This window comes from Falco rusticolus, chromosome 6 (assembly GCF_015220075.1).
Source record: "Falco rusticolus isolate bFalRus1 chromosome 6, bFalRus1.pri, whole genome shotgun sequence".
Taxonomy (NCBI): domain Eukaryota; kingdom Metazoa; phylum Chordata; class Aves; order Falconiformes; family Falconidae; genus Falco; species Falco rusticolus.
The window spans coordinates 23,126,805-23,250,510 of record NC_051192.1 but is presented as its reverse complement, the minus strand read 5'-3'; the positions used below and the strand labels follow the sequence as shown (position 1 = coordinate 23,250,510).

At 42.0% G+C, this 123,706-nt stretch overlaps 1 protein-coding gene across 4 annotated transcripts; it reads right to left on the bottom strand.

The window, feature by feature from the left end:
- Positions 1 to 3,424: 3,424 nt before the first annotated feature.
- LIN28B (lin-28 homolog B) lies at positions 3,425 to 108,814 on the bottom strand. Of its 4 annotated transcripts, none has more exons than XM_037392644.1 (5): positions 108,524 to 108,814; positions 98,085 to 98,133; positions 90,755 to 90,939; positions 48,652 to 48,836; positions 3,425 to 8,557 (listed from the first exon to the last, which is right to left on the bottom strand). In XM_037392644.1, exons 2-5 carry the CDS (start codon positions 98,116 to 98,118, stop codon positions 8,188 to 8,190), a joined length of 774 nt encoding a protein of 257 aa, XP_037248541.1. In that variant the 5' UTR covers positions 98,119 to 98,133; positions 108,524 to 108,814; the 3' UTR covers positions 3,425 to 8,187. The 4 variants fall into 4 exon arrangements, with proteins under 4 accessions (XP_037248541.1, XP_037248542.1, XP_037248544.1 ...); XM_037392645.1 differs by having other exon boundaries at positions 90,755 to 90,936; XM_037392647.1 differs by lacking the exons at positions 98,085 to 98,133; positions 108,524 to 108,814 and adding an exon at positions 91,878 to 92,235.
- Between the last annotated feature and the right edge of the window lie 14,892 nt (positions 108,815 to 123,706).

Sequence of the window (123,706 nt, the reverse complement as noted above, 5' to 3'; positions counted from 1 at the left end):
TGTGGCAGTGCAACCACCTGCCATGTAAATCTGTGTTAATAACCCAGAATGACTGAGAAACTTGACTTGTGTGTAGTACTGTCAGTTACAGATTGACTCAGCAATGGCCAAGATGGATCCATCAATTCTTTTTCAGCTACAAACCATCTCTAGATGTTTACTCTTGAGGAAGTCAAAGGAAAGAAACTGCAGTCCAACTGGATCTGCCCCATGCCTTAGTGTGGGTGTGTGTGTGTGGTGTTCTGCCAGTTAATTATCATCTCCACTGCTGGAAATGAACACGTACTTCTGGTCCAGGCCCAGTGTTCAACTTCCACCAGTGGCCCTGTAAATGCCATATCACCATGACTAGTAGGACTGTGTTGTTTGGCTAGTGTCTGTTTTGGGTAATGCAGCCCTTGAGCCATAGTCTGCCTGACTAAAGGCAAGAGGCTGGTTTAAGAGCCAGAGCTGGATACACTATTCCAGCATCAAAGTTGAAGGACTCTGGAGGAGGAGAGTAGCAGGTTTCTCAAAAGGATGATAAAGGAGGAGGCAACTTGTCTATAATTAATAACAACAACAAAAAAGGCTTTTGCATTTTCTTACTGGTGCACAAAGGGACTTTTTACTCTAGTGGACAAAGAGCTGGAAGCCGGGGCCAGAGGAAGTGGAAATGAGGCACTACTTGTTAGCAGCAGGTGATTAAAGCAAGCTGTCACAGAGCGGAGCATCTCTTTTTTCTCAAGAGCATTCAGGCCTGATCTGAAGCCCAAGTGGAAAATATGCTTTAAAGTAGCCAAGCAAACCAGGCTCCAGTTAAAGCTGAGTGCTAAAATTCAATACAACAGTAACTGCCCTCAATGCAACAGCCTGTGTCATGCAGCAGGTCAAACTAGATAAACGACTGATACTTTCTGGCCTTGAATTTTGGATTATTTGTAAAATTATTTGGTTGTGAGCATCTAAAGCTAGATGGATACCTAAGCTCAGTACTCATTACTCTCTCTGCCTAGTCCACCTCCTGGCTGGTAACGTGGGAGTAATGATGGCAGTTCATCTGCACTGGTTTAGGAACTGTTTGGCTGATCCAACCCTGAATATCTAGGCTGTGCTGTACTGCAAGTAGCACCCAGGGCCAAATATTGAATGGCCAGGAAACAAAGATCGACCAGCTGCATGTTAACTGAGCATCAGCAGCCTGAAAAACGTGCCTGGGGCCCGATGGTAACTCCTCTGCAATCATGCAGTGGACAGCACTTGCAAAAAAAATAGATGGGTGCAGAATCACCCGCTCTTGAGAGGACTGGTTGTCCCGGAGGTCAACAGCATTGCAGGCACCAGATGCCGCTGGGCACAGCAGAGTGCTTTGCTGAAAAAGGTCTTTAAATTAATTAATCAGGCCATCACCTAAATGATACTAATAAACAGGAAGAGGACATCCACAGAACGAACTCCGTCCTCTCCACCACAGTTTCTTCCTGTGCAGTTAGCACAGGAAAGGAGATTAAGTATGAACTTTCAAGTTCATGAAATCATTTGCATCTGGGATATTTTTATTCACAGGGAAAAGATGACTGGTGTGGAGGGAAGGAGACAGGTATGGAGCCTTTTATGAATTAAGAATAATTTTGCAATTACAGGCTTGTGTAAACAGCTCCTGGTCCCAACAGACTACAGGAAAAATACGATTCTTTCAAAAAAGGCTAAATTTGTTTTGGCAATTAGGGTTACAGAAAGGCTGTAAATAGCTTGGAAGAATGCGTCCCAAGCACTACAGAACAGGGGAGCAAATGAACATGCTGCTTTTATTATAATTTCAAAGGGCTGCTGTGATTTTGATGTCACTCTGTTGACTAATTCGGAAGCTTCAACCCAGTAATTTCTTCTCCTTGGCATGAACGTCACATGGCAGTTACCTCACGCCTGCGAGGTTAGGCAGGGGGGACTCGGCTTGCTGCAGTGGATTTAGCTGCTCCTGCTCCTTGTGATCGGCCCACCCGGTGCGCAGCTTCCTGCCTTTAACACGGAGGTAATTCATAACTGCCTGGGGGAGCTGCTGAAAGGATAAGGACCACTGACTTCCAGAAGCGATGGAAGGGAGGCATGCATGTCTCAGACTAGTTGGGAAGAATTAGGTGTTGCTGCTCTTCCAGGCACTTTCAACCACTATTAAGCACTGCTGGAGGGGAGGTTTCTCCATTTTACTTGTTTCAAGTGGTTCTTAGGTCTATGCATGTCCAGAGCTGCTCACAGCTCCCTGAGGCGGCTTGTGCCTGCCTGTGTCATCTTGTGGGGTGGTGCAGAATGCAGACGGTGGCATGCCCAAGGTGTCCCCTGCCATTCTCCAAAACACCGGGGTCAAGCAGACCAGGAACACGTGTAACAACCTGGTACGAACTGTGTTCTTCAAAGAATATACTCGTAAGAGGTTTTAAAAGAAAGCCTTGCTCCTTGCCACTGACCCAAGTGGGACATGTGGGAGATCTTAGCCAAGGGGATTTGGTCACCTCCTCCCCTCTCCAGGAAAGTGATGACACCATTTGGCTGTGCGTTGCGAGTGGGGTGGGGACAGGACTGGATGTGATGGGATGTGTCTGGGACACATGTTCATAGCTCACTTTTTTTTTTTTTTTTTAAGGCCATGAATTGGGGCAGGGGGAAGTAAATTAAGTTTTCTGTGACTAGAAGAGTAGATGATAAGAGGAGCAGATGATGGAGTAAGTAGATGGTAATCCTTCACACAGCTGTTTGTACAAATAGAAAAAAACTTTTCTGCCTTGTATTCAGTAGATATTGTCAAATATTGCTATTAATCACCTATATGTAGAGCCCTGTATTGAAACAGAGGCACTGGAGCTAGCATATACGGCCCTCAAATATTTTAATACAGAATGATGAGCTAATGCTACCCAATTCACTAATACACTTAATGTAATTTAGGAATGGAATTTCCAGGTAATGGTAGCTGACAGCACTTTCATTTCTAAAAAAACCCCAACTCTTCAAACGATTTTAAATAAGCCTGTAATTGATACATACAAGATTACAGATTATGGAAGAAGTAATAAAGATGGGATGAGACTTCAATACTCAAAGCTTTTTATCCCAGAGAATAACCCAAATGCTCGGTAACTTTAATAACCAGTGTATTCTCAGAGAGAGCAAGTACCAAAAGCTATAATCTTGTAGTTTAATTTCGATAGCCGAGTAGGGCCTGGGTTGCAATTTCTGCATCATTGCTAGTACGATCCAAGTATGCATTAATAATTTATTTCTCCCTCCCCCCAACAACAGTTTATATACCTAAAATTATCTTTTCTGAATAAAATATCCTAAACCTAAGTGAATATATGTACATATATTCATACATACAGAGAAGTCTGCCCAGTGACTGCATAGTGCTTTTTTATCATGCAATAAAGAAAATCTCAAAGGCTCGCTGTAAATGCCAACGTTATATGTTTTATTTTTAATCAAGTAATTCTTTTAAACCTCACAATATCCATGACTGACAGGAAAAAAAAGACATTAGGCATGAAATGAGAATATAAAATACATGATATGTAGAAAGGCAATCAGTGCTTTAGTCCCTCAAGACAGTAAACAGGTGAAATGACCTTCAAAACTTCAATTCACTGTCTTTTTCTTAAAACATAAAATTCAAGTGATTTTTCTTTTATTTCACCTTGTAAACAACATACAAGTCAAAATGGACAATGAGGTAATCTAGACTACAGAAGATAATTTAAAAACACTAGATAAGACACAGTATTAAAGACATATAGAAATCAGTGTTCACTTTGGTCTCTAGTATGGTTATTGTTATTATTACCACAAGCAACGCATACTAGTTTAAGCCAGTCTGGTCAGCCAGTTGTTGCTTAACTTAGTAGTAATCCAAGAGGTAGTCAAAACCATTATCCTTTGTAAAGATGGTTGCTCTTACACTTGATTCAATGACAATGGTAGCAAATACCTTGGTAGTTTTCAACATTCTCACAAAAACACTGCCAAAGCTGCTAATATACAGCTCCGGTTCGTATAAAGAAAGAAACGTGTTCATAGATCAACCTCTTGTTATCAGTCAACAGTTGTAACAGGGGTAACACAACCAACGGATCTTAAAGAAGAGGCTGTTGATATACTAAGCAAAGTAAGGTTGATGCATTTAACAAGGCTCTGCTTGTTTCTAAAACAATACTCAAATCTCGTTAAGACTTCTAGAAAATTAAAATCAGTGCATCTGCACATGTACATATCTTCCCAATTATTTTTATATCTAGCACAGGGGAATACATATATATTTTTTTATGATAAACATTTCTTACAGATAAATTAATTAAATTAAATTTAAGACTCGATGAGATTTCCCATGTTCTTTTATAATTCTTCTTACAAAGAATGTTACAAGATCTATAAACACTTTTTATGGGGCTCTATTCACACAACTAAGTATGACGAAGCAGGAACTCCAGGATAGCACTGGCGTAAAGTAAAACTGGGCTGAAGAAGGTGGCCTGCAAAGGGGAAAGGCAGGATCCGAATGTGGTGTTTAGCACTCCCTGAAAGGTGGCTACAAGCAAAATATTGCAAACGGTATTACAACACCAAATTTACCATCAACTGCAGCAAAAAGTTATTTGGCTCTTCCTCCAAAGAGGAGGAAGACAAGTCTTCCTCATAGCCTAGTTTTTGTAGCATGTACATAAATATCATGACCTCTCCTTGGGGGAGAGTGAAAAATACCTCACCATATCCCTTATGATTAAACGAAATTGAGTATCTGGGGGTGGGGGAATGGGAGAGAGAGATTCTTGCTCTAGGTTCGACATTACCTCTGCTATTGTTAGGAGAAAAATACATCTCTCTCAGCAGATAACTGAACTACCTGTACTCAAACAAGTTTTATTGTGAAGCATTCTGGCAAGGACAGGCTAGTAAATAGGGGAAATCTAGGCTGAGCCAATGCTGCAGAATATTAATTTTGCCCTTAGGCATGAAGGAAGAGACTCAAACTCAGTCTGTGCCTCCTCCTTTAAAGGGTTCTTTTGCTTATCTGGAGCAGCCTGTTGAAGGAGTAGAACTAATTTATTTCTACTGCAGCCCAGTGCAAAGTAGTTACCTGCCGCAGCTTGCACTGCTATGTATTTAGCTTTGGCATGTACGTTTTTGTCTCTTCTGGAGATGTATTTATTTTTGTGAACAGTGCCCGTAATCCTTCAGACAGAAAAAGAAAAACTTTCAAAGAAATGTTTGGAAAAGTCTTCTAATTTCAAATGGATGCTTCATCTTAAACAAGTATTTGCCATAATGTATGCAGTGGTGAACTATCAGTTACATATCTAGTACAGATAAAAAGTATGTACCATAGATCAACAGCCACCTTTAAGGCTAGAGCAGCACAAAGGTGTGTTTATGCAGTAAATATGAGGTAGCCTTTTGCTGTAAACAGAATAATAATTTTATTGTCACCTATGTAAACAAAGTGGGCTTGATGCTTTTGTGTTTTTATTCTTCCCCTCCACCCCCCGTCCCCCATCCCTCCCCTCCTAGAAAAGCTAAGCACCAGTAACTCCGACTGCAAGGCAGTGGGAGCTGTGGTTGCCCAGCATCTCTGAAAACTCAGACCCTGTGAATGTAAAGACACAAATGCTCACATAAGCAACCAGTATAGAATACCACTTTATCATTTCACAGGAACTTATAATACAAAATGCTGCGATCTGATTATCAGAAATTTAGGTCTATGTCAACTCAGAGGTAGTTACTAATATCAGTACATAATACTTATATAGAGATAAAAAGGTCTAAGACTATTTGGTTTGTTCTGAGTAAGCAGGTCTGTAGACTATTCTGTAAAGAAAAAACAACATTACATGGTATATTCCCTGAGCAAAGTTCTTTGTCCTGAGTATGTTATGTAATAGTGATAACATTCTAATATATAAAAATAAAACCTTAAGCTTTCAACAATAAGATAGGGTTTGGTATGTGCTCTTAGCAGTTCAGTCTGATTTTGGTGCGCACAGTGATTTCAAACAGCACCAATAAAAATCTGCATGTTGAAAATATTTCCTGATCTCAGCTCTGAACTTCTTACATATAAACAGGGAATGACCAGTTTTCAAATCCACAATGGCCTATTTCTATAAGGAACTTTGGTTTAAATTTTCAAAGTGACCTAAGTTTTGCATCTTTGCTGTTTAACCTGGTTTTTACACCGGCTAGAAGGTTAAGCAATGCCACTTTGATTTGTCTACATAATTTAAATAAGTTTATTATCCTTACGTAAGGCAAGGAAGTTCTTCTCTATAGATATATCACATTCAATATCGTCAAAGGTAAGCTTTGCATTAGCATACTGAGAACTTCAGTATAAACCATCGAGAATCTCGCAAACACTGGCAAGGAATTCACACAAAATAATTTTCTTGAAATTGTGCCCTTCACAGAGGCGTTTGATTAGTAACTGTTTACTGAAGCAGCAGCAGCAACAGTAAAAGTCTCATCTGGCAGGACAAGTGGGAAGGGGAAGGCCACGTAATGAGCCAGCTGCATACCTGTTGTAACTACCAGCTGCAAAAGAGTTACCACGGGTAGGACTTTGGCTCGCTGTAGCCTTTCATGCAGGCTGTTTCTTTAGTTTGATTATCCGAGCTTAAACCTACCCGACACTTTCAGGCTTTAATAGCCTGTGTTTATTGCCAATGTTAAGGATTATACAGGTTTCTCTAATTAACTTACATCCACAATGGGATTTGTCAAAGTACGTTATCTTACGTATGACTTGGTGATTCAGAAGTTACAAATGGAAAGCGACTTGAAGTTTTGATAGGCTCCAACTCCATTAACCCCGAGCAAGGGCTGCAGCCCAGGGAGTCTCACTCTGAGGCCACCAATCTTTCTGCTCTTTAATGCAGAAGTGTGTGGTCCCAGCGCATTCTGGACCAAGGCTGGTCAGCAACAGTCTCCAGTTCACAAGGAGCAGATGATGCCCAGGGCTTCTGGCAGATTTGCAGGTACCCTCACTTGGGTTTGCCTGCAGCAGACACCTGTCCTTCTTGACTGTACACATGCTGTATCATCAGCAAGGGAGGCTGGCTGAGCACCCCAAGTACCCATCTACCTTTATTCTTAAGAAATTATTTATCCCAGGATCTCATTAGCTTTGCATTTAATTTTCTTTAAAACCACAACAGACAACAACAGCAAAAATCCCTAGGGAGTTCTCTCCATGGTATTTCAACTGAAAACAAGGGGGAAGTCCCTTCAAATTGAGCGGCACTACTTGGGACTGAGAGAAGTTGCTGCTGCTGCTGCTACTACTGCCACCATGGTCCCCTAAATGTTCCCAGAATACAAAGGGTTAAACAGGATGGTATCCTGATACACTCAAAAAGGTCTGTTTGGTAACAACTTATACATTCTCCCCTACACAACAGTCATCTAAATTACAGTTACAACCATATTAATTTAACAAAATGTTTTGAGAAACCAACACAGAAACTACACATTCATTGTCTTTTCTGGAGCTTTAACACTCCTCACCAACAAAGGATGGTGGCAATGAGAGCCATGTTGAGTCATGACACTGCCCTGCACGGGCACGGGGAGGGGAAGGGTTTTGATGCTTTGCGGAGATGAGAATGAAAGAAATTCAAATTGATGGTATTGGGGATGTCTTAGTAAATTTAGTACCATATGGCAGCTTTAAAATATGACAGTATCCTTTGGTTCACAAGAGAAGTAACAGTCTTGATCTCAGTTCTGTGTGTGGTTTATCAGGTTTGGTTTGTTTCTGAGTGAGATTTCTTGGATTTTCTTGTTTGTTTTTTGAACACGTTTAGAAACAGGTTCTAGGAACGAGTCAGGAATGTTTGTGGATACTGTGCCTATTGCTTCACAGTAATGTCTTGTGGGAGCTGGAGAGTGGTCTGATGGAAAAAATATTTTTTTTATAGATATGTACACATACACACACGCACGTGCACACTCATACACACACATACAGAAGTTAAAACGTAATGCACCCTGCTCAAATGTATTTTGCTTGGAGTGATTTGTCTATTAAAGAAAAAAATTCACAGTTCCTCAACAGTAGTTAAAATTCCAGGTCAGCTACTGATAATGAAATTATTTCCCCTGTACTTGCATGAGGTAGACATCCCAAGAGGATAAAGAAAATGGAAAGTTATGACAAATGCTTTAAGTTTTTTTCCTTTTCTGAACAGAAGGCCCCTTTCTGCTTGGTTCTTCGGGTGACACAGACAACTTACTCGATGAAGCTTCCTGCGGCGACCTGCCTGAGCGGTCCGAGATCTCTGACCGGCCCTCCTGAGAGTACGATGGAGATGGGTAGCCGTGCATTCCTCCCCCTTCTCTCTGGAAGGCAGAAGTGGAAGGCTGCGGTTCAGCTTCATGTCTTCCCTGAGAACTAGTGGGCTGCTGCGAGACAGTTTTATGGGGGCAGTTAGCCACCATGTGCATGATGCTCTGACAGTAATGGCACTTCTTTGGCTGCGGAGGTAGACTACATTCTTTAGCATGGTGGTCAAGGCCGCCACAGTTGTAGCATCTAAAAACAAAGAGAGACTGCGAGTTATAAAACACAAACGGTTATAAAACAGTCAGACGGTAAGACTTGCTACATCAGGTAAAGCTCAGCGTCCGTGTGCACGGGGTCTGGGGGTGAAACAAGTCAGTGCTTCCGCACCGACATCCCTCTGCCGCGGGCCGAGGGACAGTTCGGGTTTGCTTTTGAAGCCACTCGGAAGATGCTGCTTTGTCGCACCGGTGCCAAAAAACGCCCCGTACTTGGGACCGGGCACCTCCTCCCGGCGTCCCTGCCCGGCTCCCTCACAGGGCCGCCGGCGGGCGCGGCCAGGCCTCCGGCGCAGAGCCCGTGCGGGCGGCCCCGCTAGGGGGCACCATGGTGCCGGGCATCCGCCGCCGCCCGGTACCGCCGCACCGCGCGGGGCCAGCACTCGTGTCTCTGCGCCTGACGGGGCGACCGCGGGGCGAGGAGAGGGGGCGCGGCGGGCAGCGGCGCCGGCCCTCGCCCTGAGGCGGCTTCGCTCCGCCTGCACCCGTCGCCGGGCCGGGGCGGGGGGAATAAAGAAACGTGCCGAGAGCAGACACCCGGCCTCGGACAGAGCCGTGTCCGAACGGCCGCGCGGCTGCCCGCCCGGGGGACCCTGCGGGGGAGGGGGCGCAGGGGGCACGGGTCTGCGCCCAGCTTCCGCGGTGCTTGTGGTGCAGAGGGTTTGTAATGGCATTCACGGTTTCGATTCAAAATAAACAAAGCCCCGGCAGGCGCCATAAAGCGGGGTTCGTTTGTTTTCTCTTGGAATCGCCGCGCCGCGAGCCGGGGTGCCATCTCCCCTGGGCCACGCTGGCACAGAGTGCCGCCTCCCCCGCGCCACGTCTGCTCCCCAGTCCTCAAAAACGGCTAAAATCCACAAATACCCTTCCATTAAGCTTGTTAGCCAGGGCAGTCCCGAAGAAATGTCCAGCAAATCCTTACTGAATCCTCTCACCTGGTAACACGTGCCGGGAATGCCAGTCCTTGCATTACGTTATTCTAACATGATACGAAGAACTAATTCTCCACCTTTGGCATGGTGATCCTATGCCCATCGTGTTCACCACTGACCTTTCTATTTTGGCTATTTTTCAACGGGTTCTGTTTGTTTCTTTTATAAAAACTTGCACTGAATGCATAGACATTTAATTTATTATAATCTAATGCTCCACTGGAAAGAACTAAACTAATAATTTGTTTTCTTTCCCTTAACCATCAACTAATTCAAAAAACAATTGCACAAATACTTAGGCTTGGTGGAGTCAACTCAAGGATTAAAAAAGACTAACTATAACTAACTAGATGTACAAAACAGCGCAACATGTTCTGGTTTGAGCCCACATCAAAATATTTTAATTTTTCACATTTGTGGAAAGTAACAAGGCACTGTTCCAACTAGTATTTAGTGGTCATTATAAGTCTATACAAAACCAGTAAGTTTAGTTCATGCAAAACTGTATGTATAGCTGGAGTCTCACCTACAGAATTTACCTTCCAAAGAAATATTGTTGATCAAACTCGCATGGTTTTTAAAAAGACTGCAAAATGGCCGTTAACATTTGCAAATCCATTCCAAGAAACAATCCCTCAGCACCTCCTCCTTCATATCTCTTCTTCACTATTAGCAAGATATTAACCATATCTTTATTGTAAGAGACAACTGAAAGAAAAGCTTAAGTTGCTGATGGCATGCTGTCATGCCCTACGAGACTGACCTATAATTTAGAGAAGTGATGAACAGAACTTCATTATCCTTTCAGAAAACATTGTAATTAAATTGTCGCATCTTCCCTAAAGATTAACAAGAAACAAAACCCCAAACCCATTATACTGAACTCTGCACTTCTATGACAACTGCAATAACATATTTTAGGTGAACTGGTTCTATTTTTATGTCACCACTGCACTGAAGTTTTATGCGATTTTTCAATGGAATCTGAAGACTATGCTTACCCTAGTCTGTCTGCATATACTACGGAGTAACCCATAAGAGGCACAGAATATAATGCTTCCCTTGAATCAAGAAGAAAACAACACATACAAGCCCCACTGTCATTTAGTACTGATTTCCCTAGCTTAGGTAGGGAAAGGACATACTAAATATGTTGTAAAATAGAAATATCCTGATATAAGACCAAAACACCAAGCTTTTTTTCCATCATCATAAAAAAAATATTTGCAAGTTATTAAACGACATCCATCTGACTATTTTTTTCCAAATTACTGCAGATATTTTCAAAATAATGACCCCCACTTAACAGCAGCATCCAGTTTTCTTAACTGAAATTCAGCTGTGTTTCCCTGACAAGTTTTCTAAACACCTTCTGGATAAAACAGTAAGTAAAATATGCAGTTAGGGGAAAAAAAAAAAAAAGATCAGCAAGAACAAAAATGCTTCAGTGTTTTACTTTCTACCCCTCCAATAAATACATCCAAGAATTCACAAATGTGGTATTTAGGTTGTATTAAAGTATGATGTTGATTATTATCCTCTCATCGGTTTCTAGCAGTGTACTTGTTCCTGGGCTAAGTATAGTATAATAGAATATAACATGGGAGTGTGCAGACATTCTGGAAATCGTGCATTTTATCGTAATATAGAGTGCAGAATTTTATAGCTGTGAATGCATTTGCACTTGCTTCTTTCCCTTAATATCACATGTATTTAGAATGGTTAGAAAAGAAAAAGTTTGAAAATAGGTTTAAGGGCCTCGGTAGCAGGGTAGGCGGTAGCCATGGACAAATCAATTTAATCAGTCACTATGGTATGCACTGTGTTAGCCAATTCAGTGAAACATTTCACTTCACCAATTGACCAAGAACCTGCTGCCAGGGCCCCTGCTTCCAGTCGAGAGGCGTCCCTCACCTTTTGCATATATATTTATCAATACATCCTATTTGCAAAATATTGTAATTCCCTGCATTTATTCAAATCACTGCTAAAATGTCACCACGAAAGAAAACTCCATCAATGCATTTCTGATTAAACTATGATTTGGCTTTTCAGGAATGCTTTCTGTTACCAACTCAAGCATCTGGCTAAAGTGTCGCATTAGAATACATATGTGCCAGGCAGGGTGTGCCTGGACTTAAACAGGAGGGTGGTATTTATTCAGTTCTTTTAACTATTTATTCATTCCTTGTCAATCACTCTTAGCAGGAGAACAGATCACACCCCGCTCTGAAATGCCTTCCCTCTCAAGGGATTTACACCAAAAAGGAAATGGACAGCCACCTCAGAGCTCACAAATGATACCACATGGCATCATCCACATGCATTAAGATATGGTATTAACCCTTTTGTCCCAAACGCTTCAACTCTTTTCTCCTCTCTTCTGTACATACTTATGTTACAACATAACGATATGATATGCACACACAAACTTCTACATCCACATCCCTATGTACATATATAGAACAAGATGCAAGCCAGCTCATGCTAAGAAACTTAGCAAATTCTCATTCAAGTATGTTCTCAGGAACTCTAGATTAGTACAACCATAACAAGTATTTCTTCACTTCAGAAACACCATGGAAATAACCTATGTTAGCTTAAACAGAACATAAAAGTTTGAATATAAATTACATCATGAGACGAATAAACCACAAAAAGCCCTTAAAGTGCAATTATAGTGTAAGTAACCCTTACAAAAAAGCACCAGCAAGAAGGATTTGTTAAAACAGGACTGTCTTTCTTACAGTAGGCTCCCATGATTCACTAGGTAGCTTTAGGCTCAAAAAATAATGCAACACAGTAAATAAAGAGGTGGCAATTATCCTAACAGGGAATCCTTTCTTCACTACAGCACTGACAGGATGGTGAATCACTGTGATTTTCTGATATAAAAAGGATGAACACTGTAATAAAGGAACAACCTTGAGGAACTTGTCTAGCATTGTATTTCAATATTCTCAAGAATTGTGATTACACCGAACTATACATATTAAAGGAAACACACGAACAAGGAGAAAGTGTATAGGTTCCAACACAAACTATATTGTATGAGTTGTAATAAGCTGATGACTGAAATTCATAAGTGCTCAATTTCACAACCAAATGCGAATGCAAAATAAAATGCTCTCTAGTTTTCAGCTTTTTTCCTTGTCCCAGCAGTCAACTCCTACTTAGGAAGCATGCCCTAGCCCTATCCCTTTTAAAACAACAATGCCCCAGCTCAGCAGAGAGAAGCTGTAAGGAGGGCAAGCACAACTGCTTGCTTCTTCATGCTGCTTCATAATATGATTTAGATGATAATCCAATATATAGGACAAGTACAGAATCGTTTGTGTAGCTCCACACTAATCTGTTGAGAGAAAAAGCATTAAAATTACCCCAATGACTGACTTTTCCTTGGTGGTGGTGGTGTTTTTAATATCTAATAGTGATAGCAGAAGGAAGAAAGAGAGTATAGTCAGAGGAAGACTAAAATAAATCGCTGGGATATTCCCTACACCAACTCATCTTTTGTTTTTCCTTTTTGAATGCTGTAAGACAACAAAAACCTGCATCTTGGCTAACAGTGTTCCATCTAGCAACCTTAATGCTTTGAAAAATGGCAAAACTCTAACAGTATGAGCATGTTAAGACGTTTTTAGGACACAGTGAATGCCAACCAATCAGTTAAAGCCCAAAGGAAACATTTAAAATTGCACCTAAATGTGCTGTCTGTTTTAGTAATTACTTTCACAACACATCTAAAGAAAGGCCAGTTCTTTCAGACAGAACATGCAGCAGATCCCTTGAACTATCCTATTTTCCTGTAAAGGAAGGTTAAACTATCTATGATCTAACAGAAATATGGATCTTAGACAAAACTGAGATGTTTTACTCTTCAAGGGTTTCAGTGAACTGTCTTGAAAATCAGGCCATGGGGCAATGCAAGAGGACACTTCTTGCTGGTGGATGTAAACGCTCAAAATCTCGGGGAAGCATGTGCTTGCTCAGGCACCACCTGGGATGAGTGAGAAACACTTCCAACACCTCTGCAGGACTAAGACGTGGACTGTCAGGCATCTGGTAATTTCAAACTGTCTTTGAGATAAATATATTTTTAATGGATTACTTAAATAATCCAGTAGCAAAATCCTGGATATCAAATCTGTCACAGCTGCTCTCCAAAGACTGACTGGATGAGAGGTGATTGCTGCTGAATGGGCACCTCTTGCATGTTACTGTATTATATACTCTACATCTGTGTGTATGTATATATAAAAATACATATATGTACTATATATTTACTTAATACAGGTATAATACAAAATAATACAAAAATCGTTCTTGCTCAGAAGCCTAGACTTAAAAGTGAAAAACCACTTTGAGTATTTTTTGAAACAGGGCATTAGCCTTATGCCTTAAAACAGCACTTCATCCTTTCAGAGCAAGAAATGTTGGAACTAAGTATGGGGGGGCTGTCACTCCAACTTAAAACCAGGCAAAATGGAATCCCTGGAAAATCCTTGGAAAATAAAAAAGTTTGGCTGGCTGCCAGGGCAACAAGCTGCAAGAGCAGGAGGAGCAGGGGAGGAGCAGGAGGTGGTGGGGACCCCGGGGAGCCCCACGCACAATGAGCAGCAGCCAGCACCTACTAGCAGCCCCATGCTGGTCACCAGCTCCTCTGGCATTTCACTCCTTCCTCCACTGCTTTTACTGGGGGATTCCCTTACAGGCACTGTTTTGGGACATTTCTCCCTCCCCCCAGAACCTTTTAAGCAGCATTAAATCCCAGGAGAAATAAAGCCAGCCTGTGTTTTTTAAAAAAACACAGCCTTGTCACAGTGCATGGCTGCACTGCCAAGCCGTGCCCTGCAGCTGCCCTGCTCCCCGCACCCAGTGAGGAATTAAGACAGAGAAATGTGGCTCAGCTTTTTGTTTTTAAAGGATGAAAACTGCGAGCGAGTCAAGGAGACATACACAAGGGGCACTGAACGTACACACTCTGCCATTGCCCTCTGAAATAGCTGGAATGTTTCTGCTCGCATGCACATTGCTGGGTTTCATGCCATTTTGTTTATCAACCTTTAATTCTTAAGCTGTAGCTGAATGCAGGAGAGAATACAGGTAAACTTTGAAAACACTCTAATAAGATATTAGTATTCAAAATACCAAATACTGAAATAATACTGAGAAAGATACTTTAAGATTAAGAGAAATTATCTTGTTAATCTTGTTAAACTAAAGCATTCCGTTGCTGAATGGAGCATTTAGCATCTTCATCAGAACATTTATGGTGCGTCCAGCAAGCTGGGTCACACTAAGGCAGAGAACTTTATTAGCACCCTCATTTAGCAATCCATGAAAAAAAAAAATCAGTTTAATTTTAAAAGTGTAATTATTTTTAGCAAAGTATGTTGGAAAATAGTGTGTTATCAATTTGGAAAGTGGCACATCAGGGCCACATTTAGATTTGTACTTATCCTGTGAGTATTTGCTACCCTGAACCCCTCATTTACACAAAATGCTGTGCAGAAGTGACATGCTGGGAAAGTTAATTGCAGGCTGTTGTTCTTCAGTAAAATTCAGTTTGAAAATTTCCTGTGCTTTACTAGCTTTTTAAGATTAACAGAAATATCATTTTCTAAAATAAAAATAACCTTCTAAAGAAATAAAGATGAAATAAAATAAAAATGCTTATCTATCTGTTTTTCCTACAAATCCAACAACACATAATAACATACCAGAGATCGGAGACTTTCAATTTCGTGAGAAAAACAAGGTTCCTCCATTTTTTTAAGCTTGCCTTCTTTCATCTTAGAGATAGCCCCAGCACACTGACACAAACCCACTGTCTGCAAGGCTTCCAATAACACAGGGTCGAATATTGATGATGTTTACTTTTGTTACAAATAAATAAATAAAAATGCTCCACCATAAACTCATCAGATCAACTAGTTTTCTGTGGTTAGTTCTAAATCAATCTGTTTTCCCCGGTGTATCACAGAAGTAATATCAATAGGTTACGGTCTTTTGTTGCTTGGGTTTCCCCTCCCCCTCCCCCCCCAAAACAAAGAAGCTGACAAACAACGTGGGCATTTGCCTGATAAATCTTGCCTGTCGAGATACAATTTAGCTCAAGTGTGTGAGGAAATACATTTGTTTAAAACCTACTAATACGATTTTACTGGAAGGTGGATTTTTTTTTTGTAGAACCAAGAACAACAATGAAACAGAAAGGTGGTTTAAAATGCACAAAACAGCTTTTTCTCCACAAAATTGGAAAGGCCTACATGGGCAGCAGCTCTTAAAAAATAACCTCAACAATGTCGTTTCCATTTTTTCTTCCTTTGCATGAAATCTTATCTCTGCTACCCACTCAGCCCTCTTTACAGACACGTAGGAAAATTATTTTTCACATAATCACATAAAAATCCTTATGAAATGCATCCTCACGGAGGAATGCTTTGGATATACTTTCATTTGTTACAACAAAAGGGTTTTTCTTTATATTGAGAGTTAAGAACTCCTGAAATAACAATTTACAAAGCGAGGTCTTTTTTCTAAATAACATGAAAGATGGTTTTGCTCCAGTAGTATCAATATACCATGCAAAGAATGTATATATTTTAATAGCTTTAACCTTCCAGATAAAGCAGATACAAGATCAGTGATGGTTTAAGTAAGTTATGCTTTAAACAATCGTATATCACGCATTTCAAACATGAAATGTTATACCATGATTTCAAATAAGTCTACCGCTGTTAATCTTTCTGCATTATGAAACCACACACACAAATACTCTCAATCACAAATTTCCCTTGTAAGCCTTAACTTCTGTGGGAACAATAAAAGAAAATGGATTTTAAATTAAAATAGTTCTGTATGCAGCTGTTTTAAAAACAAAAGTATTTTCCATAGTTCATGTTGGCGGACAGGCTGCCATACAGGTTTGTTCAGGGTATCACTGCAGCGTGTACCCACATTTGCAGCCTGCTGCTGAAGTTAGCTGGCGTGCAGCACTGGGCAGGCAGGGGGGTGGCCATAACTAAGCAGACCTTGGGTGCCTGTGTTTGAAAGCAGTCCTTGGTGCCCCTGTTTACAGCAGCATAGTTCAGTAACACCAGAAGTCTTCACAGAGGCGGCTTGAGCCTCCTGGCCATGTGGATAGGGATGCACGCTGCATAAAACCAGCTCAACTCTTTCTGGGTCAGTGAGGTGCCGTTCATGAGCTAAGAGGCATGCCTGACCTTATCGGCTTCACAGCAGAGCCGGTACCAGGGTTTCTACATGCACTGATCAGCTAATCCATAGATGAGATAAAAGGGTAGCAGGTAACTGGGAATCAGTTGTTAAAAACTGCCATTTCTGGTTTGTTCCTTATTTTATCACTAACCTTAGCAATAAATATAAGTAGCATCAACTCCTCCTAACAGCAGGAAACTGCAAACAGCTTCCTGGCAGTAGGCTGGAGCACTGAAGCAAAAAGTGGTAGAGGAAGAAGAGGAGGAAGAAGGCTGCTCTGGAAGTTCATAACCTATTCTTCTTCCCCAAATACCAATTTAGAGTTATATGACTTTCGGTATCCCTTACTTCTGAAACTTTGTGCATTTATGCCTAGCAAGAGGAGCACGGGCTTAGATCCTAGTCTTGACGTGGATTCTCCTGTTACATTCACTGAATTGGATGACTTACATAGGCTTCACAAGTGGTTTAAGGATTTCAGGATTTGAGCAGCAACTCACATCTTCATTGCATTCTTCAGAAGTAAAGACAGTTGCTGTCTGACACACTCACTATGAGAAGGCCATGCCAGCTCTATCTCTATATAGGGGTTCCTTCCAGAGCTCTTGGAATTGATAAAGTCCTGTCACATGAAATACAGGCAAGGCTTCCTTTCCCAACTGTGTAACAAAAGGACACTGAACATGGTGGTTGGTTTTCCTTGAAAGAGCACCTATAAGTTCACATGCTCAATACCCACAAGAACAATTAAGCCATCAAGATGCTCTTTAGACACATTTTACGGGTAAGGGAAATCTGTATCACACTGATGCACTGACTGAGAAAGCAAGCAGTCAGTTCCTAATTCACATTTCCAAACTCAAGATGTCTAAAATAAACTAGCTCCATATATTGACATTACTAAATGGCTGTGTTCAGCATTTTCTATGATACATTTTTAAAAGGCTTTCAACATCCTAAAGGAAAAAAGAATATTTTGAAACTTTTCACATAAAAATGCAGAAGCAATAGGAAAGCATGAAAAGAGGATTCAGGTTCAACAGGATAAAGCCTCATGTTCAAGCTTTTAATTCACACTTGAGGCAGGTATTTCTGTTGCCCCACACTGCCCGATCCATGAGAATCAAAAGAGAAATAATGCCATTTTTTACTATTCTGTCCTTTCTCACCACCAGGTTTATCTTTGTTGTGAATTCTCTCTATAACTATATACATAAAAAGAAAAAACACATCTGCACACATAAACCCAACAGTGTTAATTCAACATTTTGTGTTTCCTTTTTCTTAGTTTGCCCTCAGGATGGCAAATTTCACACACAGGTTTGAGTTTAATACTTCTTTCTCTGAATTCTGCTAATTCTGTGTACAATTCAAAATAATGAAACACAACTGAAATAATTTTACTACATGTGGTAAACTAGATCACTTTATCTCCCTTGGCTGTGATTACTTCGATTAATTGATACCACTCCAGTAAAATGATAACAATGAGGTGAAGAAAACTTTTTTAAAACATTGCATCTGCCTAGAAAAAGAGCATCTTAATGGTCTTAACTCTGCTGTCAGTGACATGGGTGTAAATCCAGAGCAATTCTGATGACTTCACTGAGCTTATTCTCTATTAACTTTAGTAGTGTGAAAGAGACAAGAATTTCCCACTGTGTATGAATACTGAAAAGTCACACCGCAGCAGCCAAGGCTGGTTGCAGAGGTCAGGCTGATACAAGCTGGGAGGCAGCGCAGCAATGCAGGCCGAAGCCCCTCAGTTCCACCTGTAAATCTGTGTTTGCTGGTTGATGTAACACTTGAAAGCATAATGCAGCATAAATCACAAAGTTGAAAAAAGAAAACCAAAGAACTATGGCCAAGGTAGAGGAGTGATATGTTTGATTCTTCTGCCCGTTTATGCTCAACCTTTCAAGTTAAGAAAGAATGAATGAACAGTTTCAAAAGTAAGGATGTTTATAGGCCAAGAATCAATTTTCCTGGCAAGACGGATGAACTTTCCATCAGGAGATTTAGATAAAACAGGAACCCTAGACTTAAAATGTTTGAAAGCAAAGAACAATTCAGATAAGGGCACCCCAGTCATGATCAGTGCAAGGGGACGCAGATTACACGTTGGACACTGAACGCACAGGCCAAAGAAAAATGCAATGGATACGCTCACTGGGCACAGCACAACCAGCTATCTGTAGTTTTGATCAGAAGTTCATACCCAGCCACAACTTGGGTTCAATTATGGAAGCCCTGAATTTACAATGCTGAAAGCAGTCACAAACCAGAAGAGTGATTAATGTCCTCACCCTGTCTGTGTCTGAACAATTCATCTATATATACTCTAAACCAAACAACCTTCCGGTTATACAGTAGCATTCACTGTGCTAGGGCAGGAAAACTACATTAAGACTGGAAGTGCACGAAGGCAGAAAAGGCAATGCATTTTTAATGCAAGCCCTGAGGTTGCTAGTGATGAATCAAACCTCTGGTTGGGGAGGAAGAAGACATGTCTCTGCAGCCACTTATGCAAAGTCTGCACAGACCAGCAAGGTACTGAATTTCTGCATGGGGGATGGTTACGAGTTCTCCTGTTTTGGAGGGCAAATCCCAACTTCTGGGAAAATAAAGGATTACTCAGTTATGCTGGTAGCCTGTCTGTTTTCCCCCAGTCCCAGGCTCTGGGAACAGGTTAGAAGACATGGGAAGGTGACTGGGACATACTGCAGTGGCTATGAATGGAACATGTAACGTGTCAAATCCACAGGAATCCATAGGATTTCATTAGCTCTGACCAAAACCCCGTTTCTTCCTGTTTTAGTAATTAATTGGCCGTACTGATACGAGGTTAGAGAGACAACTCTTAATATTCATTGAACAGTTAAGTTATTCCAGTGATAGATCTTCTGCAGGAAACACTGAGAGTATCCTTCTCCTACAAGACTTTACAATATTGCAGCTGAACCAGCTGGGGCAGTGGATTTGAACTCCCAGCTAGATACAGAATTGGATCTATTTATTTTTTCTGTTCTGGATAAATGCCCATTGCTGGGGAGAGGGAGCAGGCAGAGCAAGGGAGCCTGGCTGCTCGGTACCAGGCTGGAGCAGGGCCCCTACCACCCAGTCAGTGTCCTCCATCTGTGTGAACCCTTCCTCACTGCTACTCCTGACGGGTGGCACACATGTCACAACCCTCAGCTGGTGCAGTAACAAATTGTATTGGGCCTCGGCGTTAGGTATCTGTACTACTGCACCACTGTGAAAACCACACAATCATTCTTAAGAGCTGCCCTGTGCTTTGTAGCTGAACTCTCCTCTCTTCGCTGCCCAGAGCCTCCACCACTGCCCGCTCCCTCCAGGCACAGTCTCCACCCCACACCTTGTGGTGTTGCTTCCACCATGTCCTGGTTTTGGCTGGGATAGAGTTAGGTTTTTTCTTCTCAGTAGCTGGTACAATGCTGTGTTTTGGATTTAGTATGAGAATAATGTTGATAACACACTGATGTTTTCAGTTTGTTGCTAAGTGATGTTTATACCAAGCCAAGGACTTTTCAGTTTCTCAGGCCCTGCCAGCAAGAGGGCTGGAGGGGCACGGGAAGCTGGGAGGGGACACAGCCAGGACAGCTGACCTGAACTAACCAAAGGGATATTCCACACCATAGAATGTCATGCTTAGTATGTGAAGTGGGGCGAGCTGGCTGGGGCCTGCCGATCACTACTTGGGGACTGGCTGGGCATCAGTCAGCAGGTGGTGAGAAATCGTATTGTGCATCACTTCTTTCTTTCCTTTGGATTTTATTCCTCTCCCCTTCTCTCTCTCCTTTTTCTTCTTCTTACTATTATAATATTCCAGTTATTAAATTGTTCTTATCTCAGCCCTCGAGTTTTACCTTTTCCCCCAATTCTCCTCCCCATCCCGTGGTGTGTGTGTGGGGGGGGGGGGGGGGGGGGCAGGCAGGAGGAGTGAGTGCGTGATGCTTAGTTGCTGGCTGGGGTTAAACCATGACACAGCACTAGGTCACTTCCTGCAGCTGGTGGTGTCAGCTCCACAGACAGTGAGACGAGAAACCCTTGTCTCTTACCTACAATCTATGAATCCTTCTTCAAAAAGGTGAACAACCACCATCTGGAGGTCACAGCAACCTCCTGACCGAGGGAAGACTTGCATCCAAACATGTCTTTCACAGAGTGAGGTATGTGGTGAACCCTTGGGGACCTTTTATGTAGGTTAACATGTGCTCACTTGTTTGGGCCATGCAGGTGAAGAGGAGGTCTCAGAAGCCAACGTGGTAATTTTGGGGGGCTTAGCTGTAAGCCACAGCACTGAGTTGCTGGCTGTCCAGTAGAAACCTCAAGTCATACAAGATACAGCAAGTAAATCCAGGTTTCAAGGCTTTTGGCAGCACCCAAATATTAAATCTAGGAACCTGATGCCTTTTGTGTGGTTGAGAATAGTAATACTCGAACAATTTTAGCCACAGAAGACAAGGGACCAGACCTTTATAAGATGATACTTCCTAGACTATTCCAAGATAACAAACCAATTGTTTATTAAACCAGCCTCACTTTTGAAAACCTGTAAGGCCAGAAAGCCTTCTTCCGCAGTCAAGATCCCTTTGGCTCTCCTCCTTACAAACCTTCTAATTCTAAACATCCAAAATACCTGGAAATAATCAATTCCAAATAACCACATAATGGATGGAGACTGTGGCCCTCACTCAGGACTCTGAAACTCAAGCACAGCCCAGAAATGTCCATCAGAAAAGTCTCATTATTCCTAGGCTCAGAAGCTGGTGATAGAGAGTGTGGCATTACCTTCTTTTCCTGACACAGGCAGCCTGTGTGACCCTGTTGTGTATAATGAAACGTTTACAGGGACTTAAATGCCTAAGTCCCACTGACTTCAGAGGCCAGAAAGATCCTCATAGCTTTGAGAATCTAAGTCTGTGCCCCTTGGGACTGTACCTGGTAAAGCAAGCAAAAAAACCAACTTATGGTACAACAGAGTACAACTGTATGGTGATCAGGCCACAAATTAATTGGCATTCACTGAACTACAGCAGGGATCAAGAACATCCTGGATGATGCATAAAATACCCGATTTTGAAACTGCCATCTTTGTTATGCCTATTTCACTACTGTCCAACTATTGGGATGAAAAGTCATAGACAAGTTGTGAAAAGTCATTTCATTTATGTCTACATTCCAAACATCGCAGAGAAAATGAGGCCTATCAAGAGCTTAACTGGACTTATCACAAATACAGAAAAACCCTCCACAGGTCTTTTTCATCCCCTGTTGGCAGGAAGCACAAAAATGAGAATCAGGTGCAGAAAACACACACTTTCTACATGGTGCAAAAGTCTGAACCAGAATGTCTTCAACAAACTGCTGTGCTTAGCTTTCATCCCAGTTTCCTGCAAAGCTTTGCTCAGCAAGTGCCACCGCTGCCTGCTGTCTTGGCAGCATCAGTGACAGCTCCTGGGGTGCGTGCCCTTCTGCTTTCACACTCCGCACTGTGAAACTAGCTAGCAACAGTATGCTGTGCCAGACAGAATGCAGGGAATTGCCAGGGATTGTGCCTGAATGCTGCAATCCATCCAGAGCCATAAGCAGTGACCAGGGCTCCAGCTCCACTACTTCGCGTTTCATTCATAGCTTTTCTTTGGTAATGTGAAAATAAGTGGAAGATAATCACTCAGTAAACAGCCCCCTTTTCAAGAAGAATAATTCCAAAGACATATGATCTGCTTTCAAAAACTCCTGAGGATGATCCATGCAGTAACTAAACCTGCTAGCCAATTCTCAACAGCAAAAGTTTTCAGTTAATGCATCAACTTTTTTCAGTTTGTAGTGTTTGTTTAGCTTGGTTCACATCACACCTCCAGTTTCAAGGCAGAATCATAAAACATTGCATTGACGTAACCGTGGGTGTGATAAAACACTGGCAGGAGGTAGGAGGGAATAGATTAAGCAGTGAGATTCCCATCATCCTCAAATGCTCTTACCAGAGGAACCGCAATGTGGAACTGCACCCTGTGTCTGGGACTTACTCCTGGTCACAGCACACACACAGCCTTCATACAAATCTATACTGGATTTCTACCTGGGTTCACAAATATGTCAGAGTGTTTAATTTATCTGATCTACACCTGCAGGAGTGTGTATGTGAAGGATGGATGAAAGAATCACAGGAAAAAAAATGCAGATGTTGAACTTGGTTTGGCTAAATTCCCTTTCAGCTAGAGACAATGAGCTGGAAAAGAACTTAATTGACAAAAAAGTAGCTGAGTTGGCTGCAAAATGTGCTTTGAGTTAAATACACACTAAATACAGCACACAGAGACGCATATTTTCCCTCCTCTAAGTATGTTTTTATACCATTCTTTTACATATTCCCCATAAATCAACCATACCTATTTCAGGTTAACTAATCCCTTTTTTGTGTGAACTCTCTCACTACTCACGCACAGCATAGCTGGGGCATTTCCCGTATTATGCTCATGCAAGTGCTACTTGCAGCTGGACAGTTTCCCTTCTACCTCCTTCACAGGTTCTGCCTAGCTGTGTTATTCTTCATTCTCCTTCCACTGCAATGCTTGGTGCGGAAGCATTGCACCTGCCAGGACTCAGCAAGAATAGCTCTCCAACTATTTTCTTTCTGAGGCTATTGTGAAGACAGGGCTTGACTCAAAAGCTGCTGCTCACAGACAGAGAGCAGTCTGGTAGCTGAAGAGGAAGAAGAGAAGGAACATCAATGGTTTGTGACCAATTAATCATAAGATGACATCTCAGCTCCATTTGCTTTGCCTATGGTATAGTTACCTCAAATGCAGCAGGCAGGGAGCCTTTCAGACAAGCTTCGCAACTTTGACATGCCTGTCGAATGGCACCTTACAATAATCACGGCTATGATTACAGGACTGCTGCATACAGTCAGAAACTAAAGCGTCTTTGTAAAGAGATATGAAAGGGCAGCATAGAGGGGCTGTGAGGGTAGGTCTGAGAGTTGGACAAGAGAGGAAGGAGAGGGATAAACAAGCATAGAGCCATTCATGCCAGGCCTTCTATTAATGGCACATAATGGAGGCCATCGTCAGTGACATTGGCTCACCTGCTGGCAAAGCCTGGAAGGTGCAACAGAACTCTGGGGCTGTTCAACACCGGTGAGGCCAGAGCCAATCTTTCAGCAGTACGCTTGAGAGGAAGCATGCCCCATCACAGTGGTACTGCACAGCTCACCAAGGAGGAAGCTCAGTGTGGAAGGATGCTTGCTCAGGGCCTTCCTATGAGAAACCTCTAACGTCACTGATAACTGTTAGTTAATAACATCTGCTGGTTTTATGGTATGCAATTTTATTTGTTGAACTTCAGGAGGAGTATGAAGTTCTGCACCGTTACTGAACTCATGATTTATAGTCCAAGGCAGCCAAGGTGGCTAGGTTTCCTGTAGTATTTGCCATCCAGTGCAACACTTGTCCTGCTCTGCGGAAAGCCCTGAACACCTCTGCAGCAGCAATAGATGTATTCTCTTTCTGGAAATTAGGTTAGGTGTTTACCACAGAGACAGCTGCTCAAATGTTTGTCTTAAAGATCATAAACCAGCTTCACAATTGAATTATCAACTTTGATACTCATTCAATAACAACTGAATTTTTATTCAAGAACAGGACAACGTATAGGACAGTTGGGTTCCCTTGAAGCATCTCAAAGCCGAGACAAAGAGCACTGTTTCTGCAAAATGTTGTGATAATTCCAATACTTTATTACACTCAATGGCATAGAAATTAACAAGCCAACATACCTTTGATGTACCACTGGTTCTCTACAGCTAAAATTTTTTAAAGGTCATTATCTGCCATGGTTAACTATGCTATTAGCTAAGTATTTTGGTGGCTCTGAAAGCAGAAGGCTTTACAACAGAATACATTTCAGTGTATCAGTATCCCTTTTAGCTTAAAAGTGGATTGGAGTTTTCAGGTTACCATACCAGAAGTGCTGGTGGTAACATTTCTTAGCCTCTAATAATTTCTGCTGTTATCTGAATCCAGCCGCTAATTAAAATGTCCCTAGAATATTTTGAGTAAACAGTATTTGACTGTAATTCCAATTTGAAGACAGGAAATATTTTTTTAAAATTATTTAGCCAAAAAATCTGCACTTTCCAAATAGTACTTAGGAATTATCTAAATGCTAATACTCTGTTATCTTTCAAAGAGCATCAATACCAAATACGGTTACCACACATATTAAGAGACCCTCGCCACGTGCGTTTAGAATGGTGCTCCCTCTGGTCCAGCTCCAAAGTTAAAGCATCTGAAGTGTAAATTGTGTGTGACACAGCCAAGGAAACCCACTTTACTTTAACCTTGTTAATGGTGAGCCAGATGGAACCGCTGAGGCCACCCATTGTTCGGGTTTGCATTTTTGTGTAATGCCATGGTGTAGGTCCATAGGGCCTCATGAATTCACCTCCTCTGAATATATACTGTGCTGTTAAAGGCACTGAAAGGATCAAGCTCTGCTCTGAGAGCAGCTGGCTTTGTATTTTTTTAATGGTTGTTAGCAGTAGCAGCAGGTCCATTCTACTCCCCCATTCTCCCCCTGCCCTTCTTAAAATCCTGATCTGTTGGTTCTTGAGTGAAACCAAACCCTGACTCTGTCCTATATAGCACATCATATGTTACCTCAAGTTCATTACCCCAAATATTCATGAAAAAGTCTCTGATTCTCCCTCTCTTGCAGCCTCAGACTTTGCCCCAGCGGTTCATAATCACATGAATTATCATCACCGACTTACCAACAGTCAGGTTGTAATTTCTCTCCTACCAAACCCAGGTAACCCGTGCCTGCATAATTTTTGTTACTGATCATCATCTTCTGAAAGTTTGGTCAAATTTCCCTGTCTTGACCTCTTTTGTGCCTTTAAGATAAAAATGGAAGCAAGAGAGTTTTGAGTAAAGATGGCCCACAGCAGACTCCTCAGTCTGAGAAATAAGGAGAAGCTTGTGAACTGTTACATGCCAAGACCCATCCGTACAGTGCTTGTGATGTACAAGATAACATCTCACACTGCCTACACCATGATGCAGCAACGTCAGAAATTTGCTGATGAAAAGCTGCAACACATGACATAACAGAGGTAGCGAAAACCCCACAAGACTACAGCTGGCTGCCTAGCAGGTTTCCGGCTGTGGTGCGAGATATCGTAAGGTTGGGAGAGAGGGGTACAGTTCTCCCTGTTTACTCCAGCTGTGGTGCATGTTGTTCTTAACAGGACGAGGGAAGTGCAAAGTCATCCCTCCAGCCCTTCCCCCCCAGTGGGTCTGCCATCAGAAAACCAGACTGCACCTCATGAAAAGGAGACAACTGAACTGCACCACTGAGCACCAAACAATGTGTCTGCCTGTTTGTGAGAGGACTTTTGACACACTGGCTCCTGAAGATCATACAGTTAGCATAACCTGTGAATGATATTACAGGGATGCTGCAAACAATTACCTGTTGTACAAAAACTACACAGAGGCTTCTGCAACACTGGGGATGACCAGGCTATTAAAAGGGATCAGAAACGACAATCAATACTTTAAAGCAAATTCCCTAACCTGTTCAAAGTGACTTGCTTTTGCACTACAGTGGCAGAGTAAGAAAGAAAATCCCACCACAGATCCCCAGACCAGTACCTAATTTGGTGTAGACACTACTCATTGAAACATATTATATCCCTGCTGTTCCCAGCTGGCCTATGTGCCTTTGGGAAAAGGAACCAGGAAGCACCTGAACCTCAGCAGCACTGAGCCTGCTCTAGTGTGGAGTAGGGAATCAAGGACTTGAGAAGTTTCTCTTGTCTTTCCCCGTTCTGCTGTAAGATGTTATTGGGAAGAACAGCTTCCCCCCTCTTACGTGCTCCTCAAAACCAGAAAAACGCCAGCCAGCCTCCTTCCTGGGGTTCCTATAAACTGACATAAAAGTTCTGGGTCAACCATGGCTGGCTGCCAAAGGGTAAGGTCAATGAACTGGGGAACCACAGGAAAGATACACTGGCAGGAAAGGCAGGACATGATAACCTCCACTTTATCCCCACAGCAAGAAGGTCAGTTTAAATTCTGTTCCTTGGCCCTTAAACAGTTACATAAATAGTAGGGTGCAACTTAGGAAAGTTATTTTTAATTTTAGTATTTCTTTAATATGGTTGTCCTTAAAAAACCCCAAACTTATCCTTCATTATGGTTGCCTAGATGCTACGAGGTGGCTCAGCGCAAGGCACAGCAGTTTTATACTATGTTGTCAAAAACATTTCTAATTCCAAGTCATAAATCACAGGGGAGCGTGGGAGGTTCAAAAGCAATTGAAGCTCTTGGGCTCAGTAAACTATTCTTTACCCATTTCAGAGTTCATGTGGTTTTGCCTTGCACACTGTAACAGATCCTTTTTGAAGGCCTGATTACCTTTAGTACATTTCCATGGTCTAAGAAAATAATATAGTTAACAAAACACAAATAACTAGGTAAGGTACAATAATAAAGGTAAGGCACGATTTGCAACTGGTAAGCTAACATTCACTTCACCCACTTTTTCTAATTTTTCCAAGTCTTCTCTAGTAGTAGGATGCAAGGCTGTCATACATATTTTGAGATTGAGCTGGTTTGATTGCCATTGCCTGCAGTTTTTAATGTCCCTCTTTCATGAGCACTCTTTAGCCTTAAGTCCATATCCCAAAGCAAAAGCTGTTAATAACCCTGAACTGATGTGACACTCTGTATTTTAGCACCCTAGGACAGAGATTATATGCCCTCCTTGACTCCAGCATGTTAAGCTTCCTTGAAGCTTTGTTTCTTTTAGAGGCAGCTGCCTGCCTTTCCATGCCTTATCCTGCCTCTTTCCACCAGAGTTAAAATCACGTATGTTTCAGTTAGAAAAAATAGCTGCAAAATTATTTTTCCTATGAACTCTTGTAGAATGCATTAGTTCAGCTGGTAACTTTCCTCTGATGATGATGATGATAAAACCTTAAGCTGTCTTATAGAAAGGGGAGTCATCGATAAATCAGGACTTGTTGCCAATATCACACCCTATGTACAGAAGGAACTCCGAATAACATTAATATCGCTGTAGAGCTTTATCATAAATTAAAAAAACTGGTTGTGTTTTGGGTTTTTTGTTGTTGTTGTATGGTTTTGGGTTTGTATGTTTATTTGGGGGTTTTGCTTGTTTGGTTTTTTTTTAAACTCTTTTAACTTTCCTGGTAACTGAGGGTAATTGAAAGATTTGCAATAAAACTAGTTTGCTATTTCAACATCGCAAAATAGCATTTCATAACATACTTTATCATTATCAATGAATGTTTTGAAAACTCATTGATTCCTAGCAAAAACTAGTAAAATATGCCTGTCTCAAAGTATCAGGGAATATATGTTTTCCTTTTTTGGAAGCCTGGAAAACACAACATTGAATGGATTATATACTGAATTTCACAAGGTTACTGACACTTATGTGTACTTTTCAGCATTACAGTACCACTAGCTTTAAGTGCTGATTTTATATAATCCTTTCTTTCCATTCAGTGAGAAAACTTCCTTTGAAGAACTGTCGTTAAGAAACCTGAAACATTAACTTCTTGTGTATTATACACAAACACTGTAATTGATGCATGTAGTAAAATCAGATGGAAAGAGTACGATTTCTGCTACTGCGTGTGAAATTTATTTTTTCCTTGTCACTAAGGAAGCAGGTTATAATTTTAGTACATTTAAGTTCCAAAGTAAAACTCCAAAACTGTAACACGCTTAATATAACAGATACAAAATAGCAGAACACTGCCATAAGAAATGCTAGTTTTAGTACCTATCTCTTGCCTTCACATCATTCACAGCAGTTCAAACTAATGGAACAGAAGCAGAAAAAAATTAAACAGATTGCTTAGAGGAAGCTGGTGGGGAAGGAAGAGCTGTGATTACACCACATGCTGCACTCTTCCACGCCTACTGCTTGCATTTTGCAAGTTTTGAGGAGCAGCTGCTGAAAGGCAGGGAGGGAACTGAAAAATGACCACTGCATACATGCTGCCATGCCATACTAAAACATCAAACCAGAAGTTAACAGTGAATTAAGCCTGACCGCTGCAGCTTTTGAAGGTTGCTCTTCAGCCCTACAGGGAAATTGGGCACAGAACTGAAGAATGCTGCCTACCTTCCCCATCACCAACTTCCTGGTACTGTAGAGTTTAACAGACAAGTTAAAGGTGTGGTGGCACCAAAGCATCTAAAAATAGGTAGCATTTGCTTTTCTCATCCTGTTTTCTTTCCCTGGCCAGGAAAAACACAAGCTGCAGCCCTGCTAAAAACACATACCATCATTCTTGTGGGGAACTGGTTTACAGTGGGATGTGCAGTGGGATCTGGTACTTCAGATCTGTGTGGCAGTCTCACAGGCAGAACCTGGAGAGAAAAGGTCTTGCCTGGGACACTCCCCAAGCCCTCCATATGGCCTTCCCAGTGCCTCTTTACACCTCTGGCCTTTTGGAGGCCAAACCCTACTCCCTCCTGGGTTTTGTGCTCCTGAAGCTTTCCTCCAGAGAACCCAGCTAGTCTTAAATCATCACCTGCCACCGATGAGGGCAGACCTCACATCACTCCCGCTACAGGGGCCAAAAGCCACCACCACGTTGTGGGGGGAACATCTCTGCCACACCAAGCAGAAAGCACAACAAATTTCATGCCAAGCTGCCCTGCAGGGTTTTGTACTCCAGATAAACCCACTGAACGTGGAGCTGTTACCAAGAGGCATGCCCTGTTCCACCACCCCACTATCAGTTTGCTCCTCAGTACTTTTTTTTCCCCGGGATTAGTTTCTCTCAGTTACGCTCCCTGAACTGACTCTCTGTGGAATTAGATCAGCACCACCAACCCTGCAGGGAGAGGACCACAACGCTGGCTGGGGGTGCAGGGGGGGCACAGCAGCCAGCTGGCCCCAGCAATGTGAAACTGCATCCTGGCAGAGAGCTGGCTTACAGAGCCAGAGGTGCATCCATGTCTTTTAAAGTTGCAGTTCCCCCACACGAAAAATAAAGGAATGGGGATTCAATCTGTTAATGCTGTCCTGCCTGGGAGATTTCAGTTTCTTCAGCTTATACGGCACAGTGCAGAAAAATCAACAACTAAAAAACCTCATATGCTTTATACTTAAAACTAGAATTGCTTTCTGGAATGTACAGTATTTTCAACTTAATCGTGCCTAACAGGGAAAAACACCCTAAAAGGCATCATAAAAAAAAAAATAAAATCAGTTGGATTGTGAAGCACAGCTGTCCAAGTCTTTGGCTGAAGAGTTTTGTGGTATTTGTTGAGGAGAATTTTGGCAAGCCTGGACCAGATAAAATTGAACACTAGCTATGTGTCCCCAGAGGAATTGTCCCAAGACCCAGTTATGTATTAATGGACATGATGTATTAATGGACATTAATGGCATGAGATACAGAACCAGCCACTGTAAGTTTATGCTCTTGGTATTCTGTATTATGATTTATAAGCACATACAAAATAAAAAAAAACCCCATACCTCAGGATGTTCAATGCCTATATCAACAATAACCTAAATGTACACGTTTACTGCACCATTACTGATGCAAGAAATTTTAAGTTAACCCCAAATCTGAAGGAATCTGGCCTGGGGTTGGGACAAGGCCACCTCTGTACCTTCATCTTTCTTCCAGAGAGGCTCTTTTCCTCTGTAGAAAGAAACTGCAGCACATGCAGAATTCAGTTATTGGCATGCTCTGCCAAACAGGTCTCTAGGGCTGCATCTATTACAGCATCCTCTGGAGAACTCTCCTGGCCACGTTGCTTGACTGACTCAGCAGTCTCAGCCGGTGTGTGCGTTTGGCAGTGTCACAAGTGCCGTCTGTCAGAAATACCAGGAGGGGAATTTTACAAGTGCCTGTCTCTTCGCAGTGAGCACTGTGCAGCCCATCCTGTCCCTGGAGGGGCCACTCTCGAACACCAGAGCAGTAGAACCCCTACCTTCAGGCCACACACTTGGCCTCCTACCTCTAATAGTTCACGCTCAGCCAGGAACACCAGTCCTCCCACGCCCCAGGGCTACACAGCATACCCTCACGCAGCCGGGCACTTGGCACCAAGCCATTCCCCCACCAGACTTCAGCACAACCACAGCTGCAGCACACACATCTTCATTCGCGCCGGCTTCCACAGATAACACGCACCCTGTGCACACACATGCAAGAGTGCCTGGGGCCCCTGGGCATCTACAACAGGATGAGCATCCAGGCAGTCCCTGCAGAGAGCTGTATCCCAGCCAGGCATAGCCCTGGCCAGCCACGTACCCTGGACCACAAGTGCAAAGCACAGCTACAACCTGTGCTGTTCTGTCTTCTGGTCAGGCTTGCAGCTGACATGTTTGGCACTCCACTTCCTCTGAATCATGTGAAATATGCATGTTAAAGAAGCTTCTCTAAATATTTCTCACCTTTTCCAGGGGGATAATAGGGGCAAAAGGAATGTGAGTACTACAGCCTGCCTGATTCGGGGCAGACAGAAGTATGCTGAAGACCTGTCTACAGGCACTGGATCTCATCAGTCCAGCCCTGTCTCCGTCTGCTGTGGAGAGGTGAGCACTGCCCACCCACCACTTCTCTTAAATCCAGTGTTCCAGTGTGCCCCAGTTCCACAAACTACTTACCTAGTTCACATCCAGCAATCCCTTTTACCACACATCCTCCCCATCTCCAGTTCTTCACACACCCACCTTCAGTTCTGTCCCCATTCTACTCCTAATCATCACATTTAGCTTTTACATGCATGCTGCTGATATGCGTGAACCACCTGAGGTCACAGCTGGCTACTTCAAGGAAATACGGATTTTTAAACTGACAAACTTGAACTACTGTTTAATAAAGCAGTGCCTTTTTTTTAAAAATAGATTTGTTTCAAGTCTTTACATATAAAATTGTTCCTGTGGAATCTTTTATTTTTTCTTTAACTAAATGAGAATTTGCTTTAAGAAAACAATTCCAAGTTAAATGAAAATGGATTTCTATGCCACACACACACTGTAGTCCTCTGCAGTGTAACAAACTATGAAAGCTTAAGCAAATTTACCACCTGCTACTATAGAAAGGGAATATGGTGGTATCCCATTCCCAATGCAGCATCTCATTATAACGGCCAGATGTTTCCGTTACAGTGATTAGCGTGCATACAGTGTCATGATTAATTTCCAGTGCTAATACCACCTTACAATTCATATACTTTTTCCACTTCCTTTTTCTCAACCATAACCTGCAATTCAAGAATTCTGCAGGTTTTTGAACACTCAAATGAGCTTCTTATGTGGGCAAGACCACAGATGCAAAAAGGGCATGTTGCGATATTGTTACTTCTGTTGTTACCTGGCCTAATGAGAGCAAGCTAACACAGCTAAATTGGTACAGCTTCATTTTGGCTAATACCTCACACTGCAAAAGGGGAATAATGTAGAACAATGCACTCCAGGATACAGGAGCAGAGACAACTGGGAGAAAGGAGCACGTGCTTGTGGCCACGCTGTCTACACAGGTATAGACTGGGGACTGTTGGCTGGTTAGAGGAGGATGTCCTACTAATGCAATACATGCAGCATCTTTTAGAAGCAGCCAGTCACACAGTGTCTTAGCTACCAGCAACTGTATTAAACTAAACTGGGTTACAAAGCCAAAATTTACCACGTTCCACAGCATCACTGTGTTACATGACCACCTGTATCAACCTCACCTGGTGGAAGTTTGAAATAGAAAGGGAGTATCACTGTCAGCATAAGAAGCACTAATTAATTCCCCTCAGTTCTACCATGCAATTACAAAAACAGCGGGGCTTGTTTTTTGTTTTTTTTTTTTTAAATGACAAAGTCATCAACATGTACCATCTTGCTCTGAACTGATCTCTTATTAAGTCATCTTCCTTTTGATACTCACCTTCTTCAATGCAGCTAAGGCAACCTTTCATAAATCTATTGTGTATACATTTATGCATATACAACACATGTATACAACAGATTTAATAAATTCTTTTGGCTCTTCACAATTAAAGTCAACCTTCTATAAAATGCATCTTAACACTAGTGTAAAGACTATTATTATTCTGCCAAATTCAAAAGCTTTCAAATTTGACTCATTTATATTTTCTGCAATAATTAAGTGAGACATGAGGATCATTAAGAAAGATGAGCTATAACAGCTTAAATATATGAAGATATACTTCTAAAGATTTTATGGATAGCCATCACCTGAAGCTTCTCTCAGACACTCATTTCACCTGGTGGTTGGGAACAAATATAGCCAACTACTTACAAAGAAAACCAACATGCTTCTTTGCTGGCTTCTCATTCAAATTAGCAGCTAGAAACAGATGAACACAAAACCCAATAGCCCTTTCAACAAGAAAGGCCACCAATAATCCAGATTTCTGAAACCCTCTGAACTCGACTGCATTACTACAAAAGGAGTTTTCTGATGAGTTCTTACTTTGAAAAGGAGGGGGGCAGTGCAGGCTAAACCCTAGAAAGCAAAGCAAAAGAAATCATCTCTTTATGGCAGTTCGTGGCAAGGAAGTGACTCAGCTGAGGCACATTACAGAGCCTATCTGGAGACGCTGATGCCAAGAGCACAGAGGGCTGCAGTCAGAAATCTGGCACAGCTGCACTGCCAGAAATGTCAACCTTCGCAAGCACGTAAGCCTGAAAATACTACTTGCAGTAATTCTAATCAGTCTTGTCTAGCTCTGCAGAAATTTTCTGTAGTGGAAAGAATATGCTAGGGAACTGAGGATATATCTTCTACCTATTTCTCACATAGATCAAGCAAAAACAAAGGCTTTCATCATAAAAAGTCAAATATAATTTCTAAGTAATTCAGGAATTGTATTATAACTCTGAGTTTTTGATTACCTCTTCTTGCAAACTCAGCAAGCAGTCTACTCTGACCTACAAGCTACTGCACACCAAACTTGGAGGCAATTCTTTGTACATTTAGAACTGATGTAACAGTAACTAAGAGATGAAAAACTGCCAGCACCCTACTCTCCACAACAGCAGGTTTTGATCTGTAGATACACTACTTCTAAAGGGTGGGCAAGAGACAGTTAAAAGCAGGCTTGTGGACAGGATGTTTGAATCATCAAACATCATGAAACAAGAAAATACACATATCCAACAAAAAACCTGGGGAGCAGGTCTTCCAGATTAAAAAAAAAATGGGATTGGGTATCACTGCTCTCTAATAAATCAGATAGCCAAGAATCACAATTACTATTGTAATTAAAAACAGCACTGACTTTAAGTATTTTATGGACTAAGAAGGAAACCAGTTCTGTACTGGAGAGTCTACCATCTAAACAGACAGAACAGAGAAAAGGTATAGAATGGGCTTAGACAAACAAGAAAGTTATCTTAAGTCACGTCAGGCACATTATCTTTGTAGTTGCTTAACTTCTTTCCTTTGTTAATTAACAAGTCCCCTTCCTTTACAATGATTCATGTGTTCTCACAAGTGGGTCACCAAAGCCATTCTGTAAAACAGAATTACCTCTCCATCCATCAATCCTACTAATTTCTTTAACCACAGAGAGGGCTGACAAACACAAATCACAAAATGGCTGATCACAAGTTACCCCATTTTATTCCAAGAATTCCAATGGGGAATAGATCTCCAAGGTACAACAGCCTTCAGGGTTGGTCCTGCCCCTTCAAGACTGCGCCTGTTTCCTCTACGCCTGTGGTACTCCCAGGGATGCAGGGCACACCTGATCATGGCAGTACCACTGGGGATGCAGGGCACAGCCGGCCACAGCAGCACTTGCCACTTCTCCAGCTACTCCAGTGAAATGCCAGGAAGGAAACAAAACAGTGGCTGGTTCCATGGGAATGGTCCATGGGCTGCTGCCGTCCACAACAGCTCCTCCTGCTTTCCCTTCTTTTCCTTCCATGAAGGAGGAAGAAATGACGGCGATAATTTTGCTCAGTTTCCCCTCAGGTGCAAGTCAGGGCTAAGAGCTGCAAAAAGGTTTTAGCCTTAAGAGGAATAGTTTGGAAAACTGTAAGCTTGCAAAGGGGTTTAAATCTCATATCCTTCAGTACCAAAGGAACAGTAATAATTTGTGGAGGTTAGACTGGGGCACTCGAATTTAGCTGTATTTTATAGTACTTTAATTAGCAGCCATTCCTATAGGGTAAGTACCATAATCCATACAGTTAGTCTGAGTCTGAGCTGTGAGATATCCATAACTTCTTCTTTCCTGCTAGGTGGGTTTGCACCATGAAACACTACTCTGGCTTTTGCATGTGATACTGAAACCACTTTTATTTGCACTTTCAAGAAGCAAGACAAAAATGTGATTCCTTACACAAATCCTTGAACTTGCAAACTTTCACATGTGGAAAGGTGTCTTTTTCTAGATAATATCATCTTTGAAATCGATTGTGCAGATGAAAGATGAAGTCCTTATTCTTCTAAAAACATACACTAATGAATTTCTAACTATGACAGACAAGAACAAACAGATAGTGCTGTGTTTTCTTGTAAACCAATTTATAATCTATGAAAGAATGTTCCTTGGTGACAAGTTTGCATTGGAAAGGAGTTCACATTTGAAAAGCTGTAACAAAAAAAAAAAAAAAAAAGAGATATGCTTAAAAATGTTTTTAAGCATCACAGTCAGGAAATTTTACTATGGGAATAATTTTTCCCATTTACTGCAAGCACCTGTATTCTCCAGTGACAGCAAGGGGTCTTCAGCTGACCACAAGCAAGATTTGGGTTCCACAACACTTACTATTGCTGTTTGCAAGAAATAAAGCTAATTAAATGCATACAGACTGTATGATCAGATCCTGAATTATCCTAAAAAGTGTTGCATGAAAGCATTCAGTATACAAAATACATAGTGTGTTTATACTGAACAGGCACTACGTTTCTGCAATAAAAAAATTCTTCAGTGTTAATGTCCTCAAATAATATAAATTGCTTGCATCAACAAACACAGTACAATTAGCTTGTTACCCTTAAACTGAGTTTAAAATAAGCAAATTGTTTGATGACTTTGATGTTTTCCACCCAAAATGTGCTGGCTAATTTTTCCATTCCAGTTCCCATTCCAATCTTTTAACTGCCTTAATCTCCTGCCCTCAGATGTTGACCTCCTAAGAACAAAGGTCATAGGTTAGCACAGACAGACCTCAAAAGATCTGGACTATCAATTCATGCCTGAAAGATTTCTCTTCCACAAAAGAACCACTAAAAAAGCAAATTCCAAAATCCAGCTCCACAGGCTGCATAAAATATAAACTTGTTGATATGTTGCATTTATTCTAAAAATTCTAAAAAGATGGGATCCAAACAGTATGAACTCTTTTCTGTAGGATACAAAAATAAATAAAACCAATGGCATTGACATGGAATAGTGACTGAGGTTCAGAGATAAAAAAGGAAAGCTCTAGAAAGGAGAGAATTAAGAATCAGCATATCTTTAACCACAGATATGTATGTTTTAAATGTTTCGAATCTCTACATTTGAAAGTAGCATTTTTCCACACCAAGTATTTTTAAATACCATTTGTTTTCTTGTAAGGGTGAAAATATGAGATTAGCTAACTCAGAAAATGAAACAGCATCAGTTTATACAATAACTTTGCTGATTATTAGTAAGACTACTAGCTCATTTTCTTGCCATAATCACCCATACAACAGATTCTTTGCTGCTTGGTCAATGAGCATACAGTTCTCATTAAAAAAAAAAAAAAAAAAAAAAAAGCCAGATGTTTCTTTTCTACACATAAACGAAATTTATAGATTGTAAAGGAGAAAGATAACTTCATGAGGGTCCAGTGAATTAGAAATACAGAGATAACAAGATCAAGCCATTTGATAAAACTATTTCTGAGCTCCAAGTAAAATTTGTACTTTACACAATGGACGTAAAGACAAAAATGCTAAAAGTGAAGTGAGTACTGATACTCCCACATGTAATAACATAAAACCCCACTGAACTATTTAACAAAAAGTAAATTAAAACACTCTGTGGATTCTTTTTTGAATTAGGAAACTTAAGTGCTTAGCACATTTTAAGTAATCATTAAAAGGAGATGTAGGCACATACTCCTACCAATTATTATGTCAGCAGCTAGCCATGATTCTCCAAAAATATATCAAAGCACAAAAAATATGGAAAAATGAGTCTGATTAACAGGAAATTAAAGCTTTTTCATTTACTTACTAGAAAGAAGTGATTTACAACAATTAACTCAGGAAAAAGAATGTAAATAAAATTAAACCTTTAAAAAGTTAAATAAATAGGCTTACATCTGAGCTATAAACAATTTCTAAGCCTATGGCCAGCCACTGATGTTTCCCTCTCATTGATGGAAGAAGTAACTCTGTGTGATTTTATAGAACAACTCGTCTCATTATGCAGACTCACACACACACACACTCTATTGTTTTGTTTTACATTATTAGTTCAGCACAACAAAAAGGCAGAGCTACTAATCTTAAACGCTAGCAAATCTGAAGCTGACTTTGAAACACTGAACTATTTCAGTTTTTTATATTGGTCCAAAGATAACCATTTTGGTTATGAGGAAATTAAAGCATTCTGGTTAATTTTGATGCAAAGGCTGTTGCAACATTAATTGCAGACAATGAAATAAAAGCAGTCTGTAGTTTGCTATTGTTTTCAGAGCTGTCTGAAGTAAATTAAATGCTTAGCATTTAAACTGTCCAACAACTAAAAGAGTAAAACTCCAAGTGACTTCTAGACTAAAGAAAGCCATTCAGCACAAGACCAGAGTAATTTAAATCAATTTTCATACTTTCAGCCATTTGTTGTAAAAGGTCCAGTACCAGGAGACTCAACACCAATAAGATTATAAATGAATGGAGATCAAAGAAAAGAAATTGTTTAGCTCACTCCCATATGTCATAGTGACCCTTCACAACTCTTTCCTCCTTAACCATTCCACGGGTCTGTTACTGAGCAAACCCAGCTCCCTCTGCTTCATCAATAACGCTGGCTTCGGCTCACTATTCCTTCAGCTCGGCCAATGGCCACCTTTGTTCTCTCTTGCACATGTACATGCAGTTTCTTCCATGAAACAGTCTCTTCATCCTCAGCCTACAGTGTCACAGTACAGTTTCAGAGAAAAACCAGTACAAATCCTCAAGCCCAGCTGCTAGTCAGAAGAGCATTCAGGCTAATTTCTACCCATTACATACAAATTCACCATTCAAAAAAGAAGGAAACTATTAACAGCCCGTGGACCAACATGCAAGTTCTCCTACACAGCCTTTTCTCATTTGCTGCACAAAATATAAGACAGGTAGTGTACTACTTCTTTAGCCTGCTCAATTCAATGCTTGGACTCATCATTAAATCCAGCTAAAACTTGAACACAATACAGAAGTACTGACTTCAGGGCTCTCACTAAGATCTCTTCATGCATTACAAATATTACTTTGCAATGGCTCTATGAAATTGTGTGGTTTGATCAGTCTCAACAAAACGCACAGGATTCTGGAACACAAGAAAAAAAGCCAAAATATTTTTCCAGAGGAGCCTTATTCTAGGCGCCCAATTGAAATATCACAGCCCAGAGAGCACTTACTATTTTATAGCACCCAATACATTTAGGGCAAAGCTCAAACCAAACAACTGTTAACAGCTAGGAGTATTTGGTGGTTCTGCAAAACAAAATCCAGATGTGTCATGTTTGTCACCCAGTAAATGAGAAACATGCAATAAGGAGACATTTGCAAAAAGTCCCATTTCAGATCAATCCTCCCAGATCTGATGGAATCACTTCAGCCTTCGCTGGGCTGCAAAGCAGGAGCTTGCATCACACCTACACTTCAACTCCCTTGTTCATTAGCTCTTTACTTGCAACAATTTTTCAAAATAGGGGAGACTTTGATTCAATCTCTGTGCCTGGCTGCCTGCGCTCCCTAAAGAGTACCTGAACTACCAGCTTTGAGATGATAATTTGGAAACTGGGAAAATTCTGTGTTTCTCATATTGACACCATTTTCAGTTGTCTGCCCTCTGCTCCCCAAGCCCTTCTCTTCCCTCTCCTTCCTCATCTCCCGTGTTTGTGTTTTCATACTCCTGCTCCATCCTAATCTCTCCCCCTGTCCTTGAAATATCTTCCTGTCACCCTGCCTGAGGGATCATAGACACCACAGGAACATTTCTGTTTGAGCTCCACTGTCTTGTCTCTGAACAGCTTCACATTACCAGAAGAATCAACTGCAAAGTCCCACTCAGTTCTGCTACTTCTGGATGGAGGGTGCTGCACCGCTGTGAAAGAGTGACTTAAAACAGGGGGGGGGGGCAGGGGTGTTTGGTTTTGGGGTGTGTGTATAGGGGTGTGTGTGTTTTGTTTCTTTTCCAAAAGTAAACCTACTTCTCCTGGTGTAAATATAGCCTTAAACCCATGATTTCTTTCAGGACGTAGCCTATGTCCTGAAAGGAGGGTGTAGTGAGGTGGGTATCAGTCTCTTCTCCCAAGTAACAAGTGATGGGAGAAGAGGAAATGGCTTCAAGTTGTTCATAAGGTGGTTTAGATTGGATATTAAGAAAAATTTCTTCCCCAAAAGGGTGGTCAAGCATTGGAACAGGCTGTCTGGGGTGATTGAGTCACCATCCCTGGAAGTATTTAAAAGACATGCAGATGTGGTGCTTAGGGACAGGGTTTAGTGGTGGACTTGGCAATGCAAGGTCAACAGTTGGACTTGATGAACTTAAAGGTCTTTTCCAATCCAAACAATCCTATGATTCAACCTCTTATTACCTGCTTGAGAAGTGCTCTAGCACATTGTAGGTGCACTTGGGGGGTGGGGGAGGTGCACAGTGGAAGTAGCAGTAGTGTGCCTGTAGCATCACTACAGAGATGACTACCTCCATGACACATTCCTCTTACATAATGAGCTGCTGAGCTTCTTGACAAAATAAGTTATTGAAGTAAATTCACATTTTTAAGTGATTCATGTTTAAGTAGGTTTGATATTTAAGTGTCAAGGACAGAAACATGAGGCCACAGCTAATAAAAGAAACAGCTGTAATGATCTGGAATTATATTACTGCACAGACTTCATTAAACTGAAGTTAAAGCGCATCAGAACTTTTATTACTTCTCAAGAGCTTCAGATTCATCAACAGCAGTAAATCAAAGGCAACATTTTGGGAATATCTGATTCAGCGGCCATGCTATAATTCAGTTTTCTCTAACTTTCAAGTTCTTGGTATCTTTTTCAACAGGCCAAGATCTATGGCAAATTTTTCCATCATCTGGAATCACCATTATAATCTGTCCTTAGTGTTATGTATTTACTGTGTGCTTTGACTGAGTTTGCTAGGTGATGCTGGAGTGCAACACATCAAGGAACACAAGGAAATACAACCGTTTTCCTAAAATAAGAGGGACTGAGGTTTAATTATTTACACTGAGTATTTCCATAAAATACAGCACAGACTGTGCATCTTTCAGAAAGACAGTTCATCCTGTGAACAGTTCTGTGAGCAGTTCATTGATAGCTATAGCACGTAACATGAGCAGAAAGCAGCACAGTCTATAGTCAGGGTCAACATCAACTCAAAAATTAATTTCCACCATTGGGGAAGTTTTTCAAATAGTGACCCTTTCCCTCGTACTTTAAAAGCAGAGGCTTAATTATTTACTGAGTTGGGCCCTGAAAATGTATGCATTTTTATGTTTATTCTTGTCTACTTGAAAGTAGTATATTAGTATAGTAGTAAGAAATTAAACAAGTGAGAAATTTGAATTAAGAAAGATGCCAGTTACATTGATTTTTAGAAACAGAAATGACGTTTTGAATTATTACTGAAGTACTTGTAGCATACACTACTGAAGTTATGCATAATCTCTGTTAACTTGAGTGAAGTTCTCAGTTCTTTCTTACTTCTCAATTCCTTCAGATATGAGGAATCATTACTACAGGTAAGACTCCAGTGTGATCATAAGGCATATCAGTACACCGTAGCAAAGGCATCAATGGTACTTTACTGTAAATGAGAGCTCATCCCTTGATGAAAGAGGGTAAAATACTCAGAAAACACAAGACCTGAGAAGACATCCAATTAAAGAAAAACACTCTGCATTCTGAAAAGAGCATATGTATTTAAGAAATCCATGTGCTGTGCAGGGATAGTTTTACTCTACATAAGGCTGCATAAAACCACCACCTTCCTACTCACTTCATCTGTTCCTTGTACATTTTCAGAATTTTATCTACTTACTTTAGCATCAAATTTGGATTTTTTATTATAAACACTATGGAAAATTTGGGGCCTCTCTCTTCTCAACTGTACATGCACACAAACAGATACCAAAGACAACTTTATTCAGGCTCTACTCTGTTCTTAATACAAGCTTGAATTAAGTAAATTAAGCTTGAATATCACTTAGTGGTACCACTGCCACCAGGTTCCCAGCTCTTGCTTTAGCACAGAAATTTGCCTTCACTTGAAGCATATAAAAAGTCCTATCAGAAGGCACATCTGATGGAAAGAAAGCACATATTTTTGTGTGTTTTGTGGATTTGTACACCTAAGTGCAAAGACCAATTCCCACCCACAACCGAGTGAGCAGGCTGAATCACCATATGGTCATGCAAGTTCACCAGCATGTGGGACCTGAAAAGAGCCCTTACTTTCAAGTTGCCCTGTGATGAATTTGGTAGTTCAATTGTTTGAAACCAGAAAACAGCCTTTCAGATGAACGAGGAATTGCCTGTATTACCATCCCAAAATAACTCTACCTGACCTTTGTCTCAGAAGCAGTGCAACTAGTAATGGATCAAAGCAAGCTTTGTAGCCTCTATCTAACTATGGCCACTTGGCTTTGTAAATTAAACAATGTTTGTTCTCTACATTTAAAATCTAGTATGGGATTTCCTCCATGTCTTCTGAAAGACAAAACCTTTTTTTCTAATATTATACATATTGTTATGCACAACTGTAACCATTTCTACACCTAGCCCCAATGTTCAAGTACTGATCTTTCAGCTCTGCATCCTGGCTCTTGACTGTTTTGAGCTACGGAAATAGGCAGGAAGAGAGATCCATTATCTTTTGAGGAAGGCAACACCCGATGCTGTGTGCTGGATCTGGGGGTAGAAGCTAGGCTAGCCATGGCTGCTCTCTTCTCAGAGGCAAGGCTTTCCTTCTTGTGTTCTCACTCTGAAGCACTTACTCTACCGTATCTCTACACCTGGCATTTCCAGAAGACTGAAGTTTAGCCACACCCTAGGCTGGAGATGAAATCATGCCAAACAGTCTAAGGTCCATAGCCACTGGGCACTATACGCAGCCAGCAGCAGATTTTTTTGTATTTCCTTGCTTAACCTTCCTTTCATCTTTTGGTGAAGAAAATACTCAGTCTTGGAGATCTGATTCTATTCTCATCAGGCTGGACGGACCAAGTCCTGGAAGCACACTGTGTGTTTGGTACGCAGGAAGACTGTGGCTGCTGAGCTCCCTTAAACACAGATGAGATGATGTAGATTTTAATAAGGGACATCTAATGAATACATGCAGTGACACTTTTCATAGGCTTGTAACAGACTTGGATGGGTCTGCACAAACACGAAGAGAAATTAACGCCCTGCCCTTGAGATCCATCTTCAAGCTAGCTTTCAAGGCTCCGAACCACAGCACCAAGTGGCAGCTATTTTTAAAAGTTGCCTATTCTTTAAACCTATTAATTTTTATCCCACTCTTGGAAAAACCTGAGCTGTTGCTAAGCCTTCCCAGAAATTGTCAGCCTGAAAAAAAAGAGCAAGCATGGAAAACTTTGTCTCTAATGATTGCGGTCCAGCAAAAATGTAACCTCCTTAAAGTACTGGAGTAGTACAAAGCACTCAGGCTTTTTGGGTTTTGCTGCTGCCTTTTTTTTTTTTTTTTTTTTTAGTCTGTCAGCATTCTGCCGTTTCTGTTACCAGCAGTTCATACTAGTTTAGTGGCTTATTATGGGACAGTCAGCAAATACCAGTAATAAGATCCTGTAAGGAAGCACATCTCAAACTGGTGTTTAGCCCCCTTTCTAGCCTATTGTCTAAGTGTGCAAATTATTAACTGTATAAAACTCTGCACAAATAATCTCAAATGCTGCTTGAGAATCCAAGAGGAAGTTGTGTCCAGCAACTCAGATACTAGTTGCCTTTTGCAGATTAGGCACTGATACTGAAGAAATGTCTAAACCACTAACTGCCAGAGATGGACAGCTATGCTTCCCTATTTCTTACAGTCTCTCCTTGAATACATGCTCCTGTTGGAAAGAGGATAGCAGGCCAGAGGGACCTCATTTCACAATGAGCTCCAAAAGCACAAGTGGTCTTTGTGGTCTGTATGCCTAAGAGGGGTCTCAGACATCACTGGAAAGAGGAACTAAACATCCAAAAGAAGCAGGGAAAAAGCAAACAACCAAGAAAATACCCTATGCTTGAAAAATGGGAAAAGCAGGAATGAAAAATGGAAAGAAACTATTCTTATAATCTAAAACCTGGTGAAAGAGAGTAAGGGAGGAGAAGGTGTCCACACTTTTAATTTCTGAAAGACCACCCGTGAGTAAGGTCCTTTTGTAAGGCAGTATTTTTAAGAAATCTGTATAAAAGCCACGCAACTACTGCATTATTTCTGTGTCACCTTACTCTTTAGAAAACAGTAGAACTCTGAAAGCGATCTACCTTGGAGAGCAGCAGGAAAATTCAACCTTTTGACAATGACATGCTGACACCATTTCAGGCCAAAGGCTACAACTCCCTGAACTTTTCTCATCTCTTTCTCTGGTTGGCCACATACTGTTGCATTGTCTGCTCCCTGTTTCGCCCCAGTGCTGTTCAGGATCTGCCCAAAGCAGGTCCCTGGGGCTGGCTGAGGGCAGGGACTGGACATGCCTCCTGCATCATAGCTGTATGCGGTGACCGGCAGCCTGGCCTTGCCTCCCAGCTCTCAGGCAAAGGGACTCTGATGACCTTTCTCCATCTCTGCCTGAGCCCCATCCATTAAGCACAGCTTTTATGAGCTTCTCCCATTTTGGTACTAGTAGTTCAGGGCTCTCCTGAGTGGCTTGTGCCACTCTCATTATTCATGTCTCCTTCAGAAAAGTCTGCTTGGCTCAAGCTGTAGGAGGCTTTTCTATGAAAATTAAATTTTACGCTTGAGCCCTGATTCAGTCAGTAGAGATGGAATTTATATAACCTCAAGTTTGAAGTGACTCTGTACCATGTAACTTTGCTGTCCTAAACTAGCTTTCCTAGCCCTTTAACTTCAATCCAAATGTCCCTCACAGCACTCCACCATACTGTCATCTTCGCCAAACTGTACCACAGCAGTTTAGTGGCTGTTATGTGCAGATCATGAGCTTTTAAAGATTACTTTTAAGATTTTCTTACTATGGTCCAGCTTCAGATCATCCACAGAATGTCTTCAGGTATTAAATCCAATTTCTGTCTGACTTGGACACAAATTAATTTTAAGTGACAGTTCATCAGGGACGTATTATATAATTTAATTACAGCCCCCCTTCCCTACGTGACTATTTCCACCCAATCAGTGGTTTAGAAATATGTTTTTCTTCATTTGAAAATTATGCTTTTGGTCATGTCCGAGAGTTACTGGCAAACACCATTTATTACATCTTAACACAAAAACACTTCTTCGCCAGTTGTCTCTCCTCTTAGATGTTTAAGTTGGAAAAATGTTTTTGAAGTGTTACATCAGTGCTGCAGTGCATGTCACTATTTAGCCAGCTGAGCTAGAAGTACACAGCTATTTCACTAGCCATATTCCTAGAACACAATTCAGCATCACTGTTTATCCAGTGGAATGCTTCATTAAGCTCCCCCATTTCCAGCAGCTTCCAACTCCCTCCCCTCAGAGTTTACTTGCAGGGCTGCACTATAAATCAAGTCAGTGAAATGTTTCATGTCAAACCCAAAATCTCACAACATACTGCTTATTTATTACATGTTCATATTCAAACCACTTACTGATACAGGTCATCCATGCTAGAAAGCTTCCCTGCCACAAGTGTGATGTTAGTGGAGGGCAGCATAGAACTGAAATGCCAAAATTTAGAACCGGGAGATAGAGCTATACCCTTAATTATTTGTTCCTTGTCCCTTCTTCCTTGCTTTATTTTATTGCTTCCATTTTGGTGTAAATACTTAATAAAAAAAAAAAAAAAAAAAAAGCTGTCATCCTATCCCCCTCCCCCAGCCAAAAACACTCCATGTGGAGCAAGTGCCAAGCTGAGCAGATGCAGCACTACAGACATTCTGCCGAAAAGGTATCAAACAGTGAGCTCCTACTAGGAATATTTACAGGTACTGGATAATACCTCTAGGTCCCAAAGGTAACTCTAGCTTCTAGTCCTGTGAGCATCATGCATCTTCTTTGTTAACATTGTGCCAAAGGTTTGTGGGTGAAATTTATTTAAATATACACTGCACTAAAGGGTATTTTACCAGCTATATAAATTTATAAAAATAAATAAAAAGTTACAACTGATAAAATGGTCTGTTACCCAGTTTCATTTTAGGTCACATACCAGTGCTGGGAGTGTTTGTTAAAAAAACCAAACAAAACGCCCAAACAAAAACCACCCACCCAATTTTTTTCCTTCCTCCCTTTTCCTCCTCCAGACTTTATTTTGAAGATGGTGGGCTAGGTTTTGATTTCATTTATTCTACTCTAAATCAAGATTTCACAGACTTGTCTGCAAGATACTAAACAGGTGATTAAGATGTGAATTCAGAGTACTTTATCTTTTCTGGATCTCCCTGTGGTCACTCCTAGAGAGCAGCACAGCATGTTTTTGTGTCAGCTCACTGCCAAAGTTAAGCAAAACACACTGTGTTTGGCATGTGTTAAGAGTTCCTGCAAAGAGATCCACAACCCGCTGCAGTGTAATACATTACCTAAGTCAGAGATGAATTTGTAGAGACCAGCCCCTCCCCACTGTACATCTCTGACATAAAACACCACTTCTGAACCTAGCACTTGTCAGATGCAAATTCCAGCTGAGCCCTGTTTAGAAACCTCCCCCCTAGCCTAGATTACACTAGACCCTGTGAAAAAATTCTGAATGTAAGACACACGGATATTGCAATAGCTTAAAGTAAGGTCCGTGAACCTAAAGCCTGCAGGCTGCTTATAGTGACAGCTTCACTTCACATGGACCACAAAAGACTTTCCTCATACTGGCATGCGGAAGCATGCTTGCTGAGAAAGATGCCGAAGTGGCCAGTATCACTGTCAGCAATTACAAAGCCTTCCCACCTATGCTGTAAAAATAATGTGGCCCACAGTAATGCTGAAGGGGAAATATCATAGTACAGTCCTCACAGCAACAACAGTCTGCAGAGTACAGAGACTCCAGGTCTATTGTGGAAGCCCCACAAAAACTACCAACAAGCATCAATATTAGCAACCTCATTGTCTTGACTTCTTTTCTTCCCTCTCTGCACATGTTGCTGCTTTGTCCTTTCTCCCCCCCTTGCTATCTCTAACTCCTTCTCTCTGTCTTCCCTTCTGCCCTAATACACCATTATTATAGCTATGTGATCCATTCAAAAAGGATCAAAAAGGATCCATATAAAAAGATGCACCGAGGCTGGGCCCTCACACTGTTAAACTGATGAGCACAAGAAGTTGGAATTAGCTTTTTCATAAATGGAGGCAGTTCTCACAGTACAACACCAATCTTCAAGAACTTTTCCATTACATATCAGAGATGCACCTTCTTTACTGGCCAGATGTTCAATCAAAACTAATTTTCTTTCAAGCAAAGATACTACTCCTCACCAAGTGATGTCAGTGCCACTTCAAACATTTCAAATTTTAGACTTTTTTGGTATCTAATGACTTAAGTGTAAGAATTTTGAAACAGAAGTGGGTAGATGGTTTTGCCCACGTTTTCATATTCAAACCAATTTAATATTTCTTTTCCTTCTTTAAAGGCAAGTGAACATTAAGGAGTACAGTGCTTCATAGATCATCTCTCTGCACTGTTTTTCAGGGTGTATCTGTTTGGTTTTTTATGTGCTTTAGCTATGAAAAAACATTACGGAAAGTAGGATTCATCTCATCTAACTTTAAAGACTTGTAAAAGTAGTATCTACAGCATGGGAGCTAGGCTCCCTTCGTAGTCCCTGAAAAGAAAAAGCCACAAGGCAAGATTCATCCACAGTATTTTAGATGCTTCCCTAGGATGAGATGAATTCAGAACTCTGAAAGCATTGGCTCCACTGTGCAGTACAGATACCTGCATTCGTTCAGACCCCTGTCCCCTTCAATACGTAGTTTTTGCTGTCTACTTACAACCTGTCCACTTAAAAGTCAAGGTTTTTGAAGCAAGGACTGTCTTTTCCTCATATACACATGCAACAAACAGGACAACAGTATCATGACTGCATGACTGTGGCCTTTATATGCTGCCATTGTATGAAACATCAGTAACAGAAGCAATGCTAATACCTTAAACAAATTAGTACTTACAGTCCATGGAAAACCAATGGTTTAAATAAGAACTATACTGGAAGCCTAGCTTGAGCAAAAAAAAAAAAAATAACAACTTCACAGCCATTGCATGCAGCATAACTTTGAAAGGCCAGATATGGTGAACAATCAAAAAGACAGCTTTGTCCAGCTTACAAAGTCTCTCCTTGTTGTGGTTATGGACTGTGATCTGTTACAGCAGCAATAAATTTTATTCATGGCTTTCAGCTTTTACAAAGAAGGTGAAAGAGACACAACTATCTTCTTGTCTCCAGTCCTTAATTAAGAAAAAAAAAAAAAAAAAAAAGAAAGAAGAAAAAAAAAAAGAAAGAAGAAAAAAAAAAAGAAGCCTTTTACAGAGGTGGGGACAAACTGAGTTCATCTGTAGCCTGCAAAGGCTTCTGATCCCCCATTTCTCAAGGCAGGGCTCTACTGCCTTTCCAGGTGACCCCCTCTTTCCCAAGCTACTCTTTGCTTCAGAATTTGCAATGGAAGAGAGCCTTCTCACAGTCATGCCATATATCAAATATCGCAGGCAAAACTTGGCTGTTTGGATGTTCTTACTAGGATCCTTCACAAACTATATATACCCCTTGATCTCAGCCATTACAGCTATGGGCTGGGCAATACCATGAGGAAAAAAGGGAGATTCACCTAAATACAAGCTTTGGGGCAAGAAGGCTTCCTCTGGGAACTAGATGCAGGTGGCTTTATAGTGAAGATGATTACGGAACTTCTTCAAGCCATCAGAGGCGGAAAGTAAAGTAAAACAGTGCAAGTCAGACTGCTGCACTTGTGTATAAAGAAGTGCAGCTCTCAAGACTAACCTGAAATTTGTAACATATTATTACATTTCTTCAGACCACCAGGCATTGAAAGCTTCAAAACCACTTGATACTCTTGCTCACTAAATAAAAGAAATAATTAATCAAATTATGTACACCTCAACCCTGATTGCACCACCTACCCTTTCTTCTGTACAAAACTACCGATGTGCTGCACCCAAGTCTCTTCAGCATGCAGAATTCTCACCTAAATATGACATTATTTCACCTGTATTCAGACAGACCTTTCTTATCAATCTAACGGCAATATTTTCAAAATAGTATTACATTCTTTTGCAGGCCTCCTCTAATTCAATAAAACCTTCTCAAGTAAAACCAATCAAGTGGGTGATTTATGTAGTTGTATATGTACATCTTACTAAGTTTAATCAGTGACTAGGCTACATGTAAAAGCCAAATTTACACAGAAGGGTTTCCTTTCACAAATGAGTAAATGCTGAAAACATATTTTCCAAGATAAACTTGCAAAGAACAAAAAAGGGGGGAGGGGGAATAGCAAAGTAAGGTAATTACCTATCTCCCTTTGGTTTTCTTTTTTGTACTGTCTTCCCTTTGGGTCGTCTTTCACTCCCTAAACAGGGGCTCCCACCAGGGCCTGTTACCCGTATTGATTCAAGGCCTTTGGAAGATTTCTTAAAAGTAAATTCCACTGGTTCTCCTTCTTTTAGGCTTCTAAATCCTTCCATGTAAAGCTTGCTCTGTAAACAGGAAAAATACTCTTGGTTACCATTGCCTTAAAAACAATATTTACATTCATAATCAACAGAACAAATTATCCTGTCTACTATCCTACAATACACACAAGTTGAACAACAGTTTCCTCTAGGTAGCTACAGCAGATGCTACTACAAATTATATTCCTTGACACACTGAAAACACTAAATAAGTAACAAGAACCTATTTTCAGTATCAGCAAAACTGAAATAATGTTTTCCTTTTCTGTGATGAATGCTATAGACCTAAGCAGCAGAGAAAACGCTGTATTCTTAAAACCACTAACAGGCATTTTTAACAAAATGGAAGAAGAATGAATGTTCACTTCAGAGATAATTCATTTATGATCAAAATTATCATAACCTGTATTCCTTATATCTGGGACATGGCTCTGCTGCTCTGAAAATGGATCAAAGATACCATGAGCACAAAAGGCAGGAGGAAGGCACTCTGAACAGTCCACTGAAACAGGCAATTTAAATATCCCTAGTGAGCTGCTAAAATTTCTGGTCACTACCCCCAAAATCTTATCTAGTTCGCATGATTCAGGTATGGGTTTGTATTTTCATTCACAGAAAAGGAAACTATTACCATCAGGGCAAGTGAAATAAATACTAATAAATCTGTTGATATTACACTGTAACAGCAAATCTTGGACAAGCTGAGCTCAACAGGAGCTCACCATGGATTTTGATGCAATGAAAATTTTCATCTCAATTCCTAATAAATTATATATAATAGTAAAGTCTACATCCCAGGACAAATCTGATGAATCAAACTCTTAAAATGATCAAGTTAGGCGAGACAAGGGTGGGGGGGAATAAAATGATAGGCACTGGTTGCACTAAATGTTTATTTAGAAATTACACATTACATCAATGAGATCAGTTGGACTCAGAGAATATTAAAAAAATCCATCAATTTCCAAACACTTGTAGTTTCTGCAAGACAGTTATGAAACATGTTTTCTTCCTTTGCTCATGAAACTCTTCATAGCAGAGAGAAAAATCTATCCCGACTGACTCTTAGTCAGCTCTGCAGCACTCACTTGGCTGAACCATGGAGTCAAGAAGGGAGTCTTCACTGCAGGGGGCATCCCACTCAGCCACGTCAAAAAGAGCCGACTGACACAACGAAATCACACCTACTACTCAACAAGTATAATTAGGGAATGCATTCAAATCATACAGCAATCCCTGACGTGGGCTGCCTGTAGTCATGTTATAGGAATGGGAGGTCTGCATCACCAAGACACTAGTTTAGCAGAGCACAAAACGGACACCTATAGAATTCATAGTTCACACACCAAGAGGGACCTGGTCTCTTCACAAAGATGCACAGAGAACAGGACAGGAGGCAACAGGGCTGAGCTGCTTTAGGAGAAACTCCATCCAGACATGAGGAGAAGATGCTTACTAAAAGAAGAATTAAACAGAGAAGCCTAGAGAAGTAGTCCTGTTCCCTCTGAAGACTCGGCTTAACTAACAAGGCACTGAATAACACAATCCAAGGCCCTACTTTCAGCAAAAGGCTGGAGCAGACGATCTCAAGAGGTCCCTTCCAATCTAGACTTTTCTGTGATTTATGCATCTCAATCCAGAGCTAAATCACACCCAGTGAGACTAGAAAACAGGATTCCGGTGCCTGGTTCTGCAGAAGTTACCTCAGGAGACCTGTGTCACTTAACTTCTCCCTGTCTTTCTAAAGAAGGACACCACTGCAAAGTCCATTTCCCACAGCACTAATAAAATTAGTTAAAAATTACAAGGTAATCAGAAATATTTATTTTAATGAAACCATGTGAAAGTACATGCACCTTTGCTTCCAAAAATCCCCAAGTGTTGGACCCAGCTGAGTTCTCAGAGTCTACCCAGCAGCAACCATTCATAGCAGAAGATACTGCCAATGCCAGTCTGGCTGAGGGACTCAGTTGTTTATAATTTTTCCAGCAGCCAAAAGTAAGCAACACCACAGCTCCACTGGCTGGGACAAAGGCTGTTTTTGCTTATCCAGTTATGCAGCTCTAGTAAACATGGCTTTTCCACCAAATGTAACAGCGTGAAGCATTAAGACAAATAGTTGACTTTCTGGGTGAGAGGTTGAGCACTATTTAAATGAGAGAAGAAATACAAAATATCTGTTCCCTGAACCATAAGCTTGGCTGTATTTTGAAATGAAAATATAAAGTATGGAAAAATAAATACGCAAATCTTCTCATTAATACAACTGGAAGCCAGTAATTCTATATAAACCAATGAAACAGAACACCCAGGAAGGCAATATTATTTAAAGCAAGCCCTCCACCTTGAAAAGTCTGTATAGCAATAAGGGGATTGTTGTCACCATGAAGAAACATCCAAGTTCAGAATATGCCAAAAGAAGACATCACCACTCATCAACTGAAACAACAGATTCTGCCTGTGGAGTGAATCCATCCCTGGGTCCATCCACACCCCTTCAGTCTTCAGCAGCCACCGGGGAGACCCTTGTTAAAAGGAAAGAATGTGTTTTGTCCCAAACTAAAACATACTGTTAAATGTTCCAAAACTAGACAATCATGACAACACAGATGGGTACTGATCACAAGGGGAACCTCAAGCAGGTAAACATAAGCCTGTATTTCTCAGTAATGCTGAACATGGCATGGATGCTTTTGTCTTTTTGTTTAATTACAACTTAATGAACATATAAGTTAAGTCTCAGCAAGACTTACACATTTTTCCTTTCTGAGTTGCACTGTTATAAAACAAATGCCAAAAGGTTGACATCTGATATGCACATAACATTATGTCTTCTACTTTACTTCAAAAGAAGTACTTCTTTAAACTGCAATCTAAACCAGGGCTTTGTTAGTACTCTAAAATGTTTGTATTCTTCTTATTTCATTTTTGCAACAGAACTTTTATTTCCAAAGAAAGCACTATATTTACAACAGAGATTTAACAATATATTTAAAAGCCAAAGTAATGGAACAATTATACTTTCATAAATCCTATGTTATACAACTGTACATTCTTTTGATGTTTGTTTTTTTCGAAGCACTTTTAACAACAGAAAATGTTGAAAAAAAACCACTCCGACTTACTTGCACAGTACTCTCCTTGAATACACCTCAACAGCTTTTCAATGTTATAGATGGATTTGGTGCTGTCTGACTTACTGTGTAAGTGTTTATTATACTACTATGCTGTCAGCCAGCTCACGGTGAGATTCTCTCAGGGTGTAATAACAATTCAAAGCCATTGTGAAAAAATGTCATTTGGAAACTAGAAAAACAAATCGAAAACCTGAATCCCTCTTAACTTGTCTGAAGGGTTGGACAAAAAATGCCTATAAAGTTGATATTTTAATGTTGAAAGACCTAGCTCACTATTTTCCTCATATTACTTAAACAAATAAAACCCACACAATTAAAAGCAGCCAGAGTTTCAAATCAGTGAACCATTTCTAGAGCTCTGAATGGGGTGTATGGGCACACCGCCAGTGAACAAAGGGAAAAACTTAAAAGCAACATGCTTTTCCTCCTTTCTCTTTCAGCTGTCACAGACTTTGCTGTTATTTTTACCAGCAGTCAATACAGTGATTTCAGACTAGAGCTTTTTTCTTTTTTAGCTTGACAGGGCCATTTCTGTGGGTTTTTTTATAGGTATCCTATTATTTCTTGGTATTTTAGCCTATGATTTAAAGTCTCACACACCTCTGTCACAAGTAACAGCTTGGTCCAAAATGCTGGCAATTTCATAAGAGTTTTAGCAACAATAAAAAATAGTAAGAGTGGAAAAATCCATGATCACAAGTTCTTGGAAAGCATTTCCTTCTACAAAACAAAAATCAAAACATAACAAATATAAATTATTAGCAAGATGTTTCCAAATAAAAATACCATTTCCTGGGCAGTGTCAGGGATTGCTTACAACTCTCACCAGGCTCTACAAAAGAAAGGAAGTTTGGAATTAAGACTCATTACAGGGGCCTGATCGCCTCTAATACGTGTGCATTACTTTTATTGACAGTGTGGGGAAGGAAGGGAGAACAGGGCCCTCCCCAAGCACCTCCTCACAACAATTCTGCCATTTCTTATCAGGGCTGTGAACAACTGCCGTCGCAGGCATTAATTTATTGGGGGGGGGGGAGTGGGGGGGGTGGTGTGGATTTACTCTGTGGCATTCTGCTTAGATCATTTATTTTCTGTATCTCTCATTTCTGCCCCTTTTTATCTAGTGATTGATTGACTGCTCAGTACAATGACCAGATGCCAGCAGTATGCCAGGTTTCCCAAAGTAAGAAAGAGTTTTCCCTCCAAAATTATCTACAATTAAATCCAGACATGAAGGAAAGCATATCCTGAAGCCCAACTGCACTGAAGATCTTAAGAAAGTCTCTCCACAGCAACCCCATGTAGTTCCGTCAAGAGCCAGCAACCTTGAGTAAAGCTGGAGTACAGAGTAAGAGCACACAGAAGCAAAACAATTTACACTGGATCTATACTAGTGCTCTTATCTGCATTAGGTCAAAACGAGAATTTAACTGTTGCACACTGCAAATGTTAGGGGAAGTGCTGCAAAATACTATCAGTTGCCTGATTCAAGTCCTGCTGCAAGGACTTTTGCTATCCACCAAACGTTCATTTTAGGAGGTTTGTGAAGATCATGTATTTCTTGCAAAGCAGAATGCCAAAACAAACAAAATATCCACCACACTGAACAACAGCCCCTCCAAGAGCAACGCGTAGTTCTGCTGCGCTAACACAGAATTCAAAGGCTGGGCACCCACAAGCCAACTAGTCTGTTCCTCCTGCTGACCTCAAGGGCTTTTTCCTGCTCCCATGGGCTTATCTTGCACCAAATCTGGCACCTCTCTGTCCTCCCCATAAACCAATTTAACTCACTAATCTGACAGGAAATAAACTCAGTTTACGGGGGGTGGGGTGCAGGGCGTGGATAATAGGAAGAGGAAACAGAGATAGATTTTTGTTTTTCTGGTGATCAACATCTGTTCACAGAAAGGTTCAACAAGTTCCTGGGCACACACAGTGGAAATGGTAACTTTTGAGATGAGAATATTTTCCTGAATATTTTATGTAAAAAGAAAAATCTACAGTATTGCAAATATTTTTTAAGCTCACCATAATACAAATCAACTCTACTTTAAAAATAAAGCTATAAATGACTTTATGTCTCAAAGATTTGCACTTCAGCTCTTGGGCAATGATGAGCCACATTGCCTACTGTAAAGTTACTTGCAATAGCTCACCATATCTAATAAAAATATACATGTAGTGTAAGACCCAGTATGTAGGCACTCGTACACTGCAACTTTACATCCTTATTTACTTAGAATTTGTCTTGAATTTCCACCTCAACCATACTCATGTGCATAACGTTGTTTCTATTCATCATCCTGTTGCTGTCCCCATACTGTTGCTCTTCTGAGAAGCGTGCAAAGATATCCATTCAGCTTTTGAACAAAAGGCACTAATTCAAAACCAGCTTCCCTATACAACAAAAGGATGTCTTCTTTCTCAATTTACTTACAGATTTAAAGAAACTTTTACTAACTGCTTTAACTCTCAAGAACTTTAAATAAATTCTAAGTCAGCTTAATACTTTCTGTTCTTGTTCCACCACAACTTCCAAGAAGTGATTTCCTTTGATCATCTACTCCTCCTTCTTTCCCCATTACCTTTACTCTACCAGTCCCCCTCCCAGGAGAAGGTTCTCTGCTAGAAGGATTAAGTAACTTCCCAAAATTCTTCTTTTCCTTTACTTGGGACTGAAGTTGAACCTTTTCCCCATTTAAGCCTCCAGTACTTCAGCTCACTTACTTTCACTAACTAGTTCTCCTAATTTAACAAATGTTCACTTTTTATCATCCCATTAAACTTAAATCACATGAACCTAGTTCATGCTTTGTCTTCATTTTTTAAACAAACAGGTTTTCTTTAAGGTCAGCAACTCCTTCCAAGTCCAAAATAACACAACTTCTATTCTGAATTACTCTTTTGCTAAGAAAACTATTGACTGTCACGTACAGAAATAATCACATCATTACAATATCATTTGCACTTTAATCTAGATCTGGTCCACTACATAGCCTACAATGTTACTATTCCTATAGTATTACCTTCTCATAATATTGCTATTCCAGTGTCTGTATATAAATCCTAAGCTAGAGGTCTACAACACATCTTTCACAGTTCCTTCCCAAAGTGATTCTGACCAAACAGATTCTACTGTATCCATGCTACTGTTTGTTTCTTTGTATGGTGCCACTTCATGACACTTACTAATTTTCTGCATAACTTTCAGTGTTTGTGCTCAGGCCACGAATGCTATTTGGCCATGTTTCTGCTGCCTCTGTATCTAGTTACACATTCAGCACCAGCTGTTCTAGTTTTGTATACTAATGAAAAGAACCTGGATAATAAACATCTCGTTTGGTTTTCTTCCTTGACCTCACCCTCTTTTCTCACTATAGTATGTATTTTTGCTGGTGTAGCACCTACACAACTAGTCTTCTACTAATAGCTTTCACCCTTTCTGTGCTCCTTAGCGTAGACCACTTGTGTTATTGCACGTGCAATTCTCATTTACCCAGTTTTCCTCCTTCTGTGCTTTAATACCAAGCGTGAAAATCAAGCCAGCCACTTCTCCCATTTCTTCATTAAGTATTTTCTCATCTGTCATGCCAGGAACAAGGTAAAAATTTTAGGATTCAGTTCAGTCAATTCAAAGGGACAGTTCCTCTTGCTCCACCTCAGTCTCACACTGACCCAGAAGAAAACAGTTCACCTCTTCTTGGTAATGTCATGTTTTTCTGCTATGTTTCTGCTTCTTGAAACAGTTCTATGCAGAGCCGAAAAACTCACCAGCACACCACAAAAGACAACACATGAGTGTGCAGCCATGGCAGGTAAGGCTGTCCTGTGCAGCACCTTGACAACTCAGCACTTACACAGCCTCAGTGATCTCCTGAAACCACACTATTAATTCCAGACAGTTTTATAATAGCCTCTGAAATCCACCCATTGAAAAGCACTTTCTCCTCTTTACAGTCTCTCAATAGTCGGACACCTCCAAGCTTCCTTCTGAGAAGTGCTCCCTCGCTGCCAGCTGACCACACTGCCTTTGGGAGCCCCACAGATCCCCCAGGATGGAGGGCCTTCCCTTCCTCCGCTTGCCACTGAGCTGTTCCACCCTCAGGCAAGTGCAGTCACCTCACAAGACTGAAACCACCTCATTTTCTGTTCCAAATACTCATCTGCAGAAACCTGAAGCCTCTCTCTAGAAAAATCAGGAACAAACTAACACGACCTTTTATGCAACCAATCAACAGGGCAGATTATCCTCTTTCTATTTTCACTGGGACCAGGCACTTTTTTCTCCATTTTTTCTTCTTTCATAAGACAAGGGTCTGATGTCCAGATGAACAGGCTCTTCAAGGCACCCTGATACTCTGTTCATTTTAGCGAAGCATCAAGTCCAAAACTTCCTGGCAGGGGTGAAAACTAACACAACTGTGGGCATCATGGTCCCTCTTCCCCAACAACATGCTGTACACTGAAAAATTCATGACAACAGTGAGCTACGTATTTTTGTAGTGTTCACCTAGGCAGAGTATTTTTCAAGCCTCCTTTCTGTTAAAAAACCCAGACCTTCAAGGCAAATGTCTAACCAGGCCACTCTTGAAGCTCATCTTCAACTACCTGAAGAAAGGAGGTGCCACACAGAGTCCTAGACCTTTTTTTCCCCGCACTTCCCACAAAAAAAGAACAAATAAGAAAAACATGTGGGCTACCAGAAAACCAATGAATGCCAACAAGTCTGGTTTTCTCAGTTTTTCCACAAGGGATATAAATACACTGAAACCTCCATGATGGATGTGACTGAGCTGTCTCCTGCCTGTCATTGCTCCTACAAGTTTAACGGTAAGGATAGAACACAGTATGGCTACAGTTCTAACAGATTTCAATGTAAATCATCCCATAAACACAGGTGAAAGTGCAAAAGCACAGGAAGGCGTAATGTACAACCCACACAGTTTGCTGCGTTTTTCAAATACCGAAAACGTAATCCAGTAGAAAGTACAGGCTCAATGGTAGAGTTATTACACCTAAAAATAAACCACAACTTCCTCCAGATTTACTACACCTTTCTGGAGTCGTTAACCACATTATCAGAAACAACTGCAGCACCTCTATTTTCCATGCCTGCCCTACGATGTCTATAAGCTTACTTTCTGTGCTTCTCTGCACACCCTCCTGCTGCATGGTAATGACAATCCCCTATGCCAGGTGATGTTTTAGCTACGTAACGGTTTCCTATCCACCTCCCTTATCACCTCTTACCATCTCAAGAGACTGCATATAACCAAAAAGAAATTAGGCCCAGATTGTGCTCTGCTAATTTAAGTGTAGAATCAGAGAATCATAGAATCTTTAGGTTGAAAAAGACCTTTAAGATGTAGCAGAACCTCTCTCTGCACATGCACCTTTCCCTTCCCCTGCATGAAAGTGGCCTGAAAGAGAGTCATCTTTTCTTACTGCAGATGTTTAACATCATCTACAGGAGGCTGTCCATAACCTTTAAATTGGGTACCAGTAGCGAAAAACAGTACCAGGAAAATATTGAGAAAGTGGTACATCCACCTTTTTGCATCCCAACTTTACATGAGAAAAACTGAGCAGTTCACATCTCGCCAGTAAACGAAAGAATGGCTAACGCTTTGGGCAACTCAGAAGCCACAGGCTGACACTGAAAAAAGGTGTTTCATACAAATGATTCAGCAAGTCAGCTGTACAGAGGGAGTCCTGAACCTGTTAAGGAAGTTCAGCTCACCCTATTCTCATGGCAAAATACATCCCAGTTATAGTGACCTGTCTCTTTCTTCCTGAAGTGTAGTGTGACAAGTAGCGACTAACAACTCTGCAGCCCAACAGGGAAACAGCGGGCTGGGGAGAGGGTAGGTGGGTTGCATTGGTAGATACAGGCTAATACATACTCAGGACAGAAAGGATCATCTTACTTGTGAGCAGTAAGTTGAGGTAGGACTGTGGGGTGGGAAAAATGGAGGTATGAGGGAGGATGGTGGTTGGACTGTGCTGGAACTCAACAATTTGACTTTCTCAAGGGGCAGGGGACAGGGTGGTGGAAGGGCTGGGCCATGCTGAAAGGCCAGAAGTCCTTCGAAAGCAATGGGCTGGGACAATGGCCTGCCTGACAATCCAAGCTAAAACTGATCTGTGGAAAAGAAGTGGCTGACAGTTAGAGTGGCTGTAGGTTCTCAAAGTTGCAGAAGAGCCAACTCCCCTTTCTTCCCAGGCTGCAAAGGCAGAGGAGTGGCTCAAGCCCTGGAATCAGAACAATGGTTTACAGCCCAGTCCTGACTTGGACTGTGCTAGCAGTCCACCACTACCACTACCTCCCTTTCCTTCTCCTTCTCTCCTGGTTGGACACAGCTACCTATAGGCTAGAGCCTGAAGAACTGACCTCATACCACCACAGAAACAGAGGCCACCAGCACAGTGCCACAACTGGAACCTCACAGGTCCCCACCTCAGGTGAGGTGCTTTCCAAAAACTACCATCAGTTGCACTAGTACAAGGCCCCTCCATGCTTCAATGACTTCTAATTCATTGACATCTAATTCAAGCAGAAGGAAGCAGTCTGCTTGAAATCCGCTAAGCTGGGGAGCAAGGGAGTAAGTGATGACGGATGGTATTTCAGTCAACTGGGAATAACTATGCCCTAAACAATCCCAAGATAAAACCCCATTATCTCATAAACAGGAACCTTTCTTGAACTATTCTCAAGCTTTTGGGCAAATTTTTTACTTTTATGGTACAGGTGTCCTTGATTCCCACCAAGGACTCATGTTGCACTGTGCAAGGTCCTGCACAAATGACACAAGGCACGGTTTCTCAACAGGCAAGGCACCAATGCTGCTAAATCATTTGGAGCTCAGAACCTACATTTACTATTTATTTTTTAATTCAATTTATTGAAATGCCAACATGCAAGTTAAACACAGAAATAAAATAGAATATTTGTTTACTAAAAACAAAGTCACCATGCACACAAAAATAAGACAAGAACATCTGACAAAACTGGTGGGGTTCAAATGTCATTGCTCATAAAGCAAAGAAGATAAATAGGCCTAAATTTTTATTGGGGCTGGTTTATTTTTAAGTTTTTGTTATTTTTACATTATATATACTGTAAAACCAAAACACTACTTCTTTACTATAAAAGCAAAAATTAGAAACATTTATACTGTATTAACAATTCCTGAATTATGATTCAAGTTCTCTAGTATTTCTATGCTTCATTAATCTTCCTTAGCTACTCTTGTACAGCAGATTATGCATTTACTAATTTTTCAATTTTTTAAATCTAATGTTAGATAATCTAATATCTCATCAGTTATACCAACTTAAAATTGTAGTCAGCTGTATCTTAATTAGACACAATTTTACCAGAATTACAAATATTGATTAGATACTCCGATATTTGAATGAATTAACACTTCTGTCTTGAAGGAAGAATGAGCACAAAGTTATACTTAAAACATTTGTCACTTTTTTTTTTTGGAGGGAGGGAGTGGCAGATCATTTAAATGACAGTTAAGGTACTAGAGACCAGTGAAACTAGTAATAAATCTTTAACACGGTCTGGACATAACAGGAAATGAATGGGTGACTTAAAATTAAATTATTTTTTTAGAAATACTCAGCAGTAGAAGACAGCAGTGTTCATGATTCAAAAAGTAACCTGAACTTGGCAGCACCTTTAAATTATTATTTGGGAGAGTATTTAATTTGTAACTTTACTATGAACTAGTTCTCAAAATAGCCGCATTTTAAAAGCTGACAGAAATGGTTGGTCCGGAGCCACTTCTGTTACCAAAGCATAAAGCTATATTCTGTTACAAAGGACACACCCAATCTTTCAGTGAAACACGTCTGAATTTACAGTGATACAAATGAGAGAACAGCATTTAAGGCAAAACCCTTCTAAAGTAAATGGAAGGCAGATTTTTATGGAAGTAACAAAACATTTTAACTATAAAGCAAACTACTCAAATTTATTAGCACAGGTATTGGGGCAGCAGTCAGAAATACCTGGATAACTATAGTAATAAGATACTATTTTAACAGTATAGTTATGATTGCATTTATTGAAGAAGTAATTGTGAAACTGGCGTATCATGCACACAACTGCATTAATCAAACGACAGTAACATTGGCTTCTGCTCGGATTACACAATGCAAGGCTACTTAAATATCATTTAAGACTCTGATATTGAATCTGTCATTTTTATGCCCTAATTTTAGCATGCTCTGCCAAAGAATGTCAATGTTTTCTGAGGCCTCCTGAAAGAGGGTCAGACCAGCAGCAGCAGGAAGACACAAAGGGGTTCCTTAAGGACAAGTCCTTCTTCTTAGAATCTGCTGACACAGCTCCCATCAGCACTCATGGGGGAGAGCAGACCCAAAAATAACAGCCTGTTAACTCTGAATTTGTTTGCTTTTGTGGGTTGGTTACACCTCAGACATGCCAGACACATCTCATTATGAAACGTAAGCAGGTGACTAGTTCTGATGCAGTTATATAAGGCAAACATTCCAAGGAGAAATCCTTCCCAGTACACATTGATGGTTTAGCTGCATCACCCAGTAATACCCCTTCAACATCACGATTTAAGCTGTAGACTCTGCCCTGTCCTTTCAATACTAAAAGCACACTGTTTCACAGGGCACCAGCAGCACGCATGGCATGCCCAGGTTCTCAATGCCTGTCGCTGACAAAGGGAGCACAAACAATGAGTATCTTCTCTTCCAAATACCTTTCCAGGTCAAGGTAGAGTAATACCAGCAATGCTGGCTTTGCAGTAGTTACATTTTCTTAACTTCTGAGAAGTTTATTTCTATTGTGCCCACGCGCAGTAAGATAAAACCAGTCCTCTAAAAAATTTTATTCCTCTCAGTTCTGGCCAAAGGCTTTTCCTCCTCACAACATTACACTCCATATGGGAGAAAAACCAGAACTGTATAAAAATGGAAGTCTTTTCACTAAAACATACTTATGTTTCCACTCAGACTTTTTCCTGCATTAATGCAATGGTTTGATCTCACGGACTGCCGAACATCAGTGAAAGCTGCCAACCCTCCCCACACCAACAGCTCTGTACCCCCAAAAACCTGAAAGCCATAATAAACAAAATACAGCCTGAAATCTCTCCTTTAGAGGCCCAATAAAAAGTTGCCTGCTCCCTAAGCTGTTTGCTTTTAATACCAGAAGTAAACAAACTCCAGGCTCTGTTTTTATTGGACTGTTTGAAAGAGAAAGCTCCAAAGGCTAAAACCAGAGGTAAATCGTATACTATGATTCAAGAAACACAGCTGAGTTGTGGGAAACAATACATTCTGTGTATTAGTTCTTTATTTAGACTCCTTTCAGTGACATATCTTATGACCATATCCACACCAACATCTATTTTCTAGCTACTCTGTAAGATGCAGCCATTTGTAGCTGAAAGCTCAACACATTATGTTGTGTGTGTATGTGTGGATGTTAGTAGGTGATCATAAAATCAAGTAAGTACAAATTGAAGAGAGAGGAATAAAAAGGGGTTAGACTCACAGCTGTATGTGCAACTTCAGCTTCAGTACTTCCCAAGTTGTCTTCCTCCTTGACTACACAAACTCGGTTTTCCCTTATCACAGTTTATATACATGTGTATGTGTACATGCACGCATGTGCAAACGCACATGTAATTTAAAGCCAACTTCATAACCTAGCTTGATCAAATAGATAAACAGAGGCCAAATTAAACACTAGGCCACACAAGGTGCCCATTACAAAATACAATAAAAGGTTAGCTAGAAAGCTCTCACTAGCAGAAAAAAATTACTTGCCAGTAACTGCAAATGCCTCTTGTACATATTGTGCTATGGGGAAACAGCTATGTTACAGTATTTAACCACAAAGGCTTTTTTTAATCTGGGCAGTACCTACACTGTATACATGTCTGCAGTTCTTGCACCAGCAGCTCCCACAGAGGTATCCCATCAGGAGAGGAAGCGAGCAGAGGCACAAGAGAAGGCAGGCAACAGCAATTGCTCAAGCTCTGGTGATTACCAGTAGATTCACCTGAGCATGGGTCAACATCCATTTGTGCAGTCTTTGACTCTCAGTTATAGCTGCAAATAGCTGTGGAGATGCAGTGAAGTAAACTTACAGAAAAAAAACCTGAAAAGCTATGTATGTGTGGGAATGACTCAGCTTTTGGTAAATGTGGTTTTGTAAGATGGTAGATGAGATTGTTACTGAAGTAATTTGAAAACATTAAGTGTAGGAACACTGTGAATCCTCAGGAAAGATTTCTTTCTACTGTCCTCTGAAATCCCTAATACCACACCACTTCCTTAAAATACAGTAGTAGCAAGCAGACTGTCATCAACACAAGCAGCGGTTCCACCTGAAAGGCCATTAATGTTCCACCTTATTTAGAACCCTGACAGTACTGTAACAGACTTAGAGAAGATGTAAGTACCAGTGGTGAGAACACAGAGTACACACTGTGCTTAGACAGCTTGAGACCATGCTCACATTTTAAGCCAAGTCAGATTTTGCTCACTCAAGACAAAAATTATCTCCACCTTCAGATGGAGACTCACTGCTACAAATAAGAAAAGGGCCAAGCAGGATCTACTGGTTGCCAGGAGTCATCCATGCTCCATACAGTGATAGGGAGGAAATACAGATTTGGATTGCACATCCCCCGGCTCCTGCTGAGAGAGAGGAGGTCTGAGAGCCCTGGGGTTGTACAGGGGGTGCACAAACATGAGCTGGGGAGCAAACCTGCCTGCTCAGCCAGATGGGAACATGAACAACGGAGAGCCTCGTTTTTCTCTTATAAAACACATGCAGGATTAAAAGCATAAATAGATGAGTAGATAAGAATTTCATTGACCAAAGGACAATGAAGGTATTGATACCTAAATGAGGCTAAGACCTCCTCCGGAAAAGAAGTTCCAGCAATTTTGGATAATGCAATAAATATGTCTCTAATTAGACAGGCACAGTCTAAGCAAATTTTCAGTGGTAGAGCTCTTGCATTTCTGTTCAATACGCTGACAAATTTAACCTGATAAATACGTCTGCTTGCTTGGTATTCTAAATGTTAAAAAAAAATACACTACTAATGGCTGCATCCACAAAGAAATAATGCACTAATTCCAGAAGCTGATCACCACCTTACACAGCAGGGAGAAGACCACCAAGCTTTTGCACCACCTTTTCAGTATCAGAGAACACAATGATTATCCAAGTGTGGATATGAGGCTGCATAAAGTACTGCATGAAGACTTAGCAGGCTGTGCAGCAACACACCCAGCAGGCACCATGTCATCATCACAGCTGGTCAGGAGACTGGACACCATGAGCTTGAGGTGTACTCAGAGTGTGCTTCCACACCCCAGGGAAAAACTCACACAGGGCAGTTAAGACACACAAACAATCGCCTCTTCCAAGGTAAGTGACACAGTGTACAGGACCATGTAGGCTCAGCAATCATTTGCTCATAAGCAAAATGTGTGCATGGACATAGACATGGGGGGGGGCATGGGGGGACACGCAACAGAAAACTTAGGACTTTTCTGTATCTGTTCGGGTGAACAGCTGTGAATCATTCTGAGACAATCCTACAAAATCTCACTTTTCTTAAACATATAACCCTTCAATTCAATGGATCTTAAGGACAAATTAGTAAAATAGCTTTCTTCTTTATAGCCACACAGTACTTCTGCACCTCCCAGACCACTCAGACATGACCACTATGTCATGCGAATAGTTATTTTAAGAATGTAAGGAAAGCATAAGATTATGTTCATGATTAGTCACCTGTCAAGTTTCTGAAGTTCATATACCATGAGGGATTTCTTATGGCTGGCTTTGTTCTGTGGACACAGGAGTATTCTTCAGAGTAATCAGGTGCATAAACGTCTGTTATGTAGACAGGCAAGATATTTTTGAGATAAGAAATTCCAAAGAAAATGTTAACAAGAAAATAGAAGTCAGGACTACACAAAAGTAGAATCAGTTTGTTTGGGTTCTTTAAGTTAACACAAATCAGCTTGACTAATCACCCTTGGTGTTTCCAGAGAATTAAGCCCCTGAGGCTAACAAAAAGCATGAAAAACTTAAAAAGAGAGGGAGGGGACAGCTTCTGGCAGAGTCAGGACACTTAATGCATAGAAGAGACACCATAAAAACAGGTAGAGCTGGGAGACATATGATTCTCCACAGACCCAAGACCTCAGGCTTCCCTCCTGTAAGCAACTAAACCCAGGAACAGCTGAAGAACCAAGAAATAGCCTTTTATCAGTAAAATACTCATATTTTCAGTTCACCTGTTGATTTAGACGAGAATTAAAGACATATAAATCACCAAACGGATATGCCAGCACAGCATAAGGCCCGCTTTTTTCTCAAATTGCATAACCTAAAAGTGAACAATAAGCTTTCTTAGAGAGTAAAAATGGGGACTGACAGCTGCCAATGCAGCTTTTAAAACTAACAGTCCCTCTGCCGTGTCTTCCAAATGGTGGAGAAGGAAAATGGGCATCTAAAACCTTTTCCTTCTCAAAGAAAACATTTACTGTGAATGTACTCATAGACACCTAAGCCACATGTGTCTCTCCTGGGAAATAATACACTTATCCAACCCATTTTTCATTGCCTGGTATTATACAGAATGAAGGCCTGTCACATATATAATCAAAAAGTAATTTGTTGTCTAGTGAAAGGGACACAGAACCAGCTTCATATGATCAGTCAAGTAAGCTCATGGCCAGGGCAGCAACAGACAGCTCTCCAGCAGCGCTCCACGTAAGAACAGCCCAGCTAAGCAGTAAGCAACAACTTGGACAAACGCTAGGATCCAGGGTAAAGTAACATAGATATTCTGCTTGGAAATCAAAAACACACACTGAAGAGTTAGAAAGGCCCTTCTCAATGGAAAGGGCAGGGTCACTGTTCAGGAACTATTAAAATGGACTGGGCCAAAGGGACTCCACCACAGCCATCTAGAGAAACCGGGCATTACTTAGCCCAGAAAATCACATAGCAAGCTTCATTCACATGCTCTCTGGTTTATGGATTTTAAGATCCTTTTCTCTATGTTGTTTTTTGTCCTATAAAAATTATACTTCTGTTTGAAGGTCATTTCTTGTCACTGAATACCACATCACTGCTCTAAAGGGAATAAAATGGCAGCTTATAAACCCAGTTGCACTTGCTGGGATTGACACCGAGCAGGAGTATGGCAGGATCCTTTTTGTAAGACACAGGATGACTCTGGGCCAAGAGGCAGCTCAGTCATGGCTTCAGCCTGGCGAGGCTGGCCAGGGCTAGCAAGGCAGCCTGCCTCAGTGCTTACAACACATGATGCTTCCCTGTTTTGGGAGCAAGATTTTTCTAGGAGGGCAGGGGTTTGAGTGCTGTTAAAAGTTTCTGTCTATACAGAGCCCAGAGCCTGCCTGCTGGAGGTCTGGGTTGCTTGCACTGCACTCTAGTTTATTTCAGCACAGTGTCCCCCTCCTTGCACTGATCCGTTTGTTTCTTTTTCTGCCTTCTGCCTTCTCTGCCAATCACCCCCGTCCCCGGAGAATAAGACATAAAGGCAGAAACATTGGTGTTGTCTATACAGAGATTCAGACAAGGCTTCATCTCAATTACAGTTGCTGATGTTTGAACAACAGTAGGTGTCCAAGCCCTTGACTCCACAGGGATAGCTAATTTTTTCACTAGTCACAATGCCCTCTGCTTCAAACCAGGGTAAAACTCAGCCAAGGCAACAGGAGCTTCACTTACCAAGTCTTAAGAGTTTAAACTATCACTACTATATAGATGGCCATCAATGGTGTTTTTCTGAAACCTGAAAAACTCTCACCCACCATGATGCATTATTAATGACCCGTTATATATAAGAATATTTGTTACATTTGTTTTGTGTTCCTTTTTCTACATCAGATAGTAACACTGCATCATTTCTGATACAGCCTGCCCCCAAGCCTTTAAAACCTTCTGACTCAATCATACGCTATCTAAACATCAGGAATATTTTTAGCTTCCTTAACATGCTTCAACTTCAGGGCTTAGTTTCTAATAAGGAAATGGCAGTATGCCTAATAATGTGCTTAGATTTGTAACATATACTAACTGTGTTTTATACTGTAACAACCTGTACTCACAACTGCACGTAATATTGTGGGTTTGCCCCTGTTGTTTTCTGCTCCATTCCACTTAATATGAAAAGCTATCCAGGCAAGTTTTTTTGGTCAAATACAACATTTTGGTTCTTAAAACCAAACCAACCAAAAACCCATTACAAGTGAACTGTCTGTACAATAAAAATACTTGTCTCTTTAAACAGCTGCTTGAATCTACAAGATCTTACTATATTCCTAAGAATATGTGTGGACAAAGACAGGGGTATGGGTACCTCTACGTAGATATATACAGAGTATCCCATTTTCAGAAACCAAGTATTTCTGGAATGACAACAAAACTGTAATGTTAGAATTACTCATATAAACTCATTAACATTATTTTTTAAAATTTAATGATGACCTTTTCAGGAAAAGGGAGCAGCTCCCTTCTGCTATTCCCAGCTGCAGCTGTGGATTCCTTCCCTCTACCCTGTGTACCAGGTTTGGCATTCACCTGAGTCACCACTACTTTAGGTAGCAATGCCAGCACAAAATTAATTCTACCAAAAAAAAAAAAAAAAAAAAGGTGTGTGTGTGTTTGGTGTTGGTGTTTGTTTTGGTTTTAAAACAGGTTTACCTTGCTGAACTGACTCATGCTGAAGCCTAGTCAAGCACAGAAAGAGAAAAGCAGGTAAGATTGCTCCTTCAAATGCAGCTAACCTGAAAGGACTAAACTGTGATGTCAAATCAGACCCTAAGGGTACCAGTCACCTAAACCTTAAAAAGATAAATGAAGTTCAGTAAATAATAGTAATTTCAAAAATTTTTCTTTAAAGTAGTCACACACTATGGTCAGAACTCTGAGGGACAGATAAACTCTTGATGGAAAATGTGAAATTTCTGACAAAACCTATCAATAACTACAAAGACCAGTACAGACCTCTACACAAAAAAATAAAAGCTTTCAACGTGAAGAAACCACTTCACTAGGAAGTAAATCCGTTTGTATGAACATAATATACCTAATCTATACAATTTATATCTGATAAACTCCTTAGCTGATGAGCCAATCAAGATACTATTTTTTTCAACCCCTTTCTCATATCACCTTCATACATCCATTGCCTCCAAAATCATGGATTAGTAAATGCTAACATATTGAATTAAGAGATAGCAACTACTGTTGGATTAAGTCTGGCTAAATAGCTGAGCTTCTTCGTAGCTGGGAACTAACATAAAGCAGCAATGAAAAACTCTTCTGAAAAAAGATTAAGCTTGCAGAGAAGTGAACCACAGGGCTTTAAAAATCATTGCCATGACACTCCCCCCAAAAAAACAATTAAGTGACATGAAAAGATATTTTTACTTCAGTATCAGAACTCGACCTACAGAACAGCTAATCAAATAGAACAGTGCTGGGCGCATATGTTGATCCCTCCCATTCTGCAAAAGGTGTATTATCAATAGCTCACACAGTATTTGGAAAATACATGCAAGGAAATGAAAACTACCATCCTGGGCGGCTAAAGTTAAGCACATTCTTCATTTGCTGTATTATGAAGAAAATTTTCAGCCTCCTGCAAGAATCAGTAACCCTGACAATCAGATATGAACTCACATTTTAGACTTTAACTGTGGGCTCATCTTCACTACTGTTAAATCAATTGTACTTAACTCAATTACAATGAGGTAATTACATTAACATGAGTCAGTGCATCCACACATGGCATTTGCACGTGTGCTTAGTGAATTGCTGTTACCTCCCACATGGCACAAGTACTTCCCTCAATTTAACCAGTAGGCAGCTCAGGACACTTTCACCTGTGGTACAAGCCAACCTGAAACCACACTGCTGCCAAATGCCCCTATCCCACCTGCACAGGGTAGACCTATTGCAAAGCTGTCCTTAACCAGGTACAAACTAACTCCTGTGTGAGTTTACCTACCCACTGTAGGGCCTCTCATCTTTTAAAATGTACTATGTCCTAACCCTTTTGAAAAGGGAACAAAAATACGAGTCTCTGTGATCTGTTATTACTAAACAAAAAGGTGAGGGGAAAAATAAATAGTAATAAAAAAAAGTCAACAAAACTGTGTGAGCAACAGAAAATGTTACTGTGGCCACAGACGCTGTGATGGCTGGCAGCCACATATGCACCCATTTTGAAGTCTCTCCTGCCTCTCCATCCCTCTGTGTCTCAGGCTACATCCATGTTGCTAAGTAAACAGCTTGGGCATCAGTCCCTGGCTCTGAAGCAAGGTGGCACAGCATAAATAACATCCATCTGGCCAAATTCTTTCTTTCCCCATCTCTGCCCCATTCCCAAAAGATAGGGTAGCTGGGCTCAGAAGGGTGACCAGACCCTACTGCCAGATGTGCCAGATGCAGAAGCAGTTGCTGTGGGGAGAAAAAAAACGTTTGGAAACAACATGCCACCTCTCACACAGCATGCAAGATCACACTCCACTGCCTCAGCCTGCTCCTGACTCTGGTTTATTTTTCACTAGGTGCAGTCTTAAAGCCCACAGAGTGAGTAATACTGGTTTGGTTAATAAGGGAGAGACTTTTTGCTACTCATCAGGCAGGTGTTTGCAGCAATTATGTTTAGCTGGCCCATGCCATAATTTAAGCAAGAACCCGTACCCTGGTATCTCTAAGTACAGCTCAGCAGCAGTCCTCTCTCATTTCTGGCTCCTAACAAAAATCTCTGGACATCTTTTAAATATAATCAACAAGCAGTTGCCAAGAAACTGAATCTATAGTCAGACATGTAAAAAGCAGACCCACAGGTACAGAAAAAAAGCAAACTAATGCAACACACTTACTTCTCTTACAATACCTGTTTAAAGTCACTGAACACAGTATTCAGGAGATTCTATAATCAGATACTGTACCTATTTCACAAAACTTGTGAATGCCTCCCCTTGTCGTACGTGGAGATTCATGACTGATAAACATGGAAATGTAATACCAGCTACACAATACATTCCCTAGTGTTCAGGTGTATGACATGGTTAACAAATAGTAGTGCTAAAATCCTACCAAAGTAAAGGTGAAAATCAAACTGAAGATGGATATGACTTGGGAGATGTATGGACAAGAAGAATGTAGGTTTCTTACATTTGTCTATAAGAATGCTTTCTATAATGCTTTTAAATAGCTTCATTATCTACTCAATTAACCAGGTATAAGCATACTTTATCACAAAAGTACAAGTATTATCTGCTTATATTCTGTAACACTGTTGTACACAACACTGAACCTAGACTACTAATGCAAAGAAATATGTTAAATATGTTAATATAAGGTTTTAAAATACCATTATAACAAAACTTAGTTAAGGTTAACTTCTGAATGAAAATTTTTGTTTATGCACAGATCAGAGACATCATTTCTTAGGAATAAATAAAAAGGCATTAATTTGTAAGCACTGATTAATATTTAAATTGTATCACATGGTTTTCAGGGGGTTATCTTAGGGAAGCTTGTTTGAAATGCAGAAAACTGGAAAGGAAATAATCATTCTGTTTGGTGGTTGCTTGCCTTTTTAGACAGAGAGTGCTTTTAATTATTCTTATTTTTTCTGAATTGTAATACCAAATCACAATAGAAAAATAGATCTTAACGAAATCTATTTAGAGATTTTTTACAAATAGCCGTGCTATCTTTCAATATTATATGTTGAACAGTCTGTACAAAACCTCAAGCCCTGGCTTAAGACTAGTGCATTATTTTACACATAAAACAGTAGACCTTCACTTTCCTTTTGCTGCCTTTGAAGTCTTTTTCCTGACTCTTGTTTTAATCCAAACGTAGTATTCTCCAATCATACAAGTGTCCTGTGTGGCTACAAGTTCACACAGTGGGGTCACAGAGACAACAGCCAGCAAACTCGGGAAAAGGAAAACAAAATGGAGGAGGGGCACCCACAGAAGATGAAGGAAAGCCAGCAGAAATGCCTACAGTGTACACTGCATTTTGCTCAGCTCTCCCGAAGTACTGTTTCCGTGTCATTACTTGAGAATTTAAAAAAAGGTGTTAAACTCCTCCTTGGTCAACCTCCCCAAATTTCCAGGGGCAATTCTGAAATTATTTATTTACTATAGCTTATGTCCTATTTGTAAAGAAATCAAGACTTTACAGTGAAATTCAGGCTGACCCACAAATGCTTATCTGATGGGAGAGAAAATAAATTTATGGTTTCCTCTTTGTGAAATTAGAGATTTATATATTTTTGCTTAGAAAAGGTAGATACTGTTTCACTTTGTAAAATAAAGAAAATCCTGTGCTCTGCAAATACCTTTAAATGGAAATTAAATTTGCATTTTATAGTTGTAAATTTTTCAAACATTACTTTCACAGCTATATTTAAAAATATTTTCTCACATTCAGCTTATGCTTTCTTAAATTCTCCATGTTTGTGACATAACCTCCCCCAACCACTGAAAAAACAGGTAAATTGCTTACTATTAATGTCACTGTGATTATAACTACCTGAAATTTGGAAATCAATCATGACCTACAAATAAAGCTAAATGGTATTTTGTTCACTTTGCTCAGCCTTTGCTAGAATAATGTGCCAAATAATTCAATTTGTTACAAAATACCCAATATTGATATCCTCCTTATTCTATCTGTGTGCCAGAAACAGCCATACCTACTTTGGTTGGTCTTTTATTAAGGCAACTGTGCACAGTCACGATCCACATGGACCATGTATGTAATATCAGAGCATAAGGTGCACAAATTGATGGTTGATTAATTTGGCACTTTGTCTTGCAAACAATAATCTATCAACTGAAAAATGTAATGATTTGCTCAGTTACATGTTACAGTTGAACAGAATGTTTTCAGTAGCATTTGGCATTTTTTCTAAAATAAAATACCTAGATGTGTTTACAAGAAAAGCAGCTACAAATATAAACCATATATAATTTTATATATGAAAGACAACTTTATTGTGAGGGTCCTGATCAAATGCTATTAAACACAGAGCTTTGCTACTTGATAGGCTCCATTCATCAGTGGCCAACTATCTGTACAAGAGAAGTATTTCCCAAAGTTTGAGGACACACTTTATTCCTCAACTAAAAACAACCACACAGAGCAGTTTCTCCCGAACCACACTGACACTGCCCAGTGTAGACTATCAGCAGTGCCCCGAAGAGCTGCCAGATCTCTTACACTCTTACCCTGCCCATCCTAGCTGTTCAAACCACTCACTCCTGACAGAAATTAGATATAGAATATATGTATATAAATAAAAGCTCCTTCAATTTATGTATATCTGTATTACCTCCTCACCAAACAGCCCTCAGGGAGAGAGGTGGACTCTAATGTACGGTACCAACATACTCTATCTGTAGTACAGTGCACCTTAGCCAGCCACACCACAGCTTGTGTCAATAAACAATTTCAAGATAATCACTCTTGCTTTTTACTAACTACAACATCCTTCTGACTTTATGTTAAATTAGCAGCAACCAGACCTCAACATTTTAATGTACCTACTAAATCTGCCCAGGTTATGCATATGCAGCACACAGCATAATGTCATTGACTGTGCACAGGCAGAATTCAGTCATACTTGCTCTCTGACAAATTGAGAGCCCATCCTGCAACTTGCTGCGCAAGGGGGTCCTGCACAGAGCTCAGTCCACGACCTCAATCATCACCAGCCAAGTCCAATGAAGCCCAGGTGACTTCTTAACTCTGTAGGTATAGCTCAGGTAACCAGTGCTTTGCAACACTTGACCTAATACCATGAATGACAAACATCCATGTGCATAAGAAGTATTTCTTTAAAAAGACGTTTCAGTGGTTTATTTTGGTGAAAGTATTTTTCAAGTGTCCTCAAGAGATAAAAAAACCTACCGCTACAGACTGCTTTGAAGAACAGCTTGGGCACCAGGAGAGAAGCTGTTTATGGCTTATTTGATGTGGCAGTGGTTGGCCCTGACCTTACTTACAGTAACCACTGAGTTCAGCTAATATACCTTACATAGCGTCCACAATGAAAGTTTAAATTATGGTGACTCTTCAAGGGAACTTAACTTGATCCTCCTGTAATATTAAGTAAAAGAAAGATGTGCCTAGCAGACAAGACGGCTCAATTATACCTGCTAGCTACACACCAGCAGGACAGCCACAAATTAAATGTTGCCAATGGCAATGGGAAACTGGCTCTCAAATATTTTATTTTTTTTTAAGTTACATAGACACACCCACCATTTGCAGGACTGGACTGTTAACATCTCTTTCTAAGGAAATGATATGCCAGATCAAGCACAGCACTAATACAAGGTGCAGTCACAATGAGCAAGCGCCAACAAAGACAGAGGTTCTGTGAGAAGCAGTTGTGCTAAGTCTCGCTCTGCTATTTTGTCCTACCTAGCAAGTTAAATCCAAACAGAAGTTCAGGGAACAAGACCTCCCATTTTCTTTTGGCTCAATTCCTTGAAAATTACAGTCTACCACTGTCCTGACACCAGAGTGGTCATATACTGCATCTCCTCAGGCTGCACACTTCCCACTGCTTTCCTCAAGTTAGCTCCAATTTCACATAGCAAACCCGAAGTTCTGTGAGCTTGCTGATACAAATGAAATTCAAACACACAAAACAAATTACTATTTTTCAGCTCAAAGAGCAAAGGATTGTAATTGCTTCTGCAGCTACAAGGCAGTGGAATTGACGTGGGAGTCCAGGTGGGAACATGAGGCCAGGGTGGATGAAGGGGTGGGTGGAATTACCTCTTCAAGCAAAAATCTACAGTTAGGTGGCTTAAAGCAATAATGAAACTGCAGGGTTATAATAAGTTAGGATTTTATCCAGGAAAAAATCCAAACCAAACCAAAGCCTAGCATAGTATCACATCTTCAGCAAACAATTTTTTCTTTAAGATTAATAGAGATGCTTGCTTCATTTACAAACAACCATGCAGTACAATTCCAGGGCTCACAAAAACAGCAATGAAAAGTTTGATGTGTATAAACCAAAACATCATTAAAGCACTGGCATATGGAATAACAATTACTGGGCTTTCAGAGATTTGTGACTTTTGAAAAGCATTTCTACCCCACTTAGGATTTTAAAAGCAACATTTAACACTAACCTTAAAAACAAATAATTTTACAAAGAAAGGTTAAAATAAGTTGCCAAACCCAAAGCAAACATTATCTAAATATTCCAATTATCTGACATGTACAGTAAAAAATCTGTACATTTTATAGAACAACCCTATTTAATTGAAAATCCGCAGCCAGAGAGCACACATTAATTAAAATTATAGAAAACCTAGGACAAAGTTATCTGTACTTGAAACGTGAAATACTTCTGGCTTGACAAACACTTTCAAAAAGCATGTGTCACCTATCTGAAGCTAACAATGCAAGTAAAGCAGTCTTTAACCCCTGCACTATTTTGAAACAACAAAAACCTTAGGATTCTGTCAGTACACATTCCCTTCTTAACATATGCATCTAAAAAAATAGTTTGCAAATAAAATTTGTATCAGGAAAAAAACATGAGTTTCTAGCAAGCTGGATGCTGATGGGTGAGGAAGGAGCAACTGACGCAAACGTATCAGAATCAATGGCACTACAACAAACATCCTATAGGAGTGTCTGTTGCACAGGGGTGCATCGTTACACACCATTCACAGCCTCGAAGTGCATTTTATATTTTCAAATGTAAAAAATACTGGTTTTAATTATACTGTTATAAACTACAGTGAGAGAACTTGTAAAACAGTTTTACACAACTCACCCACATAGATGGAAAAATCAACATACTAAGACCTGAGCTGTGAAAGACTAATTGATTTTACTTCCTTTGCAGCAAGGTTGTTGTTGTGGAAGAAATATCGATATATTTTTCATATATAGGATATAAAGTATATATATGCACGTACTTTTCCTTTTATAGAAAAAACCTAACAGACTATCAATCCTTTCCTCAAAGTATTTTAAGTAGTTAAACTATAGTTCTTACACAAGATTAAAAAAAATATATATAAATCCCATCGAGCCCATACCGAACTTTGTCCAAGGCCGGCTTGAAGCAGAGGACCATTCTAAAGGGGTGAATAGTTACAAAAAAATTTGACATATTTAAGGTCCTAATCTTGAAACCTTTATTTACATGAATATTTCTTACTTTAAAGAACAAGTTTGCACGATCGGGATCCTACAATCGTTAATCTTCTTGAATGACTTTTTAGCATGAAGGACTATGTTCTCCTTCAAAACAAACAAAAGTAGGAAATTCTGCTGAATATTTTACAAAGGCCTTGTGTTGCCACGTTACAACCCTCCAAAGTTAAAGAGAAATTCTAAGCCACAAGGTAAAATGCTGCCGAAAGGCTCTAACAAGTTTAAGAAAAATTACTGGTTGTTGGGGAACATGTATTCACTTTAAAATTTCAAATATTTCTGTAAACAAGACTACTTCAACACAGCATGTTACTCAGTAGCATGTTTTGCTTGAACATTAAGAGGGGAAGTCCGGCTACTAACGGAGAGGTCCAAGACACCACCAAGTGCCTAACCGTCTGTCTGACCACATCTCATCCCCCACCCTGTACTTTTTCCTGAGCATCAGCGAAGCAAACAAACACCGCAATTCGCTCAAGTTTCACACACTGCTGAATGGGAGGCTGCTCCACTGTTCAAAGTCCTTGTGAGTGTGAAGGGGGTGTGGAAGACATCACCACCCCAAGCTGGGCAATCCCCCTGCCACCACGCAGACAGGCCGGGCAGGGGCAGGCCGGGCAGGGGCAGGCCGGGCAGGGGCAGGCCGGGCAGGGGCAGGCCGGGCAGGGGCAGGCCGGGCAGGGGCAGGCCGGGCAGGGGCAGGCCGGGCAGGGGCAGGGCCGGGCAGGGGCAGGCCGGGCAGGGGCAGGCCGGGCAGGGGCAGGCCGGGCAGGGGCAGGCCGGGCAGGGGCAGGCCGGGCAGGGGCAGGCCGGGCAGGGGCAGGCCGGGCAGGGGCAGGCCGGGCAGGGGCAGGCCGGGCAGGGGCAGGCCGGGCAGGGGCAGGCCGGGCAGGGCAGGCCGGGCAGGGGCAGGCCGGGCAGGGGCAGGCCGGGCAGGGGCAGGCCGGGCAGGGGCAGGCCGGGCAGGGGCAGGCCGGGCAGGGGCAGGCCGGGCAGGGGCAGGCCGGGCAGGGGCAGGCCGGGCAGGGGCAGGCCGGGCAGGGCAGGCGGGCAGGGCAGGCCGGGCAGGGGCAGGCCGGGCAGGGGCAGGCCGGGCAGGGCAGGCCGGGCAGGGGCAGGCCGGGCAGGGGCAGGCCGGGCAGGGGCAGGCCGGGCAGGGGCAGGCCGGGCAGGGGCAGGCCGGGCAGGGGCAGGCCGGGCAGGGGCAGGCCGGGCAGGGGCAGGCCGGGCAGGGGCAGGACGGGCAGGGGCAGGCCGGGCAGGGGCAGGCCGGGCAGGGGCAGGCCGGGCAGGGGCAGGCCGGGCAGGGCAGGCCGGGCAGGGCAGGCCGGCAGGGGCAGGCCGGGCAGGGGCAGGCCGGGCAGGGGCAGGCCGGGCAGGGGCAGGCCGGGCAGGTGCCAGGCCGGGCAGGGGCAGGCGGGCAGGGGCAGGCCGGGCAGGGGCAGGCCGGGCAGGGGCAGGCCGGGCAGGGGCAGGCCGGGCAGGGGCAGGCCGGGCAGGGGCAGGCCGGGCAGGGGCAGGCCGGGCAGGGGCAGGCCGGGCAGGGGCAGGCCGGGCAGGGGCAGGCCGGGCAGGGGCAGGCCGGGCGCCACCTCTGCCCAGAGCTCCCAAGGTGACCGACCACCCCGCGGGCGAGGCGGCGGTGAGGCGGCAGAGCCTCCCCGCAGCTTCACGTCTCCAACCCCGTTAAGCCGCAAGGCGCGGGCCGAGCCCGGTGCGTCGAGCGGCCGCGCAGTGCCTCCCGCCCGGCCCACGTGTGGCAGCCACCGCACCCGCAGCCCGCCCGCGCCGCGCTGCCTCCAGCGGGGCGGAGGAAGGGGCAGGACCCCGCGGGCGCAGAACAAAGGGTGGCACTGGCCGCCCTCCCGGGGTGGGGCCTGCGGGCCGCAGAGCCGCTACTGGCGACGGGAGCCCGTGCCCGCGCCGGGGGGCGGCGGGGCCGCAGTGGGGCGAGCCCGCCGGGTCGGGTCGGGTCGGGTCGGGCCGCCCGCCCAGCCGCCATCTTGATGGGCAGCCCCGCGCCTGCTGCGGGCCCGGTGCGGCGACGGCGGGCCCGGCCCGGCCTCCTGCGCGGCGTGCCGGGATAGGAACAAAGCGTTGGGTGCGCGCTTTAACCTCGGCTCTGTTTAGAAGTGTTTACGTCTTCCATAGCCCCCCGTATAAACAGATGCCACCATGGCGCCAAGTGCCTGTATAGGTAGCAGCATTTGCCAGTTCTTTAAATCGCGTTTGCTGTACATTCACTTGGTAAATCGGCCCTCCAGCCACCCCCAGGGCAGCACGCCTGCAGACGGCAAGTACATGGCGTTGCGTGGCTGGGAAAACGGGGCGCAGCTACCCCTGACCTCGGACGCACCGCCCCCCCCCCCCCCCCCCCAAGAAGTCAGACCCTCCTGTAGCTATTTTTGATCTATTATTTCGATTCTCCAAGATACTAACCAGCGTTCCCGGTTCTGCGCCGCATGCTAAATTAGCTTTTCTTTAAAAAAAAACCCCACAATTTAAACCGCATTAAGAGAGTAATAAAAAGAAAACGTTTGAATCTTTCACATCAATCACTTCCTTGGGCCACAGTTAACTTACCAGGGGAGGACCGCGTTATAAATGGCCCGAGGAAGCGATAGGCAATGAATAGCCCTGACCCTGGCTTCCCCGGTTTGATCGGAGGGCCTGCAACCTGAGCCGCCAGGGTGCAAATTCCTCCCGGTCGGGACGCGGGGGGAGGCGGCCATTAAGGAGGCCCCGGCCCGGCCGCGGGGCCGGGTGGACGCGGGGCCGGGCCGGGGCCGCAGAAAGAGCCCCCCGAAACGGCAGTACACCTCACTTCCAAACACCTGATGATGGCCCACCTGAATGCTTTAGCAAAGCATTAAAAACAGTGACGGGTTTTGCGCTGCTACGCTGAAAAGAGAAAATCCCACAGCCATCCCGCCTGTTTTGCCACCGGCGCGAAAACGAGCAGAAGTGAATCGTCCATCTTGACATCAGCCACTCAATCTATGTTTTATAAACTTATGAGAACAGGATTTTAGGTGGTTTGTTCACTGTAGGGGGTCATTTTTTGCTGTTATGTTCACAGTGACAATCTTGGGTAAAAGCAGGCCTAAGAACAACGGCAACAACAATTTTTTCGCAACGATTCTGTTCACTTAGGTTTTAAATGAAGAGCGGTGCCACCAACAGCGTTACCCTGCAGCGCCTTCCTTACCCAAGCAGTTCCAGACAACTTTTACATGAGAAGCAACCTGCCCAACTTGAATATTACCAACTGAAAATACAATAAATACAACATCTAAACAAGAAAATATCATCGCTTGTTCTTTGCAAGACCAGAGCTTTTCCTCCATCCGCACCAACTGTAACACCGCAGTCAATAGCCGGGCAAGCGGAAAAATTAAGACCCAGAATCTTTACTTTTGCCCCTTCTAGATACTAATTATATGGATTTGCAATGCACTGATCCAGAAAGGGACTGACAAATGTAAAAAACGCTGTTACAATCAGCATTGGTCTCTGCCATTCCTTTATGCCACAGAATCCGAACTGACCTGCACTGTTAAACATATTTCCTGAAACAGGCATGAACACTGTAGAAGATTAAAATGAAGCTTGTATGCAAATATTTAAGAGATCTTTCATTAATTCATAGTAAATATTTTATTGTGGTTTTCTGCATACTGTCTAAATCAGTGTTGCTAATTTCATTTGTTAATGTCCGAAGGGTAGGTTTTTAGCAGCAATATTTTAATAGCAACATTGTTGCCAGAAAGCTCCTTATACAATTAGTCAAATTTGTGGAAACCAGACATTTCAAAATCTGAACATCTGCTTTTGACATTAAAATATTTTTCCCAGTAAAGGTGTCAAAATTATTTTATAATAATGCAATCAGTATTTTTCAACAAAGGAATTTTTAAAGGAAGCAAGGATTACTGTCTGTCATATATTTTAGTATGCACCCTTATTGTTTGATAATTTACTTCCATACAGAGTTAATAAAAGGAAATAATTTTGCTTTTTTTGGTCATCATCTTTAAAAATTTAGCAATGAGATGTGTGACCAGAAGAACAATGTGCTAGCAAGACATACAAATTCAGATTAACTTTATTAAACTGCTGGAATTAAACAACAAAGACCCCCATACTAAACTTTCTACATGTTAACTTCAGTGGAGAAAGCCACAGATCAGTACACATTTTTATTCTCTTACATATTATCAGTAAATAATTGTCTGCCAAGTTAGTCCTTTTTTAGACTTGAAATGCCAGGAATTTCAAACTTGTCCACAAAACGGCAAAGCATCATTTAAACTAATGAAGACCCTAGTGAAAATGAACAAAGGAAGCCAATGCAGTACTTTCTGCCCCCGAAAAAGAGGAGTCACATTTCTCTTGATGTACATGGTACAGCTGAATGTGCTGCACGAAATTTAGATGAACATTCATATATGATAAGTTCATACAAATAATACCATGATATAATTAGTTTTGGGGGGCATTTAAAAGTATGGGAAGCACTCGCAAACATAGTAAAAACAAGTACACTGAATGACAGTTTATACACACAAAACCCCCTCATATTTCATTGATCAAACTTTTCTGTTTGAAGTATCTAAGCTCCAAATGAAACTATCAGAAAAAACATGTGCACACCTATTGAAAGAAACTTCTTGCTAACCATTTCACTGACTTCACCTGGCTCAACATTTCATCTCTTAGCAACATTTGGTCCCTGAAGCATAACTAAAATATACACCGTGCTTTCAAGATGCATGTCAAATGGAAGGAGAAAACAAACACTGAGCTACCGTTTACTAGTTTTTTTAACAAATAGATTAATAATCTTAAACTCTGACACACTACAACAAAAATCAACCATTTTATGACAATTACCTCAATACTTCTCAAGAGAATATACTATAGTATATGTGCATTTCATGATACCTATTGTGGTCAGTGCTGGTTTAGCTCCCTTGTAATAAATATTATTATTATTATACTATTAATAAATATAAATTACATATGGATAAAAGGAAGACAAATTATAACTATACAAACATAGTATTACTCTCTATATAATTTTTAAAAATGACTGATTTCCATATGAAAAAACTGTATTACTATGTAGGAGATCACAGAAATACTAAACATCGATTATACTATCAAATAACGAACAGTACAAATAGTTAATCTTTGGGAAAATGACAGTGCTTCAGCTGTAGCCATTTTAACACTACAATTCTAGTCCATTTACAGTTGTCACCAGTTAAATGATCATCCAAGGAAGAAGTACTATCTGTGTAAAGATGACTTAACTATAAACCCACATAAGCATGGAATTGGCTACCACTTTCCAATAAACTATCAATAATTGTCAGTAAAAGAGAAACGACTATATCATAAAAATAAAATAACTGCCATTTAAAAAAATATGTAATTGCTTCATGAAAATAAATTAATGAAGATTGATGTAAAAATTCTTGGGGGAAACTGAATCTACCAGTTACATTATTAAACATAATGTGATTTAGTTGCTCAAAGCAGACTGCAGATTAATTTTGAAAACTATCTGCTGTCATGCAAAAATGTTAATGTAGTCATTGAAAGCAAAGACATAGCATAGAATGAAAAATGCATTTTTTACAAAAGCCTTTGCTAATTTCTACTGAAGACAATGTAGCCATAGGAACCTTCTCAACTAGAGTGTTTTGAATTTAAATAATTTTAAACATTTTCAAAACAGATAAATCAGATTTTGGAATGCTTAGTAATTTTTTTTTCTTAATTCTTGAGGAAGAGAAAGCATCACTAACAGGAAAATCTGATAGCCTACTTAGCATAGAATAGACTATGGTCCAGTAGAACTAAACACTCCTTAGTTAAAGATGTGTTACTTACTGCTGCATTGAGCGTTTGCAAAAGCATGAATTAACACTAGCAAAATCCTATTCCAATTTAGTCTGAACAAGGATTTGATCTTCAGATGTACTATATTTCTGCCTGAAAAACTTGAATATGATTTTCATTTTGTCAATGCATCTTTAAAATCTTTTGCTTTCTTATTATCTACAGTTCAATCCCACAGTCCTCTCTTTGTGACTAGTCCTTTAAAGTCAATGGTAACATGCAAAATTATCTGTGAAGAAACTGTTCATTTCTTATGTTGTTTATTCATGCATCTGCTTGACATCCAGATCAATCACTTACAATTAAAGTCTGTCTTTAACAATTATCACCAATTCCCGAAGCCAATTAAAAACGCTTTTAGAAATCATTTTACTTTTACCTTTGTTTCTAGGTTGCAATAGTTTCTAAACCAGAATCACACACAATGAACAGGATGCCCTGCTGAACGTCCTGTTAGTTAAAGTCAGTGTGCCTGCTACAGCCACACAGACCCCTAACACAAGAAACCACACATTTCTTACAGGGTTAACTTCTACTCTACATTTCCCATCCATTAAACAGATTTTGCAAAATATACTACGTGATAACATTACACAGATGTTATTTTGATTCATATAAAACAGCTATTACAAACCTAACATGCTTTCTTTAATTAACACACACACACACAAAAAACCCCAAAACCTAACAACAAAGCCGACAAACAAAGCAGGTTTGGCACAGCCAAATGGGAATTTAATCACTGTAGCAGAGAGCAGTTAAGCAATGTGGTGAAATGGAAACTTTTTTACTAACTACATTTACAAATACTTGAGGACTGTATTATGCCTCCAAATCTGTAGACTGTCCACTCCTTCCTGCCTGGAACTGAGGGGTCAGCTGCTTCCCCCTCCCCACCAGTCAGCACTCTCCCTTGTATCTGGGTAGGATCTCTACATCCCAAATGTAGGGGCCTGGGAAAAAGGCAGATCCGTGAAGGTCTCTGCCAGGAGGATTCCCATCCTTCCCCTTGTGAACACAGAAACACAGTACCGCAGTTACAAAGTTCCAACGCCTACCACATCCATTACCCTGGCCAGAAATCAAAAGCCCTGTACAGGTGGCCCCAACTGTCTGCAGGTTACTCAATAGCTGTTCAAGACCCCAAAGCTTCAAGGCTTTCACTTAGAGGATGAACTTCATTCCCCTTCAACAGAACCTGCCTGCACCCATAGCGAGGGGCTTTTTTCGCATTGGGAGCATTTCGTGTACTACTTCTACCGCTCTTTCCTCCTGTGAGGGAATGATTTGGGACTGAGCGATGTTTCAAGAAGATGAAAAAACCCAGATTAGCAGCCCAAGGACTTTGCATCAAAGCAGACTGGCAGATTAGTGGGTCAGGAAAATTTAGGCAAGACATTAAATATCATACATTCATAGTACAAATATGCTACATATTGTTAAAAGTATATACAAGTTACATAAATGTCAAGTTCATGCATACAATTTATTTCAAGTTGTATCATTTTAAATTAACTTTTAATTATGCAGCACTGACCCAAACCCTAGTTTACTACCCTACAATTTTAGGCACTGTACAGGGAACAAATCAGATCACAATATGGCCCTCAAGTTTTTGCACACAAAAAGCATGCTTACAAAACCAAAAGGATGTAAACTGCATAGTTCCAGTAAGAGCACTGATATAAGAGACTTAAAATCCATTCCTAATGCTGTCCAGTTTATTGAACAAGTTTCACAGGTCAATGGGACCACTTCACGTGAGAAGACTGAACAGAATTTAGCTCATCAGGTCTGTAATAGCCACAAGAAAAGAAGGGATGTCATGGTTTCGTTACATTAAGGATGAGGTTTTGTTTACTGTTGAAATGATTCTCAAATTTCCATTCACCTGATGTGCTATTGTTTTTAATATCTGTAGGAGAGCATAGCAAACAGGTTTGTGAATAATTCTTTGATCTTATTCCACTTTACTGTCAACAAGGGCTAAATCTCAAGATGTGCAATCTACGTGTCTTAGGCCAGGTACTTAAACAGGCTAAGATAGCAATATATATCTGTTAATCACAGGGAGTAGCTGGGGTTCTAATCCAAAGCCTACAGAAGTCAGCTTGGGTCTATTGGGTACATTCCATATTAAAGCTTCTATGTATTTCTATTTCTAATAGAACAAGTCTAAGAATATTCAGAAATTTCTACACGTGGTCAGCAGAGGCTTTTTAAAATCCTGTATTTCCAGTAAGATTGTGTTATTACAAATAGCCCATAAAACCAACCAAGATTTTGATTACTAGCTTGCAAAACACAGTTGTAAAGTGAAATACAACATTTTTCACATTACAGCACACATGCACTATGAAGAGATTTTAAAGACACCTGTAATTTGAAAAAATACAAGTTCACGTTTATTCTAGTCTACTTAAAGTACACAAGGGCTATCACTTTTACTCTCAATTTCAGCCCAGGGATTATTGTGGTACATGTATTTATATAACCATAAACAAAGAAAGTTATAACACAAATGTTAAAGTAGCCTCAAGTGGCACTATAATAAAAGCAATCTGAAAAAATCCCAGAACACCTCAGCGCTGCATTCCTATAAATTACCATGACTAATTAGAAGAGGGCCTCTCTGGGAACAGATTATCTTTGATGGGAAAGCCACTACCAGCTATGTTCACGATAAGTACATACTTTGAATGTAATAACAACAGTAGTGTTTTCTAACAAAGCATAGTAAGATCTTGTAGTAGTCATGGAATATTACTTTGATTTTGTACACAGATTCATACACTCCAAATATTGATTATATTCATTGAGCATTTGCTCTGATTTTACCTGTTAAACAATTTTAACAGGTGAAAGTACTAACCTATGATGCTAACAAAACCAAAACAAACATTTCAGCCACCATCCTTCCAAAAAATGTAATTCTAGCACTACATTAGAACTTCAGAGTAGAAAGTATCTGTGTGATTTTCTTGGCTCCTGCACTGATAATAAAGTAAGAATATTTCACATACTCTCAGACAAAAAACTTTTAAAATGCATTGATGTATTTAATTTTCAAAGTTATACATATGGAATAATTAAGGAGCTATATACTTTTCACAGTATCAACTACTTTCACTAAACTCTCACCTATCTGCTAAAAAGATACATCCAAATTATTATGAACATGCCCTGTAAATATACTTACTTTTGTTTTGTAGTAGTAAAAAGCACACATTATTGTTATGAATCAAAAATCCCTCCTAATTAATTTTTTTTGGTTTATCAATAGTGAGTTTTAAAACTGCAATTCAATATATTTCAATGCCACAGCTTAACTGTAATCAGTAAAGCAAGAAAGAGAGAAATGTGTAAGATCAAACTGAAGTGTGACCCCAAAAAGATTCCTGAAACATTTCACTCCCAAGGAGAGCTCAGAAGCTTGTACTCATTCCAGTACCCACAAGTGCCCTTTTCCTTGAAAAGTCACCAACGCTTTCGTTGTCTCTCCATCCCCAACTGAAGGTAACACCAGTATTCTGCTATTTTGCACCAGAGGAGACTACAGTTTCATTCACATTTCTGCAACAGCAGCTTCCAGCTCTCTTTCCTCCTATACCTTCACCTCACCCTGGCAGCTTCTCCTTTTGCATCCTTGGCCGCTCTTCCATGGTGCCAACTCTGTCCACCCTTATTTGTGTGGATCACAGGGCTTCTCCAATATGAGAAGTGATAAAAATAAGTTATGAAAACCACAATTTCCACAGCTGGGTTTGCCACGCATCTTCACAAGCACTTGTGCTAGCCCAACAGGGAGAGTGCTATTAAAGCTCTTGAAGCTAACTTAAACAGCAGCACTGCTGCCAAATGTAAAAGTAAAATCATGGCTGTAGAACTCCCACTGAGAAGGGTGGCTGCAGGAGGTTCAACCTCCACCTGTTCACCACACTGCTACTGCAAAGCCAACTCAGCTGCTTGCAGAGCAGCTGCTGACCTGCTGCATGTTACAGCTTTGCATGTTAGGAAAAAAATCAAAATCAGTGCCAGTTTTCCTTAAAACAGCAGACTGTAAAACTTGTGGCAGTTTCCACAGCTGCTCTGCAAGCAGCTGAGCCATCTCTGGAGTGGGGATCTGGAATTCCTTCTGGCCATCTCCCAAGGAATTAACCCCCCCATTTTAATTCAGGACCAGCTGGAATAATCTGAAGAAAAGCCTGGGCACCATTTCTTCAACTAAATATGCTCAAGCAATCAGAAACAGTTCCCCACCTCCCATGCAGAGGTGTTTACTGATACTTTGCTGATGTAAAAGCAATTTAAGGATTCACTGCTTTCACCAGTGATACCCAGCAAGCAAAACTTGTCCAGACCTGACCTAGGTAACTGTCCCTTAGAGCTAAGTATCACATAGTATCTTTCTATCAGTTATGGTAACTTTCAGCTGATTTAACACAAGGGGAGGAAAAAAAGCACCCTTAAATACAAAGAATGAAAAATGTAAACAGTATGTCCTTATTTCTTTGTATTCATTTAAGAAACATCACGAATGGTCTTTACCCTCTGGTTTCTAGGTTCCTAGGATCTTACTTAAATTATACCTTTATGGTAACTTTTATATACCTTTGTAGAAACTGATGACCCTAATTTTACTCCTGTCAATAATTAGTGCAGAAAGATGACAGGCCTGTACTGAGATGGGTTACATAAGGAAGAGGAATTAAAAAATATTTACGTGGCAGTATACTTTGTAAAGAGTCTAAAGCAAAACTCTACAATCTAGATATACTTACTACCCTCAGTAATGTAGTTGCAAACCAGGACAAGCAACCATAACAACATTTTTCCCAATTTAACAATTCATTTCCTTTTAGCTTCTGCTTTGATATCTTATGTTTGTGCCCCAGACAAAATACCCTCTTCCTTCCAGTATCCCAACCCCTGTGCACAACTTCCTCAGTCTTGCAGAAAAGGAGGCTAGTATGCTCTGGAAAGGGTGTACTTACTGCTCTGCCAAAGAGAGGAATCACTCTCAAGACAAAATAGTCCACTGCAGGCCTCTGTCTTTGAGCCACTTATGATTTTTACTTATCAAAATTTAACAGCTGAACAACTTCATCAAATTCTGATCCGATTCAACACCATCTACATTTAATTGGACTTCCCATTCATTTAAATGCTACCTACATCTATCAATAAAAATGCACTGTAACGTTGGGTTTAGATGTAAATAGATGAAATCTATTCCACAGATGGTAACTCCATCATTTAAATACTAAATTACAGGTTTCTTCAGACAACCATCTTAAACCATTAAGCCCTCAGTGAAGTATTTTCCCATCTGCCTATGTGTCCACAAGTAGGACCTGAAATGTAGGACTGGGCCTAATTAGTAGCCAAAATAAATTAAAAATAATTAGAAAAAAAATAATCCCAAACAAGGCTGTACCACTCCATACCACAAATCTGTGGTCCCTATAATTTAAAGACAATTTCCTCTGTATGCTCCAACACAACTGGTAAATGCCAAAGCTTGGCTCTGGATCTCCAACAGTTACGCTTAACAGATTCTACAAGCATTGAGGCTGCTGAGCAGACTTTGACACCCACATCTTTAGTGTAGGTCTGATCTCTGCCAGATCTCCGATACACATGCTCACTGCAAACACACATTTACTCCCCATTCACTTCCTTCCTCAGCTTCCCTCTCTAAATCCTGCTAGCCACTTTTGTTTTGATTCGGACTGGACTTGCCTGGTCCCCAGCAGAAGCCAAAGATGACAAGTTTGTAATAGTGTACTCTGTATGGAGACTTTTGGTACTTCAAATGGGCATTGCTATACCATATTTAACAATGAGGAGCAACGTAATATTGATCCCACTTGCTTGCGCAGAACTTCCAGTTATCCTGAGCAATTAAGTAGCTTTTTACAGGCTCCTAATAATGCAGAATTGGAAAAGATGTGCTAGATGAATGAATGTATCCTTGCAAAAGGACAGGATCACATGTGTCACAATCTAAGAAAGTCAGCATTCAGTGTATCATGCCATGCCCAACTTTATGCTAGAAGTAGTTCAACTGTGGCTAAAATACTAGGAATTTAAAGAATAGGCATCTGATTCATCATCAATAAGGATGCTGGGTCAAATTAAAGGGAAAAGACTTTTCAGATGCTGCTTACGTATACAGTTTTCCATTTATTCTTCTGTTTACAATCATAACTGAACAGTCTCAGTAATTTTCCCTCCTCCTTTCATTATAGGTACTTGCAACAATAAAAGCAAAATTTGTAATATACAAACAATAGTGCAGTACAAAAGGACTCAGTGAAAGAAAAAAGGCTTTCTTCCATTTTTATCAAATCTTGTAATAACAGTAACTTGCAGCAACAGTAAGAAACTTCAGATGAAAGAGAAAAATTTCAAACCAACCATGTTCCTTTTAATGAGAAAACAAAATACACCAACTCCTGTGTGCTGCTCCTCCCTTCCTTCCTCTCCCCATCTCATAAAAGCAGATCCCAAAAAAGGATCATGTTTAAGGTCCCAGTTCAGAAATCCTGTATCAATCCCTTAATGCAGTAAGAATTCTGTACTTCAGAGCCAGGTCCAAACAAATGTCTTCTGAACTGAACAATCCATCTCATCCTGAAACATTCTGAAAATTACTCAGAACATAAAATTGTAACCCTTGATATTCACAAACAAGTATTTAATTGCATCTGTTTACATCCAGCACCCTACTCTTCATTATCGCCTTTAACATCTGTGCTTCACACAAAGGAAAACATACACGTTTCTACCTTAGTCCATAGAAAATGTGTATAAGAAAATCCACAGCATTTTTGCCTTACTCCCCAAAAGCTGTATGTATCTATGGTGCATGTACAATTTTGAATATGCAGAAACATTTAACATCATCCGTTTCTCTGATTTTGTGAAAGCTTGAGCTCTTCTTGGGTTCTTAGCAATGAAGACCTTTTTCCATGTGCACCACAAGAGGTTTCACTCCTTCACCTCTCCAGTCTGTTTTACCCTTTGATAAATAGATCTTTCTCTATAATTTAACAAGAGCTGTTTACACGTAACTATGTGCAGAATTCACATCATAAATGAGAAACAAGCTATATTATTCATTCCATTCTAACCTATTAAAAGTGCAAATGACAATACTGAACCAAATTCACTAAGGTGCATGTTCCTTGGATTTAACAGTTACAAAGGATTAACATTGCTACTCTTCATATTTTGTAGAAGAAACACAGTGGACTAGGCATTGCTACACTGGGCCTGGCTTGTCTCTGAAAAATTAAATAGTTTTTCGGACTTTTTTTTTTTTTACATGACACGGAATGACTCAAACACATCACTGAAAGATATAAACTGTATCAGAATAAAGCCAAAAAAGGACAAGAGTGTAGATGTTTCTAAGTGTATCCTACTTACATTGTACACACATGCACAGACGCACATATATAATGGCTGACATGTTTCTACCTTAAATAATGCATCTAGTTCTAGGTACCTCATAACCAGAAGGGTAACAACAACCTGGAAGTAGTTCAGAGATCAATCCAAATGATTAGTGCTGAAGGAAGGACTTAAAAGCTAGAGTTAAAAACTCAATACTGCAGTGGTTTCATGATCAGAACTTTGATTGGGTGAGGGGGAACAGAAGTCCAAACAAACTCATCGTCCTCTAAAAATATATCAATATATACAATCAGTGAAGCACTGACTTTAGAAAAACATGTCTATAATTGCACACAACCAAGGGGGAACTCCACAAAGAAAGCAAGATTATTTATTGCAAGCTCAAAAGTCTAACTTATAACGAACGAGCTTAAACTATTACAGGAATTTTGATTTGATATCCAGTAAGTTTTTGCTCGTAGCAAGACCTTCTAAACTGGGCATAGCCTCACCAAGAAAAGGTAAGATAAGGAAGTAAAAATACTGTTGCAGGGTTCAAGCTAGCTTTGGGAGGCCTTGAACTAAATAAGATAGAAGATTCTTTCCTCTGCTGATTCTATAAAATTAGTCACTACAAACACTGCAGAATGAGTGAACGCATGCAACACTGTGCCCACACTTAAATAAATGATGAAGTGTTTCCAAAGCAGTTTTGAACAGCAATATTTTGTTTCAACAGATTAATAAAATAACATCTTTGCCTTGCAAAGGCCTTTTCACATGACTAGATTTTTCAAACTAATGAAACTAATAGGAATAGGGTCCAATCACTGTTCAGGCAACAGACTCTTGTGCAAGCAGCACTGTTAAATAACATTACTGATTTAAAGACATTTTTATGCTCTGGGTGCTACTGTTACTACTGATCAGCTAGCCAGCTAGCACAAAGCAGCCTATATAGCAATATAAATGATCTAAAATGTACTCTGAAATGAAGTAGATACTGCTTTGCCCCATTACATTAAACACAAAAACTCTGCTTTTGACTGATGGAAAGAAAATTCACATCACCATGAAGTTTATGTATAATCCTAGATTTCATCAGAAAGAAAAAGGTAAGAAACATATTTTCTTTGTTGTAAGAGCAATCCATTGCAGAACACTAACAACTTCACTCAGTAAGACATAGATAGCTCTAAATAATACTCAAAATGACTGAGATGCACAGTTTATGTGCAATGAAACAATCTATTTTTCACTGCATTTTACACTGTGATATGCCTTAAAAACCTAAGGATATTGATAAATTGTAGATTATTAAAGTGTAAACAAACCTGCCTAATATTTCCTTTTTGTCCGCTCCTTTAAAGAGACAAAACTGAATAGCAACTTCCAAATTGACCACATACTTTTTTATTTTCTATGACTACTCTCCATTATGCAACAGCACACCTTGTCTAGTATTACTGAAATGTATCACGTTATCATGCAGTTTAACACTTCTCTATTTCCACAGGTCTAAGAATATCCTTGTTTCCAAATGCGTTTCTTTATTAACTACACTGCTCTGCCTCAAACGTTTCTATTTTTCAAGAAGCAAAAACAATGACATATATTAACATACAATTAGATTAATAAAAAGGTTTTTTATCTAGCAAGTAAATGTATAGAACTGTAATGAGCAATTTCACAATTTAGAAAGGTACAAAGAAGGGAAGAAAGGGGGTAAAACAGGAGGAATACTACTTCTTTGGTAAGTATTTAATTCACTCGGTTCTAAAAAGAAAAAGCAGCAAAGGAGAGGGGCACCTCATATGCCAGTACAAAGCAGGAAATGTTAAGAATTTCTTAACTTCACTGTTGGGTTCTACACTTTGTACATAATTCCAAATGCAAGCAGCTGATATTGATGTGCAGGCCTTTGGGCGTAGGGTACATGTAAGACCGCATGATCAGAAATCCACACCCCCCCACCACAGGGAGTAAGGCAACATGCCACAGCAGCAGCATTCTTTCTAAGTTTCAGTCACCTTTTTATTAATCTAATGAAAGGCGTATTCTTTAAAAAAGCCTGATCAAAGTTACCACAAAAGAAGACCGGGCCCTCAAATGGAACATTAAAAGGGAATCACTATAATCATGGAACACCTCCCCTGCCCCGTCATTGCAAACGTCATAGAAAATGGACAACGACATAAAAAGTTAAGATGCCTTTTTCCCTTCCTAACATGGCCTAGCCAAACCCCAAATGGTCTCTTTACCTCTCACTGCTCTTCTGTCCTCTGATCACCGAGTAGATTGGGTGAAATTCAAAATAGTGTTGTTGCAACTGGACACTAGCAGAAGGACCAGGGAAGGTCTACACATGCTGCTGCTTCACAAACCATGCTACAGACCTTGGGAAAAGTTCCCTTAACTTTATCACTTTGTATGTTATCTGCCATCTGCAACTCCTTTGCATCAAGTCATTCACGCCAGCTTCCACGTTCATTCACGCTGCTGTGCTTAAAAACCAGAATCAAGGGCCCCATGCTACTTCTCTCCCCAACAGCCTTGCAGAGATGCTGCCTTTTTAAGTCTGACTCTTCAATCGTTACTTTTTTTTTTCCTAGGAAGGGGTATTTAAAAATCAACTAACCAAACCACATGTACGCTTCCGTGTATCACCACAGGGACACTCTCAAGTCTGAATTACTGCAAAATAACACTATAATTATGCCTTAATTTCACTAACTAATCTCAGATGAGCTTTTAAAAAGTAATTCAAGGTTTACAAGAAAAGCATTTAAAACTGTATTCAAGTGTTATCTGAAGGAAAAACCAACATTTATTTATCCTTTTCCAAGCCTAATTCTAAATGAGTTTCCAAGGAAAGACATATCTGCTCCTGATCAAATCAAATTTGGTGACAAATCATAAACCTTGTTAAAAAGAAAAGTGTGGCACTTGAAAATAAATAAAAAGCACAGAAGTTTCTAACCAAACAGGAGGATACGAAGAAATAACATTATCCCTTTGCACAAATCTCTGTCCACAGAGACTAAGCACAATCTAACAACCTTATTCAAATTGCATGCTGCCAATAAAACCAGTACCTAAGACAACTTTTTTCATTATAGCTGTACCTAAATACCTAGGAAAAATAGGTTACTTCTCTTCACACGAAACTGGAGTGCCACCGAGCTCAAATAATGTGGCAGGCTGAGATGGAAGACAAAAATGGGTCTTACTTGGTGTACAAAGACATCAACTGGAGACTCCAAGGGGCTTCCCTCTCGGTTGCTCATGGAGATGAACCCGAATCCCATTCTCACATTGAACCATTTGCAATGGCCGGTTCCGTGCAAAACCTGGGATTCCTCTTCTTCCTGCTCCGGCAACTTCCCGGGCTCGTCTCCACCTTTACTCGCCCCTGCTGAGGAAGAGGGAAAGGCGGGGTGGGGGTGGGGGGTGGGGGGGGGGAGTAGAAAAAGAAGGAAGGGGGGACAAGATGCAAAGCAAAGAGTTAAATTCTGGTAACATCCTTTTGCCACTATAAAAGGAGTTACTGCGGAAGAAACGGGGGAAAGAAAGCCGAACAAAACAAAATCAAAAGGCAAACGGCGAAAAGCGGTTATTTTTTCCTAAATGCGAAAATAAACAACCTTCAACCAAAATACGTAAAAAAATAAAATCACCGGAGGTTACAGAGAGGAAAGACTGCGTGCGGAGGCTCTCCCTCTCTCTTTGCCCAGGGCAGCCCACGTTTCTGTACATACGTGTATTTTTCCATTTAACTCCATCTTTCAGCCACATTACAGCACAGAACGCGATACTTTACTTGAGTATTGCTGGTTTAAGACTGATCCCATTTCTCAAGAGAAATTCTCAGCCCAATTAGTCTCTCCTCGCAAGGCGCAGGACCGGGGGGCGAGGGGGGAGGCCGGCCGAGGAGGGGTGGAGGAGAGAGAACGAGCAAAATTGGGTAGATTGCACAACTGGTTATTGCACATGCAGCGCCGAAACCACTATTTTCCAACGTGTATCCATCCCTCCTTGGAATAAACTTTCGATTAAAGTTGGGACAGGTGTACGGCCGTTTTCTCATCCCACCACTGCAACTGTGCTTAATCAAACAGGAACAATTCAAACAATAGCCCCCTGAAAGCTTTTCAAGTTGTGAATCGGTGTGGGCGGTACGGAACAGTTTCTGAGCCGGGTAACAATGGGTTTGGAGAAAGCCCCCTTGCGCGAGCTGCTAAAAAAGGGTAATGCATAGTCGGGTTAAAAGGGGGAGGGGGGGAGGGGGGGGGGGAAGAGGGAGAGAGCGAGCGAGCGAAAATCATAGTAAAACAATAGAAAAAGAAAATTAACCTTCGGCCATGTTGCCCCACGGGCCCTCTGCTCCAAACTCGTGAGATGAAAACTTTCCCTGTGGATCGAAGTGGTCTTCTGCATTAATCTAACATCCTGATTTTGAACGATCGCAAATTTAGCTCGCATGGTCTAATGTGCTTTCCCTCTTTTGATTTTTCCCCTTCTCTCTCGCTCCGTTTCTGGCCCCCTGCGCACACGTGACTTGGTCAATTACATGCTTTCTTGCTACTAATTTCACATCGGATCCTTAAGGGGTTGGCAGGAGGCAGGAGTAGCCAATCGCCATTTCAACCACGCTGACACACCAAAATAATTTATGAATGAACAAGAAATTTCCAACGCGTCTTTTTTTCGATAGCTAATCTGCACGCGCCTTTACGGGAAGCCGAGATGACGTATTATTCTGGGGTGTCTGCACTCCCGGGCATGCACAGGCGCGCAGGGAGGTCCGTGCGGTCCGGGGTGCAGCCCCGAGAGCCACACACGCATGCGAGGGGGTTCTGAGGGTACCCGTGCACGCGCCGGGTGGGGTACGCGCACGCGAGGCACACGCATGTGTATTGCCATGCACTGTGTTGGGAGGCGTCTGTGTTACCGTCTGCGAAAAACACGGGCGTACGTATCACCGGCTCCCCGCGTCCACCTGAGGAAAAGCCGCGCAGAGCCCCCGCAGCACGGCGGGGTCCCGGGCGGGGGGGGGTGGGGGGTGGAATCTGCCTCTCCCTGCGTGTGTGTGCGCGTGTCCTGGGTGCGCGGTGTGCATGCGTGCGCGGTACATGCGTGTGCCGCACGCTACAACCATTTCGCATTCAAATTAAAAGCGCGCCGGAAACGCGGTATCACCTTAATGTGGCCCAGAATGTGCGGGGGTTTAGCGTTTCAAAACATTTCTGGAGGGGGATGGGGCGAGGAATTGTACTTCACAGGTTTCTCCGCCATCTCTTTCCGGGGGAGGGGATGTGATTAATGACTTCCTAAATAAGAGCCCAGTTTTCAAGCCCAGTATTGGAGTGAACCTCAATCAGCAGCGATTGTTCCCCAGGAGGGAGAGGTGGAGGGAGGAGGGCTGACAGAGAAAGGGGATTTGCTAGAGAGGGGGAAGGCGGAAAAAAAAAAAAAAAAAAAAAAAGCCGAAGGAAGAAGACAAAGAGTGAAGGAATAACGCTGACCGGGGACTGCTGTTCTAAGTCTTCGCTGCCAGCGGGGGGGATCCAACTCGGAACAAGCGCCGTGCACTGTGTAACGGGCCCGGTGACGGCCCGAGCGAGCCCTGCACAGCGGCGCTCACTCCGGCTCCCGCAGGTACACGGCTGCCAGCCGCTCCCGAGCCCTTGCTATCGCCGTACTTACGGCCAAACGCTTATTTAAAAATTATTTTTAGGAAGTTAGGTGAGATTCCGTTTTATTTTCCATCTCTCCTGTCTCCTGCGGTGAAAAGGTACAGACGAAGGTATGAAAACATCACGTTTTGCCTCTTCTGTCCTCACCACCGCCTACTCACGCAGAACATCGCTCTACATCCAGTATTGTATAACCTTTAAACGTTGCCTATACCTTGTTAAAACCTGGGCTCAATTACCTTCTTACTAACAACCCCCGCCCTGGCATCCTCTCTGATCCCAAGGACACATACAAAGGTATGAAAACATCACATTTTGCCTCTTCCATCACCACCACCTACTCACATAGAACCTCGCTTTACACCCGGTATTGTATAACCTTTAAACGTTGCCTATACCTTGTTAAAACCTGGGCTCAATTACTTTCTTATTAACCCTCCATCCTCCCCTCCCCCAGCATCCTCTCTTATCCCAAGGACACACACAAACAAAAGCCAAAGCCACAAACCGATCCGTGCAGAACCTGAATACAAGGGGTTTATGCATTTGCAAAGCACTTGCTGTTGCTTGGGAAGTGGCGTCGATCAGTCTGCCCAATTAAGGGGGACGCCTTTGCCCCCATGGGCCTGTTTACTCCTTTTGTTGCCTTTCAGGAAAGCGTAAATTCCCCTGCTAGCGCCTCACTTCTGTGTGAAATACCAAGGTGCTCGGTTTGATCGTTTGCTAGAAAGAAGCGAGGGTGGGCAAAAGTGTACTCATACAAGCAGCCTGGCAAGTGGAGCAGAAGCTTTAAATCCTGAAATTCCTTTGCAGTCTTCAACCGTAAATTTCCTATAGGTTATTTCAACAGTGGAGGTCGACTTCCTACACTGACCTGCCTTACTCGTTCGTGCAACATACCACTTCTTTTTGCTCGTAACCTCCCTTCCCCCTTTGCAATACCGATTATTTTACAATATTAAATCAGTAGTAATTTTATATGCTTGGATCTTATGACCGGGACGATATCTAATATATAATAAATGTACGAGATTTTAACACACGTAAACTCTAGTATGAACAAGAAATGAAGGTTACCGGAAGAAAAAAAAAAAAAAAAAGCTTAAACCACTTACTTGAAGTGCCCAAGACTACATTTCTTGTAGAAAGGCACGTTTATAAAATACTCTCTCTGCCCCTCCCTTCGAAAAGACAGAAAGTATCTGTTTAACACCGTTTTAAAAGTCTTTATTTTTTCAGCTTGATTTATTTTACCGACGTTTGGTATAAAAATTCCTTAGAAGCTAGAATATTGGTTAAACAGACACAAACGAGTTGACCGAGTTCCTTAATGGACAAAAAGTCTTGTTAGCGAATTGAAATTAAAATTAAATTAAGTTTTTTTAAATGAAGTTAAAAGAAAATTCAGCATAATACGTTCTTCCGTGAATAAATGAAAGGCTACAAAACCACCTCAATAAAGTAAAGATATTTGTCGCAAAGTATTTCTTACATTGCAAAATAAATGCAGATTTTGTAAAATGGAGCGGGGGGGATTTGCAAAGGGTCTTTACTGAGATTTTCAGGCCTCCAGTATTAGTGGAATTAAGGTTGGGGTCACTGGACTGGTCACTGGTGTCAGATGTTATCGACTCATTCATTTCCTGCAAGGGACATCAGCCTTTCAAGTTTTGTGGAAGGTAGAGAGCTGCTGCCAGCTGGGAACTCTCCGGGAAAAAAAAAAAAAAAAAAAAAAGAAAAATAAAGAAAGAAAAAAAAAAGAACCCAACCCACTAATACCCTTCCAAAATTCATTCGCAAAGAATCGGGGGGAGGGGAAAAGCCAAGAGGATAAAGGGGGAAAAAGCCCTACAGAACAAGCCAGTTTTGTGGAAAAATTAGTTTTATGGTAATACAGTTCTCATATTAAAAAGTGTATTTCTAGCCTTACATTTCGCTAGATTGATGCTAATTTTGGTAAAGCCATTAGGAAGACGATGCTGCAGCTTCCTAATGCACAGCAAGAGCTCACTTGAAACTGTAACCAAAACCAGTGGTGTTGGATTTCCAATTTGTCAACTTCCTAAAACTTTTACAGTCCTAACTCTAGTTTCTTCTATGCCCCAAAACAAAGAAGGACCCCACCTCCAAAAAACAAAACAAAGAAAAAAAAAAACCCAAAAACCCGACCAACCACCAAACAAACGCCCGACCCGCGTGCATTTGAAACAAAACGCGTTTTACACTTGAAAGCAGAGCTCGGGGTGCTGCCGCGACTTCCCATTTCAAAGCACAGCCAACATTTCTCGCCGACGGGCAGGCAGGAAAAGCAGGAAAGGCGCCGGCGAGCCCCTGCCCCCTCTTCTTCACTTGCCGGGGCCGCTCGCTCTGCGCCGCGGCCGCCGCCCCACGCACGACAGCGCCAGCCCACGCGCGCCGCTCCCGCCGCCGTGCCCGGGTAAGGCGCCCGTCGTGCTTCCTACGCGGTTTCTATCGAAACCGGCTCTTCCCAGCGCGGAGGGAGGGGGCTTCCCGGCCGCTTCCTCAGGCCAAGGGTCTCTGCCGGTGCTAAGCTCTTCCCGCCAAAACCCTCTCACCTAGGGTTTGGGCGCCAAAACCGCCTTCCCTTTCCGCCGCCGCGAAGCGCCTGGCCGAGGGAGGGGGCTGCCACCGGCCCGCGGGCTCTCGCTTTGGGCAGCGGCCGTGTCGCTCTGGGATGGCGGGGGCGGAGGGGGGCGGGGGGGGCGGCGGCGCTTCCAATCGCTCGTCGCCCGCCGGGGCGCCGAGGAGGGCGACACACGGGCGCCCGCCGGGCGTGAGGGCTCGGCCCAGCGGCCGCGTTCCCTGCCTGCCCGCGGGCGCGGCGGTTGGGACGGCGGGTCTGTCCCCGCAGCCCTGCCCCGGCGCCACGCTTTGCCCTCGGGCTTTTGTTTAACACTTCCAGAAAATGCGGTTTCTTTCCACCGGGTGAGGTGGCGACATGCCTTCCCGCGCGTTTCGGAGAGCAGGCCGGCCGTGCCCGGCCACCGCCCAGCTCTCCCCCTTCCCCTGCTCCGGTCTTGCTGCCCGCGGTGTTATTCCCGCAGGACTGTTATTTAAAAACAACTTTTTAACAAAACACAGCTCCGACCTAGCTGCGCGCTTCCCATGGCTGTGGACGATGAAGGACGGAGTTTGCTCGACGTGCGTCCGCGGGGCACGAAGCTACCCAGTTTATAACGGAGCCTTCGCACCGCTCCCGTACGAACGACGGCTCCTTTCGGGAATCGCCGCTCGAGCGCGGCAGGCGCCTCCCCCCGCCCGCCGGCTGCCCCCCGGAGCACGGCTTTGGGAGCCCCCAACGGCTGCCCCGGCGCTCCTCAGCCGCTGCACCTGAGGTGGGCGCCAGCCGCGGACACCCCCGCGGGCGCGCACGCTCCCCGCAGCCTAGCCCGCCTCCGCCTTCCTCAGGGAGCCGGGGCGGCCCTGGCCGAAGGCTCACGCCGCAGCCTGCAGGCACCGCTGTTCTAATTAGCGGCTGGAGCGCAGTTTCAAACACGCGCTTTACTGACATTCTCTGTTGAAATGAAACGCGGCGGCTGTCGGTGCCGCACCGCCGTGCTGCGCGGTGCGCCCTGCCCGCCGCGGATCGCCAGCCGGCAGCACCGGCGGGTTGCGAGGGGGATTCAGAAAGTGCAGGAAATTGCTCCGATCCCACGCGTGATCCGTGGGCAGGACGCGGGAGGCCAACACTCGGAAAGCTCTGCTGCAGGATGTGGTCTCACGTACATTAACAGTCTCTCAGCTGTGGATTTGCAACTGATAGCGACCGCTTCCCCGGCGGATTTAAGGAGGCTCTAGCCGGTCGTCGTGGGAGCCCGTCTGACAGGGCTAAAACCCGTCCGGGAAGACCGGCACTTGCAGAGGGACCGGACGCACGCCGCTGCCCGCCCGGCGTACCCGCGCCGGCGGCCAGCGGCCCGGTCCCGTCGCTTCACCTGCCGCGGTGCCAGCGCAGGACGATGAGCGCGCGCTTCCGCGCCTCGGGCTCCAGCCCGTCTCCTCACCCGGCGCGGCCGCACCCGCCTCGGTGTGCGCGTCCCGGCGGGGCGCCCCTCCTCCCCGCCGGGCAACCGCCCGGGTGCTCTCGCCCGCCGCCTGGCAGCCTGCGCCGGCTCGGCAGTGACACGGGGCGCTCCCGCGGCCCCAGCACGCAGGTAAACCGAGCCCCTGCCAGCGCCAGCCCCGGGCTACCCACCGCCGCAAGGGGCGCACCCCGCTGTGCGGGAGCCGGGCCGGGGTGGCTGCCCGGCGTGCCCGGGGCGAGCGCCCGGCGCGTAGCGCAGCGAGAGCGGCCTCCGCCCCCACCCCGTCGGTCACGCAGCGCCGCGGGGGAGCCCCGCACCCCTGCCCGCCGCCCCGCGCATGCGTCGCCGCGGGCGGGCACCCGGGAGGGGCCGCCGCGGGAGCGGGACGGGCGAGCACCGCCGCCGGCTGCGCTGCGCTAGAGGCACGGCGTGGCGGTGAGCCCGGCCGGCGCTGTAACCTGACAGCGGCATGGAAGTAACTCGAGGAGTTAAATTCTAGTGAGTGGCCAGGGTCTGTGTGCGGTGGCGGTGGCCCGGCCGCCCTCTCACAGACCTGTGGGCTCCTACAACTTAAAACATGTATCTGACCCTAGGCTGCTGTAAAACTTTCCTTACATAATTGTTTATTTGTCTTACAGAAGCACAACACTCAAACAGCATCAAACAAGAACTCTGAAGCTTGTGCACAAAATTAATGATTCTCCTCCCTCCCTCCCCAGGAATTAAGTTCATCCGAGTCAGTGGGACACAAGTGCTGCAGTACCTCAGTTTTAGAGATACAAAGTCAGCCATGTAAGACGCTATTAGAGAAGACTGACCTGAGCCTGAGGAGACCTTCTTGAATGACCTCATCGTCTTCTGAGGAACCTAAAATCAGAGAGCTGGAGTCAGTACTGTGTACACTGTACCTGAGTACCATATTTAATTACCTCTTCTCCAGTTTAATGGCTCATTAGAAGGCCATAAAATGCCAGGGCATTGACTTTGTGAAGTGACCTGTAAACTTATTAACTGTTTGAGACTTACCTAGCTCATCAGAACCGCAATGAGATAAACAAGGCACAAGATAAAATCAGCTGCTGTTTAATTTTTTTCTTTCCCAAGCCTCCATAAAGGAGCTACACAGGTGATGACAACAGAGGGAAAAGACACAGATTTGCAGGATATTGGAAGGTGTTTGTTTCCTTTATCAATATTTAATTGCAATAGGTAACCTAAGAACTAGTCAGTTGTCTTTACTACGCTTAAATTGTACAAATTAAACAGTCAGTCATACTTTGTATATGCTTTAAGAAAACAATAATTCTTTGGGACTCTTTCATCGTCAAAATTGTAACTCGATGCCAATTTATGATCATCAATAGAAAAATGCTTCCAATTATGCCAGTTACATAACCACAGAGCATAATATGTAATAGTATTAAAATCTAGGTCTCTATCTGAATAAAATCAGTCATAAAAATACAGATGTGTAACTTGATTGAAACTACGTGAAAGGTGTACTTTTGATCTAGTTGAGCAAGGCCTGGCTAATTTTCCATAATGCCAATAAAAATATCATGCAGAAAATTAGTACCACAAATGGCAGGAAGCATGAAGGAAAAGACCTTGCTTTGGGAGTAAGCTTGTTACTTAGGCTGTCTAGTTTGTTTATTAAAGATGAACAGATAGGAGCATGCATGAACTCACCTTCTACAAGCCTGTCCACTGTCTTTTGAATAATCTACTTTAACAAAAACCCATCCAAAACAAACAAGGAATTTCAGTATCGTCCTGTTTAGACATAAGCCCCATTCTTTTCTCCTTTAGAGAAATCTGAGATTTGTCTTTTTCCAGTTTAAAAGCACATCCTCAGTTATCCTGATCTTACTCAAAAATGGGATATTCCACTAGGAGTGAGCAAAGCCAGAAGAATGACCCAAGACAAATGAAAATCAAATTTCTCTAACTTCTTTTCCCTTACAGTCAGTTATCCTGAGCCATTTCCAACACCAGGGATTGGAAAAGGGGATGATGGTACAATCTTTTCCAGTGCAACAGCACTGGCAAGCCGATTCAGTTCCTCTTCTTTTGTAGTAACTAAGTTTTCCACTGGAACTGTGTAGACTTCACCCTTGTATTAAACTTAGCTCTGCTTTTACACCTTCAGGCACTGAAGCCCAATCTCTAGTGTCTGCTGCTTTGTTCTGCCAACCTGTGGCTATGTGGCTTTTGTGTCTTAAGGATTTACTTGCATTATTTATGCAACATAATGAAATATGCAAGCATAGAGTAAAGGATCTGTTTTCTTCGCTTTGGCACGTAGTCTGCTTCAGTTTATGAAGGGATTAAAAATAAATATTTGGGGGAGTGGTGTTGAGACTCAAAGGGGAAAAGTAAAGCTCTTAAAAATTGTAGCAGGAAACAGCACAAGTTCAAGTTACTCTTGTTTCCAGTACTGCCATTTCATAACATTTGTAAGCATCATGTATTTTAGTGTGTCACATAAATGTATCAGGTTATTACGCAGAAAAAAGGAGATGTGATTTTTTTATAAAGCAGTTCCGATAAAAATTCCCAATACAATACACAAAACTTGGCACAAGGGATGTTAACTGTACAAAAGCCTGGGCATTCCAATTCCGTGAAATTAACTGGCATGTATTTTACTGCATCCTACTGAAAGCCATTAAGAAATCGGTCCCTGACTTAAATGGAACCAAGTTTGGGCTCCGAAATAGCTCATGGTGAACTCTCCTATGCCTCCTTATGCTATACAGAACAGAAAAATATTTTGGCATTTTAGTTCTGACACTATCTTGGCATTTAAGTGACCTTTTTAACTGCAAATAACCAAATAAATGCTGTTGAGGAATTATGTACTAGACAGCAAGATGTTTTTAGAGAGAAAGTTACTTGCTTTGAAAGCAATCCTTGTTTTAACTATGCATTCACAGCACGTGGAAGGATACTGTAACAGTAGACAAAAAATAATGCAACAGAACACCATATGGAATTATTGCAGGATAGGAAATACAATGAAAAGAGTAGTATCAGTTAAAAACACACCAACAGACATCCAACAAAGGTAAACCCACCTTTCCTTACAGGTAGCACATTCTACAATTTAACTTAACAGCTTATTTAGTTTGTTTTTTGACAACTTACTGGTCGGTGGAAAATACTAGTAAGTTTATACCTATTTAAAAATAAACGTATTATCTTTGATAAGCATTGTTTTGAATTCATTAGCTTAAGCAAGTTTGCTGCCAAAAGATTCAAAAACATTTGCTTGGATGAAAGTAAAGCATACATACATAGTTACCCGATTTCAATGTTATATGCTTTCCTCCAAAAATAAGTTGAAAAGAAAAACTCTGATTTTAAACCTGTTTCTTACACAATCAGTGGTAGTCAAATGACTGATTTCTTCCACAGAATAAAGCCAGCAGTATTTTTTTAAATGCTCGACACTGTAAGTACAACCAGAGTGCAGAAGAACTAGAAAACAAAACCCACCAATAGTTTATTTTTTAACAAACAAATATGACAGTGATGCAAAGGAATAGGGAAAAACCTTTCCAACATTAAAGGAGCTCCTTTAGTAAACTCATCAAGAGTAAAGACTAAAATGGATGAATACTGCAAAGTATATACGAAGTGTTAAGACTTTATATATAGAACCCAAGCATAGAAAGAGCACTAAACATCAGCTTTTAAAATATATATATACACACACACACACACACACTCATCAGATATATTAACTTAGGAAACACATTTAGTAACTAACGAACTTTGCTATCTTTTGAACCAGTCAGTAAAAATTAACTAACACTTTATTCTTGTTCACAGTTCTTGACTGCTGGTAGAAGCACTATGCACACAGTATTTTGATTTCAAACATCACAAAAAAGTGTTGTCTTATACTCTGAATTAACTTGTTTTAACAAGTATGTACATGGATTCCTTAATGTACAATTCTAAATAATGAATTTCCTCCTGAGCCGTTTTCGTTGTTTTAACTCTTTTCCTTTCTGTTTTATTCAGTAAAATATAGTTACTTTGCAATGAACAAATAACAATATTTCCTGAAAATGTACACTCAGATGTCAATGTCCTTATTAAATTACTGGGGAGGGGGGGAATATTTGAAAGCTCTCACAATTTTATTCTTAGTCTAGCCATAATCTTTTTTGCTTTTCTTCCATACTTTTCTTCTTACACTATTACAGTATTTTTCTAGCAAGTGAAGATAAAAGCAAGCATGTGTGAGATGCCAAAACATTAAAAAAATGCTGATTCACAAAAATTAATTAAACAACTAGCAGATTAAAATTTAGTCTTTCTTTACAAATGTCACCCAGTCTTGTCATTGGTCTGAAGGAGGGTAATTACATTTGGAAGTAAATAAAGTAGCTTTGCCACAGTCCAGGTATGCTTTTCTCAGATATAAAAAGAGGCTAAGCATACCTTAGTTTTTAAGAAATGAAGTAAACATTTTTGAAGATCAAGCATCCAGTTATGCACCTTTTAACTACTCGTAAGAATGTCATTTGACTACAGTGAGAACAGGAACAGAGAAAGGTAAAATGTGCTTCCACTATTGTCACAAATCTGATTCTTTTGGGCTATGAAAAGGAGTAATAAAACCCACTGTATCGTAATTGGAGCCAACGAAAGCCGAGCCAACGAAAGCCTCCCAAGTAATAGGATCAAAGTTTCTCAAAATTAAATTATATTATTATATTAGTATTGACAATTATTTTAGGATTAAAAACTATTCAGTATTCAGGTTAAAATTTTAATAATATATACTAAAATTTTAATATGTACTAAAGGAACACGCTGAACAAGATTATTTTTGCTTTACAGATTCAAAAGAGGTATACACAATTCTCACATTTGGTGTATTTGGTATAATCTGCGATTTCATACAGTCTGCATTTGAATGTAGATATATCAAGCAACTATGACAACTAATAAAAAGCAATGTAAAGTATGTTTCAAACAATATTTTGTAAGATTCAAACGTAAGGTTTTTTTAAATACACCATTTAAAAATAAAACACACCACCCTCTACTACTACTGGTTTTCTACTTCCTTCATTTTTAAAGAATTTCGTTCCCAGTTTACTGTCAGCGTGGGTATATTTAAATTGACATATATTGATTTACTTTACAGCAAATGAAACCATGAGAAAATTACCTTGCGATCTTATTACATCTGTTTACAATCAGATTTTTCTTTGTATTTTTAAAATTGATCAGTATCAGCACTTTGTAAGGCAAAAACCTTTAAAAGCCACAATTCTCAGATCAACATTTTTTTCAGAGCTTGATGACTGGTTTATTTTGTACTTACTTAGTTCTATGAGAAACTGGAGGGTGGGGGGAGAAACACTTTATTTCCCCACTTGAAAACTATTTGCAAACAAAACACCACCAAATTAAGCCCCAAAAAGAAACATGTTAAAACTCAAATTAAAGAAAAAAACATTATGGCAACAAGGTGAGTTCAATGTTTAAGTTTTTAGTTTAAAGAAAAATGCATTTTTTTCATTCTCCCTGATTACACTAAATTGAACATGTATTGTTCACATTCAATGGAGAGATGTTACATTTTCAATCCAGAACTGTACATGCTTTTTCCTCTTGCAAAACTATTATCAAACCAAAATTAAATCTGTTCTATAAACAAATGGTATAACTTACAACTTTTAAGTTATAAAAATACTCTAACCAATTAAGACTTTAACATCACCCCCTCAAAAGTGATAGCACTATAAGAAGTTTGGTTTTTTAAAATATATTCTATAGATTTTTATTTGTTTTTATAACAAATTTAGTATGGTTTGTTCAGACCTCCTTTCTGAGATGTTTTACTTTAATACTTGTTTTCATGGAATTTATATATCTTTCACATATCCCTTCCTTTGCACAGAATTTTTGTTTTATTTGTACATGCCGTTTACCTACATAACACAGAATCTTCTTTCTTGGTTTTTGTTGTTGGGTTTTTTTTAATCACTGAATTATTACTTGAGAGTGTTGATAAAGATGGAATTTTTAAAAATCACGTGTATTTCATAACATGCTCACCAAATACTGCTACGGATATAGTGGATTAAAACAACTTAACCAAAGGTTATAAAAATAAAACAACACATGACTGTCTGCATTTTAAACACCAATATTCACTTTCTTAGATGTATGGATAGTGCAGGGTGTGTGACATTTTTCTCATTTTAACTGGAGTGGACAGCAGTCCTGTATGTCATACCTTCTAACAGTGTGAGTCACTGTTTAACACAACTGAACAAATAAAGTAATGCAATGGTCATTTTTAATGAACTTTTGTGCAGACACATCATGAATTCAAATCAGAAAAAAGCCCACAGGAACATCAGTGATATACAACTAAAATTCCACAGTCTCTAAAATCAAAGATGAAAATCTTGAAAATCAGTGCACACATCAATATTTGAAGTAGGTACAGGGGACACAGCATCTGAAAGAAAAGCAAAATCCTACTATGCATTAGAAAAGTACTAGTGACTACAAATTTTAACAGTGTAATTTGTGGGTATTATCCTTAGGTGTTGCAATACTGCATGTGATCCAAATATACACCAAATATTACGTATAGTAAGTATATTTATTACATACCTTTAGAATATTTATGAAAACATGTTTAGTGCAAATGTGATATTAACATAAAAATTGAAACAATCCCTTCAAATTGTTAAGAACCCTGAATCTTAATTACCGAGACAATAACTACAATGCATATAATAAAATCATAATTGCATACATGTACTAATTACACAGTCCGTTTTTAGGTTACTGCAGAGCGACACAGAGAATGCTGCAGACTGGAAGCAGGATTTTTGGGAAGGGGAGGGCTTTGCTACAAATAACAAGTATGCGCACGAATGCCAAAATGCACGGACCTGCAATTTAACTTTATAAAGTCACAGTATGTATCATCAGGAGAAAAAAAAGGTCTATTCTAAGACCACTGAAAAAGCAGAAAAATGGCTATACACTCTTCCCTTATTTCTCAATTACAAATACTGAATTTGATTGTAGATTGTAATTATTAAATGTTAATTTAAGAAATGTATTTAAATGTTTAAATTTAGATTTATTTTTATCAGTAGTATAAATAATTCCATATTACAGCCACATTCAAGAAAGTAACTGTGTAAAACTACCTCTATTTCTCTGTTAAAATTGACTAGTTAAATATTACACTCCTCGCTTTTCTGTATAATTAAGCTTTTGTTCAACCATGAAAAAACTAGAAACTGATTGCTTGAAAATGAGCTGCATGACCTTTGTCCCTGTTTCTCACCTCTGACCTTTAATTTGAAGACACTGCATATCAATTCATTCTATTTTTAGAAGTAGAATATGAAAATGCCTGTATATTTTTAAAATTATTATTCTCCTGTATAAACCACATCAGGTTGTTTTTGTCTTTTTTTAGCCTCTACACATCAAACCAGAGTAGCGTATTTGCTTTTCATTGTGCAACTGCATTTGAAACGCCCAGTGTGCAATTACAGAAAATGAACACTTGTCTCTGTGGTGGAAAGAAGGCTTTTTCTTTTTTTAAACATACTAGAGATGCTGAAGCACGTTAGTGAACTTAGGGAAAAAAACCTTCTAGATTGCATGCCTTCCGAGATTTAACCGTCTTTTATTAAAGAGAGGAAGACAGAAAAAAGCTCATGTCTGTGTTTGTATTGCTGCTAATAGATACTTGTTTTTTCTTGAACCTTCCCCATACCAAGAGTGGTTTATTTTGTTCTCCCCAATGACATGCTGTTTTGATACTAGCTTTCAGCACGCCCTTTCATAAACTGAACCTGTGGTTAAAAATAGCAAATAGCAAGTTCCTGCCCACTTGCTGGTTTCAGCTGCACTTCCATTTTACATAGGTAACACTATGCTTCGCAAGTTGTTTACAAAAAACCTTTATTGCTGGAAGGGCTCTTTCTCTGAAGAAGAAAGCGCTGTAGTATTTCTGTCACTGATTTTGCGACCAGCATTCAGTACCAGAGGGATACGGTGCGTTACATAAAAGCTTTTGGCGAGAGCATTTCCCTACCGTGACCCCTTGCGAACGGTGCAAAAACACGCGAGACGAACAAAGGCGCAAGCACCACCCGCAGCCGTGCCCGCGACACCCGACCCGTCCCGGGGCCGCGGCCGCCCCGAAACGGCTGGCGGGATTCAGCACCCCGGCCAGCGGCGGGGAGGAGGGGCTGCCGCCCGCCCCCAGCGCCCCCGGCCGCGCAGCGCAGCGCAGCGCAGCGCCGCCCCGCCCCGGCGGCCCTCGCCCCGCCTGGCCCGGCGGGCCACCGGCCTGCCCGACAGCGCAGCGCGCCCGGGCTCCTTCCTGAGGGCAGGACGGTTCCTTTGGAAACTGCCTCCCGCCACGGCGCCCGGCTCCGAGCGGCGCTGGGCGCCTCGCCTGTCCGCGCAGCGGCCGCGCCGTCTTAGCAGCGCTGTCAGCTGTCGCTCAAAGAAAACGCTGCCACGGAGTTACAAAAAGGAAAAAGAGGAGGGACAAGTACTTTAACCACTCGGGCTTTAAAAATGACCTCTGTGCTTGGGGGTGCAAGCTGGAACACTGCTCGTGACTGCATCCTAGCACTGGCTCAGGCAGCAGCCGTTCAGGCCTAGGAGGGAGAGGGTTTGGGGCTTCCTACTTCATTTATTACCATCTTTCTTCTCCTGAAATTTGTAATACATGCCAGCTAATACACTTCAAGATTTAAACAAAAAAACCAAAAAAAGTTTTATCGAAACCGAGATGGCAGCATGCACCCTTTACAGAATGTGTTTTTAAAACAGAGCAGACAACAGCTGGTTTTGTCATACCCCCATGGGCTGCTTTTACTACAGCTGCATTTTTGTAAGTACTACACGGGACAAACATCAGCCACCATCACAACTTTTATCACTACATTCGTTTCACTACAGCAAAGGAAACTTGGCATCCTGGTGTATTAATAATTAAGATCATAATTTAATTCAATATTGACTCTTGCTACTCTACACCAAGGGGAAAAAAGCCCATCATCGTTCTTTAAAGAACTACAGCTCAGTTGCACAACTTATAAATGGTTTGTCAAACAAACCTGTCAGTGCTGCCTCCTCTAAAGCTTTAACGCTTTTCAGTGTTCTAAGAATAAATGACTTGTAGTTTTGTAAAGCAAAGCATACAGGTATCAGCCTAAGCGTAAACATACCATACTGCATTTTAGTACAATACTATATCCGGATACCACTAAAACTACACAACTGTATTTAAATGAACTACAACCAAATTTAACTACAATTGTTTTTTTAGTATCTGATGACTTGTTCATGACAGGAAATTTCTCCATACTTGCAATTACAAGTAGTGTTTCCAGGCAAGATGTGAAATTCCAACACAGGCTATTAGATGGGGCGGGGGGCACGGGGGACACGGCACTAGAGCAGCCCTGTGTATGGCCTATTTAAGAAGAACAGAAGGATCAGTTATGTAAGGAAAAAGCATGAAGCCTGTAAACAAACGGGTAGAGCGTGCTACTATTTCGTCCCATCACTGTAAGGACATCAAACATAATTTACTCACAACCATTAACAAGGTAACAATTGGCAAGAGAGAAACAAGTAAATTAATCAAATCTCTTCAGGTAGTATGTTTATCAGATGAAAACGGGCAACTCCCTCACGTTAAAGCGAAAAGATTTAAAATCAACCTAGAGTTTTCAGGTTTATTTAGGAATTTTGCATTTTATAATAGCCTGGGCAAAACATTTACGTGCACTGCTGCCGCGTGGTTATTTTTAGGTTAATGTACTCATCTGCTGGCCGTTTGGCTGACCCTCACTGTGCGACTGCCCCAGCCCAACGGCCGCAGCCCGGTACCGGGGTTGCGTGGTCCAGCCCCGGCCCGCCCGCCGGCAGCCCGCCCCGCCCCCGCCCCAACCGACTGCGCCGCCTCTCCCCCGGGCGTGAAACCAGACAAGGAGAAACAAGGCGTTGTGGAGGCACTTCTTGCAGTTTTATTTCTTCTCCTTCGCGCTGCGTCCCGTCGGCACCGGCAACTCCGCCTCAGAGCCGGCCGTGAGGCTACATGTGACCGTTACCTGGGAAGCCCGCCCGCGGCACCGCCGGCGGGGACGCGGCCCCGCCGCCTCCACACCGCCCCGGCTCGGCCCTCTCCCCGCAGCCCCGTGGGGCGGCCGCCGCAGAGGGAGGGCAGCGGCCGGCTGCGACCCCTCGCTCCCTGCGGCGCGGCAGGGAACCATTCAAAATGGCGGCCCCGCCACCACTCACGTTTAAACCCCCCGCACCGCGCACACGGCGCTACGTGTGACACCCGGCAGCGGCGCCCGCCCCGGCCCCTCGCCCCCGCCCGCCCCGGCGGTAGTTACCACAGGGCGGCCAAACCCCGCGCCCTCCGGGGCGCGCCGCCGCGGCCCCATCCGCCGCTCCCCGGCCGCCTCACGGCGGACGCGCCGCCCGGCGGGTCCCGCGCCGCCGTCCGTCCACTCTTCTCCCCGGCCTCCCCTTCCGCCCCGGCCGCCGGGCCCCGGCCGCCCCGCGCCGCTCCCCGCCCGCCCCCCCCTCCACCGGCCGCGGCGGCTCGCCGGGCGGTCACCGCCATCCGGCGGCGGGGCGCGGGCCGCCCCCTGGCGTCGGGCTGCCGCACCATACCCGCGGCCGCTGCGCGGCCGTTAACTCGGCCCCGGCCGCCGCCGCGGCGGCGCTGGCGTCTCTCGGCGGGGCGCTGCGCCCCGCGCCCCGCTCGGCGGCGGGGGCAGGCTCGGTCCCCCCACCCTTCCCCTACTACGACCGCTGTCGTCGTTCGCGTTTGACGTGCGGAGCGGCCCGGCACCCCCTTCCCCCCGGCCTGGAGGGGGAGCCGCGGCTCGGCTACCGGCAGCCAGCCGGCAGTGGCGGCTCCGGCTCCGCTCGAGGGCAGCGGCAGGCGGCGGCGAAGGGAAAAAAGGTGCGAACCCGGAAGTACACCCGCCACGCCGCCCGCAGGGAAGCACCAGCGCCCCAGCACAACAATGCGGGGCCACTTCGCCTCCGCCCGGCGCAACTTTTCCTCCGGGATCGGGAAAACCCGCCGGCCGCCCCCTCCCTGCAGCCGCCCGCGGCCGGCGGGAGGCGGACCCGCGCACGCCCCGGCAGGTGCGGCGCCGGCGGGAGGGCGAGACCCGGCGGCGGCCGCGCCGCGAAGGAGAGGTGAAGGGAGCTCGCTTACCTCCCGCACGCCATGGTGGCCGGGCTAAGCGGGGCTGCGCCTGCGGCTGCCGCGATGGGGAGGCGAGCGCGGGGGCTGGGGGCACGCACCCACCGACGGGCACCCCTGGGGGCTTTGCCTTCTCCCGAGCCGCGCGGAGGAGGAGGAAGAGAGCGAGGCGCTGCGGCAGGAGGGAACCGGTGCTCACGCCGGGAAGGCGGCGGTAGCCGGCGAGGAGGGGCGGCGGTGGCGGGCAGACGCGGCCCCAACGCTGGCTCACGCCGCAGCCGCCGCGCACCTGCCCGCCGCCCTCCCCGCGGGCGGGCCGGCGGGCGCCCGGCGGCTGCGCGCGGGGGCGCTCGAGGGCAGCGCGAGCCGGCGGGCGGGGCGGGGCGAGGCGGGGCCGCCCGCGCCCAACGGGAGCCGCCCGCCGCGCCCCGGCGCCCGCGCGCAGCCCTGCCCGCGCCGCCCTCCCGCGCCGCCCTCCCGCGCCGTCCGCCTCCTCCCGCCCCGCCCCCCCCGCCCCCTTCGCGCGTGGCAGCACCGCGTGGGCCCGGGTCAGCTCACCGCCCCTCGGCCTGCGCTCGGAGGGGTCGAGGGTTCCCCGCCCCCGGGAGCCCGCCCGGGGGCCCAGCCCGCCGCCGGCCGCCTCCTTCCCCCGCGCGGGGAGGCACCTCCCCGTCCCACGGTTGCGCGTGGCGGCGGGCGCTCGGCTTCCGTGATTGCACCGGCTCCGCTGCCCCGGCACCGGACGCCCCCGGGGCAGCGCGTGCAGGCCGCTCGCGCTGCCGCCCACCCGCAGGTCTGCCCCCGCGTGGAGGGCCGTGCACGGCTCGGCACCGCCCTGACCCGCTGCGGCCGTGACCGCTGGGCCCCCCGGTGTGCCGTCCCCGGCCCAGAGCGGGCGGGCTCTCTGCACAGCTGGCTTGTCCAGAGCTCGTCGGTTCCCAGTTGTCCTGCGCCACGACTGGGTTCCTTTCCCGGCATGTGGGCCGTTACTGATCCCAAAGTTTCATTTTCCCAGCTCGTTGTGACTTACCCACAGAGTACCCCGATGGTAGCTCACCTACTGTCGTGAACGCTCTTCACCCAAGGGTATATAGTACATTGTTCTAGAAGGAGCAGGGTTAACGGAGCTTGGCTACCTGTGGGTCAGTGTTTCACACCCCTTCTCTGCCCAGGCCCTGGACGTGGGCTCCAGCAGTCCCCACTCCCACATGCGCTAGCAACACGGAGGTGGTTCCCGGCGGTGTGTAGGCGGGCAGGCTCACCAGGCGCTTGTGCTGAGGATTAGCCGACTGGTGAAGTTACCTTTCCTCTGCTGGGGACACTCATAAGTGTCTTCTATCTGCTGATTTCATGACACTTACTATTTTCAGGTCTTTTATGTTGAATTTGGCTGAAATTGTAAAAAGGGTTCAAAAGTTATTTGGGAGCAAAGAGGTGAATAATGAATGCAATTGCATTTTGGTAAGAGACCAAGCAAGATCACGATGCGAGGCGTGGAGAGGATGCCTTTTTGAAGTGCTCATTTCCTGCTCTGCAGAGAGCCCAGCTCACATAGGTTTGTATCATTAGGCAGTAGTATGTCTGCCATGATCGCGCCTTCCCATTCTTGGATTTCCTTTGTGGGTTCAATTTTTGAGGCTCCAGTAAGACTTTCAAGAACTTCTCAGCACTTTGAGTACAATTAAGGGCCCAGTCAGTGCTAAAATACTTGCGTAGCTATTTATCTTCTTTTTCACAAAGAAAACTTTACACAGTTTTGCTATGTGATCTTAGCCTGTGATTAAAGAAGCTATGGTGCTTCTTGAGCCTTCAAATACTGCACCTTACTTAGCCAAGAAAGGTTTTGTGGTGGACAGACAAATATTTTTTAAGGCTCAGGAGCAAATCTTGTGCAGGGAGTCACTAAATGATGCCATTCCACTTGAGACTTATTTAGGCGCAGTCCTAGCAAGTTCATTCATTTTTTCCAGATGACATTTAAGTAGCCACGTTTTGCTAGTACTCCTAATATTTGACTCTATTACCTAAAGTTCTAATGTGCAGTCTCTTTATAATATATATATAAATATAAAAAAATAGCCCAATATATAGCTATATAACACAGCTGTAGCTATATTTTGCTAATAGTTTGAGAATGCATGATCTCTGCAAAACAAACAAAACCAAACTATGGTCAGAACTTGATTTCTCACTTAGTTTTTTTATTTATAGATCTGGAAGAGTTCCTTCCTGGTCCCTGATATTTGTGTTGAGATATTTTTGCAGAAAAAGTAACTTACCTATCTTTTGATTTGTACCCTCGGCATTTGACATAATCTAATTCTATAGCGAGTTTGTATAAAACAAGTTATATACAGAACATAAACAAAATTTAACTCTTTCAATAAATAAATGAACTGCAAACACCTTGAAAGGCTTTGAAAATGCTGCACAATCTTTTCTATTACTTTCCATTTCTCAGCTGTTTTTTCACTGGGCTTGTTCATACAGTTTCCCCTGAGAACTCTATGAAAAATCCTATGCAGATTAAACAGTTCTAGGCATTTTCATGAGGTACGAGATATTTTCCTAAGGTGACCTGTTAAAGTGACCCACCATCCCTGGTGAAAAAGAAAAAGCATTGAAGATATTTTGCAAAAAAAACCCCACCAGTGTTTGAAAAAGCACTTTTATTTTCTTATGCTATATGTTCCACCCAAACCAAAACATTTAGTCTATTTGTGTTGTGCTGCTATCAAAAATAATTTCTGTAATAGTTCATGAAAATATGCCATAAAATAATTAAATATAATATTTTTCTAGTGAGTTCTACTAAAGCATTTTCACTATAGTAAAGAAAAAAAAAGAAAAACATTCAGTAAGTAGCGCTGGTTTCCATTCTGTAATGGTGTCTCCAACTGTGGGAAATATTCACTGAATGTTTGAAAAGAAAGTGCTGAGACGTTGATCGTGGAGGAGTTTCTGAGGTTCCAGGAAACATCCTCTCCAGCACATTCCTGGGTTTCAAACCAGCCCAAAGCCAGAGCTTTTAGACCAAGAGCGGTTGCTTCTATTCCACCCCCGCTGCAGAGTACATTTACTCATTTTATCCTGCAGAGAGAGTCTTCCGCTCCCACAGCTTTGTGCTGCTTCAGGTTTCCCATCCTTCCACATTTATCGTCTGGGTGTTCTATTTCAATCATGCTGTTTTCTTTCCTGACGGTATCATCTCCCAGTTGCCAGCCCCTTTATTAGTCTTGCCGTATGCCAGCCTAATCAGGGTCTGAGTAGGCACTTCTGGAGATTGTGTATAGGTTTATCTGCAATATTTCTACAAACTTATTTTTTGTAAGTGTGTTTGTGTCAGCTATTATTAAAATTGTATTAAAATCTCCAATTATAAGATAGTTTTCCAGTTGCTTGTATCTTCAGCAAGCTAGCTCTTTAGTATGAAATTTTGCATGCCTCCTGTTATAGGCTGTTTACATATTTTCCCAGTCATTTCCAGGAAAAAGAATGAAGAATACGTATTTGGTGCATGTTAAGGTATTATTTTCTTCAAATAGATCTACCAGTCCCAATATTTAGAGCAGGCACTTCAAATCTGGTTTTAAGGCAAGAAAATGCCTTTTGTTGTTTGTGTGGGTACTCTGTTCAGATCTGGCTGGGCTATAACTCCATGCCAAACGGCAGTTTGCACACACTGAGAGACTTTCTTAACAGGTAAAATTTACAAAGCCTTGGGTCCAACGAAAATCCAAGTTACTTCCAACGCTGAACGCCAAGCAGCCTATGTGCATCGGGTCTTCTGCAGCAAATGGGTAGTTCATATACACACTCCCCTGCCTTGTCCGGGCTACAGAATCTCAGGGAAAACTTTCCATGGATGGTTTCAGCTGCTCCTTTTCCCGATCAGGTTCTTTTTGGGGAACTAAGAACGAGCAATTTCCCTCTCTTGTCCTTTTAGTGACCCTACTGCTAACATGCTGGAAGCATGAAGGAAGAAGCTATCCGAGTCAAGTGGAAAATAAGACAAATGCAAGACCAGGATGACAAAAAAAAAAAAAATAGATTAAGATTCTCCTGAGATCAGGACTGTTCAAGGGCAAAAGGCCGTGTCTAGAAACTGGGGAGCCGAGGCAGAGATTCACTGCCCAAGAGCATTTCACCTCATATCAGGGTGTTTATTTGCCAGCATAGCGAAATCCACAAAATGTGAAGTATGAGTTAATGAAGACCAGGGTTACTGTTGGCTGGAAGAGCTGTCATGTGTATCTGTGGGAAGTAGCAGCATCTCTCCTGTTAGTTGTGAGGGGCAGGGGCCGGGAGTATGCGTGGGGGAGACTGAGACAAAACCATGAGGGAAGCATGGGAAGTTCGTGGGCGAATAGGATGCACTAAAAGAAGGAAGAGAAAAAGGGTCTCAGAATGGAGAAGGGAAAAAACCAATTTAGGTGCTTGTCTGCAAAATGGAGATTACAAGAGTATTGAAATAGATTTGATAAGGAACTGTGGTAGACAAAGGCAGAACAGAAACGGGAAAAATTTGAGTGGAAACAGTATCCACGGCTGCTATGTGGGGGTCCTGCGTGCATCCCTGCTTCCAGGCGTGTGGCTGCCTGGGCTCAGGGACAGCTTTAGAGATACTATGGCTGGTAGCCTTGAAAGAAAATGCTACAAGAAACCTCAGTGAGGGTCTGCTGCTCCTTTGACCTGGAGCACTTCTTAAGCTTAAGCTCCATTGCAGCTGTGCTGCAGGCGCGGCCATGCCTGTTGATCTGGACCCTGATGGATGACAGGTTTGACCTTGGACCTGCCTCATCCCCATGGGCTCGTCTGGCCACCTGGACTCTTGTCCTTGGTTGCCACCAACAGACCTGCTCTGTGCCCTTGTCAGTGAGGGCCCTGCCCCACAGGCCCTGTGTCACATGTGTCTCCCGGATCCCCTTCCCCAGCAGGGCAGCCTCCCCTCGCTGCCCCCAGCACTGTGCACTCACTGTGGACCTTTTCCTACAGCTGCAGGTTCCACCAGTGGTCTGAGGAGCAGTAACGCAGTAGGATTGCAGTAAGATTTCTCCTTCAGCTTTGCAAGGTGTGTACCAGGTATATACCCTAACGGTCTCAAGCCTAGTGATAAATCATATGGCTACCATACTCCATTTGACCTCCTTGTCATTTATTTTTTAAAAACACATCAACTCTACTGTAAAACTCAAACAAAGGAAAAATACTGCAGTTGCAAAGCTAAGTGTTCCTTGCATGCTGGCAGCCAAACTGATATAAAATGTGCTATAGAAGGACCCTGGTGAGGCTCTTGTTTTCTGTTTCCTGTTTTCTTTCCCCCAGAACTGCTCATGCCTGATGAAGGCCCAAGCCGTGCTCTGTTTCTTAGCTGGCAATGGCTGTATACAGTTACAGAGCTTTCTCTTTTCTCCTTTTAGGCATTAGTCTGCTTCTTTGCCATTTGGGATTGTTCTAATTTTTTAATGACCCAATGAAAATGTTAGTAACAGAGAAGTTTCTCGTTTTTCTCCTGTCTTCCTCCTGTTTTATTTGCTTTTGCCAGTGGGGCCAAAGAAAGGAAGTGATTTTTAAAAGTTAGTTTGGAAAAGCTGTGCCAAAATATGCTGTTCTGCTTTATTTTGTGGCCTTGTGAAAAACATACCACATTTTATGAAGCTTTAAATTTTAATATAAGATTCTCAAGAACATTCCATTTGCCAGCTTAGACAAATATCTCAGCACATGAACATTCAATATGGTAATCAGAGAGAAGTATTTTATCACAAATGCCTTTTTAGATGTTTAGTTGCAGCCAAGTCAATTGTATTTCAGTCAAACCTTTATTACAGGCACACTAAGAGCACTCTGCCAAGCCTCAATTGTTGACTTCTCCACACCTTTGCTAAACCAATATTTACCACCTTTACAAGACTACATTTAATTCCAAACCAGTAGCTATTTTGCCTTCTTCAAATGCTTGATAATTTCTGTCCTTGTTTAGTGGCTCAGATACACTAATTTGAAAGGTGAGGTTATGCTTGTTGTTTAAGCTGGTGCAGAAACTGAGTTGTGTGCATCAGAAACTTGCCACGGCATCAGCTGGTGATGGGTTGATCAGGAAGGCCAAACTGAAGAGGAAGCTGTGAACCCCCTCAGTCAGTGCAAGTCCTGCTTTCTGCTTTCTAGGCTGAGGCCACACATGCAATTCCAGAAAAAGTGTCGTTGGCTTGGGTTTTCCTATTTAACGTGAATGAGCATGCCACATGTGAGTCACACAGGTATTGGTTTTACATCAAGGAAAAAGATGACTACTTTGCTCCTGCCATAACAGAGTTATATTGGACTAAATCCATCTGTTACCCCCATCATGTTTTGTTTCATGGATGGAGGATCCTGTGCCAGGATCCTCGCTGCTGATTTGCCCTTTCAGGGATATGAAGACTCCTTGGCCACATCTGAATTAACAAAATGAACAGGGCCAGGGCAAATGCCAAAGCACTGGTTGTGCATGGTCCATAAAGTGGGTTTGTGTCAATCAGGCCTTGTCAAAACAATTGGTGCCAGGCTGTGGCTGGGGAACTGGCATGGGCCAAAGCCAAGCCCTAATATGCAGATTGCTTTTGGTCTGTTTGAAGACATAACTGGTTTAAACCCTTGGCTGTAAGATGTGCCAGGATAATTAGCCACAGAGTCAGAAAATGAGCACTGTACTGTTTTATTTACTGATATAGACATGGCCTTTAGGTCTTGACCCCATCATGAGGTAGGTTGGTGGGAGGAAAGGAAGGGAGGTCTTTACTATGAGGACCCCTTTTGTAAAAGCCAGCTCCAAAAAGAACCTAATAATTGAGTGCTTGCTGGTCTCCATTGCTTCTATATTTTACATTACACCGTCACTGAAGAAAAAGAAGATAGTAGGGAAGGAGTAAGAGCTCAGGTCTCCTTGTGTGCAGCTGACTACCCAAAGCAGTAGTTTGCAGCCAGGTTTTTAAATGTTTATTCTACTTCTGATCCCAGGATTCTGACTTCTGTTCAGTCCAGTTCAAACAGAAAGATTTGAGCATGCCTCTCTACAGAATAATTATCAGAGTGGTGCTTATGGCACTTTTTAAAAAGGAAAAATAATATGTAGCTTTTCATCTAATGCTCATCGAAAGCAACAGCAACACCAGAGTCTGGTGCAGGATGAAGGGTTTATGGTAAACCTGAGTTAGTGCACAAGATCTTCAGACTTAATTATTTCAAAAGGACCACAGTCATGTTCAAATACTTTTTTAGGAATTCAGTGACATATACTTGGTTAACCATTAACATTTTAATGCTTTTTAAATCTGTATGTATAGTCTTTAGGAATAAAAACCATAAGAACATTTTAGCTTAACGTTAGGAATAAATTTTATTTTGTTATGACCAAGACAGGCCTGTGGGTTTTATTGATTTACACTGTATGCAGGTTTCATCAGCTGAAACTGTCTAGCTCCTTATAGCAGCTTGATTTAAGGAGTTTGAACTATTTTCCTCAGGGAACTGCAGGCTCCAAAGATTGAATTGTTAGCTGGTAGGAAAAAAATACAGAACATTTTTCAAAGTATACAGTGGTGAAGAAAGGAAATGATTACTTGGAGTTGGGGCGTAGAGTGAGAAAGTGCCTGCTTCGTGCATCTGTGGGTGGTAAGCCACAGTTGGTTTATACATTTACTTTGTTTCTTCATGTACCATTACTCCATTCACAAGAACTAATTACAATCACTTAGGTCAGTGTTTCTCTATTGAATATTCAAAGAACAGGTAGAGAAGTTAACAGGATTTAGATTTAGAAGGAGCTTCTCTGCATCTCCACCAGACTAGAATAATAAGCAACTAGAATAATAATTTCTAAGTTTTAATTTTCAGCATCACTTTTATTGTTAATCATGATTTTAAAGAGTGAAACCTTAATTGATAAGCAAGGTTTAAAGTGCTCAGAAATATTGTCTCAAAAGATTTTGCTTTACTCCTGGTTTACTTCTGCCCCTTCAGTTTGAGTCAATTAGAATTCACTTGTAGATTAATTGCAGAAGTAAACCACATTGCTGAAGGGTGATCTGATTGAAAGATACGCTGATTCAAATGGAGACTGCTTTCATGCAGGAGAGTGTCCCTTCAGATTTCCCATACTCTTTTAAATAAAAAAATAAAAAAAGGCAGTGGAAATAAAGCATGGTGTTTTAACAGATTTTGAGTTATTTTCTGACTTTCTTTAAAAGCCAGTATAGTTTAAGTCCCATTGAACTTGCAATCAGAACAAATTTGGAAAACAGGCAGAGACCAAGTTAAAATGTGAATGGGGAAGGAAGCATGGAGTGGAGATCGTAGCAAATCCTACTGACTTAATGTTTTAGGTATGCAAAGAAAGTGACAGAGAGAAAAAACACAGAATGAAAAGAGAAAAAGAGGTGTCCTTGGCCAAAGTAAAAGCTGAGCTAGGAAGTGGAGGATCAGCTTGCTGTAGGAACAGAAAGATCTCGGGACTTTTTCCAGCACATTCTGGAGTATAAGTAAAAAAGGCATGTCTGAGGCTCAAAATAAAGCAAACAAATCATTTAGCTACAGAAATGTGATGGAGGCAAAGATTCTCCATACAGTCAGGGAGAAACTACTGATGATGAAAAGGAGGGCAGGGAAACTGGAGCGTCAAATATCTGACAATCACTGAAGGACCAAGCAGAGTGAGTACTGGCAGTATTCGGCTGGTTAATGAAGCCACTGAAGAGAAGGCTCCATGCCAGAGCTGGGTGGACATGGGGGAGGAAGGGAGACAGGGCTGACACTCAGCAGCTGGAAAGCTGGGTAATGAACTGTGAATGTATAAGAAACATCCAGGTGTCTGGCATTTTTCTCTCTCAGGAACAGAGCACTGGCATCATCTGATCGATAGTCTGAAGTTATTAGGCTTAGCAATATAGGCTACTGAAGTGCAGAGCTAAATCCATTGCTAGAAAAAACTCCACTGCAGGCGATGGAAGTATCAAAGAAATTATTCTGGACCACCAGTACTGCAATTTATATAGACTGGTGAGTGTTTAAGTAGCCAAGCGTGTAACTTCTAGTTTTAAACCTTGTCCTTTTCCCCAAGCAGTTTATCTGTACTTCAGCAACACATCCTTCATCTAAGGAGTTGAAAGCTGCTCTTTTTGTGTGTTTCTTTAAGTACCATGCCTCAGTTTTCATGTGATAAAGTATCCCTTCCTATACATAGCTCTATTTTAATTTATCAAAACACATATTCCTGAGTGTCCTGTTCCTGTCTTATTACCAAGAGATGAAAATGGAAATGACACAAATCAGTGGAGAGACTTTTCCGCCCTTACACATATGATTGATTATTCATGCTGGGAAATTTTACCCAATAAGTAAGTGTGGAAGAATCTAATTGTGAATTATTTTGATGAAAGCACATTCATATATAATTTTCAGGTTATTTATTAGCAGTGGCTGCTTGTGATCCTAATTAAAGTAATAGTTGCAGGTGACCCAAAAGTAACGGAAGAATGACCATTTCCTGTGGCCCAGTTTCATGAATGCATTATCTTCCTTCAAACCTAGATTTCTGCATTGGGAACAATAACATACTGACACTGTCTAATGAAATCAGCCTCAATTGCCCTGACCTTTGGTTTACTCAACCTTTTGCTTCCATCATTAATTATATGTGCTTCAGAGTTAGTGTAGAGGAGATGATTTGATCATTATTAAAAACCTGTCAAGCTTGCTTTCTTCTGAAGAAAGCGGGAAAGCTAACAAAAAAGCCTGGAAAGAAGTAAAGAGATAAAGCATTTGTGAGCAAGATGAAAACTGAACTCTCTTCACCATGGAACAGTGAAGAGATACAAAGCAAGGGATGGATAAGACATTCTTGGAAAAAGCAGAAGATATTTACTGATATACATAGGTTTTGTACTTGCTTTGGTTTTTTTTCCTTGCATAATCAAGTATAACACCAATAAAGTATTATGACAATCATCTGGAAGATAATGACACTCCTCTGAAAGATAATCAGGTGTACAGTAGTTGCAGCATAGGAAGTAGCTGGATTGCTGCAAGACATCGACATATTTTGGTCCTGACCTAGAGGATCTGTTTTTGCAAATACGAGTACAGTTTGGAAAAGGTATAGTCTCGATGACAAGATACCTGTCTCAGAGGTAGGTTTTTGTTCTTTTCCCAGGTCTGGTCTCTTTTCATAGGGGCAGCTTCTCCTGCATAAAAATTTGAGCCATTCACTAAACTGGAAGGGCCATGTAAAAAGAGTATTCTGCCTCAAGGTGATTCTGGCATAAATGGTGCCTTCCCTCACTGGGAACTGGCCTGGGGAATAGGCATGGCTGGTGTACATGTTTTTTTCAGCTAGATAATTTTTACAGAGAGGTGAGTTTTTCAGTTAGGTAAGTCCCATGGTTATGGTTCACTGTGCAAGTGAATGAGAGTAAGTTGGGTAGGAAGAGGGGAAAAACAGCCCCACCTGTCATGTCTGATTTAGTCCCTGACTTGCTGTGTTCATGCGGCAGGAACAGAGCTATTGAAGGCTGCTGTGGACATAGCAGGCTCTGAGCTGTGATAATGGCATGATGAGACAAAGACTTGGGTGAGAGAGTGTCGCAGATGTTCATTCTGTCATGATGCAGCTGCTACTCAGTTTCCCTTTCAGGTAAAACAGTGTAGCTCAGTAGCTTAAATGGAAGAGGTCTTTAGGATACCTTAAAACTGTTCTTCATTGCTCAATCAACAAAACAGTTCCCAAACAGGATCACAGAATGGCTGAGTTTGGAAGGGACCTCTGGAGATCACCTAATTCCGCTCCTCCACTCAGAGTCACCTACAGCAGGGTGCTCAGAGCCATGGCCAGTCAGGTTATAATATCTCCAAGAACAGAAACTCTGCAACCTCACCAGGCAACCTGTGCCAGCATTCAACCACCCCCCCAGTAAAAACGTTTTTATGCTTAAATGTAATTTGCTATATTTCAGTCTGTGCTCATTGCTTCTTGTCCTGTCACTAGATACCACTGAGAAGAGCCTTCTCCAAGCTACACAACCCCAGCTCTCAGCCTCTCCCTGTATGATAGACGCTGCAATCCCTTAATCATCTTAGTGACCCTTCGCTGGACCTCGTCAACTTATTATATAGATATACAGGACTATAACATCACAGTGAACAGTCACAGTTGACAAGTACTTTTTAGAAGCATATGCCTTTCCCAGATGACAATCACCTGGTCTAACTGCATACTTCAAGTATGTGACATTGTTCAGCAACTTTCAGTGCCCTTCTTACCCTTTCAAACATACTGATAACCTTCACTGCTTCAGAACCTGCCATATAGAGAAGTTAACTGGGGTATAGCCTTTTCCAGCTTGTCTTGAAACACTAATTGTTTCTAGGAAAACCTAAAAAACACTGCAAATACCCCTTCCAAGATCTTGGTCTCTACCAAATTCCTTTGAACCTTCAGGATTTTATCAAAGATTAATTTTTATTTTTGAAAGGAGAATTACTAAGAGAAAAGCCTTTATTTCCTGGCATCAGTTAGCTCCCCTATGCAATGAAAGACCTTTTAAGGCAGATTTATAGCTTGCAACAATCATGTTTGAAGAACAGGTCATTCTCGAAGTGTATTCCAGGATTGATGGGAATTTTAAACTTGAGATGCATTCTACATAAGGGGACAGACTTAAATTAAAACCAACAAAAATGTCCACCCCTTTTCTCCTTAAAAGTTATGCTAGCTTTGATAGGGGTTTTCACACGGCGAGACCTGGGTTGCTCTATTTTTCTATGAGACAAACACCAGAAAGAGCCTGCACAAAGACTGAAAAGCATTTTAGAGAAATGAGAAGCTTCATAAAGATGAATTTCATATATGAAAGTGTTACAAGAGCTTTTTCTTTGCTCTTAGTGCAAAACTGGGAGGAATGGTTGATTGATAGATCAGATAGTTACATTGCCGTTCAGAGAGACCTGAAATGGGCTGAAGGCACATCCTCTAGGTTCCACAAAGAGATGCAACCTGTCCTGCACCTGGGAAGGAGCAACTCCATGCACCAGCACATGCTGGGGCCTGACTAGCTAGAAAGCAGCTTGGCAGTAAATGAGATGGTGATCCTGGTGGACATGAAGTTGAACTTGAGTCAATGTGTGGCAAAGAGGGCAACAATATCCTGGGCTATATTACAAAGAGCATCTGGAGTGATGGATCCAGTTCTGCGCTTCGCAGTACGAAAGAGACATGCTGGAGTGAGTCCAGAAATGGACTGCATAGACAATTAAGGGATTGGAGCATCTGTCAGATGAAGAGAGGCTGAGAGAGCTGAGGCTGTTCAGCCTGGAGAAAAGAAGGCTCAAGGAGACCTGATCAATGAGCGTAAATACCTGATGGGGAGAAGAAGACAGAGCCAGGCTCTTCTCAGTGGTGCTCGGTGCAAGGACAAGTGGAAATTACATTTAAATATACTTTGAAGATGATCCAATGCTGGCACAGGTTGCCCAGAGAGGTTGTGGAGTCTCCATCCTTAGAGATTATAAAACTTTGACTGGACCCAGCCCTGAACACCCTGCTGCAAGTGACCTTGTTTTGAGCAGAGGAGTTGAACTAGGTGATCTCCAGAAGTGCCTTCCCACCTCGGCGACTCTGTGATTCTGTGATCTACGAAATGAGGCAAGCCATGTACAAGATATCACAGTAGTTATGGTAAAAAATGCTAAGCTAAGTGAAATACAGGATATTGAAAGAATTTTTTTAACTCTGAAAAGATTCACAGATTAACAACATTAAAGAGAAAGGAAAGGAAAATCTTAGCAAATGGAGGGAAAGAAGGAAATGTATCAAGGTGGAAACACCTATACAGGCAACGTAGTTAGAAACGAGACTGTTCTGTAATAAACATGGGGTGCAATAAACACTAAATAAAGGGGTCCTGCAGAGGATGGACAACAGAAGAATGTATGTTACAAAACCAAAAATATATAATCATCAACGCAAGGTAAGGTTTTAATAATAACAAAACAGTAATGAAAGTATTTAACTCAAATGGTGCCTATCTTCCATAGGTTTGCATGAAATTTCACAGAAACAAAATCCAAGCACAAAAACATACCTGGGAGGGAAAAGGCTTGATGCAGAAACAGAGCATTTTGCTAAAGGACTCTCTATTACAGACTGGTTTTAGTCATGATAATAATATATAAGCAAAAAGTTAATTGCAACCTAGAAAATGGAACTAAGCACAAACATAACCAGAACCAGCATAAATTGTATAAATCATTCAACACTGATAATGAAACATAAACCCAAACTCTGCCTTGAAGACAGATACCTGCAGCTCAGCTGGAGCTATGTCTAGCTGCATGGGGTCATCCGGGTGGAACAGCTTGCAAGGTCAGTGCTCAGGTAGGGCTGTGTCAAAATTAAGAAAACTGAGAAAAACTTAAGTTCTTCTTGACTTAGGTGAAGAACACATCTGGCCAAGTCACTTGGGTAACTCCATGCTGTCCAAGTAGAGTTTGTGATGATGGAATATAATACAGAGTTAGTGCAATTAAAGTGCATTATACAAATTGGAGCTGGCCACTTAAGTAAGAAATTGTCTGCTGAATTCAAACCGTGGCTTTAAACTGGTCTCCCAAACGTTTTTGAGAGCAGAGGCAAACAGCTTGGCTATCTAGTTCTTGTCTTTCAATTAAAAAAGCAAAGGAAATTTGGAAAGTTCTCTGTTTTCTGCACCGTGCAGCCCATAGAGCTTTTAAAAAATTGTCATGGAATGGGAAACTGTCTCCTTCCTCAAATCTACTCACATAAAACAGTGATATACCATATATTGTGGCATGTAGATCTAATTTTGTCACCAGGAAATATATTAATCAGTTAAGTTCTACTGGAGCAGAGAAAACTGCACCTCAGGACTAACAGACTCCCTATCTTTCTCTGCCTCTTGGGCAGTTGGCTTGTGGTTGCCAAGCCAAGGTTTGTATTGCAACCTCATAACTGGAAATTGTGTCCCCCCCATCCTAACTTCTGAGCTGTGCCCTAAAATTGCCAAGAAAAGATCTAATTGTTTCAGTGTTAGTGCAAATGAGTCAGTTCCTGTGTTCAGACCCATCTTTTGGCACTGTTTAGTTTACTACTGTATGTGTGTACCCATGTTTCTCATCCTAGTATCTGAATAGCTCATAGCCGTTAATGAATTTTATTTCTTATGACAGCTATGAAAGAAAAAGAAGCATTCTTCTAATTTTACAGATAGGAGAAATAGACTAAAAACCTGTATGTTGTTATTGCTGATGGCTATATGCCTGAGTTGGAAAGTGAAATACTATCACTTTATTTTTAGCTTAGTGGCTGCCTATTTATTAGATTATTTTTTCTTATAAAGTAAACCCTTAAAAAGTTAAGCAAATTAAATTTGATTATACAAATTTAGAGATTGATTAGGTTGTTAGCAAAGCTGAAAGAACTGAACATTTAAAGATTTACCATAGATCACTGAGATCAGAATAAATAAAATATCAGAGAGAACATCTGAGCACATCATGTGTAGAATTTTATGTTTAAGGAAGTGTTCAGTTTTGCATTAAGCCAAAGGGAATCACAGATCTGACCTGATAACATAAGCACAAGTTTCTGCAGCTTTCATCACTTTCCATTAAAAAAAATGTGTACATATATGTTTACACATTTTGTTATAACTTCTACACCACTGATTTACTAACTCATCATATACTAGTTCTTTGGGTTCTCTATGGGGATATTGTAACATCAGATTATGATCTGATTTGAGGTAAAGCCCCCAAAAGTATGATATAAATTTTAAAAGACTGTAAGATTTCCTGTGCACTAAACACATATCAAACGCAAGATGTCTTAAGTGAACAGGAGTGAACACCACTGTAATTATACAAATATCCTACATCAAGAAAACTGGGGTGAATATTTGACCAGTTTTGAAGAAAAATGTCAATTTTAAGAAAGGAAAACTATTCCAAAGTTACAGATTAAGTGTAACAGAAGAGATACTTCTACTCACTAAAAACAAGTAAATCTACTACCCCAAGTTCATCAGAATTAAGTGTTCACTTGGAGTGTTTTATGAGAGTAGTTCAAGAGTCCTTGAATGACTGAAGAATTTTTTTGATGGCTTAAGAAGTTCTTTTTAATGTATTGGTTACTGTTCTAAGGCG

What these genes read in the sequence shown, in the direction of transcription:
- LIN28B (XM_037392644.1), bottom strand. Translation starts at nt 98,118, where the DNA reads ATGAGGTCATTCAAGAAGGTCTCCTCAGGCTCAG. An exon ending in TTGATGTCTTTGTACACCAA is followed by an intron (nt 48,837 to 90,754) that starts GTAAGACCCATT and finishes TCCTGTTTACAG; the next exon opens with AGCAAGCTTTACATGGAAGG. An exon ending in AGAAAACCAAAGGGAGATAG is followed by an intron (nt 8,558 to 48,651) that starts GTAATTACCTTA and finishes CTTTGTTTTTAG; the next exon opens with ATGCTACAACTGTGGCGGCC.